General features: G+C 38.8%; 14 protein-coding genes and 1 pseudogene across 17 annotated transcripts in view; 5 read left to right on the top strand and 10 right to left on the bottom strand.

The window, feature by feature from the left end:
• The window catches only part of b3glcta (beta 3-glucosyltransferase a), a 62,310-nt gene extending 21,387 nt beyond the window's left edge, over nt 1–40,923 (bottom strand). Inside the window, exons 1-6 of one of the 2 annotated variants that reach the window (XM_056374845.1) lie at nt 40,704–40,923; nt 31,454–31,497; nt 19,718–19,757; nt 8,405–8,514; nt 874–950; nt 63–174 (exon numbers count right to left, since the gene is read on the bottom strand). In XM_056374845.1, the coding sequence (XP_056230820.1) occupies nt 63–174; nt 874–950; nt 8,405–8,514; nt 19,718–19,757; nt 31,454–31,497; nt 40,704–40,767 (447 nt within the window). In that variant the 5' untranslated portion in view covers nt 40,768–40,923. Of the gene's footprint in view, nt 1–62; nt 175–873; nt 951–8,404; nt 8,515–19,717; nt 19,758–31,453; nt 31,498–40,231; nt 40,353–40,703 lie in introns of those variants that run through there. The other variant, XM_056374846.1, reaches the window with a different exon arrangement.
• A 4,053-nt stretch (nt 40,924–44,976) lies between these two features.
• On the bottom strand, nt 44,977–62,073 carry wdr95 (WD40 repeat domain 95). 2 transcript variants are annotated; one of them, XM_056373317.1, is made up of 31 exons: nt 61,945–62,073; nt 61,170–61,428; nt 60,095–60,118; nt 59,877–59,930; nt 59,701–59,784; nt 59,465–59,530; nt 58,675–58,905; nt 57,877–57,962; nt 57,653–57,745; nt 57,526–57,571; nt 57,385–57,431; nt 56,068–56,185; nt 55,856–55,925; nt 55,131–55,371; nt 54,934–55,039; nt 54,487–54,638; nt 54,160–54,262; nt 53,906–54,012; nt 53,730–53,809; nt 53,570–53,624; nt 53,438–53,483; nt 52,991–53,050; nt 49,250–49,412; nt 49,068–49,163; nt 48,905–48,963; nt 48,030–48,162; nt 47,870–47,909; nt 47,387–47,475; nt 46,637–46,821; nt 46,411–46,512; nt 44,977–46,286 (listed from the first exon to the last, which is right to left on the bottom strand). In XM_056373317.1, the coding sequence occupies exons 1-30, from the start codon at nt 62,010–62,012 to the stop codon at nt 46,444–46,446; spliced, it is 3,030 nt and encodes a 1,009-aa protein (XP_056229292.1). In that variant the 5' UTR covers nt 62,013–62,073; the 3' UTR covers nt 44,977–46,286; nt 46,411–46,443. The 2 variants fall into 2 exon arrangements, with proteins under 2 accessions (XP_056229292.1, XP_056229293.1); XM_056373318.1 differs by lacking the exon at nt 60,095–60,118.
• A 3,691-nt stretch (nt 62,074–65,764) lies between these two features.
• On the top strand, nt 65,765–68,537 carry hmgb1b (high mobility group box 1b). Its single transcript, XM_056374366.1, has 5 exons — nt 65,765–65,923; nt 67,065–67,220; nt 67,385–67,530; nt 67,636–67,810; nt 67,963–68,537. Exons 2-5 carry the CDS (start codon nt 67,074–67,076, stop codon nt 68,092–68,094), a joined length of 600 nt encoding a protein of 199 aa, XP_056230341.1. The 5' UTR covers nt 65,765–65,923; nt 67,065–67,073; the 3' UTR covers nt 68,095–68,537.
• Nucleotides 68,538–70,734: 2,197 nt separating this feature from the next.
• LOC130167856 (protocadherin Fat 4) lies at nt 70,735–85,424 on the top strand. Of its 2 annotated transcripts, none has more exons than XM_056374365.1 (16): nt 70,735–70,959; nt 71,161–71,401; nt 71,666–72,007; nt 72,942–73,855; nt 73,961–74,135; nt 74,268–74,448; nt 74,658–74,908; nt 74,998–79,329; nt 79,418–79,519; nt 80,020–80,321; nt 80,433–80,518; nt 80,622–80,801; nt 80,954–81,081; nt 81,620–81,837; nt 81,919–82,177; nt 82,793–85,424. In XM_056374365.1, exons 1-16 carry the CDS (start codon nt 70,903–70,905, stop codon nt 84,193–84,195), a joined length of 9,171 nt encoding a protein of 3,056 aa, XP_056230340.1. In that variant the 5' UTR covers nt 70,735–70,902; the 3' UTR covers nt 84,196–85,424. The 2 variants fall into 2 exon arrangements, with proteins under 2 accessions (XP_056230340.1, XP_056230339.1); XM_056374364.1 differs by having other exon boundaries at nt 71,621–72,007.
• A 179-nt stretch (nt 85,425–85,603) lies between these two features.
• LOC130167995 (olfactory receptor 52E8-like) lies at nt 85,604–86,876 on the bottom strand. The gene has a single exon (XM_056374553.1). It carries the CDS (start codon nt 86,874–86,876, stop codon nt 85,917–85,919), a length of 960 nt encoding a protein of 319 aa, XP_056230528.1. The 3' UTR covers nt 85,604–85,916.
• Nucleotides 86,877–88,531: 1,655 nt separating this feature from the next.
• LOC130167798 (olfactory receptor 52K1-like) lies at nt 88,532–89,500 on the bottom strand. The gene has a single exon (XM_056374292.1). The coding sequence runs from the start codon at nt 89,498–89,500 to the stop codon at nt 88,532–88,534; it is 969 nt and encodes a 322-aa protein (XP_056230267.1).
• A 4,651-nt stretch (nt 89,501–94,151) lies between these two features.
• Nucleotides 94,152–98,054, top strand: LOC130167993 (zinc finger BED domain-containing protein 4-like; annotated as a pseudogene).
• A 939-nt stretch (nt 98,055–98,993) lies between these two features.
• Nucleotides 98,994–102,085, bottom strand: LOC130167797 (olfactory receptor 52E8-like). The gene is made up of 2 exons (XM_056374291.1): nt 101,704–102,085; nt 98,994–100,025 (listed from the first exon to the last, which is right to left on the bottom strand). Exons 1-2 carry the CDS (start codon nt 101,764–101,766, stop codon nt 99,009–99,011), a joined length of 1,080 nt encoding a protein of 359 aa, XP_056230266.1. The 5' UTR covers nt 101,767–102,085; the 3' UTR covers nt 98,994–99,008.
• Nucleotides 102,086–104,175: 2,090 nt separating this feature from the next.
• Nucleotides 104,176–105,141, bottom strand: LOC130167796 (olfactory receptor 52E8-like). Its single transcript, XM_056374290.1, has one exon. The coding sequence runs from the start codon at nt 105,139–105,141 to the stop codon at nt 104,176–104,178; it is 966 nt and encodes a 321-aa protein (XP_056230265.1).
• A 2,413-nt stretch (nt 105,142–107,554) lies between these two features.
• On the bottom strand, nt 107,555–108,529 carry LOC130167795 (olfactory receptor 2AT4-like). Its single transcript, XM_056374288.1, has one exon. The coding sequence runs from the start codon at nt 108,527–108,529 to the stop codon at nt 107,555–107,557; it is 975 nt and encodes a 324-aa protein (XP_056230263.1).
• Nucleotides 108,530–112,260: 3,731 nt separating this feature from the next.
• LOC130167293 (olfactory receptor 10G4-like) lies at nt 112,261–113,542 on the top strand. The gene has a single exon (XM_056373301.1). The coding sequence runs from the start codon at nt 112,261–112,263 to the stop codon at nt 113,197–113,199; it is 939 nt and encodes a 312-aa protein (XP_056229276.1). The 3' UTR covers nt 113,200–113,542.
• A 3,450-nt stretch (nt 113,543–116,992) lies between these two features.
• Nucleotides 116,993–117,931, top strand: LOC130167794 (olfactory receptor 10G4-like). The gene has a single exon (XM_056374287.1). It carries the CDS (start codon nt 116,993–116,995, stop codon nt 117,929–117,931), a length of 939 nt encoding a protein of 312 aa, XP_056230262.1.
• Nucleotides 117,932–131,561: 13,630 nt separating this feature from the next.
• LOC130167294 (olfactory receptor 10A3-like) lies at nt 131,562–132,547 on the bottom strand. The gene has a single exon (XM_056373302.1). It carries the CDS (start codon nt 132,545–132,547, stop codon nt 131,612–131,614), a length of 936 nt encoding a protein of 311 aa, XP_056229277.1. The 3' UTR covers nt 131,562–131,611.
• A 3,347-nt stretch (nt 132,548–135,894) lies between these two features.
• Nucleotides 135,895–137,030, bottom strand: LOC130168078 (olfactory receptor 24-like). The gene has a single exon (XM_056374660.1). It carries the CDS (start codon nt 137,028–137,030, stop codon nt 136,089–136,091), a length of 942 nt encoding a protein of 313 aa, XP_056230635.1. The 3' UTR covers nt 135,895–136,088.
• A 3,288-nt stretch (nt 137,031–140,318) lies between these two features.
• Nucleotides 140,319–141,254, bottom strand: LOC130167793 (olfactory receptor 52B2-like). The gene has a single exon (XM_056374286.1). It carries the CDS (start codon nt 141,252–141,254, stop codon nt 140,319–140,321), a length of 936 nt encoding a protein of 311 aa, XP_056230261.1.
• Between the last annotated feature and the right edge of the window lie 2,925 nt (nt 141,255–144,179).

Raw genomic sequence — 144,179 nt, 5'->3', positions numbered from 1 at the left:
GAGACAGAGAGAGAGAGGGAGGGAGAGAAGGGGGAGGTTTAGAAAGAATATTGCATACTTACTTTACTCTTGTCAAATTTTGCAAGGACTTGAACGAGCTTAGTCATCTTCACATTTGTTTCCTCCTCAAGAAATACAATCCAGGATGAGTTTTTCCCAAAAGAGTACGATAAGCTGAGGACACACACAAAAAAAAAAAGAAAATGGGAGTATCATCAAAACGATCGTTGAATAATAAAACAAGAATAAATGGAACTTTGCCATTCACACACAAACTCTACAAAAGTCTGTCTTTTCATTTCAGTCCAGTCTGAGGAACTATCTAACTGAGGCTCCTGACCCACTCAGATAAAGGCAGGCACAGAGTTTTCCCTAGAGGGCAGAGAGACAAGAAAACATCACAAGTACACAGGCTTCTTTTGAGGGGGGTGGGGGCTCTGTAGTGGTTTGGGGTGCTTTTGTTGATCTGGGTCCTAAATCTTTACGATGGAAGAAAACAGATTCAGATGTTATTTCTCATTTCCCCAAAACAATTATTGAAAACATATTGGATTTTTGAGAAGGCCCAAGCATGAAGACGACTATAGCGATCGTCATTATCATGCTATTCAGACGGCAGTAATAGGTTTGTTGTCACAGTCATGGGCACATTAGGAAGGCATTTATCATTATGCGAAGCAATCAATCTCAGTTATTGTGTTAGTAATAGCTTCTAAGCGAGCTGTAACTTCAAAACATGGTAAACAAAATATTCTCAAAACCTAAAAGTCCAAAATTTCAACTTGTAGGAGGGACACAATGTGTGGAACCCTTCAGTCTCATTTTTAATCACATGCTCAAGCAATCCTGAGAGTTGAGTTCAGGGATACTTACTAAGGCAGCAGAGGAAGGATGCTCCAATCTCCCTCATTATCTGACAGATTGTGAAGAAGTAAAACTGTCGGTGGATTCTGAAAGAAACGCCACACACACCAGAGATAATTTTTAGTAACTGTACAATAGCTGCACAAAGCTAAAGACAATTAAAGCAGCTTTTCTGCAGAGATGGTTAATGGTTTGATCAATGCTAATGAGCCAAGCCTGCCAGACTGTCCCAGTCTGTCTGGTAAGATCACTATCTCACCCTTACCACTGGTTTTGGATGTTTTAGTCCATTTATTACAAATTGCATATACTGTGAATTAAAGCTAACCACTTTACAATCCAGGCTGGTGGGATTCATTTCTCTATGCAGCCAAACACTTTACTATTCATGTCTCTAAACTATAAAAGTCTATTAGCAGACTGTCTAAAGTTGCTTGAGTGGTGTAATTTATCACAGAGAACTGTATCCATTTGTTTTTGTTACTGTTACATTATCATTGGATTATTTTACTTCAGTTTGAAAAATCTGCACTTGCCTGACCTCACAACAGCATTGTGTAACTTTGACAAACATAAGCACAGACTGCACAGACTGCAAAGTCAGAAAAGTCTGATAATGCTGGTGATCTTCTATATTCTTTAAAATGTCAACAAATCCCATGGAAAGGCCAGAACCAACAGTAACTCTATCCTACAAGGATTGCCTGTGTTGCTAAAGCCTGATGTGCTATACACTTCCATTGTTGTCCAAAAGCAGATCACTGCTACACTGATATGCTCCTTCAATATGGTCACTGCAGTTTATTTTAATCCCCCATACCCTGTCCTGCTGCCTTAAATATTCTCCAGAGCACCACATTTATTAATTAAAATACACTCCCCAATAAATGCACTATTAACATTTGTGGAAGAAATAAAGTGCCCTGCTGGTTAATGACATTGTTTGCCTCTAAAAATCATCTTCAGTAGGAATGAGTCAGTCAAGGTAAACAAAATGAAATGTCCTGAGAGAGGGACTAATGCCTGGTTTAGCCTGTTGGACATTTTTGTCTTTCAGATGGTCACTGTATCAGATTTTCTGATCATTCATTTCATTTCTAAATTCTTGCTATTTCTTGGCTGAGAGATAACAGACCCCAAACAATCATAGCTTTCCGTCTTGCACAAATAGATCAATGTTAAGGTGCCGGGGAACCAACTTCACTGTTCCACTTGACAGCATCCACAATGAATGTTTACACATGTAAACACACTTTTATGAATGAAAATGAACCTGGAATCATTCATTCGCCCACTGGTCAGTCAGAGAGACGGCAACTCTGCAGGTGCACAGAAGCTGTGGGACTAGGCGAGAGAAGGTCATTATCACGCTCATATTATGTAGTCTGACCCTTACTCTGTTTTTTTTTGATCTTCCTGTGACTGGTCGACAATATGATGAATGTGTAATAATGCCAGCTTTATCCTTTAGAGGGATAACATTTGTAAATACGCTGGTATGGTGCATTTAATCCAATAATGCCCTCAGAGTTGCTGCTCCTGCCTGACCCTTACACCACAACATAAAATTTTGGTAAGACAGAAACACCACCGGAAACAAGAGCAAGATACTTCAGGACATGGACAGTGCACACAATCACGTCCAAATGAGAAGAATCTGTTTCAGCAAAATTTCCCATGGTGAGCCTGGAGAGTGGAAGGTGTGTGAGGATCGTATTGGGGAGCCAATGTTTCACACTGCGAGGAAAAACAAAGCAGCAGAGCGGAAGACCCATTGCTTGATTACTGCATGGTCCACTCATCATGCAGGAAGTCAGAGGGAAACGTCTCCTCTGAGCCGTTCTGTCTAACAGCAGCCTGTTTGATTTAGGCGATGGGTCTGACACTGTTTACACTTATTAAACCCTTTTAGTCAGTTGAGGTTTGTGAGCTCTCATCTAATATGAGTTTAATCTTCAAGCTAATAGCATAATGACACCTACCATGTTTTATTAAACTACTCTCTACTTGACATTCACACCATTGCTGTTACATAAGGGAAAAGTTCAGTAGAAAAGAAGGATAGTATCCCGATAATACAATCTCAAAAATGGAGCTTTTGCTTCTAAGAGCTATTGACATTCTTGTGATAAAGGGGACGTTCAAGAAGAAGAAGAGGCTGGTTCTTTTCATGGCAATTGTGTGCAAGCTGCAGATTCCTAATCAACAGATAAGAGCTGGTCATTGTGTGGACATGCCTGCAACGAATAAGACACTGATTGCTTGGTGACTTGGGAGATGATGGGGGTCACTGAGACCTGGTTGTGATGGAAAGACAGGAAGCTATGCTTTTAAGCACAGGAGCGGCTGGAGGGGAGAGCGAGGGATTGATTGAGCTGCCACCTGTCAAAACTACTTCAGCGATGAGCTGCAGTCAAAAAGACATTTATGATGGCCAGTTGAGCTAAGCCAGTGAAGGACTAATCTATAACTGAAGAGCACATTAAAAGATTTTCATCATCACAGTGGCTCCTTACGCACGACAAAGCACTCAAAATACATGGTGTACTGGTCCACTACTGAGTCTAATGTCATTCTGTTGGACTGTGCATCTCTATGGATATGAGCATTGGCTAAATGACAGAGATACTATATAAATGTAGCGTGAATTCCTCCCAGAAGGCAGAATGTCAAGACAGCAGGAACATGGGCTGTGAGCCGCCACATAGAATACACAAGTTCCTATCTGTGTAAATCTGTGAATATCACAAAACCTTCTGCAGTCTGACGAGGGCAAAACAAAACAGAAATATCTCTTGTGGGTGAAAAAGCCTCGGCAACAGAAATACTGATCATACATGCGTTTCCTGTCTCGGAGTTGCAATGTGTCATAAAGCTACAAGTTATCAGTGATGTTGGTCTGAAATTTTACATCTTTTGTGACACTAACTCAGCTTTATACATTTACGAACCTATAGCAATGCTTTCGATCACAATTCTGGTCATTCAGGAAATCTAAAGACAACTGGATAACAAGAGTTTATCCTAAACCTGAACCGTCTTTCTTGAATAGGAATAAAAATCAAAGCTTGTCTTAGTTCTCTAATGTCTCTGCTGTCTTTCTTTATCTCAAACCTGTGTTGGGCCTCAGCACACTCAAAATAATGGGTGAGAATAACCTTTCCTTTGTTCCAAAGACAGAGGAGGGCCGTTGAACTCCCAGGATCCTTTGCCTTTTCACACCTGGGTGCTACTGGTCCAGCTACTACTGGTCACTGCGCGACCTAAAACGCATTATGTCACCAGGTCAACAAAACCTCTGTCTCCCCTGCTCTCCTCTCTCTCTCTTCTTCACCCCAGCTGCAGAAGCAGCAACAGCTCCCCTTCTCTTCACTGCTCCCACAGGGGCACCAACAACAACAACTCCTCTCTTCACAGCTCTCTTCTCCGCAGGCCAGCTCGGAGCAGACTGCTGCACTGCACTCTGTCTCAAAGGCACGACACGAGAGCCTGCATGAGATTAATCAAGGGTGAACAAGTTTAAATTAGTGCCCGTGGCTACAACACAAAGTCTTCCAGCTGATTTATACAAGCAACAGGAGCCACGAAGCAGAGGTAGCATCGAGTGGCTAACTCTGTAAGAAGAACAAATGAGCGACGAGTGATCTCAGAGAAAGCCACGTAGACAGACTGGCCTACACCCCCCCCCCCCCCCAAGGAAGCCACACAAGCCTGCAGCTTACTGACTTTAAACAAAGCAGCACGGTGGAAAGGACCCCCCCCACCCCCCCTCTCTCCATGGACTGGTAATGTTAACTGGGCCTAGGGTAGCACACAGCCCGGCTAAGCTATGGACTGTTTAACTCTCACAGTGTTTTGTATTGATTTGGCTCAATGGATTCCCCAAGCTTGGCTTTTGTGATGTCTGTTTACAGTTTGGTTAACCTTTATCCTACATGAACTGGCCTTAAACAAAGAAACACGTTCTCTCTATATCCCACATGGCTTGCGGTCCCAGCGGCCATCTTTGATTCCACCATCTCATTTATACTTTCCTTTGCTTAATCCATGTGGTCCCAGCTGGCCATCTTTGATTTTTTTTTTTTTTTTTTTTTATAATTTTGTTTGCTTCCCGTTCACAGTGCCATTTTGAGTCGTCCATTTTGTCTTTATTGTCTGTATGTTAAATCAGACAACTTCTACCTCCTGTAGCGTCGGTGGGCTCACAACAGCGGCTCAGCACGCGGCATGTACAGCTGTTCTGTGATTTTTAAATTAAAAAAATAGTGCGTGAGTGTTACGGATGTCAGACTGTTTTGTAAAACCTGTACACAACGTTTTACTCACCCAAACATATGTTGCTCTAAAACATTTTCAAGTTTACATTTTGTGTTGTGAGAACATGGATTAAGGTGTATGAGGGTAAAGTCAACCATGGAATGCTTGTTAGAGCAACACTTTTAGAGAGATAACAATTCTTATTTCTTTCTGTTTTATTGAGGATGACAGACTTGTAGGTCAAAGATATGACCAACAACAGCATGAGTTCTTTTACAATAAAAAAACTCCTGAACTAAACAGTTTTTGCAGCCTTCTCTCTCCAAAATTAAATTATAGTGTTGGTGCCCATATGTAAAAAATGAGCTGCCAGAAGGAGGAGATCAAATAAATTCCATCCCCGTTGGCAGAGAGAACCATGGGAAATAACAGATCTGAAGTTCTAAGAATAAAAAATCTGTTTTGGGCCTGCAACCTTTACACTGCAGAACTCCAAATCCTTCAACCTTTTCAAGCTATTGATGCTGTAATTTTGGTTGTAGTCATTAAGTTAATTATTAATCAGTTTCAATTTGAGATCTAATATATTTTATGACACTGAATCAGTGAATTGGCTTTTTTCTCCATTTTCAAGGACGGTACTCCCAGGTAGATTTAGTGTAAATGAAATCCTATTACTTAATGTAATTATTCATCATCTCTGATAGCTATAACTGATAAAGTGTTCTACCAAATCCCAAACACTGGATTTCCTGATATTTTCAAGATATTTCAGGCCATTATGCAAAACTTTCCAATGGCTATGTGCCAAAAACTCACTGTACATCAAACATGTTTCTACAAACTGAGCAGATCTCCTCCGTTTGATCTCTTTCCTTCAGCATCACAGGAACACCCTCTAAGAGTGTTAAATGGCAGAATTATAAGCTTTTGCATGGTGTGCCTCGGAGGCGGGACTGACGTGGTGGATGGCTGGTTGTAACTCATGTTTTGCTAAAGAAGTTGGGGGTGGTAGTAAATAAGCTAAATGGGAGTTTAAATATTATCTATATACTCTGATGTTACTAAAGCAATCAGTTTTATGCATCCAATGTATTTATTTGCTGCATTTTTACTGTGACATCCAGCATCAACAGAATCCTATGGTTAAGAAGCAGTTTTTCACAACAGTCAGTAATTGTTATCTTAGATTCTTAACTTATTTCCAGGCACATGAGTTTTTGTAACTATGTACATTATGATGCAGTTAGAAGAGGATTTTTTCCAAAATTTAAATATAAAATTAAACAAAGAAATAAAACAAAAACAAATGAAGTATTATTTTGCTGTATTAAAATGGGAATTAAAACAGAAATGGCCAATGGATATTGTGAAAATGCAAAGTGCAATTTAAAATCCTGATAATGGAAAATATTACATGCAAAAGCGTAAATTGGAAAGTGCAATGGAAAAGGTTAAAACATAAATAAGAAAATTGGAAAGGGAAGATAAACCTTCAATATATAAAGTTATCATTTGTTTTTGTTTTTCCATTTTCCTCTCTCCCTTTACTGCCCTTTTCAATTTTGGCATTAAATATTTGGCTTTTCATGATGTCTAAATCAAATCTTTTACTCTGGGTGAGATCATCCTCCATACTGATCCGGATTCAGATTCAGCTACTTTCTAGTACACATCACTCACTCTACTTTCATTTTCTGTTCTATCAACATTTATTCTGTGCAGATAACTTATCTTGATCATGAGTTTGGTCTTATATCGTCTTGAAAAGTTCTCCAGTCTTTACTGCAACCTGTTGTAGAAGTTGCGAAATAAACTTTTCCTCAGACTTAGTTTGTGTAATCGCATGCAACAGATACAAAAACACCAGACATCTCTGAGATCATAAATCCAAATACAACATGATGTGGTATTCATTAAGTCTGTCTTGTCTTATAAAATCTGATGTCCATTAGTCTAACTATTTTTTTCGTGTCAAATCTTATCTACTAGCAAATATTGATGCCACTATTCATTACAGGAAACAGGAAAAAAACCTTTCCAAATTGTGGACAACCAGAAAATCAAAACTTGTGCCCCAAAACTTTGACTTGTCAGATGTTATTATTGATAATATATATGGAATTACCTTCAAATAATAATAACAGTGCTAAGCAGAGAAATAATGACTCACTTTGATTATTTATATATTTTTTCTGTCAGTTTGGGACAGTCAGAAAATAATGTAGACAAAAGGCGTATGGCATCCAGCAGTGGAGGAGACAAAGACAACAATAACATATGAACCCAAATAGAAGATCTAAATTGGTCTCTTGGTAGAGGAAAAACAGCAAGCTTCAGCTAATTTACTGTAATATTGTCATTAGTGATGCTGCATTCCCTATTTAACCAAACGAAATATAAGTAATGTATTACAACACATTTCATCCGGCTCTGAGGAGATTTAATGAGCAGAAGCATGAGGCATTTTGACCTGCAAATGTGCTCTCTGTCTTCCTATGACATGATCCTCATGTAATTTGTAAAACTTCAGTGAGCCCATGAAATGATGAGTTTATTTCCCTGGAGAAAGTATATATTTTCTTTTCCTCAAGCCTTTTTTTTTGGGGGGGGAAAATCTGAATTATAAGCAGGAATTACAATATTCATTAAGATGAACATATGCCTTTGGATGATCATCACGTCTCATTAAAAATTGAACAGAAAGTGGCCAGAAATGGAAAGTTGACTTGTTGAGTAGAGCAATACATATCTGAACATCAAAGCCGCACAAATGTCTGGATTTCCTAAATCCATAAAATTATAAGTAAGCACACGATTTGATGTCGCAAGGAGCTGAGAATGTTGCATATTTTAAACTACACTTTCAAATTTTGGACTTGAATGTACTTTAGAAGTTTAATCTGGAGGGTACCATGAATAATTCTTCATACCATCGTTCAATATTTAAAGTTATGAGTACTGAGTAATAGTGTAATAAATGGAAAACACTTGGCAAAGCTTCATGTCTATTTAGTCAGATCATGCCATATGTACTTTTTCCCCAATTGGATTTCCAATTAAAAAATTTAAAATACTTGACTCATATTTAAAAAAAATCTGTGCTGACACCATGTGGCAACATATACAGCTTACAACAACTCATATATTCAGATGTGACTTTCGCTGCTAGTGATGATCACTACCAACAAGTACTTCTACTAAAATTTAAATACGCTCGTCATATGGCAAAACAAGAGCATATATGTATGTTGGTGTGAGTGAGAGGTGGCTTGAATCTTACCTCTGTGAGACTGTGCGCTTGCTTGAGTAAATCTGCTCTCTGTCTTTCTGCCTGTGTCACATGGAAGTAGTTGCTTTGACTCTGGATGATGAACACTATCTCCCGCAGGTCTGGGGGAATACAAAGGACAGAGATGAGAGACTGCTCGCATGCTGTGAAAAAGGATCATGCCAATCGATGACCTTCTGAGAGCAAGGCAAGATAAGAGTCACGGTCTGAATAACTGAGGTGACTTTTTGCTAATCTCCATTATTGGTCTGGTTGTAATAACCAGCACATCAAGAGCTTAATTGGCTTGGGGAGAGAGTATGTAAATGTCACAGCCCAGACTGTGTGACTTAATAAAAGATTAACAGTCAGAGGAGTCTTTCTCCGAGGTGCCGTAACGCCCAAAAGGTTGACATAGCCCAGCTGTCTACTTCTGGCTGAGCGACACAACTGCATTAATGGTAGAACTCATTATCGCCACTGCATGTGAAGGCCAAGGTTAACAAGCAGACACAAGCTCAATAATGTCTGTTAAAGAACTGCTAATTCTGGCTGCTTCAATGCTGATGACATGTTTAGATACCATCTTTGTCATTGACCCAAGCGAGCTGCAGCTCCGCTTCATGTGAAATCCATTTACAGGGCAGTAATAGTGACACAGCTCAGTGAATAACGACATTGACTGCACAAACAAGTCCACATAAACCCTGTGGCTCTCACGACCAGTACAATCAAAACTAGACCGATGGACCTGGGGCGAGGACTATAAAAAAAAAAAAATCTGTCATTTTGTCTTTGGCTCTGTACAATTACATTTGACAACTCCTAAATCCTGTAAGCTGTCCCTCACATCAAAATAAAGTCTGCAGTACCTGGCTGGAATCACTGTGACAACAAAGGATTTCAAGGATTTAGGGCTGAGAAGCAGGAGCCAATGTCCAGGTGTGAAGTAAGAAGAAAAGAAGAGAAGAGTTTTCCTGCTATGACAGGCAGCTCAAAAACTTCGCAGCAATGAGATGTGCAGGCCTTTTTTGTGTACACGTTCCTCTTAATTTGAGCTCAAACAAAGATAACAGGCCGTGTGCCAAATAATTCTCACTTGCTTTAGACATTTTAATTACCCACCAAAGTATTTGTACAGAATACTGTCATAGAGGGAATACCATGACATAAATTAGGATTACCAAAAGCTTTGCAAAATTAGCTGACTAAGAGTATGTTAGTGTTTAAAATCATAAATAAGTAACAGCCACTGCTGACAGGTCTGTAATCTTCCCTCTGGAATAGTTGTATAAAAGCAATACCGCAATCACCGCCTCGCAGTTGTTTGCCTCGGCCAGCCTGCCAAATTGCAGGAAATATGGTCACAATCTCCCCTTCCTGAGTGACAGCAATGAATAAAAGTAAACATTATGATGTCACAGTGAAGTTGTCCTATTAGACAAGACATTTGTGTTAAACTGTGTCATAATCAGAGTAAGAATTTGTGAGTTATGGCCTCAGTGACCTTGACCTTTTGCCACCAAAATCTAATCAGTTCATCGCTGAGTCCAAGTGAATGTTTTTGCCAAATTTAATGAAATTCGCTCTGTGCACTTCTGATGTATCAAATTCATAGGTGAGGTCCCAGTGACCTTGAACTTTTTAACTTTTGCCCACCAGAATCCATATTGATTAATATTTGAGTCCAAATGGACTTTTCTGCCAAGTTTAATGGGATTCCTTCAAGGCGGTCTTGAGATATCACATTCAAGAGGCTAAAAACATGTTTTGTGAGGTCACTGTGACCTTGACCTTTGACCACTAAAATCTTATTATTAGTTAATCCGTGAGTCCAAGTGAATGTTTGTGCCAAATTTAAATAAAAATGTTAATTATTATTATTATTATTATTATTATTAGTTACTGAGATATCATATATTTACGAGAATGGGTGGACGGATAGACAGACGGACAGCCGTGCAAATGGACAGACATACGTACAGACACGAGGATGCACGGACGGACGGACAAGTCAAAAGCATTATGCCTCTAGCTCTGGCTGTCTCCGGCGAGGAGGCACAACAACAAAGAGAGGGGAAGGGCGAGTGCTGACAACGGCAGGATTAGATGAATTGCCTCCTCCTCAATTACACTACTTGAACCTATTTCCTTCCTGGGTTCAGATATTAGCACCAGGGTCAGGGGTAGACACTATGTCAGAGTACAGTATCTGTGTCGGATCTTTTTAATTAAGTGTTGGTGGGTGTGTCGCTCCTTTGCTGCGCTCATAACAGTGACCCCATTGATCCTGGAGCCCTGGTGAGGGGGTGGATTTACTTGCTAAATCTCAGCATGTCCATCTCCCAACAGATCTAACCTCTGCCTAGAGCCCAGCTTAGAGAGCGAATACCACTACACCACCTCTAAATGTCCTTCTGCTGAGTTTGCTAAATGAATGACTATGTATGTGTGTGTTGTACGTGTGTGTGCATTTGGTTGGACATAAAGCAGTGCATTTTAAAGCCCCAGGTGATCCTCCTGATACTGCACAGTACAGCAATAATACCAGCTGCATGAGACTAACAGCAAAATCAGATAAGCAGTTTGCCAATCCCTCATTGTGTAGATAATGCGTACCCCATGTCAAAGCAAAGGAGAATGAGGGGTAAAAAAAGAAACTAATTAAGACTGAATTCACTGGCCTTGGCTCCACACTAATGGGTTTCGATTAATCATCAAACAACGGGGAGAAAAGGGGAAAAGGAAAAATCCTGTTACAGCGCTGTTCTTCCTTCACCTCCATCATTCCCTGTGTCCTTCTCCTCTCAGGTAGAAATCACCTTCGTGCACTCCCTTGGCACTCATGGCAGACAGAAGTGTGCAATGAATATGTCTACCTGTATTTAATTATACAACACATATTTAAAACAGTGTCTTTGACGCCACTGATGCCACAAAGCACGTTAGTATTGAGATTATCCAATGATGCCTCCAGGCTGGGAGGAATATTAATTAATATTTTCAGAAGAAGATGTACATGGATTGCAGTGACTGCTAGTGTTTGGGAGACAGGTTGCTTAGCTGTGGTGATTGGTGTGGTTGCTAGGGTGTTGGTGGATGGTTGATTGGATAGGAGACAGCTACATAGTTGCTAGGAAATTGTGATACTTGAGTGTGTCTACTCTCAATGGTCTTTAGGTTGTTGTGCCATTTGAGCAATGAGAGGTATTTCAGGTGTTCAGCTTCAGAGCTTTTGCTGCTCGTATATATATATATATAAGAGTCCTTAAGCTTGAGAGAAGGTGTACATCTTTAAAAAGCATCATTAAACCCAGTGGTTTTCTTCTTTTTTTTTTTTTTGGGACTTTTTAAACTTAGAATTAAATTTGTGGTACACATTCTCGTGCTAGCAGCATGGCTGTAGGGTCCCCATGGTCCCAGAATAATGAATCATATACCTTTTTCCACCAACATTGGCAGGTATGAGCAGGTTTTTCAACCACTGGTAAACTTGTTGATAAAAGCTCATTGACCCCTTTTCCACTGCCAGTTGAGTTTGCCTTTCTGTTAGGCATGAGGACACACAACGGCAAGGAGTGGTGTTATCACATGAACTTACAGAGCACACACACTGACGCAAGGGAGAAAGAGTGAACTGCTCACCGCCGTGAAAACTGGTAAAATGGAACTGTCATGTCTCATCTCCGGGGTTGGTGCTCTCGTAAAAGTGAGATGCTGCGACTGGCGATTGTGTGTTATTTATTTATTTATTTATTATATTTTGGGCATTTTTGCCTTTATTTGGACAGTACAGAGAGACAGGAAATCCAGGGAGAGAGAGAGATAGGGGATGACGTACAGCAAAGGGCTGCGGGTCGGACTCGAACCCATGGCCGCTGCTGTTAGGACTAAGCCTTAAATGGTACAAGCTCTACCAGGTGAGCCAAGGCGCCCCCGCAGTTCACTCTTTCATCCCTGAGCGCAAGCTAGCCGCAGTGTTTCTGGCGTAACAGCTGGGCAGGTGACAGGTGTGTCTTCAGTGTGTGTGCTCTGAAAGATGTCACAGCAGGAAAAAGGGGTGAAAATTAGCAGGTTCACCCGTGTGTTGTGTTTACATCAATGCCGATCGGAGCCAGAGCCAATAAATACCTCCATCTACTACAGACTCATTTGACCCGGGTGTAAATGCCGATTACACCCTTTTACACTGCTGACAAAAGCCTGATGTTAGCGGGTCTCAGAGGGTTTTTTTAACCAGTGGAAAAGGGGGCTATACTTGAAGTTTCCTCTACCACCGTCATGAGATTCACATTTGTTGTTTCTTAGTGAAATGACAATGTCAACAACAATTACATGGATTGCTATTAACTTTGGTACAGACCTTAATACCCCCCCAGCATGTATACTAATAACTCCTTCCTTGACAAATTCCAATGTGTCTAATGCTTTGGTTAACGACTAAATATCAAATGAAAGAGACAGAGGGTTACAGAGGAGATGAAGCCAAAGCCCCGATCACCTTGGTACAGACGATTTTATTTTTGCCAGACCGATGGAACTAGAAAGCATGAGTGTAGTGTTCGCTTATCTCGCCTCACTTCTTCTGTATTCCATAGAGGCCACTCCACAAAAAAAAAAAAAAAAAAAAAAAAAAAAGACAGTATCAGCCTTGAAATATATTGGTTGAAATGAGACACAGGAGAATTCTGCCTCCTTCTCTCTCTGATCTGATGCTTTTCTCAGAGCATGGAGCCACTCTTTAAAGGCCATCACCATCTGGTCTATGGGCAAACTCTGTGCGAAGGCTTTGAGTGCTGTGTGTACTCACTTCCTCGCCGTCTCTGCATATAAGAGGGGAGAGGATCAGACTGATTAAAGAATCAAGGCTGGTAAACTAAAATGAGTTAGTATTCCTAGGGGTGCGCGCACACACACACACACACACACACACGATGGTGTAGTAAATATCCACACTTGAGTGTAGATTGTGTGCTGTCGTAGTGGCGTGGCCCTGCAGTGTTGTCACCTCATTGACACAAATCAATAGTGACACTTCCTTAGAGCAGGATGGCAGACGTTGCCAAGTGGCAGAGAGGCTGAGAGCACACTGACCTCTAGGCACTCCTGCAGCTCTGTCATCTCCATCAGTGTCACAGAGCAGGTGTGTGAAGTCACCAGAACTGTCACAGGGACGCTTCATTCCAGCCTGGAGTATCTCCATCCACTCAGTTAAATAAACACAAGTCCACATTAACAATGAACAAATAAATGTGTGCCTAAATTTGGAGTGCAGGATTTGAAATCCGGTTCAAACTTCAGCGAGAGAAAAGAGGAGCAAAAGGATGGGAAGCAGATCAATAGTGCAATTTCAATGACAAACGTCTGCAAAAACCTAGAGGGATAAGATTCTGCGAGTGGGGCCATTAGGCTGTTGTGAGAACAATGAAACTGTCATGGTAAATCCAGAGCTCTTCATTGCCAGCACATATTCAGAGATGACAGAGGATGTCAGTAGCTCATTTCCATAGTCGGCAGGTCTGACTCCCCATCCAGTGGCTGATTGTGCTGCTGTAAAACCTGCTACACTCCAGTGACTCACATCATTGGACTCCCCAAGACAAGATGGCTCAGAATCTGCCTCTTCCTAAAAATCCCCCCTCCATCTCCCTTCCTCACGTCCAAAATGGTGCATCTGAGAGACAAAGTGCACCGAGGAGAATGAGGTTGCAGTTTCCTGACCAAACTAACCATGACCGTCACAACAGATAGCACCAGGATTTAATAGCCAATCCACAGACATATGGTGATATTCAATCTGGAAGCCCAAATTCAATATAGCTAACTTTTTAGGCTGTTGAGAGTTTGATTTAGCCACATAAAAATAATTTACTTTCCTATGGGCAATCATCTAGTGTGGCACAGGCCAATGTGTCATGCAGCAAGTGAAACGATTTTCTATCAGCCTCCTTCTCATATTAATACAGACTTATAATTGCCTTGCACAAGATCAATAGAGAGCATGGTGTATTTAACTTTCAGCTTACTACTGAAAAGGTCAGTGTCATAAATATCTCAGTAAAACGGAGAGAGGGAAACAGCGGACAGAAAGGGAGCGAAATGAGGAAGCAAACCAATAGAGAGATAGGGAGATGCACCGAGATTGCAAAAACAAAAGAGGAATTGTGTGTGTGTGTGTGTGTGTGTATGTGTGTGTATGTATGTGAGATAGAGAGGTATGCACGAGACAAAAAGCCATCAGAAGGAAAAGTCACTCTCCTGTAAAAATGAGCTCATTACAATTTCCTCCAAGTAGTAACACAAGACATACATACACAACTATGGCACGGCAGATGCAACACGTACAGGTTGGAAAGAAGGGTCTCCAACCTGTGATAATCGCACTCATTAGAGGTTCTCTGGAGTTCATGACTCCATGGACAACTCTGCTGAAGACTAATGAGTGCTGAACTCAACCCTTAAACCTCACTTAGCATCAATAATTCAGGAAGCTGAGGCAATTAATGCTGAACAGATTCCAGGTTTTGTATTAGTAATTTGTATTACGAAAACGGACGAGACACCACTTGAAAATAAGCTTGTTTTTCTCGGATTTCTGAAAAGTTGATTTTTTTAAAACATGCCTGATTTCTAACCAGTGTTGTGCCAGTTCACACTTGAAAAGAATTAGTTCAAAGTTCAGTTCATACAGATGAAAATGAACTAGTTCACGTTCAGAGTTAATTTTTTAAAATTTTGAACTAAAGTCAAAGTTCTAAAAATGAACTAGTTCACGTTCATTTGTTCCGTTTTTCAAATAAATAGGCCACTCTTCTTTTTCAATAGAACGTCCTTCAACCCATCCATCACCAGCCCCAAATCATTGCCACTCCCAAACTGAATGAATTATAGTATACCTCTGAAGAATCACAGACATTAGTTACATTTAGGATCCTTATATGAATATAATCCATCTTAGTCTTCACTTGTTTGTTCATAAAACTGCTTCAAATGCTCAACTGGAGAGTGGCTTCAGCAGTAGCAGATGTGTTTGTACCATCTGTGCACCAGCCGTGCTGGGCCGTGTCTATGGAGACGTCGTGCGGCGCGCCGTAAAACTGTTGTAAAACGTAAACTGATTGGTTCAATTCAGTGTTCACAAAAAATATGAACGTGTTCAATGAACGCCATTCATTGAACACGTTCATGCAGAATGATGAACGTATGTGTGGTGTTATTTTAATTTGCAAAATAAAGTCATCAGCCGTGTTCGGAATAATGAACAAAGAAAAGCTGAGTTAATACAGTTTTGTGACAGGCAGGCAGCCAGGCACTGTAAGGACAAGCAAGGGGAAAAGAGAAGGGAAATAAGGACAAGTAAACACACAGGGAATGTAAGACAGCATGCAAGAAGAGTTCAGTCAACATCTTGTGAACACTGTAGCTTCTTGAAGACACAATGAATATCCCCCTGGCCTGAAGAAGCCGACTCCAAGCCACTGCATGAATATAATACAATTGCGGAGGGGACAGTAGCACTGCTTTCCTTGGCTTAATTTTTGTTATAGTGATAATCTGATTTAAATTCTGGCACGACATCTCTACTCTCGAGCAGTACCATTCACTGTTTGTGCTGCAGAATTGCCCCATACCCTCAACTATCAAACACTATACATCAAAAAGAAAAATCCAGCTTTAATAAAAATGCTTTTGGCAATGTACCTTACATGTGCTATTTGCGGGAACATTTTTCTTTCTCCCACAGATAAAGAACCAAACCTATAGGTCATTTATTTTGCTACATCAACAATACACATGTGGCTTGGTGTTATTCCCTTAAAGCCAGAGAGCAAGGCTTTCATTTCTACATTTGCATTTTTGCAACACACTTCAACAATCACACTAAAAAACACAGATACTGGCCATGAACAAAGTAAACTGGAAAAACAGAGAAGAGGCAGAAATACTAATTTCTCCACCACTGAACTATGACACAATGCAGCCATGAGTTTCCTTCAAAGACCCCTCTGAGGAAAACCAATGTTTTGATCTGGTTAACACGTCAATATGGTGTTTTTATATAATACAAGACATATCATTAGTGATAATAATAAGCAGTCAACACCATGGCTGTATATTTCCACCTTGGAACTGCAGTGAACCAATGACAGTCTCATAAAAACGGATTCAGAAGGTCAGGGTTTCATACGTCACAAACCTAAGGAACCAATCCTGTCAACCTCCGGTGACGGAGTGGGAGCAAAATAAACCCGAAACCTTGCCAGTACAGAGAGCTAGAGTTTATATTAGCACAACCACTAACACTGTGTCAGGCTCTGCCAGTTACAAGCTAATAAACAACATGATAAAATAAAACATGCTATCTGTGCTAACCGTTCTGATACGTCTGCTAGTCGCCTCATCCGAGTCTGGGTCTGACTGAGGCTCAAACATGTGACTGACTCTCACTGATGTTTCCCACACTAAATGTCTTGATATGTTCTGCTCTTTCACCGGTCACCGAAACCTTGTCAATACAGAGAGCTTGAGCTGAATACATTACTGTGATCTGGGTTAAAAGCCAACTGAATTTTAGTCAAAACCACCTCATTTAGACATTACATAAGAGATAAGAACATTAATGCCCTGGATCTACTTACTTAAAAAGCTGTGCTTGGCACACAAGACATCAAAATGTCTGACTCAATTTCGAACTCAAGACTTTTTTCCATTCATTAACAGTTACTCTCGTCTAAATGCATTATCTTTATACCATACATGTATGTACCCTAAACCAGGAGCAACACTGGACATGACCTCAAACTACTTTCTATTAAAAAGTTGCTTTAACTGAAAATATTCTTTACATGCATCATTATTGGTTACTCTGACTCATCTACTGTGACACTGTGCACATAAAATATAATCTTATCCATGTTATCTCTTTCTTCTTCAGACCATGGGTCTGAAATTCACAGAAATTCACAGAATTTATTGGGCTAGACAGCCAAACGTTTTAAACATTTATATTACTATGATGTTTGTTATTGATTTTTTATGATGTTATGTTGTCCTATAATATAAACTGATTTAGAGAAGAAAAATGCCATTCCAGTGTAATATTCCTACATTTATAAACTAGTTTTATTGGCCAACTAAAGAAGAAGTGTGCTCCTGTCAGCTAACATTTATACTGGCACTATGAAGCTACAATGAAAGCCCAAACAAACTACTGGATAAATAAAAGGTGTATTTCTGGTTCCATTTTTTGATTGTGTTGCAGGAAGTTATGCTACATTCAACAGGGACTTAGGGTTTTGGGCACTGACGGAGAATGTACAAATTAATGCACATTTTAAATGTAAATCTCCCACATGTAATAGTGCAGCAACAATGTTCAGCAATGCTGAACGTTTTGTCTTCCTCAGGCATTTAACGTAGGTGATGTTCTCCAGGGTTTCAGCTATCTGAGCTGTTGAGATGAAGCATGTTGATGCAGTAAAATATTGCCAGAGGAATAACACTGCCATTTGTTTATTCTAAAGATATGTAATAATGTAGACACACTGCAGTGTGTACATAATGTGTATAAATAATTTTCTTATTTTGTTCAGACTTACGAGACATCACTCTAATCAGATTTGGCCCCCCCTGTATTCCCTCTAAAGAAACACCATTTTATTACTTCACATTATTTCTAATACCTTCTAAAAGGTCACCAGCTCCTTTAAAATAAACAAGCCAGTTATACCTTTTGAAGTTTGCTGTATTGTTAAAACAATTGGAATTCCAACTTTCCTTTATTCCTCTTTTGAATTCCTGCCCATAAACAATATTCTCTGCAGGCGAGCGTAGCTTTTCTGGTGTGACAAAGGGAATTACTATGGCAGTGCCAGATAGTGCAGCTCCATTTTTCAGATAGCTGTCTGTTTGTATTTCCTCTCTGTGCTGACGTGCCAAATGAGAGCATTATGAAGTTGCTTTTGTGTGCTTTTGCGTCTGTAGTGACCCAGTTGAATGAACAACAGGCAGAGGTCCAGAAAACTGGCTCCAAACTCTTCTGCAGGCTCCCGAAAATCACACTCAAATGGTGATTGTATGAGCCCCCTGAAGCATGAAAGGCATGCATGAGATCTTTTATTTGCTCTACTTATGAAATTCCTGGTTGCCGTCAAATCGATAAAGAGATGGGACTATATTTGTGAAAAAGTCTGAGGAACTCTGAAGATTAATTTTTCAAGGTAGGCATCAGACAAAAGCCCCTCACACCGTTTTCATTTTATAGCATTTGCTATTGAAATTTCACACTGCCCAACATTTCATTTCAAGACTTACTATTCATGATGATATCAAGTGATAGTGTATTTCAATCCTTTGAGCATACAGTTCATTTAAAACTGAAAAATACTCAGTAGTAGTTCATCCCTCTGAATGCCTCCAACAGTACAAATTAGTTCCACTGATGGAGACAGATCCACATATCAAACACAAGAACAAAGCCCCAAATATGACCGGCGCTATGAACAGCAGCTTTGAACACAGGTTCGATCAAAGACAGCAAAAATATAACTGATAAAAATGAAATATGAATACATATATAGTTTAATATACTGTATAATAGTCTTTAGCAAGACCTTAAATTACAGCCTGAAAATGACAATGTTATTATTTAGTATGTACAGGGTATCAATAAAGTACTTCCTGGGTACTATACATTATTGAATAAGGAGGTAACAACTTTGTTAATGAGACTTATATATATATATATATATATGTATATATATATACATATATATACTGTATATATATTTATTCATTCATTTATAGTAATGCAAGTGTTTTGCTACTTTTATGACATAGATATTGTAAGAGGACATAAAGAGTAAGTAATTAATTAATATGTACTGGGTAATTAGGAAAGTTTGATAAATGCTAAATGCTAATCTGTTACTCCCCAATTCCCTCTTGTTACTAATATCACAAAAATAATTTAAAAAGACAATTATAATTTCATAAGGCCTAATGTAATGTCAGCAAATGTCTTGTTTTGTCCGACCAACAACCAATACTAGTTAGTTAATTATCACATTAGAGACAATTAAAGCACCAAATGCTCACAACAGAGAAACTGGAAATAGTTTGCATTTTTACTTTAAAAATGACTAAATCAATTATTAAAATATTAAGACAATTTTCTTTCAATAGGCCGATTGATTAATCGATTACGCCCCATATGTAGAAAACATTTACACTGCAATATGCAGGCTGTATTCTAAATCGTTACGCAATATTTGACACACATTTTTTTTTTGGTCTTTCTTACTTATACAAAAAACGAAGACTTACCCAGTTGATTGTTGTGGATGACATGCACATCATCTTGGCTCTGAAAAGACAGAGAGATTTTTTAATAATTACAGCATCAAAAAAAAAAAAAAAGTTATTCAAACACGTCTTCAAAGAATGACCTACATACATCCACTTTTTTGTTTTAACAAAAGATGTAGAAAATGGCTTGTGTGAAGATGCTCAGTTTCAGCTAAATACTCTATTTCCTCTTCCTAATCACTAATTAAGACTTAATGATACTAAATATGGAAACCCCTGAGGGTTATTTGGAGAAATAATGGGCGATACTCCACGTCATTAGTCCTTCTTAATTGTGTGGATTTTGTGCCTGCAGCATTTAAGCTGTGAGCATTCAGCTCAATTAAGGCTTTGAACACTGTTCCACCTCCAGAGCTGTCAAGCACACGCGGCAGACCATGGAGGGATGAGTAAATCAATCACAAGCCGAGCAAACTTTGAAGAGCTGTCTTTTACCTCCATCTTTCAGAGGAAATCTTTCAGTCTTGGGAGAAGGCAAGAGCGTGCGAGTTCTGGCTGTTTCCAGAGCTCTAGAACGAGAGCGGCAGAGTATTAATAGATAATGACAAACCGAGGCCTGTTTTGATTTATGACTTCCTCTAGACTAACAATCATTTCACTGGCAAGCTGTTGCAGCCTTCAGAGAGCTTAACTAAGTCATAAATTCACTCTCAGCGGGTGTGGTGCAGTAGTTACAGGGAATCACAGTAGTTTGGAGGCAGTTGTGTGAACCAGCCTCTACGTAACCCACAATATCAGCACATTCAGAGGACTACCAAGTTTCATAATAGAGAGCAACCTATTAATTTAGCCAATTTCCTGCCCATGAACAGCTTCCTGCCTCTGTCGTGACTACACATCACTTCAATTTTTTGTAGGGAATATGTTTCCTGCACTTCCTATCCATCCTATTATATTCATCAAATCAAGGATTGAGTGTTTTGACAAGCATCAAACAAGCACATTTTCCAAATATAGAAATAATAGCAGAAAGGTCACCAACTATAAACATGTACACGGAGATGGTTCGTGCGTATGTCACGCTCTGTCTTCTCTTATTTTTCCAGGTGATCAGAGTTAGAGGCAAATGTATGCATAGGCAGACAAGATCATATCAGGGTGATTTAATTCAGTGGGTACAAGACATCAGCTTAATTGGACTCAGTAGCATTAGTCATGCCCACAAGGTTTCTGTCTCATCTTATCACACACTACTCCTCTGAAATCATTTCCTTAGCTGAAGAGAGAAGGCACCTCAAGTAAAAAAAAAAAAAAATGCATCTCGTAAGTCAGGAGAATCCGACTCATTATCAGATAATTACTCATAAAATCTTTCAAACTTGAAAATATATATTACGTAACAACAGGTTAATGTAGACGGAATGCTTCTCAAAAGGAGGTGGCAAGTAAGTGGAAAAACAAATTAAGCAGCGTAGGAGTTTGTCTGGATGAATCTGGTAGATGGTATAAAGAGTGGCAGGTGCAAAGTTTTTCACTCTGTCTCCTGCAGCACAACACAACTCTCCAGCAGAGAGGAAACAGTAAATCACTGCACTGTCGCTGCCAAAGACAATAAATCAAGACCTCCATCGTGACGAATTAACTGATTGGTGAGACGTTACCAATGATATTGATTATGCATGTGCAACTTTGCGTGTGTGTGTGTGTGTGTGTGTGTACACATCATATGTGTATTTGTGATTTTATATGGCACTGAAAAAACACAGTAAAGTCTTATGACAGATTTTAATGAGGCCTAATGAGAAATCTCTAAATCTATGATCTACAATGACTATATAACTATCTATAATGAAATGTAGAAACTATGACACTGTTGTAATGTGGGGAAAAAAACACCCTCCTCATTCATTTCAGTTAGACCATTATTTTGACACAAGAGAGGTCCCAACACAACTGACTCTGGCAGGAACCACAGGGTCATCTGGCAAAGAAAAAAAGCTGCACCTGGCTCAAGCTTTTGCACAACATCACACAGCAAGACATTGATTTGGCCAATCAATTACATGCAAATTCACATTCTTTGTACTCTAGATGACTCTTTACTGGTAGATTACTGTGCATCTGGTGAGCTGTAAAATCCTGTTTTGCAGTATTACAAGCCACTGTGCAGTGTTTTGTCATCTGTTTACCATTCAAACCCGCGGATGCATTACTCAACCTGGACTTCTTGGATCTTATTTAAAAAAAAAAAAAAAACAATAAAGCCCTGGACTTGTTTCTATCATTGTTCTTGGTGTTTATAGACCAATCTATATAACAGAAAATGATATGACCAATGGTCACTTTATTACATGTTTTACATTTTCATTTTATTAGATGGATTTTTCTTTTGAAATTTATGGTCCAAATGTGAAAATATGGTAATAACAAGGTGAATTCATATGACCAAAAACTTACTCAGTGGGGTTTTAACAAAGTACCTCATTGCAATTCCTGCTCCTCGGTTGCACTTCATAAAATCCCAGCAGCTGAGTGACAGGAATGCCACAAATCTTTCTCTGGTAAATGATCTAATATTCTGCGGCAGACTGAGCTCAGATCAGGTCTAACATCATTTTCACCATTACTGAGAGACAAATTATTCTCAGCTCACAGAGCTCGGCTCTTTTTTGGCCTTCTATGGTTCTGTGCACAGGTAACGCTTTCCTTTATCCCACCTGACAGCAGGCTGTCAGCCATTTGCAGCAGGAATCAGACACCCATAGGTGTTAAAAAGGAATTGCTATGAGTCTACACTGTCCATCTGAAAGGGTTAGCTTCACCATCCCTTGAGCACTTTTGATCTGCAGCAGCACAGTGATACAGACAGACAGAAAAATTGTGCCTCATGTAGCTTAACCTCAGAACAGCAGCAGCACCACGGTGAAGGCTTTCTTGGCTGATATGTACATGTGTAAACTCCTCGGGAATGATCCTCAACCTACTTAATGTGACTGTTGTGTAGTCAAGGACACCTGCAAAGACAACTCTTTGATCCCTGCCTTTGATTTGGAAGCTCTCCACATACAGACACAGCCCCCTGCTACATCTCTCAGTCCCCGAGGGTAGAGACGCTCCACTGATGTGAGTGACCCGTCAGGTCACATTAGCTTTCTGTTCACTGATGGCAAGAATGATTCAAGGTTACAGAATTTTCTGAATTTTGACATGTTAGAGGGAAATGTGTGATGTTTACTGAAGCTGGCTGTCAAGAAAGACTTGAGGTTTGAACACTTAATGACATAATGACTTAATGACTTGAAATGTCTGCCTCCTGTGAACATCTGCTTTTCTTATCAGGTTTATTTTGTCGACTTAAACTGAAAATTAAGAGGAAAAAATGCTGATTACAGTTTGTATCAAAGACACAGAGACTCACAACTGACAGGTTCAACTGATAACTCGCTCTTATTGATGCCAACAACATGCACAATGATGTTCCCAATAGTATCTTTTGGTTTTAGATTTAGTTGGTGTTATTCAATATTATTTGTTATCGTCAACAAGTCCCATGAAAAGACTAATCTGCCAATTATTATTTTCATTATTTGACTAATGGTTTGTAAAATGTCAAATAATGAAAATGCATATCATAACTCAGCGACCAAGGTGAAAATTCAAATGTCTTATATTGTTCAAACACACGTCCAAAACCCCAAAGAAAAACAGCTTTTCCTCACATTTGAGAAGCTGGAACCAAACGTCTGACATTTTTATTCACTATTTTTAAAATTGGGTTTGAAGCGTTTAATCAAGTCAACAAATCAAATAATCGTTTCAGCTCAAGAAAAGACCAAAACCAACACTGAATTGATCCAATCAACAAACAACATTTTTGTCTTCAGTGGTAGCCAATGGTCTTAGGGCTGAGCGCCGCAGACAGAAAGTATTGATAGATGGACTAACACATTATTGGTTTTGGTCTTTTCACAGGATTTGTGCAGAGGAAGAAAATATAGAATATTGACTTACTTACTCATTAAATTTGAGTTGATAATAGACCTTCGTAATTACACTTCTTGTTTCAATAAATGGTTTGACCAAAGAACTCATTTTTTAATACAGAAGAAGTAATCAGTCCCTATACTTCCTGACAGACCAGTATGAAGCAGAGGAATATATCATGAATCTGACTAATGTTAGCTAACGCTAGTCGACATGATGTCTTTGTACTAATCAGCTAACCAAGACAAATGACAAAGGGTATGCATCCAGTCAAGGTGACTTTAACATACAATTAACTAGCATAAAATGCCGTGGCTATAGCATTGGTTGGTATCCATAGTAACAAGCATCCTCCCTTACCAGTAAAACACTGAGGAAAAGAACAATAACCTGTCTTATTTTAAATGACAAACTTTTCTCTTTAGCCGCCCCTTCTTTCTCTCTCTCTGTGTGACACACACACACACACGCACACACACACGCACACACAATGGATTTGATTAAGAACAAGAGGTTCAGCTTCATTAATAATCCAGAATAAAGGTGAGAATGAAAGACTAATGTCACTGCATTTAAATTTCACATTTGCAATCTAATGTAATTAGCCGGATAAATTCATTTTTATCTGGGGACACATGGCAAGTCTGAAAAAGGTTCTTTGTTGTCCATAGTGTAGCAAGCAATTTCAAACATTTGCCAGGAGCCTGATTTTCTGAGCTTATATAAGTGCAGGTTTGGTTAGGTGCACCGGTTGTATTGCTTTCTTCCTACTCCAATATATCTTAGCTGCCCGTTCTTGTTTATGAGCCATGCGACTCTAGCTGTTTAGCTAGATGAGAACTTGTTTTTCTCCTATGGAAGTATATGTTGCAGAGTTTGTCGTCTGTTTGTTTTTCATTTCTTTTAACATCACAATAATTTATTGCCTGTTAAGCTTTGATGAAGATTCTACTGCCTTTCTTCTTCAGGTCCAATACCACTCTTGTGTGTGTTATTCTGTAAAGCTGATCATTTTACACTTTCTCACACAGTAAAACAGTTCAACGGGGGCATTCCAACTTAGTTAGACTGTTCACAGGGGGATTCAGCTTTGTTTTTCTAGGCACAGGAAAAACTGTTGCCAACAGAGGCGACCAGACCGCAAAAAATTGTTGACAGTGGTCCAAATCTGGTTGCCTGGGGCAACGGGGCAAACGTTGCTATCAAGCCCTGCTGTGGAAGTTATTTAGGGTCACAGTATCCTCCCTGTCCTCTGCAAGAGATCGCTGATAGATGTTTTCGGCCAGATTTTAGCCAAAAAGACTGGAAAAAAAAAAAAAGGAGGAGATTGGTCACACAAGATAACATGACTCAAGCCTATGCCCTGACTTTCTGGATAATATCTCAGGATAGTGGACTCCTTGTCTGACTTTTTTATGAGCGATATACTGTCCGATGGTGTAAACATGGCTTGCAAGAGCCAAGTGAAAGGGTAACAAAAGGACAAATTCTATATTTTGTTGAATTTTGAATAGAAGTGAATACAGCCACTCCAGCAAACAGACATTAAAAATGAACTTCCAACCTTCATTTTGGCTGATATCACAGCTTGCATGTGCTTTTTGTAGCCAGCTAACATTCTTTCTGTTCTTCATTTAGGAATCTGAATCACATTTTTCCTGCAGATCACTTCAAGTTCTGAAGTATTTTAGGCTGCACACACAGCATGCTAAAGATATACCAACAGAATTTCAATTATGTTCCAGTCAGGACTGTGCGGACCACTCCAACAGCTTCATCTTGTGTTTCTTGAAGTAGTTCATGGTGGATTTGCATCAAGAACTCAGTGATATTCAGTGAAATCTATTCTTCCCTCTAGCTGTGCAATGTTCCCTGTGCCACCGGCAGCCATACAATCCCAAAGAATATTTCCATCGGCCAAAAGGATTTGGCAGGAACAAGCAGTGTTGTCAACTTAGTACCTTTGTTGGTAGTTTAACCAACTTTTCAGACCACATTACTTTTGTTGTTTTATTTTTCTAAAAAGTACCTAGCACCGAATCTAGCGACTTTTTGGACAAACATAAGCTACTTTCCGTATAAGAGTCACCAGACGGACTTTCCTTCCACAAACACACTGTGCTGATGTGAAAGAGCTTCTAACTTTCTGAGAGATCATTTTAAATCTAAATACAGTCAAAATCACAGCACAGCTGTTGTCTTTAACTTACATGTTTCGTGGTTATAAAAATCAGGATTTTAGCAGCAGGAGAGCAACAGCTTGGAAGTGATTGCTGGTTAACGAGTAGTCTGAGTGGCCACGTTTCAGACACTATTTCATAGTTGTTTTGTTGTCTGACAACAGAGGCAGAAAAAACATAAATGAGAACAGCTTTATTGGCAATTTGGTTGCATTAATAAGACATATTCTAGGATTTTACCTCGTCTCATTGGTCCTTCTGGGTTTTTAAAAAATAGTTGGTTAATTATCTTTTAGAGAAACTGATGTTTACTTCTGTGACCTGACTGTATGCTAATAAATGAGATGCACAAATAGATTCACTGGGGAAAAGCACATCGCTAACATCAGTTTGTTTGGTTACCTGGTGAACTGCAGCACATTAAACAGCAAATGAAATTAACTGCCGAGGTCACTAGTCCGTCTAGATGCTTGTGTGTCTTTACTCTTCAGCTGCTGACAACACACTGTCAAGCACAATTTTTAAAACTCTTTCTTCTGGCAGAGCTTAAGCTGCCAGCTGATGTCAATCAAAACAAACACTGACGCTCCCCCTCATCCTGTCCGAGATAAAATGTTGATGTTTCCCAAATAACTTTTCTTCCTTTAAATAATAACAATTTTAATAATGATAATAAAAACTATTCACTACAAATTAAAAGAAACTGACATTATTTTTAACTGAAAAAGGGAAACTAAATGCGATTTCAGATGGACTTGAAGACAAACTGTGTTACTTTAAGAGCTGAAATGCTTTCACCTAGGGCCGTGTGATATGATGATCATATTACGCTTTATAATTCATTTTGTTGTCTCGCAAATCACACTCTTTATGGCAATACTTTTCACCACTGGGATGGCGCTTTATGTTCTCCCACACGCCACGGATGCAGGCAGGAAATATGCATGAAGGTAACACAAACTTTGGGGAGAGTGAACGAGACACAGAGTGGCCAAGACAAAACGAGGAGCATGAACGTGGTCTGACATGCACCAGAAAAAACATATTTTGCTAATTATGCAGCAGACCTGTCCCGAAAACAGACTCAAGTACCGATTACCTCTTTTACCACCTACGCAAGAATCATGTCAAACAGTACGGAGAGAGTCTGCGGATGAGAGCCGCAAAAGTGCGGTCAAGTGCTAAAAAACAAACCCCACTCACAGGTTACAAGAGGCTTTACCTGTGGCTCACTATGTGGCAAAGAATCATGAGGATGGAAGGAGATCACGGCTGGTGTTGCAACTTCTGCATAAGACATGGCCAAAAAAATTACACGGTTGAGAAATGGGGGTTTCCTGGGGTTGATGCTGACACTCGACACAAGGTAAACAATGCAAAGGCGAAAGCACTTCACTCATGTCAAGTTCCTTCATTGATATCAAGAGTGTCGGGCCAAAGTAGAGGCGGAAATCCCCATTTACTTATTTTACATTTATTCAAATGTGCTATATAATGATACGTAGTGTTACCTGCATTTGAAATGGCCAAAACTGAGATATGAGATTTTGGTGTTATGGCACAGCTCTACCCTTCAGCTAATTGATCCAGATGATGACTAACTGTTGGTATTCACAGTTTTTGTCCAGTTGCACAGAGCTCATTGCATGGACATTGGCAGCATTCATGAAGGTTTGTAATCTCCTAAAAGAATCTGCCTCTTCTGCTGCAATAAGGTCATTGCAGAGGAGCTGAAGCAATGATTCAGACATCACACTCACACATCACCTATTTAGCTTGATTTTCTAACAACGATTGCCCAAGGTGAGGAGGAGGATGCTGGAGAATAAGAAAGGCTCTTTTTGCATGTAGTGACAACCATTTAGGCAGCAGAGACGCATCTAAACACAAATCTCTGCAAAATGATGTTTGCCATAGAGCATGACAACCTACAAGGAAACGGAGAAGACGCTGTTGTCCAATCAGACATGATGAGTTGAATTGACTGGGTTGTTAAGGAAGGCAACAGCTCTTTTCTTTGAAGACTGGTCATTATGTCAACAACTAAACTGCACTTAAAACTGAGTGCAGGCTACACAGAGATGAAGATATATACCCCACAATGGACAACACTTAAGTAGGTGGTGATGGCAACAAATAAGAAGTGTTTATGGCTCCTACTTAATGTAATTCTGGGATACTTGGGAATTGGAGTAACGCTGCTGCTCCTGTTTGAAACACGCCACTGCTTTTCCTGCACAGCCAGAACATGAACCCAAGAAACTGTTTGGAAGTCTCAAAAGCACATGAAATAACTTAATGACAATTACATCAGCTGTACTGGTCATGCTCTTGTCTACATCGTACGACTGGTTGTTGCTTTTTCCCCCACATCCAGGAAAATGGCCTGAAGGTGAAGCTGACCCTTGCTGAGGAAAGCTTCCCGTTTTGTCCCCGAGAGTTCTTTTAAAAGCGTCCTCATGTATCATTAAAAAGTTCAAGGTATTCGTTGACTTTGCAGGACTCTCAGCGGGAAGTTTGTGAATAATTTCTAACTCAGTGCAGTCCTTATGCATCCATCCCCTCACTGTTCAGAGTCCTCTGGGTGCAGGAGATCAAGGTAACTTCTGCTTACATTACCAAACTTGTACTACACTTGTTGTTTAGGCTGTTTATAAAGCCTGGTAGCGGCAGATACTCACAGTACCTGTGCTTGCCTTCGGCAACTTCTCCAAGTCAGTCTAAGTTCAAACTGATGCCAGTCATCAGAGGCTTCAGGCCGTCTTCAAAGGGGGAGGTAAAGCTGTGATCCATATGCAAGCCACATACTGTGTTCAAAGACAACTACTGAGAATTAGACTGATGTTTACAGCTGCTACCATGTTCCGCTTTACATATCATAGGCCTCTTGTAGCAATGTTATATGCAACAATATTGATCAAAGCGGAATATGTAACATTTTTAGATATTTTCCTCCACTGGAGGGGAGCAAACAATATGCAGGATCATGGTGAAATGTGTTGTTGTAAATTTAATACTACTTGACTGTTGCTGCTTTGCATTCTGATGTCAGTGTTAGCCATAACAGACACTACGGGGACCCCTGCAGATTAAGCCAGATTTTAATCGAGATGGGATGAGCCCAGCTGTTTGAAGTCAGATGGAGAATCCGCTGTCATGCAGTGCCAGATCTTCTCTTTTCTGATCAAACAGTGGTTTAAAGGCCTACATTGGTGGTATGACTCCATTAAATGCAAAGTGTGCCTATACAGTACAGTTTACATCACTGGCAACTCCAAAGCAATTTATGACGTCTTCTCCATCCAATAATATGATTTTAATAGAAAACCAAATACATTTTTTATGATTGTCATTGGATTCTGTAAAAATTAAATATTCCTAAAAAGTGTAGCTTCAGTTTCCCTTTTTCTCCTTTTTTTGTTAACTCTAGTCAAGACTCTCTAGTCTTGTCTCTCCCCAGTGAGTGTATCGCACTCGCTGACTAGAGTGGCAATGATTGGCCGAGAAGCATCACATGACAAGTGCCGTAAAGGCTAGAAAAGCTGTGCCACTTCAAAACTGAATAATTCTCAATCATTTATTAGATTATAGGTCCACATATGACAGCATCTGGGTCTGGATCCAGACGGTGGGCCGCCTATTGGTGACCTCTGAGCTACTCCATCAAACATTCAAACATGGTCTTTGTGATGCCTTCAAACTATATAAACTTTTACTCTCACGTTGTGTAGTTGTGAAAAATATCAGTCATACTTGGTGTGTCTTACAGCAGCGTTATGGCTGTTGTGCACTGAGGCATGAATCAAAATCATTTTGGATTTAGATTGTCCAAATCCATTGCATTGTATATGAATGTATAATTCTTGATTCATTGCAACCCTGCAATCTATTTTTCGCTTGAACAGTTTAAAGCTTCGCTGACAAAAAAAAAAAATTCCCACATACACAACACTGCAACTTTGTTGGAAAGTCAATAATCCTCTGTAGAGCAGTAATTCATTGTTATATTCAGCGACTGGTTTATTTTTAAGTGTGGCTACTTTTAATTAGAGTCCAGTAATTTATAAGCATGTGTTGCAAAATGATGTGTATGTAAATGAGTGCCAGGCCTCCCGCCATGGCCCTGATGTAAATTCCATGACTTTCCAGAACAAAACTGGAGCACTTCCATGACCTAGAAATTTGTATTCCTTTCTAATTTGTTAATGTTGTTCTTCAGCTCAGGAGATCTTAAAAAAAAAAAGGGGGGGGTAACAACCTGGCTTCCATTTTGCTGTCGGGCTTGGTTGTTGAGAAAAATCACACAACAAACACAACTGAATACAACAGATGTCTGATACCAAGTGTAAAACAGCCCACGCTCAGTCTGGGAAACACCTGTCAAAATGTGGCGATACTGGAGAAAAATCAAATGCAGAGGGGAGCCTTGATTTTGAATGCATTAGCCCCCCCACCCCACCCCACCCCACCCCACCCCCCCACTCCCCCCAATCCTCTCACCCCTCCATCAAGCTCTCACAGGCCCCAGCAGCCACATGTCAGGGTCAAGAACAGAGACGCAGAGAGAAAGAAACTTTAGAATATTTCTCTGATGCCTTTTCAAGACTTTTACATCTAAGAACTGATGTATTGTAACAGTTTAGACAAAGGGAAACTTCATAAATCAGTTTCTCATGTCTTTTTTCTCCAGCACATTAGACTTGACTTTTATTCATGATTATGTTTCCATTGTTAAGAAAACACTGCTCCTTTCATCCCCTTAATGGTTTTCTTCTGCTGAACGGATGCCATTTAAATCTTTGCGCTATCATTCTGACAGGCAGCTGTCCCTAATCGTTCTTTTATTGAAGGAAACAAAACTTGAGAGTGTGATTGGGCTTTGAAAGAGTATCCCTGATAATGTGGCACAATAATTTGAAGAAAACAGCTTTATTCAAACTTTAAACCTGCTTTTTTTGTTCAAATCAGAGGCCATTATGTTTGTGTACTTCTCATAAATGCAATTAGGAAGATTTTTCTCCCCACTCATATCACACAGGAGGGTTATTGGGTGACATTGTCCTGACATTGTTCACAGCAATGTAAGTTAAATTAAAAAGTAACAAAGCAAAAGGGCAAAACTTCCTTGGTAGGAAAAGAAGCAGCTGACACCAGTAAAAAGCAAGACAGTAATTTCCCATTTCTGTGATGCTAAGCACCTCTGCCAGGAGGCTTACTGTCAACATCTTCTCACACCAATAAGAAGTAGAGCAACTGAACATGTTAATTATTTATCGAGCGGCAACTGCAGACTTAGAAAATGTAACAGCAAGAAAATTATCTTGCACTTTAGAAAAAGAGCAAATGGATTTGTTTGGCTGAGCAAATTAAACTTCTGATCTGGATGCTGATAATCTCTCTATTTAAAAAAAAAACAAAAAACAAAACACATGGTTGTTTACTTCAGTTGGTCAGGTAATTAAGGGTATAATAGGGGGAACAGGAAATGAATAATTAACACTAATTGTCAAGAGGCGAGCAACAGCACAAGGCTTTAACCTAATTTGTAAACAGGAAATAAAAAATCACACGTGTCAACTGTTTTACTCACCTGTGAGCCTTTTCCTGAGCTGCCTGCAGCAAAGGTGACGTGAACTGTAGGAATGGAAAGAGAAAAATATATATTTTAGTGAATGATACAAACAGAAAGGAATCTTTTCAAGCCAAACGACTCTTTTTTCTTCAAGCTGCGTCAACTAACTGAAGAGCTGCCGTACAAAGGCACAGCTAAAAGAAAGCAACATGATTCAAGTTATTATTTGTGAAAAATTATGAAAAATATTTAAAAAAGGTAATGATTCCATGATTCCTTTGTGCTGAGTCTAGGTCGGATCCGTGAGAGCGCGGTGTACCATTCATCTATCCGGGTTTGTAATTAGAGCACAGAGAGCTTCTATCCAATTACATTGCCATTGATTGTGGGACAAGAAAATCTTTGCAGAAAGATTCCCAGGATTTCAAATCAATACACCCAAAAAAGCAGTGTCACTGAGAATGAATTTATACACCGGTTTATATTAAATCAGGCTCCCTGCCCTCCAACACCAGTCAGCCTTAAATCTGACTTTAATTAGGTGATAGAGGCGAGAGAGAGTTAAATTTCCTCCCCTGACTCGCTGCAGCAGCCATTAGAGGGCAACTGAGAGTGTTGATTAAAACCTAAAAGCAGCAGATATGTTTTCTAGGAACAAGCCAGCTGAAATTCCTGCAATGAATAAATATCCAATATACAAAAGAAGCGCACAAAAACCCCAATACAAATGTACATACTTCATAAGATAGATACAATCTCTGTCACTTTGCTCTTATGACACAATCTGCAGTCATATGGTCAGATATTAATTCCATCCATTGCAAGGGAACCCTCTTCTTAAATTATTCAAAGAGCTAAGTTAACTTCAAAACGTGCGCGCGCGTGTGTGTGTGTAAAGCCTGGAGTAAAGCCACCGGTGCAGTACCAATGAACAATGTAATGAACCTAATTATTTTAGTCATGAAAGCAGCAGAAAACAACAATGGATGCGAGGCAGTTTTCAAACAGTCCAAATTTGCCAGGCAAGGCGATGAAATATCACTTTGCCCTGTTCCTCACAAAAAAGAGGGCGTCTTAAAGAAGAGCTGAAAATACCCACATTAAATATAAAGATTACACCTCAGGTCTTTACCTATTTCCACTGAATGACACAGGAAATTTCAAAGGGAGAAGGTCTGATTTTCATACACAATTTTTTATGTTGCCCTGCTTCAAAAACTTCTTTTGTTTGTTGCTGCAAGAGGACACGGTTCACTGCAGTTTACAGTTAATAGAGTGTTTTTGTGATGAGGACAGCTCTGAATATGCCTCCAATAAGAGAAAGTAATGATAGAAATGGGGAGGAAACACAAAAAGGCTGCTGCTGATCCTTCAGACTCAAAGCCAGTACTCTGAAATAATAAAAAATAAACAGAGAAACAACACAGCGGTTCTGCAACAAGCAGAGGCTTATTCATCAGTTTTTTCAGCTGAGATTTATGCATTTTTTTCTATCAATTTTCAGCACTTTGAAATAACAAACACAATATTAGTAGTATTAAGAGTGATTTTGTTCTAAAAAAGCTCAGAATAACGCGACAACTGAACAAATTCTATCTCCAGATCAAGGTCATGTGATATGGTTGAAAGCTCCAGAATACACAAGTAAGTGGACCTTAAGTGGTAAGTGCTAAATACAGTTTTTTTTTTCCATTACTGTATCTCCAAGGTTAAGAATGAACTGCTTTCCTCTCACAGAGCATATGGCTCTGAAAGAAACAGAAAAGGCACTACAGACACTAAATTGTACAATGAGGGGAAAATAAAGGCAATTTATAATAATAGCTAGACATTGCACTGCCTCCTTTGTTTTAAATCTGTGACAAAAAGCCTACCAATACAAATTATTAACTGATCATCAATCTAATGTCCATGGATCCTGATGGCCGTGTAAAGATTCACATTCACACATTCATAAAATGTGATCCAGTAAATAATGTCATCTGGCATCCCAGTTTTTCTGTCAGTATTAAAAATGCAACATTTGGCATGAAACGAGCTTCCTACAGGAATACATTCAAGTTCACAATACATTCTGCTACATCTGCTCAAACCTCCCATCTTTTCATGGCTCACCCTGGAGAGGGAGAGGCAGAGACATGTGGAGGGGTGGGGGGGGTGGTTGTTTGGGGGGGTGGGGGTGGGGGGGTGTAACTCTACAGAATGTCAGGAGTGCTGATGGGAGCACCTCCATTGCATCGCCTCCTCAACCTGCATAATCAAGTCTGTTGTTTCCAACCATGTTTTCAATTGAGCCGCACCAAGGGGAACTTGCTCGCTTTGATTTTAGGAAGTCTGGAAATCACTCTACATGATGAAAGCTCTGAATGGTTTAGCTGAATGCTTTTCAACAAGCTTCTCAATTTACATTGTCACTGTAATAAAACCAGATGTCCGACGCAATTAGCCGAGAAACACTGCGCTCCTAACAGTGGGAGGGAATCTAGTTGGTATGGGTGTATGCTATCAGAATTTAAAGAACCTTACAACAAAGAAACATGTATATGTATAGTGCTTTCTACAAATTACAATTGTTCTTCCCTCTACTTGTCTAGAGCATAAAAATGGATGATTGATGGATTCAAAGTAATTTAGCAATGATTTGCTTGTTGGCGACTGACTTAGCTTTCCAGTTCACACAGGATTTAATGGGTACAGAGGGCATAGAAAATAAAATGGAGACACCACATCAAAGTACTTTGAAGTAACTTAATCACATTAACAACAGCAGCTATGCAGGTGTGTTATATTAACTTGAATGCAAATTCTCAGTCAGTGTGAGCTTCAGAAGAGCTCTGATAATCACCACGTTCACACACAATCCAAATGATCCAAATGGTGAAGAGGACAAACTACACCTGCACTGGTCTGGAAAAACAAAGTTATTTAATGCGGCAAAGTCAATAAAATCTGAAATGATGTGAGCTTCACAGTGCTGATAGTTATGGCAGGGCTGCCATCCAGAAACCACTTCTGAGACAGTGCACAAACATCCCCAAGCTGAGGGCCATTAAACCTGGATCCAGCTCTTACCAACCCGCTTCTAAAACCACCGACAGCAGCTCCCAGCTCTCCAGTTCACACGAGAACACTAACCCGCATGGCGCCAAACGGCGTGGAGTGGCTCGAGAGACATTCATCAAGCCAAAGAGACGCATTGGCAAATCAAACCAGATTTAAAATGTGAGTGAATACTAAGCTGAATTTCCACAGGTGTGATTCTCATGTTGCTCTGTTTCTGCCATGAAGGTGTGTACAAAGTTCATTTTTCATCTTGCTTTACTCATGCAAATTTGATGAATGCAGGGTGTGTTGCTGTCCACATTCACCACAGCATGCACCAAGTACCGGCTGTACAGAGGTTAGCTAACTGGCGGCGCATGGATTTTTCTGCACTTCATGATTTATGTTCAATAGCGATGTTCAGGTGCCAGTGAAGGAAGGAGTTTGCAGTAATTACAGTGTGGGAAAAAAAAAACAAGGAAAAATAAAAACCAAGGTACTCCATCCTCAGATGAAATAATATTATAAATTCATTCCTCGAGCATATAGGCAAACAAACTGTCGGATCAGCCGGAGTCATGCAGCGCTTCCTTCTTCCTTTGTAAACAGCGTGGTGCGGAGGTCAGGATGGTGAATGGGTGAGGTGTGGTAAGTATGACTTCTATGCAGGAGATGGGTATTTGCTACCAGGCACAAATGTTCAATTAACTTTTGGCTTTTTAATTTAACCATGTCGATGGTCTTCCTCTGACCTTAACAATACCTACTTACCAAGAATTTTCAAAATGTCTGCAATAGATGAAACAACACATTGTCACTGAACCTGTTCTCAGGCTTTGCAGGATTGTACTATGGATGATCTTGTCCTGCGAGAGGATTCGTGCCTGTGAAAATGTGACGGCTCAGACTGGGACTCATCACAAAAACTTATCGAGGACCCCAATTCCTTGTGTTATGACCCTGCTCAGATTTATTCTTGTCTCTGTGTATTCAAAAAAACTGAGTCATACAGCTCAGTGAGAAACCATCTGATCTTATGCAGGTATTGAGGTCAGGACATTTGACCTCGATACCCATTACCTAGAATAAGAACAAGGTTTTGCCTCTTTTCAGTGTGTGTAATTATTCTCCTTTTGAATTTTGCTTTGTGTTCACTCTGATCACATTTAAAGAAGTGGATAACTTGATCAAGGTTCGCTGAGCTTTGGATTCCACTCTGTGGTCCCTAGTAATCAAAAATGAGTTAATACAGCATTAAGACATTCGTTATTGTTGGTGGAAAATCTGTACAGTTAATTACAAGATGCCAGTGTTTCTCTCATGGAAAAAAAATCTCACACTTTGTGAGAACACAGGCAGCAAATGCTATTATAATAAAAGTGGCTCCTCAAAGGACTGGCACAGATGGCACACAGTTTGTGCTGCACATGCAGTTGTAATAATGCACCTGATTTGTGTTTTTGAAAACTGCTCTGCAAACTGTTAGGCATGCAGGGAGCACAGGCTTCATCTGGCATTGTGTCATATTAAATTTAAACTTTTTATTCCCACTCAAGCACTGCCAGCAACCGTCTAGAACCCACACTGGCAACTCCTAAGAGCTTATGGCTGGAGCTCTCTCTTGTTCCCAACTTTTTATTTAAATACAGTTAGTACCCACTTTATTAGGATGCTTTAGTGTGCAGCTTCCTCAAATGAATTGAAAGATGCATTTTAAATAAAATATGAATTTACACCATTAGTGATAGTTTAATATGGCCATAATTTAGGAAAAAATTACTGTGCTAAACAAACATGTTGTACGATGTCTGCAATACCATAAGTTATTAATTAACTGATCTACAATATATCTCAAGTACACATACAGATTGGCTTCCTCTCTAATTCGACACATTCACAACAGTGGCCACACTGCAAACAACAACTTCCGAACAACTACCATCTGTGACTGCATAGGTTTGTAATTTCTGTAGTTTTATAGGTTCAGGCTCTGCTGACAAAATACTGTGTTTAGAGGGAAAGGCAAAACATTATTTTGTTTTTATTGTTCCCTTTGGTTAGTACCATGCACAGTTACACCAAAAGGATAAGATCCTATATATTTCATTTTATAATCACACTATCAATTTTATAATATCAACACATATTGTGTTACATTTTTAATGGGAAATCAGTTGGGAATTGTTATTGGATAAAATAACCAGGCATCCGTGTCTGTTTTTTGCTGATCCATGAAATTAAACACCTGACCAATCGAAGTACTCAATCACACTGATGCACAAATTGTATGAACAGTCACCTAGCAACAATTTAGATAATCGATTAACAATTTGAATCATTTTTTTTAGGCTCACGTGGCAACCGGCAGCAAGTTCCTGGCATCTGATAACTGTTTGGTGTGTCTGTGAGTTTTTGTATATCCTGGCTTCAAATCAATTTCCCTGTAAGAGACAATAAAGACACGTCTGACTTTTAACTTTGGGTCCAGTTGCTCTGATGAGAGTTGCTGCTTTTCTTTGCTTTATGAGATAGTGAAGTAAATGTCTTGGATAATGTTGGTTCTATAAAACAGTCTAAAGATTTACCTTGGGTTCTATTGGCATTATCAACTCATTTCTGACTCTTTACCAAAAGACTAATAAAGAAAACAATTGGCTGATTAATTACCTCTGCCAAGGAGGTTGTGTTTTAACTGTCTGTTTGTTTGTTTGTTTGTTTGTATGTAAGCTGGATTACGCGAAAAGTACCAAACCAATTTGCACCAAACTTGGTGGACGGGTGGGACCAGAGAGGAGCCCTTTACATTTTGGTGCAGAATCAGTTAAAGGGGCGTGTCAAAGACTTTCTCATCACTTTCCTAAACATTGCGAGAGAGGGTAATTTTTCAACATTTTTGTCGATTTCTCAGGAAATAATGTTTGGATCTTTATGTTAAAATAACGAAATAAATAAAATATCTGAAATATTCATAGTGTTGAGATCAGTTTGTACAATTTGGTGCAGATCCAGACAATAATCTTGATCTGGTCGAAGAAAATATCAGGCCTTGGCAGAGGTATGCTGTATTGAGTGCCACTCTAGTTGATAATGAAAATAATTGTGAAGCTGCAGCCGTAGTTCATTGATTTGCAACACTACCCAAACTGGTACTTGTGAATATTTAAGGGAGAGATATGACAAAATCTCTGGCAGTAGACAAAATTATATCATCTCAAGAGATAGTACGGATAAATTTTTTAGTTACTGAAGCTTAATTAATGTTTTCAATCAATAATTTAAACAACCAAGAGCCCGATCCACCCATTCAACCCCGAGCCAAAAGCTGCTTATTCAGGACAATGTTACAAAAGCAAGTGCACAGAGGAGCCGCTCCCCCAGCAGCATCGCTCAGCTCTTCATGTGCATTCCTCAAGCACTCGCAGACCACTTACAGATACACAGTAATCTCTCCTGCATATCCTGGATCTGAAAGCCTCTTTTTGCAGGGCGTCTTTACCAGGTGCATGAACCACTTTCAGCCGGCTCCTCTCATTGCGGAAGAACCACAGCAGCAGCTGCACCCCGAAGTCCTCTTAAATCCCAGACCTCCTCACCCTGTCAGCCACACTGAAGCCGTCCAGCCTGCAGGGAAAACTCAACCTGTCTGCTCATGTTCGCAAACTCATTCCTTCAGTCACTACCCAAAAACTTGTGACCTTGGCTGACGGTCAGAACAAAGACAGTTGTTTGAGAGCTTCTCTCAGTGGCTCATCTCTCACTTCAACACCCGCATCAAAAACCCACAATCCTTTTTATTGTCACTTCTGAATAAAACCCTACGACACCTGAACTGAGAAACCTGGATGGCGAAAAGCTACGTTTTTTTTTTTCTTGGAGATAAAATAGCAATCCATACCTTTTGAAATGTTATAAATAAAAATGAGAAAAGCATCTTTAACCATTCAGAAGTAGCTCCCTGGCATGCAATGAAAATGTGCATTGACCAAGCAAGTAACATTTATCTCCCTTTTTTTTTTTTAACGTAAATAACATATTTAGACAGCATTGGTTTTGCCAAACCAACAGGTACAATCTCCAACCACATTAAAAGATAGCGTTTCAATGCATTTGCATATAATAAAAGTAAACCAACGAACATTTACTTTTACTGACTTCAACTTTACAAAACTAACAGCGTTTGTGATCATCACGCTTTCCACCCAGAGCAGTGCAGCAGCCACATATCCACCTTCAAATGTAGACTTTGTGGAGCTGCCACATGTGGCACAATTGAAATGCAGCCCATGTGGACTGGAGCACTGTCGTCTCAAACTTGGGAGGTGGCGCTCCCCATCCCGACTGCGTCTCACTCAGCTCCAAACCGCTCCAGTGCACATTAGAAATGACAGTCTGTTGAAGCCTCATGAACGACATCATTGAAAAACAGCAGAGGTGGCACCCTAATGTCACCAAACTGGACACTCTCCAAATCTCTGCGGCACCTTGATGTTAGGTGCATGAATATTACATACAGGGGGAGCAGACAAGAAGCCTTGTCAGACTCTGATGCCCAACTAAACGTGCTTGACTCGGTGCCAAACACACCAGCACAGCTTCAGCTCGTGCAGAGGGAACTGCAGCAGTTACCCAGACTCCCCATAAGGCCCAGAGTGTATTCACAAGGTTGAATTGTTATACGTTTTTTTCTTCATTGTGTAACAACTTCAGGTACGCCGTCACCCGTATCTAGTTATTAAACGCAGATTAAACTGAGACAAGCTGTGATTTTTTTTTTTTGATCTGGAATCAGGAAATGAAAAGTGATCCTACGTGATATGTGACAACTTTTCTTGTATTTCCCAAGAAGTGAAAGATGCTGAAAGTTTGTAAAATAAAGAAGCCAAGCTGATTATTTACATGACATGACGTGTAGAAAGTAGGCAGATAAGGGATGCAAAAGACTAATTGTCGTTAAAAACAGATTATCCTGTAGGTCGAATCCAATTAAAAATAAATCATTGTAAACAGTGGCAATTTCTTGCATAATTAAGATTCACTTATTAATTTCTGTTAGCAGATGTTAGAATTTCTTGCAGTACAGGCTACATTTTGATCCTTGTGTATCCTGGCCTTTTCTTATATTCTCCATTGTGACAATTTTCAGTCCTAGCCAGGCAGGCAGACTCTCCTGTGCTCAGCATTTATCTCATTCTGTTCAGGTGGACATCCACATGGTACACTAGGCCAGTGCAATATTAGTCTCTCACTGCAATTCCCTCCACAGCTGCAGTCACACATAGTGTGCTGCACCCCACCCAATGGACATGACACATCACTGAATATATTCTGTGTTTGCACAACATTTGCATGTATATATAGCATGTGGAGAGCTTTCTGCTCAATGGTGACAGACACAGCACTGTATCCAAGGTCCATTAGTGGTTACAACATGCTTTTTGCTCATGTGAAATTAAATTCACCTGAAACGATTGACATTTAAGCCACTAATTATTTATCTAATTTAGCAACTCCACGGCATAAAGTAGGTAAAATGTCATTTATCCAGATTATAACATATTTCGGCAACAAATCTAACTACAATGTCCACAAAAAGTACAATATTACTGGTTGGATTGGCTGGTAAGACTGTGTATGGTTTTCTTTTCAACCTTATGGCAACAAAAAGAGGAATACATCAATTATCACATAACTGCGACTTTTGCTGCTAAATTCCCGGTACACATCCAGGCTGAGCGAGGAAACCGTAAAGCTTACAGTGTCTGTAGCCTGAGGAGCTTTCATCCCCGGGCTTGACTCCCATACCCACTCGTGCGACGTCGATGTGTCAGGAAGCCGCTTATCGCGAGTGGGAGACGATTTCAAGAGAAATGTCGTGATTCCGAAGACTTGCGCTTTCAAACCATTTCCTGTGATTAACTCGAATGTAAACTTACAGTCATTGGTCTACATAAACCCACATGGCAACCGGTATGTGCAAATCGCCTTTCAACTCCTCAGGAAGTTGAGGCGAATCATGGCTCCGCACTTCTCAAACACTTCTGGAAATACACTCGCAGCTCGGCTTTGCTCGCTGCTACAAACAACAGTGTTCGCTTCTCTCCTAACACAAGTTTCACCTCTGTGGTCAGCACAAACTGTTTTCCTGCTGAGGGTGCCTTCACGTCCCTCTCCGCTGCCTGGCCTGAGCCTCCTGACGTGAGCATTAGAAAGTAAAGTGAGGACTTACAGAAGGAGAGGAAAATCACACAGCCTGCCACTTTGTACCCGGTGTGAGGGTTGTTCGACAGCATCCTGGGAGAGTCCTGTGAGCTGTGCAGCTGCTGGAGAACGCGCTCGGTGCATGGGCTTTCTGACAGTGTTAAAAAAAACAACAGGGCTTTTCCTTTTCACAGTTTCACGGAAAACGGGGAGTGGGTTTGTGCTCTGGTAGGAGGCATCCCCACTTTCTGTTCAAGGCGCAGGGACGCGCTCTGCTGGCGGGATCAGTTCACTGAGCTCGACTGAGAGGCGGCCCGATCAGATGGTGAATAAATAAATAAATAAATAAATAATAAATAAAATCACACAAACAGGCTTCAAGTGATCTTGTGAAACTTCTGCTTCTGGTCACAAAAAAAAATACGATCTCATTGAGCTTCCATTTTTGGGTGTGGGGGGGAAATAATGACAAATAGGACAGTAATCGAGGATATAGCAAAAGCATAGTTTGTTGGCATTTTTATTTAAACTAGATCACCTGTTTGGCTCCACCAATCCTTAGTTGTAGTTAATTAGCCTATACATTTTTGAGTTATGTAAAAAGATGTGTTTTGTGCAGTCACTATAACCTTGACCTTCGACCTTTGACCACAGAAATGTCCAACTGAACTTTTGTGCCAAATTTGAAGAAATTCCCTCAAGGCATTCCTTAGATATGCCATTCGAAAGGCCGAAACGTGTTTGTGAGGTCACACTGACTTGACCTTTGACCACGGAATTCTAATGAAGTTGTCCAAGTGAACAATTGTGCCAGATGTGATGAAATTCCCTCTGAGCTTCTGTGATATATCACACTTCAATCAAAAGAATGGGACAGACAGACAACTTGAAAATAACAAAAAATAAATGTTTTTTTTTTTTTTTTGCATAACTACACCACATACAAATGGAGCATATAAAGTTAACAGGACCGTAACCAAGATTCTAGAAGTAGTAAGGTCAAGAGTGGGGCTGCAAATTATTTTTACATTTAGACTAATTGATTAATTGTTTGGTGAATAAATTATTAAAATAAATAAATAAATAAAAAACCTTAAATGCCAATCATTGTTTTGTTATGATATCTTCAAATGTCAATTTATAATCATATAAACCACAGCAAAGCGGCAAATCCTCACTACTGAGGAACTGGAATCAGCGAATGTTGGCCTTTGTGTTTGAAAAATGATTTAATTGAATAATTGTTTATCTGATTGGTTGCCAATCAATAATTGATAGTCAAAGGTGTACAATCCCCTGCTGCCTCAGAGAGCAGACTGCTAGGTGAACTTTAGCCAGAGTCAGACTCAAACTCCATGTGCAGCCTACCTTTTCGGCAGTTGTCGGATGTAAAGTCGTCCTCTGGCTCTGTAAAATCCACCAAAATCTCAGGGACAACAGCAGCAACATGATTTTGACGTTCATGAAGCCTTGCCCTTAAATAAACGTGTTTCACAGCAGACATTTTGTTTTGTCCGAGCAGAAAAAGCACAGGTGTTAATAATCACGGCTCCACTCCTTTTAGGTCTCCCAGTGGCCTCTTGATTTGGAACAAGTGAATGGGATGCAGTCATCATTAATGTTTTACATACAACCTGTGCTTTTTGTGCCGTGTGAAGTTAAACTGTCTGTGGTGGAGAAGGTCAGTCATGATAATGTGTAGACCCACTGTGAAGTAGAGTTTTAAATGACTTAAACTCAGTCTCTTCCAGTTCGACATATGCTCAATAGGTTGCTATACTTCCGTTTGGAGAAGCAACAGGGAACAATTTATCAAAATGTTTTTCTTCTTCTCTTTCTTTTTTTTTTTTTGCTGATTTTGTTATTTATTAAAACTCCTTACAAACCCGTGCTACACCTACACAGGTTTCTTCACTTACATGCTCTGATCAGAAATCTTCTCGGGGCTGTGTAGGAGTTTACAGACTGTGGTTCAGTGACATCTGTCTCACTTTCCTGTCAATTAAGTTGAACTTGTTAGTAGGAGGTGTTGCACCTGTATCATTCTTATAAGCACATACAGATTGGTTACATCGTTTATTTACGGAACAACTTGAAGCTTAGCGAGAGCCGAATTAGCCACAGTAAATCAAAACAATACCAATTACTAATTGTATTAGTCTGTTCTCTGGAGAATATGGTAATAATTACATACTTGTTATATTTTGATCCCAAAACAACAGCTTCTGTTGCTATGTGCCCATGTATCATGAAATGTGATGTCATGTGAGTTCATTTTGACATGCCAGTCACACCAGTAATCAAGATAATGATAATTACCTAATTGTATTTAAGTGCTGCTTTTTGCATGCAGGCTTATTGGAACATCTAAGTTTAATTGAAGTATCAAGACTCAGGATAAAAGTTAAATTGTGTTTCTGTCACAGATTTGTTTAGTTATGAAATACATCATTTGAAAGGAAGGTTTTTTCTGAAGTTGAGTGCTTTATCATCCAACAGAAAAGTGAAAGACGTGTAGACCCTCTCCAACACTGACATGATTTTGCTTTTAAATGATAGAGAAGGGGGCGTACTGGCAGCTCACCTGGTTAGGCACACACCATGTATTGAGGCTGAGTCATTACTGCAGCAGGTTTAAATCAAGCCCAGGTCTTTGGCTGCATGTAATCCCCTGTCTCTCTGTCCCCTGCCTTTCCTGTCTCTCTCCACTGGTATGATCATAATAAAGGCAAAAATGTTTTCAGTTTACATATACTCAACAGAATATCATCAACTTTGAACTTCAGTTGTTGATATTACCTCTGTGTTCTGAGAAACATCATTTTGGCATAATGGGTTTTCGTCTTTCATAGCTCTGTAATCATTTTTCTTTCACATGCAGTTTCAGAAACAGTATTTTTCTGACGCCCTGTGAAGGCAGCATCAATTCAGATGAACTCTGGATGATCAGTGTAGATTTGTGACTATGGGTAAGTCTCTCCCAGAGCTAGAAACAAGAAAGCCAAGACAGCGTCGCCATAAATTTTTTTCTCCAGTGACAGTAAATGAAAGAGCAAATTTGTGGACAGTGAAGGTTACTTGATTTTACAGAGAAACAGTCAGATTTTCTGTTTCATGACTGCTGACAAAAGAAGCAAAGTGTCTGCAGTTCACTGTCACTGAGGCAGCTGCGTGTTTTCTCTGATGAAAGCCTCGCCTCTGTAGTCTTTGGAGGGTTAAACTCGTCTTTAAATATTGATCATCTCTATAGAAACTGTATAAATATGATTGGAATTAACAACATACTTCAGCGTCCGAAAGTGAGATGGTTTTCACTTCAACATCACACTGTTTTTCTCCAGGCTGGGTGGAACTAAAACACGTAGATCTGCGGATAGCTCTGACCTATAATTAAGAATATTTTTGACTTCCACTTTCAAAATTGCACTTCTCTCCTTCCCTCTGTAGGCGCTTATGGTTGTTCAGGTTGGAGGACTTGTTATACTCACAGAGCATTCCTGAATATCTCAGAGCTCCCAATCTATGTGTGTATTTAGGTTATGGGGGTAGGGCCAGGTGCTGATATTTGCTGTAATCAAAAAATACATGTGGCCTATATAACCTCCACTGGGTTACTCCCGTAATTATCGTTTGTTAACATTAAATTGCTCGCCCTCAAACTTTCCCTGTATGAGAAGGAGGCAGTGGTGCTACAGTGTGTGTGTGTGTGTATCTCTGTGTGTGTGTGTGTGTGTGTGTGTGTGTGTGTGTGTACAAACGATGATAAATTGCAGGTTTTTAAGACCTCCGTGGGTATGATTTCTATGAACCGTAGCCCCACACAATATAAATACCATTGTGACAATTTACTTGATGGACTGTGCAAAATGCAATTGTATGCGCTCACTGTACAACACCTCATTCCCTCATTTTGTTTTTTTATGTCACACTTTATTTTGCCTCTACAAACATGACTGTGTCTGCACTCATACTGTGTGTCTCACTTTCCCCCTGCACATACCTAAAATGCTCTATTACCTCTATTTTTCACTGTCTGAAATATTACTTCTCTTACAATTTAGTATACACTCTTATTAACTATCATGAGTCTGTCCTCTCTGTTGTGGCCTAATCAGGTTGTTTTAACTGTGGTAAACTCCAGCATCAGATACATCTCTCACTTCCTTGAAAAGTATAGAGCAGGTAGAGAACAGCGAAACCAAGGATATTAAATTAAACTGTAATGTGTAACATGATTAATTTACAACACATGACAAATTTGAAAGTACCCAGGCTTTTATTATAGCACAATGTATGCCAGAGCACCTTCACAAGATCATGGATGAAATATTTATTACACAGATAATACATCATATCTTGAAGATAAAGAAATGTTTTATGCAAACTAGAGCCATTATCACTCAAACTGTGTGATGAATTTTATTTTTCCTCTAATGTAATCATATTTTCAGAATCAGGTCTGGACGGCTGGCTCAGAAACATTCAATTCTCCGTATACCAGCCAGTAATTCTTCAAACTGATATACAGCAACAACCTTGCTGGCTCCTGCTGATAAGTCCAATATTCGCATGAGGGAAATATCTGCCTCTTTAGCTACTATGTTCACCGACCAGTCGCTAACTTTGACTGTCTTCTGTTTGGTGCTGAGCTACCGGTGGATTTTAGAGCTTTTTAGCTACAAACATCTGCCGACTGTGGCCAAAAAAACACTATGTGAACTGCAGCTGAAGGTTGTGTGCCTCAAAACCCAATCAATATGCTAAAAGATGCTATAAAGCTTTGTAGAGCTGAGAGGAACTGCAGAGTTTGGTCATAATTCTCACTACTATCATCACTACGGGGGACAGTCTTTCACATAGGTGCTTTAAGGATGAAGTATCTGTAAAATAATTACAGGCTTACGTTAAATATTTTGCAAGGTTTTTTATAAAGAATTTATAAAGAATATCGATGATCGATTTCTTCCTATTGCTTTACACATTAGCGTGTTTTTGTAGAAAATCACTAAACTGATTCACTTAAGTGGCAGGAATACTGAGGAAAATGTGCTTCACAGCCTGAAGTCATAAATGTCAAAGTCATCACTGCTGCTCTAGTCTTATTGTAACAATTTGCCAACCCATTTTCACTTCATGCTAACACTAAAAAGTGGACAGTTGTGTGCTTCAAAATGTGAACGAGAAAAGCCTGTAATTTGTGTAAAAGCACTTAATTTCTTCATTCAAAGCATCTTAACGTTGCAGTCCACGTTTTCACACTTTCATTCATTCATTCATCTTTTCATGGTCTATTCTTGAGAAAGCCAGTTCAATGTGATTACATACAGCCATAATTCTCACTATTATTTCATTATATTTTATTTGGCTTTGCTCTGGCTTTGTACAAATGGATGCTGCAATGACCCAGTTTCCCAAGTGTGATCAATGCAGTTTCATCTTATTCAGTTGACTCCAGTTCCTCAGTGCTGCTTATGAGCGGATCAATATGAAAGAGCAAGGGAGAGGTCAGGTCTTACTCTGGTGTTTGGTGACTCCGCGGTGCCAAAGCCTTCCAGAGCGCGGTGGTTTGATAGTTTGTTAGCATGTATGACAATGATGACCAAGACAGGGTCTGAAATGCAGAAGAAGACACACTCGCTCTAGATATAAATCTGTCGCATTTTCAGTTGAGTCTGGTGTAAGACTTGCATTGTATATGTACAGTAGTCTTTGCTGTTGCAATGGTTACAACTCACCCAGTGTTGTGTTCCTCTGGGTAAAACATGCTTTTAATCTTCCTCAATGTCTACATCACGGATGGATGTTGGAGCAAGGCTCAAATTACTGTGAGTCTCTGACTGCAATTATGCCGAAAAGGGAGCAGGCAAAGTTCAGCTCAGTTCAACATTAAGAGTGAAGACACAGAGAGAGGAGCATACCTCACAAAGCTCAGATAATCATTTGTGAAACAATCCGGCTCACCTTTAGCTCCCCGCTGTCAGCCTCAGTCTTGTCAGGATTGACTGCATCAGAGAGGTGTGTGTTTACGTTCCAAATTTCATGATCTGGCATGCTGAGAGGATGAATCAGAACCTCATAGGGGACAGCAGGATGCATCCAGGAAGATGAGATGTGGATGCTCCAGCTCTCGGACTGCCCAAAGGTCCCTGTGGACAAAGACCAAAGTTAAAACTGCGGCTTCTTAAAATGTCACAATGTCTGAATCCATTTGATTTCTAGCCTGTATATATATATGCATGTATATGAAGCTATATTTTTAAGTTAATATTGTACTTATGGTGAGTGCTCCAAAATTAATTTGCGTTTTTTTTTTTTAAGTTTTTTTTTTTTAATTGAAACACTGTAAACCTGGTGCCAGGTAATACTCTAGCGGATGAGTGCTGGTTGTTTACCAGCTCTCAGACAAAGTATAATTAAACCATGTAGTTTTCAGCATGCACTGTACTTGATGGGTACTTAAAGGTTGCAGGGCACATACACACTGTACAGAGAGTGGGAGGAAGGATGGGGACCACAGGGGCCCAACAGTTCATTTTTACCCCAGGGCTCTCTTGTGGGTTAATCCAGCCATGTGTACCGTCACACTGAAATGAACATGCCCATAAATAACAGTTCTACCTTAAGCACTGCACTGCTCAAGATTAATGTCGTTTGCATGAACATTTATAATGTCTGGAACGAGGGGATTGACGGATGAAAAATGACACCCACCTATGAATTCTCCACGTGTACTCCAGAGGCGCACAGTGTAGTCTGTGGATGAGGTAAGCACCACTTGATCATTGTCAACAATCTGCAGGCTGGACCAGAATAAAGAAGCATGAGACGAAATGGGAGAAGGCATTTCCGGAAGAACACTCTATATCATCCACTGTGTTGGTGCATCTGATGGCAGAGGCACCCCAGGCTGCATCTCACCTATACTGATCATCTGTTTAAGACCTTCCCACACACAATCTCTTCTACACTTTGCTTGTCTGCTGCAGCAGGAAAAAGTTATGCTGTTTCTGCTTGTTACCGACACCCCAGACTGAGGATGACTGGTTCCGTTAAGGATACCTATCCCAGGATACAACAAGCTAAAAGTTAATGATACAACCCAAAGTCGAAATGCTGCAGCCCGACACTAATTGTAAGCTAATGACAAGAAGGATTTATGATCATAAAAGACGTGACTGTCTTTATTTCACATACCCAGAAACTCTGCTGGTGTGGGCGCGCCAGAAGGTTTCAGCTGAATAAATGGGAAAAACAGAAACACTCTCAAAATGTGAATTAGCATGTTCTGACAGACAGTGCTTCTTCATGTTTTCACTTTATGTCTAACCAAAGGCAAGAAAAGAATGAAGCTAACCTCTTGGCAATTTCTGCTCTGGGGCAAACTTGTTCATGTTGTAAACATAGATGTAACCAATTTGGTCGGCAGCGTACAGCAGTGTGTCCTTGTCTGTTTTAGCCAGTTTTGTAATCTTTTGTTGGAACCTAGACTGCAAAGTGGAAAAAAAAGCACATGAGTACCTCATGTCATTTCACGGCCAAACAGTATCACGAACGACTCATTTTCATGGCTTAGCGATGGTTCTCTTCCACCCAAAGTAACAGAATAAAAAGGACAAAATCAAACACTAATACAAAAGAGTCCCCCCCCCTGTGGTGACTAAATGTTTCCTTTCCTGCAGACAGATTTAATACATTCCTCTTGATAATAGCCCTTTACCAATAATCAGATATATAATATAACAGAAAATGTGGCAGTCAGGCAAAAATTTATTCAAGACTAATCATGAATAAAGTACATGAAAGTAAGAGCACCTCTAAAATTAAGAGCCATTGTTGCTAGGTAACAAAACACAAATGGGGTATGATAGCGAAGCAGAAATGTTGGTTTTAGGGGGTTTTGTGCGTCTTTTGTGGAAAATGTTAACAGTTTTATGTTACATAGCCTAAAAAGAAAATTTCTGCTTTCTTTAGGAGTATTTCATAGGCACATATCCAGATGCCCCATATTCATCCACCACCCAAAACTAAGGGTGTCTGCTTTGCATAGCTGCAAGGAAGGTACCTTCTAGTTGAGCTAAGCAAAGAAACTGTGCTGAAACTGTACACTACAAATTAGCTTATTCTTTAATCAGCGCTTTTGGAGACTATAGAAAGGAAAGTAAAACCAAAGCTCTATTCCTTGATATCTAAAAGTCAAACTGAGGAACGTTGTCTAGTAAAATATCTTACAGCTTTGAAGCTGCTCACAAACTTTCCTCCACTGAGCATGTTCCAGATATTTATACAACCTTTAAAAAGAGAAAACACATAATTAACACTGTATTCAAAGAAGTTGTGGGAGGCTGTAAAGTGCAATCATGCGCTGTATTTAGCGCTGTTTATTAACACTGACCCGTGGTCCCAGAGGACAGGAGAGCTGTAGCTGAGGAAAACTGCTGCAACTGGAGGTTCTTTAGGAAAATGATGCTCTGAACACTTGTGTCCGGCCCTACATAAAGGAGATAAATGCAACATTCTGGTCACAGGGGAGTTTATCAAAAACAGTCATCACTCACTTTGAAGCTCCAAAATCACCTTCAACATTTGGGTGTTCAGCTGAACGAGGACTGACAAAGCGACACTGTATACGTCCAGAAACCACGTTCCACACTATAATCTCGCCATCATAACTGCCGGTAGCCAGGAGAGTCGGAGGACACTGCGCCACACAAAGGATGTCCTCATTATGGCCGTTTTTCTGAAGAAAAACAAAATGTGAGTCTCCCTAACAACTGGAGCATAAAATGTTTATTACTGCCAAGGCAAAAATAATATGCAGTTCAACACACCAGATGATATTAACTTCCTTTTTAGTCATGACTGAGTTATTATAAAGGATTCCTAACTTTGCTTGCACATAAAACTATATAGTGTATTACTTTTTCCATCTCTTCCATCTTTTTAGCTGTCTGCTTGAAATGTGTTAAAGCTGCGAGTTCATGTCTTAGCTGGCAAGGAAAGAAATTTGTGCTGTCTCCTTCTCTAAAACCAAATTATATGTTTGTAACAGATGAAGCCTGATGTGGCACTAATGTAGAGAATACTTTGGAAAAACACGCTCATTTCCTCTCCTCAAGAGTTAGATGAGATCATTGATACATATATCTTGTCTGTATGGTGAATATGAAGCTACAACATCAGCCCACTACTTTATCTTAGCACAAAGATTGGAAGCAAACAGCCTAAAACAACAGCATGTTCGAACAGAGCCAACCAGCTTGCAGCAGCTAGCAGTTTCTCTGCGTTTTCAGCTGATGGTACCAGACATTTCACAGAAACTTTTACAAAATTTGAACTTATATCCCAAAATACTACTATTTCTTTAACCCCGATCGAAGAGTTTGCACACCTCACAGAATAAGTGGACGTCTCAAAGGTCGCAAATCTGTTAACCAAAAACTTCCAAGAAATGTTTTTCTGAACAGCTACAGAGTCTCATTAAACAGCGGAGAGGGAAAATGTTTAAAGATGACTTATTTCAAGGAACATATGAATATCAAAGAGCTTTAACTGACGCTTTGGTTTCAGCTTACAGTACTGTGGCCAAGTGTGCCACACATTTTGGATCAGCGACTGACTTGATGTCAAAACCCCTGAGCGAGCTGACAAGCCAAACATTACTCCTGCCGCTGCACCTCACACTGATACAAAGTGATTCATCTTGTTCTTTATGTGCTTATTTCTCAGTGAACCCAACAGGAATATTTGCTTGGAGCGATGCTGCCAACAAGAAACTACACACCATGAACCAAATCAGGAAAAGCAGATGGCATTTTTGAACCTATATTATACTCGATGCCAAAGCGAAATATTTATCTGAACTGGGCCATGTTTTAAAATTTTAATGAGAAGCAACACAAGACTGACCATCTGGAGGAACAGAAAAATTCAGAGAGAACCCGAGGCGGGTGGATAAGGGAAGGAGACCTATATATATGGAACAACCCATTGATCTTCCTGCTGTAGGCCATTAATGAAAAACAATTTCAAAAGAGGGCTCTATAGATAATCAAAGGGGTCTCTTTTCTTAGCAGCCACTGTAATGCAATCTTTCTGCTCTGTTAACAGGCCTTTTATGGAGTGAAAGTAACCACCAGCCATAATGAAAGAGATGGCATGGGACTAAGCATCACATCTTTCAATGGATCATTCAGCATTAGTCTGAATCAATTTCCCTCTTTTTTAACTATTAGAGGTAACCTGACCACGTCATAATGGTAACATCAGTGGAAGGAACTGTAATCTATTGTGTAATATTATTGGGGACTAATAATAGTACAGCTTTGAGAGTATGATTGACCTTCAGAGAAGAAGGTTGTATTCATCGTTGCAAGGATTTTATGTGCTAATGGAGTCAGATTTTGCTTGGTTTTAAGTTCTTATGTGAGGAGAATTTTGTTTTTAGTGATATATTCTTACATCTAATGGCAATGGTATCAGATGGTAAATCGATAATGGTGATTTTTCCTCCAGCGCTGACATCAGATCAAAATGTGTCCCACAAAATCTGCTAAAGCTAATGACATTCACATCAGCCTCACATGTACCGTGTAGTGCTAATTAGCATATGTTAGCATGCTCACACAAAACTAAGAGGGTAGATATAGTAAAAAAGTACATCTATGAACAGCAGCATGTTCTCTTTGACATTGCGAGCATGTTAGCATGCTGACATTAGGCTTTAGCTCAAAGTACTGCTGACAAAGTGATTCATGATGAGAAATAAAATTCAGTGGGGCCATCAGCTATGAGACATGCCTTGGATTACAAACTATGACTATTCAGAGGGTTGAATGATCAGCATTTGTAATGGTGACATTATTTCTTGAAATACTTTAGATGTTTCCCTTTACTATAATACTCTCCAATTTTATGACTGATATAATTTCATGTACAGACAAAAACACACCACACATTGTTGTGGGAGCACAGAGGGCATTAATGCACACCTTGTGTTCTGAACTGCGTCAGTGATAAAAAACCATCCTTACGTTTCAGTGAGAGCTCAGATTCTCTGGAGCAGAGCCTGTCACAAACTACAGGTGTACTGGCAGGTCAAAGCTTGGCTGCACTGGGAAAAAGCTGTGTGATGTGAAGACATCAACAATGATGTGTACAGAAAAACACACACACACACACACATATATATATACATATACAATATAGATAAAGGAACATGATACAGTATGTATTACTGTAATACAGTATGAATAGAAACTGAGAGAAATGGAACAAGGAAGGAGGAGGGATAAAAGGGAGATGGAGGGATGTGGTAACTCACTGCTTGAGTTAAAACATTTTTCTGCAGGCGGTGCTGCACAGTAGGGCAGAGATCAGGGAGGCTTTGTTACCCATCTCTCCCTGAGCTTTCCATCCAGTTAGCAAAAACGCTTCTTAGGACCAAAGACTACAGTGTCCTCCGTCTGTCTGTTTCAAATTAACGTAAAACCAGCAGGGAAGCTTCATCTTCACTGCTCTTTAGGTGTGAAAGTGACTGAGGTGAAGCACAGAACTGGTCAAGCACTCCTGCTATAAAATGTCCGTAGATGGGTTTGACAGGAGCAAATGGACTTTTACATTTTATTTTAACTAAAACAGCAGATGGAGTCTTATAATATTATATTATAATATTATAAATTATATCTTTATTATTATATGTATAATATTATTTGATTACTGTTACAGATGCATTAACTCACAAGCAGCATTTTGATTGTGTATGTCTCAATGAAGGGGCAACTACAACTACTTTCTATAACAATAGATCATATTTTATAAGCTGATTATATGCAGAATGGTAGAAGAATAGAATGGTAATATTCAAAGTACCTCAAAATTGTACAGTACACCTAGTAACTAGTAAGATAGTTAAGATAGAAGTGGATTGTCATTTCATTTTATAAAGATGAAATGAAAACCACATCTGTTTATGCTATGAGCATTATAAATAGATAAATAAGGTGGTAACTGTATAACTACAGAGCTAGCTGACACTGAGCGTTTGCCTGATGTGTTTTTGATCATGCATTCAGCTCAAAAACAAAAAGACACAGTTTGTCCTCTCGTCGCTTTCAGCACAGAGAGCTGTGCTTTTTAGAAATGGAAGAATAACGACTGAATCTTGCCACCACTGTCATGCCGTCTGCCTGAAATAAATGTCACAGGGGGGAATACAAACTCTCATTTAGAACCCGTTGAACTGCTTATTATTTTGTCCTGCCTGAACATCTTTTTCTCAAAGTTATTGTCAAGACAGTTTTTTTGTTCATTAATCACCAGATCATCCTGCCACGAAGGCTTCGGCCTCTGGACATGATGGAGGTCCTCAGGTATGTCCTGACAAAATAATAGGAGACATTTTACACGTCAATATAACATTTTGGTTTGGTCTCTTCACAAAAAGCAACGGCTTGTAGAAAATCAAAATTCTTGTTATCTTGAAGATGACGAGAAGAGTCTTTCTCCATGCAACAAAAATGTGCACATTTTTCTCTCAATTGTCTGGTTTTGTAATGAAATTCAAAACAGAATATATGTGGCATGAACTATCAACCTTTTTTTTTTTTGCTGTATCAGAATGTCAGCTGTTAATGACAATGTAAACAAATGCAAATGGGATGCAATATGATGGAGGGATGGAGGAACTGGAGAAATAATGGGAAAGGGATTTCTGAAATACAACTGACAAATAATAGCTCAAATTCTCTTTTCTTTTATACTCACTGTGTAAATGTCAATCTTCCTGTCACGGCCGACAGACATCACATAGCTTCAAAAATAAATTGCACAAGCTCAACATGGATTCAAATTTACACTGAGACAAGAACATTTGCCAACTACCACATCATTACTTACCAGTTCCTGTGCACTTTCAGAAAGATGCAGTCGCACACCTCATGACATTCACCGTCTACAGGAAAGATTGAGCGTGGTTTTTCACTATTACTGGATAATATAGTGTTTAAAACTTTTTTTGTTTTGTTTTCAGAGAATCATGGAAATTTACAATACATACCCCTCTTTAGTGTCTTTAGGCACTGACCATTGTTGAAGTTCCAGATCTTCAAACATCCATCTCTTCCGCCCGTGATGAGTCTGCAAACACAAGAGCACACTGTAGCATGATAAAGCAGTGGTTGAACATGTTTTCTGAACAGTGAAACATTTCTCAGAGTGCTTCATATACTGTACCTCCTCCCTCTGAGGTCAAACGCCATGCACGTGACGGCAGACAGATCAGGTGTGCCGCCAAACTCGAAAACCTGACACCCAGAGTCAAAATCCCAGACTTTCACCACCTGGAACCGGTAACATTTTCATTCAGTTGTGTGTCACATTAAATGATAAGGATCAGGTTTCCTGTTTTAACACAAACCAGATTCATTCTTGGAAATGTGAAGCTGGTCATCTGTGTCAGTGATGTTGTCAAGTGCTAATTTACTCACGGATCCTTCAGTGCAGCTGACAACTTGACGAAACTCCTCACTGTATCCGCAGCACATTACAGGCTCATTATGTGAAACAGTGAGGCGACTGCAAAACTGTGGCCTTCAGAGGAAAAAGACACTAAACTGAATGACAGCAAGATGAATATTAAGGAGATGTAGTCGTCTCTGTAGAAAAAAAACAACAACTTTAAATCTGAATCTTTTGGGTAAAAATAGGATGTTCAATCCTCCAATCTTCAAAAATCATTAGCTGTCGTACAATTTCACACACCATTATCCATAAATGAGCACCTTCGAATAAATCACATAGGCATGACAACCAACCTGATCTTTAGGGAGAGCACGGCCATGCAGTCTGCTGCAATGAAAAGGGATTTCATAGCAGACGAATACGAGCATGCAGATATGTCACCATGAATCCCGCTCGCTTTGGGGTCTGCTGTAAACAGGCAGCACTGGTCTTGAAGATCCCAGATCTGAGATGGGAACAGGTGAACAGCGATGGAAGAAGCATTTGTATCATTTACTGAAATAAAAGTAGCAATATCACACTATAAAAAACATAGCATTACAAGTAGAAATCCTGCATATAAGATTTTACTTAGCAACTTGAAGTATCAAAAGTAGAATACTTATGTTACTAGTAACTTTCCACCACTGCTGGTGAACTGGCCACTGTAGTTTGTGCATTTACAGTAACAAAAGCTTTATTCATTTCCATCATTTGGAATAAAATCACAAGTGAAACGATAAATGAGTCAAATGAATCACTTTCACAGTGCTGTCGATGGAGACAGAGAAGATCTGACTGTCCTCTGAGGAGATGCAGAGGTAGATGATGGGAGCAGAGTGGCCTTTCAAAACACCAGTTGGTTTTCTTAAAATAAAAAAAGAGCAAACAGGAGGTGTTTTTTTTTAAGTCAGTGTTAATTGTTTTAAAGAAAACCCACAGAACCGTGGTTCCTCACCCAGAAAAATGCGGGTTCCACATTCGTATGAGTCTGTCCATGCCTCCAGTGACCAACAAGCTGCGCTTCTCACAAAGATCAAAGGCCTTGACACCTTTGTAAATGCTGAAAACCGTCTGGTCACATGATGCCCGGACCTGCGGAGTCCAGCTCAGTTGGACCTTCTTGGTCTTACCTTCATAACAGGCCTCTCTGATCTCACTCAACTGCTGCTCCGCGTCCGTTAAAGGCAGCACACAGCCTCAAGGAGGAAAAAAAAACAACGATACAAAGCATCAATCTAAACACGCTAAGGGTAAGTCATTATCAGAATAAATGAGCAAGCTGAAGCTGGCAAGTGGACATGCCCCACGTGGACGAACACACACACACACTCTCTCACACACACACACATGCTGGCATTGATTGGTGAATTAGTGATAGATGAGTCATTATGAGTCATCCCTCACAGCTCTCACACCAGGCTGCCACATATTCAACACAAGTATAATTACTCATATTGTACTGTAACTCATCATTTTCATCATGCATCATATTATTTATATATTTATTTATTTATCCGACTCTTTCATTAGTGAGACCATGTGTGCAAGTACATGTCAGTATATGTTTTACATCCAGGAGACATCAATAAAAATCTTGGATTGGTTTCTCTTTTTCTGCTTGCGCTGAACATAATGCCAAAAAAGAAAAAAAGCCAAAGAAAAAAGTAAAAGATAAATTACCTATGACAAGAGAAGAAGATTCGTCATTTGATGAGGAGACAACAGCTTGGAAACTTTGAAAATATTTAGCCTAAATTCAGAGAGAAGAGGATTATCTGTTCATAAGATTAATAAATAAAATGCCAAACCATTGAACAATATAGATCGTCAAGGAATTTCTACAGATATTAAAATGTATGTGTACATATATGCATGGCGATTTAAAATGTCACCTGTGTCACCCAATCATTATGAACCTTCCATCTGACAAATGTCACATTCGGAGAGACCACTGCGTTGTCGATCGCTATGCTGGGTATGTTTTCAGCCTTTGTTAATTTATTCCATAATCTATAAAAAGAGAAGTTGAGATGTACAGTCAGGCCTGAAACCGTTCACATTTTCTGAGCCTCACATATGTACACTACATATAATTCCGTGATTGGCAGGGAGCCTATAGGAAGCAAAGCTATAATTTTCCACCACAGCTTTGAAGTGTCCGTGCTAGAACAGACTCAACCCTGCTATTTTTTGTCAGCAGTTCTTATAGTCCATGCTCTCTGCTCCAGTGTAACCTGAGCAAAATAACTGCATGATCACAGTGTGAAAGACATGCCATGAATCACACATTACGCCTTCTCCAGCTGAATAGTTTGAAAGGTGCCACATTTAACTGAGAACCTTTTACATGGTGTTGGACACAATTTCAATGAGTCACCAAGTGTTGACTCATTAGAACAACTAATACATGATACAGGACAAAAACACGAAGAAGTCAAAGTAACTCTTAAATTGTTAAAAACCTGAGAGGTGAATACCTTCTCTCAGTGTCGGCTGCTTAAATAAAACAAATTTACAATGGAGAGAATTAGAGACTCGACATTTTAATCCTAATTGTGATAAATAAATAAAACATATTTCATTATACTATTGTAAATATCTGTCTGTCAAAGCTCAATATGTCCTATTTTTGTGATTTCATTTTTTTTACACTATAAAGAGGGAAACTGCATTGGAGTACTGGTGTATTTAGTAATTCAAAAATAAGCCTTAACCATGTAAAAAAAAGATAATCTCCACTATTGGAAAACTACACATCTGATTAAGTCATTCACATTCTGAGTCTGACGTGGTATTCACTGTGAAATGTGCAATGACTGCTGTGACTCCTACGACTGTTATTTTGCTCAGGAATCACCGAACATACAGTGAATGCATCTCACTGATAAAAAATATATATATATTTTTTTTTTTTTTTCAAAACAACAAATTCCTTCTGATTGGCCAGGAACATGGTCTGGTAGGGAAACAAGAAAGTCAACAAATCTGATTGGCTGTTATTGGTTGATGTCTCCTGCAGATTCAGCTGTGGAACCTAGTTGTGTAAAAAATTAAAGAATCTAATCACTGACTTTGAAAAGCCAGCAGACTGTTGCTGGAAAAGATGCTCCAAATGTTCTGGTTGGATGATACTGTAAAAATACTGTATACTGTATATACTAATAATACTGTTATAATGGAGATATGTGTATATAGAAAAGCACAATTACCTGAGGGTATCTCCAGCTGAGGATATCAAAATGATAGTCACACATCCCTGAGACACAAAGACGAAAATTAACCTCAATCAAGCAGGATATAATAAATGATTTTAGTCTCATAACTAGCTGGGGTTTTAAAAAATGACCTACCTCTGTGTCTCCATACAAGATACAGCATTTATCAGGACCAGTGTAGCTATAGGGAAGAACACCAACCATGATGTGGGACTTATTTAGACATTTTGAAAGTATGTTCACATGCAGCTTCGTTGCTCACCCGTAGTTTAATGTCAGAGGAACTGTGTCTAGTGCACTGATCTGGCAATAGGGCTCCAGAGTGGAAAGCTCATAAAGCTGGATCTCTCTGTCACTGCAAGATAATGAACACATGCACAATAAACAAACATCTCATAATCTGGGACCTGCAGATGACAAGAATAATAAATCTGCTCAATAAATGATCCGGTCTTTATGTCATTTTGTTACCAACTTTCTTATTACCCTGTTCCGATCATCAGCTTGTTGTACTCTGCCATCAGAGTGAAGTCACTTGCCCACTTTGACTTCCTATTAGCAGGTCCTTCATTCTGTTAGAAATAACAAAGCCATGTGCTGACAACGCAGACTTTCATAAAACTGTAGTCTACATAAAACTACATTTACACCTGTATTCAAAAGAATAGATTTGCAATAATCAATTTGTGTCAATTTGTCAGAGATGCTTAGATTCAGCCATATTGGATATAATAGTGTAAAGTGGTCAGACATAATACCACCTGTACACATGGACAATATTAAAGTCTATTGATATTCTGTTTTTTTTTTCTAACTCATACTAAATCCCATGAAAAGCAAAAATGAATTTATTCTATTAACAAGTATTGCCTGGTATATCTTATTTTGCTCACCCAAAGCACTGTAGTTTATTTTGAGTCAATGTGACACACAGTGTCCTGCTGCTGTAAATACGCACCCGTGCAGCAAATGTCAACTGCTAAAAATAGTCCCCAGCAAATTCACTGTTTACTCCTGTTTGAATAACATTTGCTAAAAAACTGCAGTGCTTTTCTGTTTAAGGAAAAGTGATCAATTGTTAAAAATTTAAGTAGTCTATATATTTGTGAGCCATTCTATAAAGATTTGTGTCTTCAGCAGGAGCCAGTCCCACAGAGAAGGTGAGGAAATCAGAAAGCATTAAGAGACTGACTAACACCTTGTTGGTTTTGGTTTTCTCACAGGATGTGCTGACAGCGAGAAAAATATAAAATGACACCAGAGTATTCAGGTAAATTTACATACAAATATGTGTTTGGTCTTCTGGGGTTTAAGCTCAGGACTCCAGAAACAAACAGCAGCATCTTCTCGCACTGTTACAATAGTGGCATCATGGGTGGAGTGGATGTTGATGATGGGGATGCCATGTCCCAACGCCTTCATAGCGGCAGGCAGAGTAAAAGCCACCTGCTTTCTGCGTCTTGCATTTTCCTCCTTCTCTTTGTGCTCCTGCAGCATGTGTGTGCAGAACTGACCCTGCATCACATGACTGTGTGTTAGAGCTGTTAATGTTCAGGTTGTGAATCCTGCATGTCCATTCTCATGAAAGTGAGTAAAATTGTGGGATTAAAAACAAACTATACTATACTATACTACTACTATAGATATCTACACAAGAAATTTCTTCTATAAAGCAGGACATAATTTTTCAGCTTTGCAATTCACAATCTACAATAAAAAGACAAACAATCCACCAAAAGAAAACATTTTTTTTTAAATTGAGTCAAGTATTACTTTGAGTTCATACCAGTGTAACCATTCCCACTGCCTTTGATTCAACTCAAGTTAGGTTACAGTCAACTTGGCCCTAGAAAAGCTGATTTAGAACAAATCACTGTGTTCAGGTTAGTTCCAGTCACACTTGCTCCACAAATCCTTAATAAAATAATCATGTTATTTTTTCATATAGTGGCCTAGCTTTTTTTTTCCTGGTGTTATAGAATTCATGAAAAAGTGTTAGAATTCAGGCAGTTCCCCATACACTGAATAAAATGGTTGCATGCTCCACAAGAAACAAATATGAGTGCCATCTCACCCATGAAATTCTTCCTTGGCCTGAATAATCAATCTTCTTAAATAACCCTTGAATCTGTGCATTGCTCTGTGGGATTCAAAGAACAAAAGAATAAAGTACAGTGACACTTATTCTAAATGAATCGACTAATTGCAAATGCTTGTCTTTAATTGCAAAGGAGCGAGACACAAGAGAGCACAGTGATGAGAGAGTCTGAGCGAGAGTATGATAGAAAGAGAAATGTCACACTGTCTTACTGTGTTAGGCAAACCCAAACACTTCTTCACTATCCGTCCAAAATTCTTTGCATCGATGCATCTCAAGCCACCCGTTTCAAAGTCCTTTATGAAGAAAAATACAGTCAAATCTTCCAGGAATGAATGACCAGACTATAAAGTGTTTAAAATTTTTTTTTAAAAAGTTCATAAAGTACCTCAAATGCTTCTTTCAGTTTCCGGAGGTTGTCAAGCGATATCGTCTCATCAATCTTATTGGAGAGAGGAAAAGTGATGACGTTATATTATGACATTAGCCTTAGTTACTATCATACAAGATAATTATGAATTTTACAAGAGAAGAGCACAATGCACAATGAAACAAGTAATTAAGTTTAACTGCCAATTTTTTTTTTATCCACTTAAATCCACTCACCAGGAAGTTCATAAAGTCTGAGTGCTAAAGATACAAATTAAGGTTAGAGAGGAGACATTAACAGTGTATTCTTGCACTGAAAACTGTGTAATTGTCAGCACACACAATTAGGGCTGCACCTCTGAGAATTAGTGACTATCTGTTGTGGCCACAACAAGCCACCAACGGCTACGACACGTCCCTGAGATGCTCGCACAAGGCCAGATGACAGACTCTCTGCTCTCTGTGTTAATGGCCTTTCTTCAATTTGCCACAGTTTCCTGGCAACGGTCCCTTGATCCATGACACTCTTTGATCTATCATTAATAAATAACAGGGATAAACAGCCTAATTCCTCAAGGATGTAACTAGAGTCGAGGTTTCCCTGCGGTATCTCCTGAATAGCTGAGATAATTATTTAATCAGTCAGAGTGATGGGAGCACTGAAAGTGTTCACACAACCTCGACTGCTCTCCAAATCCCTTTATTAGAGCTACATAACTTTGAACTCCTGAGCCTGTTCCACTTAATCTGTTATGGCACATTATTCATTACATTAAGCAGGAGAGTGTGACTGACATCTGCAGCTGGAGCCCACAAACTTCAGCTGGAACATTTGCACCAGCCTCCTACATCACTCTATCATTCCTGTCAGCTTGAAAGCTTGAATTTGAATCTGGTGGGCTCCTTTTAAGTAGTTGGCTCAGCAACTATGTTTGTTTTACTTTGGCCTGAAACATGGCCATCCCCGGGCTCTGGGATAGATTGTCCTGGCCGTTGCACTGTCAGGCTGCAAGTAAATTGATCATCAACTTGATTTAAAATGGCATTTTTGGCATTACCTCACATTCATTCAGCTACTGGTGAGATATGAGATGAAGTTGAGTTTAAGCACTTTGGAAAGAGTCTGTAAACTGGCAAGTGTAGCAATGTAACACTCTAGTGACACCTTGAGGCAAAAAGCAGCAACTTTAAGAAAGCCATGAAAACACAACAATTTAGACTTCAGATGACTTGTGAGATGCAGAGATAGGTTTAAACAGGTCACATTTAACTCTCTAATTTCACTTTCTGATAGCTGTTTTGAGAACTGTACCTTGAGGCTGCAGAGTCTGCGAATCGAATCAATACTGTGGTGTTGCCGTCTCATGATCGGAGCCTTATCTCCGAGTGTGACAGAGTGTCTTCGCCTGTTCTGTTTCAGCAGCTCTCGCATCAGCCATTCAGGCTGCTCTTTACTGTCCTCGCTCACTTGTCTCTGTGATGAGAAGTCATCTGCTACTATCTCACCCCAACATCCAGGCCCAGAGGTGTTTCTCATCCTCCTCCCAGTATCCTTCAGTTCAGAGAGGATGCTGGAGGAGTTGAGATTATATTTTTATTAAATGCATGCACTGGTCTTATAGTACACTGTTGCTATAGGTGAGTGTTTTGACTGTCGTGAAAAGCATATGAGAAAGCGCTTATTATGTCTTTACTCGACTTAGGCCATCCTTCGTGTTTAGAAACTCTAAAAAAGAAGTGCCAGTGGAAGCTACACACACATCAATGTAATCTTAAGACTGTGATTATGAGTCCCATATGAACAGACTTCCTGTATTACACTGTTACTACTCGGTCCTGCCACAGATGGCAACTCAAGCACCATGACAACAACAAACATTTTCTGAAGAGGATAGAGATCAATGCACGACAACAAGACAAACAAGGGGAGGCCTCAACCTACATTATCCCCTGTCAGTGTCACAACTGTTAGTGTAAATAAAACATGCAATTAAGATAAATTTGGTTTTAAATTCAAAGTGTACTGAACATGCACTTAACATGTTAAAATGTGACTTACTCAGGAAAACAACAAAATAGCAAATTACCTGGTCACATGTTGGGTTTCTAATCTCCCAGAAGCTGAGGAAGAGCGAACCTTTTGCCCCAGTGGCATCCTTGTTAGATGGTGTCTCAAAATGTTGACTTCAGAGCAGCACAGTTCCTTAGTCAGACATCCAAACAGACGTTAATCAGACAGATCTAGCATTAGTCTACCTGACACTCACTCTAGCATTACACCTGAGCAGAGCAGGTGGCCCCATGGTAACTAAGAAACCAAGAGTGACAACTGAGAGTACAAAACCACAAACAAGACCCTGTGCTTACAGAGGGGGAAGCAGCTTTGTCACCACGTTAAATCTTGTTTAAAACCAACAATATATATCACTGTTTTACTTCAATCATTTAACTATTTTAGCAATTTTCAGGTAACTATAATTAAATCATTTGTGCTCTGTTTTTTTCTTTTACATTTTATTGCAGCTGCCATGAGAATAAATACATCTAACAAAAAAATAAAACAAAATGAATGTCCCTTTTAGAGAGACATGGAAAACAGAATTTCACAGAGTAAAACAGAAGCATGATGAATCAAAAAGTGTTACTGCTGGTGACACTCCGTGCAGACAGAATCCATTAAATCGATGCAACAAGTTTTATTCAGCCTTGTTATCGAGCTGCAAACAGACTGCATAATGTCAGATAGCAGAATATGGGGGCGATGAGACATGAAGGCAGACAAATATCTTTTAATCTCAGGGAGATGTTTAATTATCACACCACACACAAGTTACACGCAAAAATGAGCAAATTAATTCTGTGAGATGCTTTTAATATATTATCATTATCCATTTCATTTTTACCCCTACCATAAATTACAGAAAAACAAGAAATACAAACCACTAACTTTAGCAATAAGGTTCAGAGAGGTCCTGGCCAGCTTGATATCCACTCTGGTGAGCAGGAATTAAGCACAACAGCTGGAAGTTTATTTACATTCTCTCCTTTGTCTGGATGAGCATCTTTACTCAAAACTGTTCTCACAGCTTCCTTTTCTGCAAAGTCAAAAGATGCAGCTCATGAGTTGTCTGTCAGAATCAACACTCAAACATTCGAAGGCAGAAGATGATGCCAACCTTCCTCAGGTAAAATACTGTGTAACTGCTGCAGCTCCTGCGGCAGCAGAGACTTTATTGCAGATGTGACATTAGTGACTCTCTTTCCACAAAACCTCTGATAGGTTGTCAAATCTGATCCTTTCTGCTGGGTGTGGACATGCCTTTGCAAAACAGTTAGAACTGCAACATAAAGAGGATCAGTCAATAGAAATCATTAGAACTGTGTTTATGTGCATCATCGATGGTTTTTGAGTGGACTGTACCTATACCACAGCAGGCCGCCACGTTGCGATTGGTGCAGCTGTAGTGAGACTGGTTGCCCACAACGTCACGGCTTTGCTTTAGCTGGCGATAATTGTCCCTCATCTCTGTCTCAGTAGAGAGCGGCACAAGATGCCTGCTGTGCAGAGGCATAAGTCTTCTTCCTGCATTATTAATGTGGTCATGTCCTGTCAAACAAATTCCACAACAAATGGAAAATAAACTGTAGAGAGAAATATTATGATTGCAGTGATGGTTTGATTTGGACATGCCTGAGTGCTTGGATGTCTTGGATGTTTTCACGTTACCTAGACTGAACCAACAGACTTGTCCTACCTTGAGGCATTCCCATGAAGTCACATCTGTAGGTGGAGCGGTACTGTGCTGTCAAGGCCTTACTGATCTCTCCCTCAGACGGGGGACATTTGCAAAGGAACCTGACATACTCAGGGCTTTGTGTGGCATCCCTAGGCACCCTCCACATCATGAAAGACTTGGGGAAAACAGCTTGATTTAAAGGTTACAATACACTGTGAGAGGTCAAGCATGGCATTCAACCAGTAATGTAAAATTGAGGCTAACACAGCCTAAATGCCAACCTGACTGGGATGTGGGTTGTTTCTCCTCTGTCCTAAGGCTGTTCCTGTTCGAATGCATTCAGGTTTACAAGCTGGCTTCCAGCAAAATTCCTTATTGTACACAGTTGAACCAAAAGGTCCAGACCTTGAATAAGAGTCTATAAATGATGTTGACGTTCGGCACCTACACACACATCAAGATAGACATACAATTATACAGACAAACAAACAAATAACCTGAAGCCCATAAAACTTACAGCAGAATCTCTGCAGTGGAGTTTGGCTGATAGACGAATTGTCTCCTGTGACATGTTTCATATGGATCCCACCACTGTTTGCCCTCTACCAAAAAAAAAGTATGATTAGATCACAACCCTGAATTCTTTATATGAAGCACAGTAAAGAAAGAAAATCATTTAAATCAACCAAGAAAATAACAAATTACTGCTAAAACTGGTTGTTGTGTTTTCCATAATAATGGTTGTGCACCAAAAGCTAAAAATGCTTTGTAAACCATAGTTTCCTCTAAAGATGCCTGACACTTTCTGATAGATAACTGCTGTGTTTGCACCTCTACCACAAAAAACTGTGCCATATAATATTATTTTTGACAGATGTTCATTTTTAGCATCATTCTTTAGGACAATATTAACTGTAAATTATAAAAAACTTAAAATCTAGATTAAGCTCCTTTTAAGTTAGTTAAGGAGCCTCTTTCCATCCTAACATGTCCTTGGTTTAGCTTTACCTTTGGTTGCCATTGGTGACCACCTTTTTTGCCTTACAGTTGTTTTCAATTCCCGTTGCCAGATGAAAGTTCACTTCATGGGTGGCTTGCTGCAAAGTGCCATGTTAGAAAGTAGCACTTTATGGTATTGGCTTTATCTACAAGCAGAGCTGATCGCAGCAGGATGTTTCTAGGTGCTGTGGTTATGGAGACCTACAACAATTGAATGGCCACTGTGAGCTGCTCGGCAGGGGTGATGATGCATTAAAATTTAAACATTGCCAGAGATGCTTTATTTATGTCTGTTGCTTATGTCTGTATGTTTCATGCTATAACCTTGAACTCCACAACATCTCAGAGAGAAATATTGTACTTTTTGCTATTCTGCATTTATTTGAAAGCTATAGTTACTATGCAGATTAAGCTTTTAAATAAAAAAATATGATCATCTTATATAGGCCTAATTATGGACTGTTGTAAATTTAACTTTACATAAGGTAAATGCACCTAGTCCGCTTGTAGGAAGCTCAAATTTTTACATTTATGACATATTACAAGCAGATGTCAGTTTTCAAGGGGTTTTCATCTAATTTGGTCAAATTATATCTCCTTCAAGTAGAGTATTAAAAGATTTAAAAAAAAAAAAAAAAAAAAAAAAAAGATGTTAATGTCTTAATTAAGAAGATGTTTTGCTTTATTTTCAGTGTAATCAATTTGCCATTGGTTGGATTTTAACCTGTGATAATGAATAAAAAATTAAATTAAATAAAAAAAACGAATAAATAACAAAAATTAGCTCCACCCAGACCAGCTACAGCGTCAACTATTGCCTACAGGTTAATATACAATAGCAATAATCAAGGAATATCATTTCATGTAGCATAAGATAACAACATAACACTCTAAACAAGTGTTATGTATTTGATATGTTGATAGGTACCTGGTGGAGTAATTTTACTTTACTACATTTACTTTAATAAAGGATATGGGTAGTTATTCCACTACACAATTCTGCCCTAGTTTCAAGTCCCATATTCACTCTATTTACATGCATCTTCACCTTGACTAAAATGAAACCACTGACTGTTTGTCATTCAAGTTTAGCGCCATCGCCCTGTCGTGTTTTGGACAACCAACCGTACAACAAGCAGGGCTGAGACACAGAGTGTCCAATAAGATACTCAAAGGAGTTGGCGGCAGCCAATGTCCGACAGCCAGAGCCCAACACACAGGATAAACACAGAGATATCCGCTCAGCCTGAAGACCGCGCACTGACGGTGCTTTTCGTTCCATTGTTTGAGACGTACCGACGCACAGCTGGCCTCATATAGCGCTGTAGGGGTAAGCATCAGAAGTATCAACTTATTAACAAAGCGACTAATGTGTACCTATTTATGAATGAAACAGTGGACTGCGATGTGCTTCGCACAGTATACGTCGGTGTTTTACATGTTTAGTCGCATGACTGAGCTGGATAGGATGCTAACACAGTAACAAGCTCCTGCTGATGTTAATCACAGTCTTGCTAACTTTGCTACGTAGTTACCTAACACTGACATTAGCTGCGGCCATACATAATAACTAAACACGGGGTAGCTCCCCGAATGACCAAGCTGTTTACAACGCTCGGGTTAGCGTAACGTCCGCTGGTGTTACCAGCTAACCGCTAACTCGTATAGCCTGCCATGTTAGCCTGACAATGGTGGCTGGTCTGGCCGTGTTGCTATTCTTAAAAGCTAACGCTAGCTATAAGGAGAATAACTAGGTTAACACCGCTGACTGGTGCTGTGGCAGCCCGGATCCAGTGATGCAGGCGGAGCATCTCTCACTGAGATCATCGTCACTTTGTCAAACTTTAAATCCAATAATCTGCCTTACAGGCCATAAAGAGGCCGGTTAAATTTGCTATAGGAGCGGAGGGTTTTTGAAAACAGTCGGGTGGCCATTGTTAGCAGTGTAATCAGCCATTTTAATAATCGTCTCCTGAAATGAGCTCTGTGGCACACCAGCTCGCTACTGCTAACTAGCCTAGCTGAAAGCAAGAGGGACACAAAGCGAGAAGGAGCCATAGTGGCTAGCAGCTACCGAACAATCAAAGGCGGTGGAAGCTAATGCTAATGTATTCATCTGCAACCCCAAGCCGGTTATCTGCATGTTATATCAATGAGATGCTGCTAGATGAGAAAACGCATTGAGTTGTTTTTTCACTGGGTCTGTACTATATCTGTGTGTGTGGATGGATGCTGGAAGGAAAGCAGGAGCAAACTAATGTGTAGTAGAATGTAGTCTTAAAAGAAGCATCATGTTGGCCTTTTCATACAATGGATCATCTGTCACCCCCACCCCCCAGATTTAAACAATAGATGGGACTGACAAAGCAGGAGGCAGACAGTTGATTAGGGGGATATGTAGATACTCCCACTGTCATGCATAAGTGGACATGGACACATTCAGTTAAAACATTTTTTTCCTCTGTATTTAGAAAGCCAAGATGGTGAAGGATCCAAAGAAGCCGAGGGGCAAAATGTCCTCATATGCCTACTTTGTGCAAACATGCCGAGAGGAGCACAAGAAGAAACATCCTGATGCCAGTGTCAACTTTGCAGAGTTCTCCAAGAAATGCTCTGAGCGATGGAAGGTAAAATAAATCGCTTTCAATGCTGAATCCTTTGGTGGTGTCTTTTTTTTTTTTTTTTTTTTTTTTTTTCCTTTTTTTCTTTTTTTACATCTCTGAATCCAATATTTTGCTTCTAGCAGTGTGTGTCATCTAGATTGTCTAAAGCTGCTTGTGTTTTCCCAAAGACAATGTCACCGAAAGAGAAAGGCAAGTTTGAAGATATGGCCAAACAAGACAAGGTGCGTTATGAGAGGGAAATGAAGAATTACATTCCCCCCAAGGGCCAAAAGAAGAAGCGATTCAAGGACCCCAATGCCCCCAAGAGACCACCGTACGTACCATAATCAACTTGCTCCACACTGATAAGTTTTTTTTTCTTACTAAGTGCTAAGTGGATTATGATAGCTTAAACACCGGGACACTTTTTTCCCCACAGGTCTGCATTCTTCCTATTCTGTGCAGACTTTCGCCCCAAGGTAAAAGGTGAGACTCCTGGACTCTCCATCGGAGACACAGCAAAGAAGTTGGGAGAGATGTGGAATAGCTCATCTGCAGAGGACAAGCAGCCGTATGAGAAGAAGGCTGCCAAGTTGAAGGAGAAATACGACAAGGTGAATAGAGATCGTACAATTGAAGCGAGACTTATTTTTCCTAATTTGACAAACATGTTTTATTGTTAAATGAATTGGGCTTCTTAGCTTTGAAGCATGTAAAGGAACAAGTTTCTCTGTAGCTAAAAGCGCATTTGATATGCTTTCCACAGGATATTGTTGCTTACCGCACAAAGGGCAAAGTGGATTCTGCTGCTGCTGCGGCAGATGACGATGATGAGGAAGACGAAGAAGATGAGGGAGAGGAGGATGACGATGACGATGAGGACGACGATGACGAGTAGATTGCATCGGGATGGGACCTGAAGTTTTGTTTATGCCATATAACCCTAATATACTCAATTCACCATCTTGAAACAGAAGTCAGATTGAACAAGAACATGTGTATATTTAATGTTTTTAACATGTACAGTGTTATGCTCCTTTTTTTGTAAAGTTAACACTACATATCTTAAGTTGAGATTTTCTAGTGGTAGTTCTTTATCCCTGCCATATTCTGTAACAATTTAGGAAGACTACAAATCAGTATGAAAGTAACTAGTCGATAGGTGTTACAACTCAAAAATGAGATTTCTGAGTTGGTAGTGTATTTTTCTTTATTTTGAAAAATATTTTTTTATGTGCTGTCCCAATGTCTTTTTATTGTTCTTTGAATACCACTCTAATATCAAATGCAGCTGTCGACATTCAAGAATGTCTTCAATAAAGGTCGTTTTTTTTTAAGAAGTTTGATTTGTTTTGGGGTTTTCTTTCTTTAATTTTATTTGTCTCAACATCTCCAAGGCTCCCAATCAGTTATCAAAGATCCAACATGGACAACATGTAGTTTGTCAAGTACATGTATGAATAATTCAGACACTCTGGGGATTGAGGCTTTTCCTTTTAAAACCTTTATGTCTGCACAACAACGGTAACATGACATATCTTTGTTCTCATTTCTGCTGATGATAAATTAACCAGTGAGTTGCTATTTTAAACAACTAGAAATAACTAGGTGATGTCAACTCATTTTTACTTACACTTTCTGATACATTTTAAATATCTGTGACATGATAATGCCTCCCAATAAGCCGTATATTTGGATTTAGGGAAATATTTGACCAGCAGACCAAGAAATTGGAAACAGGAAATGATATGAATGCAGTTAAATATGACTTAGAATTTATTAGTTCCAAAAACATATCTCAATGGCTGTGATATGGAAAGAGTTAATGAATAACTGCCCTGCAGGATTATTGCATTTATTTGGAAATTAGTGTGTGTTTGTGTGTAGGCTGTGATTAGTATCCCATCTTGTGCAAAACTTCCACAGTTCTGCTTTTGGATTTTCTCCAAATTGCTTTGAACATCAAGAGTGCTGTGTTTGATCATTGTACTGTGGTTTGAGTAAGCTAAATCCAGAAGGTGGCGCCATGATGAAGTCAGTTTTAAAAGTGTATGTAGTTAAAAGTTTTAACTGTGGTTAAGTTTTTTATTGCATCCATCCATATGGATTTACAAGAACAAAAAAAATAAAATAATACTGTTGCAGTGGGGAGACTTTTACATAACTTTGCCTACATTTCATTGTACACAAAGAACTTTGTCTTCTGTCCTGAGCTCTAATAAAATCAGCCACACAAAGGCTTCCCCTGTATAACACAGCTCCAGTTTCTTATCATTCATCTAGAAGAAGTCATCATAGAGTAAGCACATTTGACTAAAAAGAGTAGCCCTTAAATCACCATATAATGAGAAATAAAACATGGAGTGGGCTTCAGTTCACTAGTCTCACCTAAATCTCATAAATCAAAGTCTTTCCCCTGCCCGTTTCTATAGCTGATAGAAATGGAAACATTTTGGTGACTAAAAGAGGATCAATCCCAACCGTTGGCTGAGTTATACTGACCACATCCAAAGAATTTGTTGTGCATTTATTTCAGTTTCGCCAAAGTGCCCAGATAAAAGTCTTTTATGTGTTTTGTGTGAGCACTTCCCCAGTGAGTCCAGGTTGAAACCCTTTGTGATCCTTTGCTGAGATAGATTTCCCTTTGCCTGTAATTGGAGTCCTAGCAGTCACGGTGGCCTCACAATCACTTAAAGGGGGGTTCACATGTCTATTTATCAGACTGTTCTCACCAGTGTTGCCCTTTGCCACACAAAGGACCTCCTCTCAAAAAGCATTTGCAAATATGAATGAAGTCACAGTGGTCTCCTTTCAGTGGGTCTCACACAGAAACAGGCAAGTAACAGTAAATTTGCTTAACCGTGGATCTAACCACATAAGAGGCAGTAATTTAATTTTTAATAACAGAGAGAAACTTTTATTTGAAATATTTTGGCAATGCTAGTTATATACTATAATTAATTGTACACTAACAATCTCTTCATGTAAATTGAATTTTAGCACGCTGTGCTACAGTGACATGTCAACTCTCTTTTGAGACCTGTGATTCAGGGCCACAGTTTTTGTTTATTTTTTCTTTTCTCTCCTTTCACTCATTGAATGACTGCCTCGCAGTCTCTGAATGAATCCTCCATCTGACATGCAGCAAGAAAGCCTCCCGATAGGCTACCTTACTGCAGGCAACTGTTCAAAGAGTCCATTTCATCTCTACATTGAGGAACCTCAATAGCAAAATCCACGGAGAGAATATAAAACAGACTGATTCAGCAAAGAATAATAGGGTGTATTATTATTGCTCTTTTTTTTACTTCCTAGAAATTGGGCACATTCTATAAAGAGATTAAGGACATGTGGCATAATTTATTTAAAGATTATGGGGGCATGTTTTCTTTTTAAATATGTATAAAAAACAACAAACTTTCAGTGTGCAGCATTTTGGAGTGTGAGAAGAACTTTTTTTCTGCTGCAGGATTTGCATAGAGTGATGTCAAAGAGGCGTGCCAGTCAGGATTACAAGCTGAGGAGGTCGACTAATCACTATGGATACAGCTTTTATAGTTTTCCATTTGTTGGTCTTGTGTGGAGGTAATGCTGTGCAGTTTCCAGGACTTCACTTTTTAATGCCATCTCTGTTTTGTTTTGCTGAGGATCTTATTCTCATACATGATTGTGCAATTATGACCAAAGCACTTTGGAAGTAAACTTTATGATGGACTCCACTGGACAAAGGAGGAAGTATACAATTTTTATGTTTCATTTTTTGGTAAGTTGGCCTGTTGGTTCATGTGTCTCAGCAGTGAGTGAATTACAATTTATGTTCAGATATGTCCATTTCTGTCTAATTTAATGACATTGTTAAGGTTACAGTGCATTTAGATGCTTCAACAGTGGCATATTTATACATATTTCACTCTAACAGGAAACTGAGAGCCATTTCTTTCTGTTTTCTGTGTTCCCTTTGCAGGTGTTTAACACTGCATCCTCTCATGAACCCTCATCTGGAAATACAGTGAATGTGAGCAGTGTGAGGCAGTTTGCAGATACCGTCTTAGGGCAGCATATGCTTCCCTCCTGGTATTATACATCTGTTGATGCTGTGCCCGAGCATGGCGCAGTCAGTTTACAGTCTCACAACAGATGGCGAACACAGATGGCTTCCTCCAAAACTGTTTATTCATTTGAAGTGAAAGAAGACACAGCACCAGGTTAGTCAACTGTGCAGTGAGGCCTTCCTCATGTAAATTAGGCACAAATGCATAATGTTTGATGACAAGAGTTAATTTGAGTATTACATGATAGTTTTTGAAATATTATTTATTTGACTCGTAACTCAAGATCAGTACTATCCTCGTTTCTATTTGTAGGATGCTGAAGGTCCTTCTGTGTTGATTAATGTTGCCAAATGTTTTCTTGTCACTCCACAGTCAGTGCATCACCCAGTAATTATTCATCATCCAATGTGTTGACAGGAACAGTTGTGGGAAAAGTGGAAACAGCATTTGAGAGTCACACGCCTATCGCATATTCAGTGCAGGAGGATGACGGAGAGAACCTGTTCCTCCTCAGCCCCCTCTCAGGGGAGTTCCTATTATCCCGCAGCCTGGATTTCGAAGCACAAAGATTCTACATTCTCACAGTGGCGGTGCAGCAGGGGGATTTGCCGGTGTCCAGTGTCAGGGTGTACTTCAGTGTGTTGAATGTGAACGACAACCCCCCTGTTTTCAGTCAGGATACCTTTTCTGCATCGTTGCTGGAAGACACACGGGTTGGCACTTGCTTCCTGTCCTTGAATGCGTCAGATAAAGACGAGGGTAAGTGCGCTGCTTGGGAACCACTCCCTCCGACGGCCATGACTGAAAAACAGGCCTTGTATCTGGTACAGGCTGATTGTGAAAGGCTGTGTGTTGTTTTAGAAGCACTGTTAAACAAAATGTAAAATATTGAGAGAATTCCCCAATTGAGGCTGTAAAAAAGAAATAAACTTATTATTTTTACTGTACACAAATTGCTTGAAGAAGTCTATTCATACCTTATACTTACTGCTCATGTACTACAAATATATGATTTGTCCTATATCCCTTTTTTCATATAAGACCTGTTCCTCCAGAGAGGGATTTATGGGTCTATGCAATTAATGGGGGTCAAATCCACATTTCACAGTTCAGCCAAAGTTAATACGATGCTATAGCCACATGTCACAGCATTTCTTTTTTTTTTTTACATTATACACACTATGAGCCTCATCCACATCTTTCATTTTAACATTGCAGTAAAAAATTATTGCAATGAAAAATTGTGTCCCAATAATTGGATTGACCTTTACATGACAATTCGTACTGCACGTCCAATTTGTCCCTCCGAGTGTAAAAAGGCAGAAATAATATTCACATATTTCTTGGCTGCTCATGTAACATTTGGCAAGTGAAACTGAGACATGAATCTTATTTATCTCTATGTTTATTTATTTATTTATTTGATTGAGTCTTGCTGAAAATATTGCCTGAAAAGCTCATTAAACTTAAGTGACATCCTTCTTTTCTTGGCCTCTTTTGTTAACTGCTAATGAATGCTCTGATTTAAGTATACTATTAGTATACTTGACAGTAAACATGTCTTAGTATCAGTATGTCAAATGTAAAGTGCAATATTCTGTTCCTTGATTTATATATAAAAATACAGTAAGCCATTATGAGAAGGGCACTCTGTCATTTGTAACCATGTCATTCATCTCTCCCTCTGTGCCAGGTGACAATGGAGGGTTGAAACTGACCGTTGTCGATGGAGATGAAGAGACAGAGTTCTTCATAAACTCAGTTGGTAGTTTGTGCCTGAACAAAGAGTTAGACAGAGAGAGACAGTCCTCCTACAATCTGACGGTCACAGCCAATGACTGTGTCCATCCTGTGTCTTTACAGCTGACCAGCACAGCACATGTTATCGTGGTGCTTATTGATGTCAATGACAATGCTCCATTGTTTGTGTCAGCCAAAAGTGTCAGTGTACCAGAGGACACTGCACTTCATTCTGCTGTAATGACTGTACATGCTGAGGATGAAGACACTGGATCCAACGGGGAAGTTTTGTATTATTTAAACAGCATTTCTGGAGGCACGTTCAGCATCGATAACGGAAGTGGAATAATATACCTGGAGGGGACATTAGATAGGGAGCAAGTAGATACTCTGACTATTACTATAACAGCCACTGATAGAGGCTCACCCAGGATGGCAACAACTATGAATCTCACGGTGCACGTTGAAGATGCGAATGATCATGACCCTGAGTTCTCACGAAGCACCTACAATCTGACAGTAAGAGAGGACATCCCCAGAGGAACCAGCTTGTTCCTGGTCCGGGCTCATGATCGAGACATCGGGCCAAATGGACAAGTGCGGTACTTGCTGACCCAGGCGAGTCCGTTTGTGGTGGACACGGTTCGAGGTGTCCTCACAGTCATGGATAAACTGGACAGAGAGAGGGAGTCAAACTACACCTTATTCATAACAGGTGTAGATCAAGGGGACAAACCCAGATCCACTACTGCTGCATTCAGTGTCACAGTGTTGGATATCAACGACTCTGCACCCCAGTTTTCTCCAGAAACACTGATCTTACACGTCATGGAGAATGAGGAGGATCCCGCTCAGCTAACACATCAGGTGCTGCTAGGTCTCTCTCACGGAAGAGTTCAGTGAATATTGATTACAGAATGTTTGATATTAATTACCAGATTGTTTTGGTCTTCTTTTTTTTTTTTTTACCAGCTCTCAGCTTTGGACAAAGATTTGGGGGTCAACAGCCAACTTACTTATTTCATACAGAATGGAAATAGTGATGGTTTGTTCTCCATCACTCCCAATGGCACTTTTCAGATCTTACACAGCCTGGACAGAGAGAAGGAATCACTATATATCGTCACCATTATTGCTGTTGATTCAGGTAAATTAAGTCCAAGTTAAATTGCAGGACATTTTTATCAAATGCTGTATGTTCACATCCTACAGAGATTATTACCCGTTTGAACGATCACTTAAAACTGTTTGACAATGAATTTCACTTTGTTGTTTGAAGGATTGCCACCTTTAACAGGTACTCTTACTGTACAAGTCATAGTGGATGACATCAACGATAATCGCCCAGAGTTTACTGAGGAAGACTACAACACCATAGTGTCAGAGGACAGTCCCACAGGCACAGTGTTTGCCATGATAATGGCATCTGACATTGACGAGGGTGTCAGTGGGGAAATAAGGTAAAAAGTACTTAAAATTTGAGATTGATATTTGACAGGTGCTCTGGTGAATTATAATGTTGCTGTTGAAGTGACACTTTTTGGCTGTGGTCTTTGATTTCACTTCTTGTTATGCCATGTGTGACAGAAGCCTCCAGGATGTTGTATACGATAAGTTTACTTACATTTTATTGCTATACGCTGAGAGAGTATGGCATTTTTTCCCTCAGGTATTTCATGGAGAAGCTTGATATACCTATTGCTATTGAGGAAACATCTGGAGAGCTGTTTACAACTGATGTCCTGGACAGGGAGACAGTAGCCATCTACAGGCTGACAGTGATTGGCAGTGATAAGCATCCTACTCAGCCCCTGTCAAGCTCAGTGCTTGTCACTGTGGTCATTGGCGATATTAACGACCACTGGCCTCGGTTTACGAACAGCCCCTATGTGGCCTATGTGCCCACCGAAATGGCTCCAGGTGAGAGATGTTACATCCACCGTTTTATATTTCACTCTGGGTAACATTGTCTTGATGAGTGAGATGTCCTGTGTTTTTTTTCCCTGCAGGCTCGGTTGTTTGTGCAGTAAGAGCAACTGACGAAGACAGTGAGATGAACGCAGAACTACAGTATTCATTATATGGACAAAGCTCCGATCTGTTTTCCATCAATCCATTCAGTGGCACCGTGTTCACTTCAAGTGCTCTCAGGAGAACAGAAGATATCATTGTCAACATACATGTGGAAGATGCTGGAGAAAATCCTAAATTTGACAGCACCACCATGAGTATCAGGTTTCAGAACGTCTCTGACTTTCCAGAGATGAATGTGGATGTTCTAAGTTATTCCCTCTCCGAGGACGAGCCAGTGGGAACATTAGTGGCTGTGGTCTCTGCTGTGAGTGTCAGAGCTGAACCCATCTCTTTTTATCTCGCCTCCGGAAACTTTGAAGTCATGTTTCATGTGGAGCAATTAAGTGGAGCACTGAGAGTGGAGAACCCTCTGGATTATGAGAACAAAAAGGATTTTACTTTATTGGTAGAAGCCAGAGACTCTGGCTCGCCTCCTTTCTCATCATTTGCAGAAATTCATATAAACATCAGCGATGTTAACGATAACTTCCCTCAGTTCACTCAAGCCGAGTACAGGTGTGAGGTTTTTGAGAATTCCCCGCCATCCTGGGTTTGTGATGTTCTTGCCATTGATGCCGACTCTGGCAGTTACGGCACAGTGCGGTACAACATAACAGAAGGAAACACTGATCATCTCTTCGCAATTGACTCTGAAAATGGTTTATTGAGCACCACTGCAAGTTTAGACAGAGAAAATATCCCTAAATTCAGCTTGATAGTTGAAGCTGCAGAGGGAGGCAATCCTCTTCATAGAGACCGAGCAACTGTTATCATCATTGTTTTAGACAGAAATGACAACATACCTCGTTTTTCACAGATTTTTCTCACAGAGGTTCCCGAGGACGCTGGTGTTGGACACACAGTTATACAAGTCACCTCAACTGATGATGATACTGGTCCAAATGCAGTTATTAATTACTCCATAATTGACCAAAATGATGATATTCCATTTAATATTGACTTTACCACTGGCTACATCACAGTTGAAAGACTTCTGGACAGGGAGATGCAGGATCATTATGTCCTGAAAGTAAGTGCAAATGATTCAGTATGGATCATAAGCACGGACGTCACTATAGTCATTACAGACGTTAACGATAATAAACCAGTATTTTCTGATCATTTTCACAACGCTGTCCTCCCTGAGACAAAAGATAAAGAGGTGTTTGTTATGCAGGTTCTTGCTACAGATGCAGATGTTGGGCAAAACAGTGAGATTTTATATGTTATTGAGCCTCCAAATGAGGAGTTTTGGGTGAACGCTACCTTTGGTCAAATCTATACGAAGCAGCCATTGATGTTGCATCATTCTGCTTTTGAAATCTACCAATTTACAGTCATGGCTTTTGATTGTGGCGCTGTTCCCCTGTATAGCAACGCCACTGTCACTGTGAGATTAGAGCCTTATAATCACTACCCGCCGATGTTTCTGCCTCTACAGCCTCTCATTGCGATCCCATATGACATGGCTACAGGAACTGAGGTGATCCAGTTTGCAGCAATAGATCTGGATGTCAATAGTAGCAGTGCTAATATTGAGTATGTTTTAAATGAAGATAATGCTTCGGATTTCTTTTGGATCCAACCTGACAATGGCAAAGTAAAGTTAAAGCAAAGTTTGACAGAGAACCTAAATTCCTTTCTCACTTTAATAGTTGTGGCAAAAGATCAGGGCACCCCACCTTTATCATCGCAGACTGAAATCACTTTTGAAATTACTGGGAGGAATCAATTTTCACCAAGCTTTAGAGAGCCAGCTGTCACTTTCTCTGTCCCTGAGGACTTGCCGGTAGGATCGGTAATTGGGAGAATTCAAGCAGAAGATAGGGATTACGGTCCCAATGGTGCCATCATGTACTGCATTACCCCAGAAAATCAATATTTACCATTCTCTGTAGGAGAAGCCTCTGGGCTTCTAACACTAATCAGAGAGCTTGACTTTGAAGAAGAAGTTATTCATCAGCTTCAAATCAAAGCCGCGGATGGTGGCTGGGTCTCTAGAAAAAGCATGTTAAATGTTACAGTGGTTGTTATGGATGTGAATGACAATCCTCCAGTCTTTTCATACTCCGAATATCTCACATCAGTCCCTGAAAACTCTGAAATTGGAACAAATGTCTTAGATGTCAAGGCTGCTGATGCTGATGCAGGTATAAATGCACAAATATCCTACTCTATCATTGCTGGTCATGTGGATAAATTTGCTATTGACTCAAGAAATGGCACAATCACTACTTTGGATGTGTTTGATTATGAGCGAGAGCAGATCTTTGATGTAACCATCAAAGCTTCAAACGCTGGCGGTTATAATTTATTTACTCTGGCTCATGTCGTCATCCAAATTGCAGACATCAACGAGTTCACACCTACATTCAGGAAAAGAGAGTTTAACTTTTCAGTATATAAAAATGTGACTGTTGGAACTATCATTGGAGCAGTAACAGCCACAGATTATGACCAAGGCTCTGAAGGTCAGGTGTTTTACCTGATGTTTGGCCAAAATAAATATATTGGCTTTGAAATCAACAAACTTTCTGGAGAAATATACACAACTGGCAGTCTGAGGAAACAAGGCAACAGTCGCATAGTTTTAAAAGTTCTGGCAAAGAACTCTGGGGTCATTACTGGCATGGATGTAGATGAAACTTTGGTCCTCATCAGTGTGATCGACACAAACGATGCACCCATGTTCACCTCTGCACTTTATTTGGCGAATGTGACAGAGGACAGCCCGATTGGGACATCTGTGATAACTGTGAGCGCTCTGGATCAGGACTCCATTTTGGACTGGAATCGTTTCTTTTTCAGCATTGAAAGTGGAAACACAAACTTCTCTTTTGCCATTGATCCACCCAGTGGTGTTATTTCAGTAAATTCTCCACTTGACAGAGAACTGTGGGCAGTTTATAACCTGACTGTCACAGCCACTGATAACGGCTCTCCACCAGCCACTGGGACCACTAAAGTCACTGTGACAATTGCTGATGTTAACGACAACACCCCCGAACTCACATTAACTGAGGCTCAGCTGAAAGAAAATCAGCCTCAAGGCACCGTAGTAGCCAGATTAAATGCATCTGACTCTGATTTGCCACCAAACCAGGGACCTTTTACCTACTGGCTGGTAAGTCCTTCAACAGGCAGCGCTTTTTCACTGACTCCTGATGGAGTTTTATTCACCACAAGACCCATTGATCGGGAACAAATCTCTGCATATCGGGTTCTGTTGGCAGTTAGTGATGCAGGGACTCCTGCGCTGTCATCAACAGCAATATTCCACATCAGGATTGTGGACGAAAACGATAACCCTTCACTGCCCAGAAATATCTTCATCGAGGTCAAATATTTTGGCAGTTCTTTCCAAGGTGGCATGATTGGTAACGTCCACCCTGAGGATCAGGATGAGTCTGATACATTTATCTGTGGGATCAAAAGCGGGCCACTGAACATGTTCACGATACCTAATGGCACATGTGAGCTGTGGTCGTCTCCTTTCCAAGGCGAGGCTACATTCAATATCACCATCGAAGCTACGGACCAGCTTCACTTCCCAGTCAACAACAGCATCTATGTAAACTACAAAGGTTTTACAAATGCTTCTATAGACAGTTGTATATTATTCTATATGTCATCATCCTCAATGGAAGAGTTCTTGTCTAATAAGTATTTGAGGTTTGTGAAAGCTCTGGACAGTCTGTTTAACCTACAAGCCTCTAAGACTCATGTATTTGGAATCAAACTTATTGGTAGTGAAATCCTTCTGTTGGCTGCAGTCAAAAATTACAATGGTGAATATCTCAGCAGAGAAGTGGCGAGTGGCATCTCTGCAGGACATAAGAAATTACTGGAGTCTCAGACCAATGTGATGATATCTCACATCACCAGCGATCCCTGTCTCACCAGCCCTTGTCAGAACGGGGCAGTGTGCAACAAAAACATTTACATCGGCCAGGACGTTGCTGTGCTGGAGAGCCTGCTTGTCATCTTTGTGTCACCGCAGAAAGAGGTTTTTAATTGTACCTGTCCAGCCGGCTTCACCGGGACACTGTGTGAAGATGACATTGATGAATGTGAGGTGAATCCCTGTAAGAATAAAGGCACATGTGTGAATACTGCAGGAAGTTTCTACTGTCATTGTCAGAGCAGCTTTTCTGGCTCTATCTGCTCTATTGATGTAGATGAATGTCTGAAGGTGAAGTGCCAAAATGGAGGGACATGTCTTCCCGCACAGGATGGATATTACTGTCACTGTGTGCCTGGATATGAAGGTAGACTTTGGTATATTAAAAAAAATCTAATTATACTACATGAATAGAAGCCAGAATCTCTTTAAAGTCAGAGCTTTGCTTTTTCCAGGAGAAATGTGTGAGCAGTTCATAGACCACTGTAGCTCCACACCCTGTATCCACGGCAGCTGCATTAGTTCACAGACTGGATTCTCTTGTCTTTGTCCCTTTGGTAAGAATAATGCATAAAATTATGTTTTACTTTTCTTCTTTTTTGGGGGGGAGGGGGGTCATTTATTTGCTCTGTTACAGAACTTTAGATGAGAAGATTAATACCACTCTAATATCTGTCCATTTAACATAAGGCTACAGCAAGCAGCCACTTAGCTTAGATTAGTATAAAGACTGGAAACAGGGAAACAATTAGCCTAGTACTGCTCAGAGCTAATAACAATGCCCCTGCCAGGCTCATTGATTAATCAATTAAATGTGATTTGTTTAATCCATACAAAAATCAAAGTGACAATTTGCCATTATAGAGGCAGCTAAGCTAACCGGCTACTGGCTGTAGCCTTGTATTTAATTGACAGAATGTCAAAATGGTTTTGATCTTCTTGTTTAACTTTCAAGAAAGTGAATAAATGTATTCATTCCATAAAATAGACTCTTCCAAGCTACAACTGAAAACATTTCATTTATTAAACTGTACTAAGAGTTTTGTCTCTGTTTTAGGAGTCAGTGGCGTCCACTGTGAGGAGCACAGTTTCGGCTTTGAGGAGCTGTCCTTCATGGAGTTTCCCCCATTAGACCGCAGGGCTAATTTAATCTCTCTAGAGTTTGCGACAGTGCAGAGAAATTCCTTGCTCCTCTACAGCCCTGGAGGATCGTCCAGCAGGGAGTTCCTTGCACTGGAGATACTGGACGGGGCCATACATCTCTCTTATGACCTGGGCTCAGGACCTGTGAGGCTGCAGACAAACAAACAAGTGGCAGATGGATATTTTCACATTGTCACTGCCAGGAGGATTGGTAATGTGAGTTTTAAATATGTCGGCACATACACAAGGTTAATGAGACGGTATTTTTAAGTTAGAATTTGGAGAAGTGAGTCTGAAGACTGATGTAGTGCTATTTGCATTTAACAGATGGGTTCTTTACGTGTGGACAACTGCACAGATGTTGAGAACAATGGATTTTGCTTTTCAGAGAGTCATGGCAGTGGCTCAGAGAGGTAGCAGTGAAATATCATTGCTGCTTTTCCATAATTCACAGTTTCTGCTTTTAGTATGTGTAATATTTATTGATGGCCTCTCTATGTCTTTATGCACACTCAGGAGCCTAGATGTTGGCAACAGTTATATCACATTTGGAGGATTGAGGACTATTGAATTTATTCTACTGCATCCTGCTCAGATAAAAACCCATGACTTTGTCGGATGTATCCGAAACATTCATGTTAATGGCATCCAGCTGACACAGTCTATGGCCCTTGTGACATATAACATTCTTGATAGGTAAGCTTATAACACTTAAAACATGTAGATGCTCTAAATATACAAACAGCTCAGTCCTTAGTATTCATTTAACACAGAAAATATACCTCTTTTGTTTTCGTTTATGTGTAGATTTCAGTAACATGTCTTGTATCTATATTTCTTTTATAAAGGTGTCCTCGAACAGCAGTTTCCCCATGTCACAGCGACCCATGTAAGAATGGTGGTGTATGCCACGACCTGTGGTCTGACCATCTCTGTGAGTGCAAGAGTCCTTTTTTTGGAAGCGACTGTGCCGAAGGTACGAAAGAAGAAGAAAAGAAGTATATGTAGTTGTATATATGTAAAACTGAAGTTTTGTCAATTAACTTCATACAAAGTGCAGTATTTGGTGTGACCATGTTATGCCTTTAAAACAGCACCAATTCTCCTCAGTGTGCTTGCGCGGTTTTTAAGAGTACTTGTCAGGTAGGTCGTTCTACTCATCTTGGAGAACTTTCCACAGTGCTTCTGTGGGGTTCGGCTGTCTCAGTGTCTTCTGTCTCTTCGTGTAATGCCAGACTGATGCTGAGATCACAAAATCTGTAGGACTCATTGTTCCTCTTGTGGCTAAAGACAGCTCTTTATGAATCTGGCTGTGTGTTTGGGGTCGTTTTCATGTGTAGAATAAATCTGAAACTAATCAGATGCCTCCCTGATTGTACTACATAATGGATGAGAATCTAAACACATACAGTATTAGTAGTATATATTTTTTTTTCATAGAATTGAGTTTTATTTTGAGTATTTATTTTTGAATCATGAGTGAAAGATAAAGATTTACTCCTTTCATTTAACAGAATCATCAGAAGAATTTGTATTGAGACTTGATGGGAACGACTATATTGAGTATGTCATAAAGGAGAGATTCAAGAGAGACTACCTGCTAAAAGACTCGCTGGATGATGAGAAAGAGGGGAACAACAGACACCAAACAGTGATTAACATCAAGTTCAAGACCAAACACAATGGAGCATTAATGTTTGTTACTGGACAGACAGGATATATCATGCTGAAGGTAGGTATGAATCTCATTTAGATATCTACTCATCTTGTATTTTTATTCGTAGCATAAAACAGTTTTTTCTGTGTCATTCAGATAAAAGACAGAAAACCTGTGTTCCTGTCCAAAGACACGCTGTCCGGACACCTGTCAGAGTTCACTGTGGACTCTACAGTGGCTGACCGGGTCTGGCATGTCCTATCCTTGTTCAGCAATGGACAGATCACTTTTCTGACTCTGGATGGAAAACCAGTCTTGAACATCACCGACCGAATAATGGATCTCACTCCTGTTAGTGTGGAAAAGATTATTCTTGGTGCGGCTCTGACAGGCGACTCAAAGCTCCAACAGTCAGGTGAGATTTAAAAGAATTCTTGCTACCTGATCATATCTGCTTAAGAGTTTTTCTTTTAGATAGTTGCCAAGTCATAATGATCATAACAATACACTCTTTTTCTACTGACAATGAATAAATCTTGGACCCATAATTTCTGTACAAGCACTGTTAATCGTCATATTACAGAACATGTGAAAAGATAAATAAAATCTAAAAGAAAAGATCATCTTTGTTGTGTTGTTCTTTAGATGTAGATGTAAATATTCTTAGCAAGAGGCATTAAAGAGGCAAAATACTGAAAGGTTTCTTGTTGCGTCTTGCCTGCTGCTGTCATATTTCGCCTGTGCATCTTACATGGCAACACATTGTTTTATTACTTCACTTCATACAGGAGGTTTTTATCAGGTTAGGTTGTCTCTTTGTTTGGTGTAGGAATAGATTATTGAGTTTGTGTTCTATTCAACCCTTTCCCTTTACATGTATAATAAAGTGTAAGCAGAATTACTTAAATGAGGAGCAAGGTTTTTAAGTAAATGACTCTAGATGCAACCATTGTTTTTACATGAAGTGGTCACCTTGCATTTTTAGCACTTTGAGTACCACTGATGACTCTCTTCATGCTTTTTTTGACAGGGTTCAGTGGATGTGTTCAGTATTTCAATGTGACCGGTTACACTCTGCCTGTCAGCGGACACAGTGTGACGGTGGACATCTGGCCGAGCCCCACTCTTCTCCAGTCCAGCTGCATCTCTCCAGGTGTCTGTCTGCCCTCCCCCTGCTCTGATGAGGACACTGTCAGGAGGAGTTGTCTCTCTGGACAGTGTCAAACCCGGTGGAGGTGTGGACCCGCTGTGCAGAACAGGTCCTGCATCTGTTTGCATAATGTCTCCGACCACGCCTGCGATATCTGCATCTCTACAACAGAAAGCCGTGATCAGTGCTCTGAGGCAGAGGGCAGTGTGCCTCTGTGGCTCATAGCTGTGATTCTTCCTCTAATCTCTATCCTGGTTATTATAGGAATGTTTCTCGCCCTTTACAGAGTGAGGCGGCAGAACGCAAAGTGTCAGCCTGATAGTTTGCCACAGAAGACAGAGCGAGGGACAGACAATGTAACTTTTTGTTTTGATGACAACATGACGCTCACGGATGCTGCACCTGCAGAAAAAGAGAAACAACATGACCCAGTGACTGCTGATCTGCAGAGGTCAAGTGTGGAGTTTTACTGTGATGCCAGTCTGTCAAGTGTGCAGCCGGAGCCCAACAGTGAGCTGGAGTATTATGAAATCGGCAGCATCTCTAGTGCGTTTCATTCAGACACCTCCCTCGAGCTCAGCTGGCACAAGCATTGGTACAGCACAAAGTGTGCGAAAGCTGATCCTAAACGGTGGGGAGATTTGAAGATGCTACTCACAAGATTTAAGAAGGAATGCTCCAGCGAAGTGAAGGCAAAGAGTCCAACAAAACCTCAACATGTGGCCTCCCTAAACAAGCAACTGTCAGAGCAGCCACAGAATACACCACCTTGTTACACAAAGAAGATCCCACAACCAGAGCTCCTGGAACCTGTGCAATGCCTCACCTTTGAAGAAATTAGTAAAATAAATGCTCCTCTGGAGCAAACAATGTCACATCAAGCATCCCTGAGGTGTGGACCCACCAAGTCCACCACGATGGAGGATGTCTCATTTGACAGTGAAACAGACAGCACATTCACCTGCTCCGAGTCGGAGTGTAGACAGGTTTCTGTCATCAGCACCAGGAAAGATGGACATTACCAGTCAAGCCTCTTTGCACGCAGCTTCAGACAACAAGACATTTTGCCTGTGAGCACATTATTCAAACACAACTGTCACTCTGCTGCAGGTCAGCATAAAGATGACAGTACTCCCTCAAGGATGTTTGAGCGATGGGAAAATATTTTAAATATGCATCTACCTTATAGCAGCTATGTTCCCGTATTTGAGGATATTGTATGTCTACCCATGGAACCCAGTCAGAGCTATGACATGCAAAGTGACACAGAGGAAATTATTTGAGTGTCATTATAAAGGTGTTGCTGTAATATATCAAAATTCACTAATACTGCAAATTAATGGAAGTCTGAAGTTTTAGTTCTAAACAAGCAATGAAATATGTTTTCACTTAAAGCAGAACTCTGGATCTGGATCTTACTCACTGGGTGTCTGATATCCTGTACTGTGTTAAAATTAATGAAACATAATAGTTTCAAGTACTGTCAAAACCCATCACCACCACAGCCTATGTCTTTTGATTTAAAATTGAAAGTATAAGTGGACATTCATCTCAGGCTCCACTTTATTTTAATTCTGATGGTTTGGCTCTATCTAGTGGACAAATTCAAGGTTACATTCAGAGGTGGTCTAATCAACTGTATAGATTATATAAAGATTGTATATTTTGTGTATTTATCACATATTGAGTAGTTAAGAGGTTTCATAATTGCCCTCAAAAATAAATAAAAAAATTTAAAAAAATGTTTAATTAGGGGAAGTACAGTATATTTAAGCATGTATTTCATTGTGTATTTCAAGAACTATAGGCAGATTCAAGATGAAAGAAAAAGGCTGATTTCATCTTTGACTGAATCAGTATACAACCATCAGAGGATTCTACTCAACACTTTGATGGATGTTATCCTGTCTCAGTTTTACTCTGTATATTCATATAAATGTAAATAGCTTAATTGAATATGCAAATGACACATATCTATGGGAATATATCAGTTTTCAAAATGCTATGTAATCATTTTTTTTTTAATTTAGTTAATTATTTCCACACAGAATACACATAACAGGACAACAGCAGAGTTAGAGACGGCTCTTGCTTCACTCAGTCACTTTGTAATTGTTTCTATTTCACTTTATTTAAAAGTAAAAGTTTTCATACTTCTCATATGATTTTGCATGTGTTTTTAATTCATCTTACGACAACAATAATTGATTTATTTGGAGGATAAATACACATAGTGTAACAGTTCATTTATTGAACAGAATTTCTCTGACACTGAACACTTCCACTAGAACAGCTAACATTTATGCTTGTGGAGTCTGAACTTGTCTGCACTAAACAGGCCAGGTCACGATGTATATTTGCCTTTTCTATTTTGTAGTATGCAGGAGTTTTTGCCTCTCAAGTGTGTGTCTGTGAGAGAGAGAGACCTGTTTCTAATACAGACATATGTTTTATTAAAAATTACAAACGTAATTGTACATGTATTTCTAATAATAAATTATAATAAGTTAGATTTATGCACTTTTTTTTACACGATGTTACACAATATTTTACAATAAGACATTAGAGTAACTCAATAAGAAACAATAAAGTTGTGCTAAAAAAATATGATATAACATGACAAGAAAATACAATAGAAGAAAACAGAATAAAATAATGAAATATAACATTAAGAGCAGAGTACAAATTTGTTACAACAGGCTGTCAAAATGAAGTGCTGAAGTGTTTTTTAATCCAGAGCGAGAGACCCAAAACTAAATGCTTAGTCATCCCTCGGAACAATGAGGAAAGCCCTGCTTGTGGGTCTCAGCATGCTAGGGTTTTATAAATTGTAATTAGGAGCTTGATGTGCAGCTTTAAAAGTTAGAAGCAATGTCTTAAAATTTATTCTAAAACTCAGGGGAAGTGGTACACTTAGAACAGTAAAATAAAACAACAGATCACTTCCTTAATTGCCCAATGTCAATCTATGTTATTTAACTGTACACTGCTGGATTGTATTTGATCAATTTTTTGTGCTAATCTTAATTTTCCTAGTGAAGAATTTCTTCTTCAAGCATTCTTTGATGTCCTTGGTTTTGAAACAATATATTATCGGGTTGACAGCAGCAGGTAAAAGACTGTACAGCATCACAACAACAATGCGAACTGGAGCACTGAAAGTGAAACCTACATTATTTGCCAGGTACACAAAGCACCGCGGCATATAATACAGAAACGTGATAAGGAGCTGTGGCATGCAGGTAGACATAGTCCTGAGGCGGCCTTCAGAGCTGGACATACGAATTACAGCAACAATGACGACAAAATAAGAGAATATAATAAAACCCAGAGGCACCAACAAACTGAACATGGCAAGACCAAGTCCAACTAGCTGAACTCTTCGTACATTCTCACATCCAAGTCCAGTTATTGATAAATGGTCACAATAGCAATGTAAAATTATATTTGAATTACAAAAAGGCAATGCAAGAGCATCTAAAACTATACCCACCATCCATGTTATTGGCATAAACCATGATATTCCACAAAGCACAGACACTGTGGTGTTTGTGAACAGAGCTGTGTAACGCAGTGGAACACAAACTGCAATAAAACGGTCAAGGGCCATCACCATCAGGATGAAAGAATGAGTTGCCCCTAAAAAATGAACAAAATACATTTGTGCAAAGCAACCATAAAATGAAATAATGCTTTCATCAAGCCAATATTTTAGTATAATCTTTGGAAGAGTAACACACCCAAACACAAAGTCACATAATGAAAGGTGGCAAAAGATCAGATAGGTGGGTTTGTGAAGAGACTGTTCATATTTAACAAACGCTAAAATGAAAATATTTCCCACAGCTATGGCCAAGAAGAGTACAAAAAGCAGGGCCGACACAGGACCATAATGCTCTGGTAAAAGTCCAGGAAATCCAACGATGAAGAAATCTTTTATCCTTGTTACATTTGTGTAGAACATATTCACTTGAATTCACGATAGAAACAGTAGTTATTAGGCTGAGTTGAGAAAAATAGAGGATAAGACAGAAGTGTTGACAATATACTTACAGTGGTTCCATAAGTGTCCTGCAACATCTCAGGACACATAATGCTCAGGATCTTGTCTGATACTACATTTTATGTAAACAAGTACGTCCCAAATGGATTGCATTTCCCAAAAGCACTCCACTACTTCAACATGACAGATGACGCCTTCAATAAAATAGTATTTAGTATCCTGTCAGTGCCTTACAGCCATGGCAAATATACACTACAGTATACTATGGAGCATACAGAATGTCACTACATTATTTTATCAGTTGCAACACAAAATAAAATTGATTACATTAAGGCATTATCAGCAGTCTACACAAAACCTCTGATGATCTTATTCCTCATTTAAATGGCAAATCAATAATTTTACAATTGATTCACAAAATTTCCTTTAAAAACCTTTACAGAATTTGACCTTTTTTGTTATTTCCTTAATTGGTGTCTCTCTGACATATTAATTTGACTCCTTTCAGATTAGTTCAAGTTTCATTGTTACTTTAATGTAAACATGTCTACTTATATACAAGTAATTTACAAAAGAAAACATTTCCTGGGAGAGATGTATCGCCACCCCAGTTACGGCTTTTAACAGTCTTTTCATCAATGAAAGCATCTGCAGTCTGCATCTGGTAAATCGGCTGAAAAAGTTTATCCAGACAAACAGCAGCCCCTCACTTGTATTTGATTGCATTCTGTCTTATCCGATCCAATATGGCGGCGACGTTTACGTACGACCCCGCAGCCGGTGCGGCGTCTGCATCTAAGACAGATGAAGGTAAGACAGTTGTGGAGTCACAGGTTGAAAGTTTAATGTTCCTAACAAAAGTCATCTAGAACATGCTACAAGGAGTAGCAGGTAGAGCTTCTACTGATGATTTCATGTCTGTTTTTTATTTTCTGTGGTTAATATTGTCAACGCTAACGCTAGCTAAATATTAGCAATGTCATGCTAGTTTAATGTAGCGTTTGGATGATTCAGAATGTACTGAGACAATCCCCTGGAAAGAGTACTTAACCCTTTTCATTTATATAGCGCTTTTCACAGTGTTTTATTCTGGCAAGAAAAACAATTGGAGCAATGAAATGGAGGGTTTTACAGGTGCAGCAGCTAATTTATCCAAATGTAATGCAATACTTTTTAACTACTCAGATTTTATTTGTATTTTTGAGAGATAGTTAATGTTGCTCTGTGTTGTGTGGGTGTTTCATTTCATAACTGAAGAAAAGAAAAGAAAAGTGGACTGAAGCAGAGGAGCATCTGACCAGCAACTGGATCAACTCCACAGCTCACCACTTCATCACAGATAAGCCCTGAAATTTAATCACTTTATTTAGAGAAAAATAACAACTAAAACCACAAGATTGAGGGGAGCTATTATTTAATTTAGTCTGGGATATATTTTTAAAAAACAAATTTGCAATTAAGTAAATTGTCACAACTAATTGCCACACTGTGTAGCTGGAGTACATACAAAAACAGAATGTGCATCTTGTGCAAACTTTAAAAATCTGTTTCTGTTGTACAATCACATTTCTTGCAAATCAAACCAAGCTTTCTGAGTAGTTGGCTGAGGTATGTTATTAGACTGAAAATTTAATCTCTATTCCAATCTTTTTTGTTTTCACCTTCTTCATCAAAGTCTGCTTGATATCCTGAGTCTTAAAACAATATATGATTGGATTAACAGCAGCAGGAAAAAGACTGTACAACAATATCAATAAAATGCGAACATCTAAACTGAAAGAAAATCCAACAGTGTTAGCAACATAAACAAAACATCTGGGCAGGTAAAAAAGACAAGTGATAAAAATTTGTGGGGTACAAGTTGATAAGGTCTTTTTTCGGCCGGCAGCATTAGACATTTTCAAAATAACCACTATGATGGAAAAGTAGGAAAATAAGATGAATGCAAGAGGAAGCAAAAGACAAAACATGGCCATACAGAGAGTAGTGACCTGTACAATTTTAACATCCTCACCGCATGCCTGACTTGTTATAGAAATGTGGTCACAGTAGCATTGAGAAATGACATTTGATTTACAGAAAGGTAAAGTGAGGGCATGCAGTACAATAGTCACCATCAAAGACACAGGTATGAACCAAGCAAACCCACAGAGCACAGATATGATGTTGTTCGTGATTAGGACAGGATAACGCAGTGGAATACAGATGGCAATAAATCGATCAAGAGCCATTACCAACAAGATAAAAGAAGTTACTGATCCTAAATAGTGGACAAAGAACATCTGTGTAAAACAGCCATAAAATGAAATAGTGGTATCACCAAACCAGTATTTTGATATGATCTTTGGGAGAGTCACAGTGCCAAATGTTAAGTCGTTCACTGCCAAGTGACAAAAGACCAGATATGTTGGTTTTTGCAGTGATTTCTCACAGAAAACAAATGATAAAATGAAAATGTTCCCTATTGCAATAGCTAGGTAGATGACAAAAAGCAAAGCCGACACAGGCCCATAATACTGTGGTGAAAGTCCAGGGAAACCGAGGATGAAGAAGCTTCTCATCCTTGTCACATTGGTGTGGATCATTATCACCTAATTCACAATCAGCACCAAGACAAAGAAATCAATGTAAGGTATAAGTCGAAATTCATTACATGTCACATAGCAAATGTAATATTTAACATGACCAAACAGTAAGAACATCCATGGAAATTATTAGTCTCACAAAACACAAAATATTTGCAAATTCAAGCTTCTCTGATGTGAAGATTTGCTCCCTTTTCCGTTTCACAGGATTATAATTTTGTATACACTTCAGTTTTTCAGACATACTTAGAACTTTTGACACATTGCTTTGGCCTCTGGTAATTTGTGTCTGGCATTTTCCATTATGTTTGACATTTATTAGAGTAAATTATTAAGCGATTACTTGAGAAATAATAATTAGTACTCATTAAAACAGTTGAGACAATAATTGCAGCCAAAAAGGTAATTGTATATTACATTCTTCACTCATCTCTTTCTACCTGACTAGAATTTATTAGAACCAAAACTGCCTTGGTAACAATCATTTGTCATTGTCAATTGTACTACTTTCCTCACAGGTTTTTTACAAAAGCTTGAAGATGTTATTATTTCAACCTGTGGATTATCTTACAAAGATACAACATATAAAAGGAAACAAATACATATAATATAGTTATACAATATGGTTTTTGTATTTTCCATTTAGAATCTAAGTAAGAGTCTTACCTTTCAGATTGCCGGCTAGTAACTAAAAGATGAGTACCGTGCCTGGGTGACGGCTAATATCTGCTCTTCTCAATATTTGACCATGCATATTCTCAAAGGATTTTACTCTCAAATGAATTTCTGCAGTGCCCAAATAGCGTCACCGTATCGTCTTCCTTACAATTCACTGACATGTATAAAGATTAAAACAATTTATATCAACATAAAAAGGAACAAAATAGATTTAAAAAGGCTTACTTAACCCCTTGAGCTACATTCGGTGTGGTTATAGAATCTTCAAAAGACAATTCCATAAAGAAGCAATACTGTGGCACTGTTGTGGCAAAACCTTAACAAATGTGTGTAATCCTTCCTTTAGGTTTACCTCTCACCTCCCAGTAAATCAGTTATTTCAGAAAGCTGGGGGCACTGACTCTGCTCCCACTGAACTCAGATATTGCTGAGATTCTCAATATTAGCCATGAACATATATCAGTCACGTTTAGTTGTTAGCTGACTAAACTTCAAATGTTATGCCTAAAATCCATAGGTGTTATGTTTGACCCTGAACATAGCATATTAAAATGACTGCAATGACTGTGGGGTTTTTTTTTGCCTCTGCGCTGGTGACAGCCAGGGCCAGAGGCATTATGTTTTCTGGTTGTCCATACGTCTCATTCTCGTGAACATGATATCTCTAACACCGTGAGGGAATTTCTTCAAATTTGGCACAAACATTGAACTGGTTAATATGCAAAAACACTAATTATTCAATGCTGCAACTCGGGAAGGGGAGATTGTGGCCATATTTCCTTGGTTGGCGGAGGCATTTAACCACGAGGCGGTAATTCTAGTTTTCTCTGTTAAATTATTGCATTTGTTTAAATGCTTCAAAAAAAATGCACAAAGCCCCCATGTCAGATATGCCAAAGTCAGAGGTTTTCAAATGTATACCCCTACTGGTAGTATCAAAACAAGATTTTGTGTCAGTGGAGGAAGCAAAAAATGTCCTTTGATATGAGAAATGCCTTTTGTGGGTGAGTGCCACGTGCACCACTGTAGTGTGAATACCACAATTTAGAATTAGAAAGGGGACACCAGTCCTCAGGGAGGACAACAATGAATTAATTAATTGATTAATGTGATCAATCTCATATCAGAAGCCATGACTTCGGTGACAATGGATATCCAGTCTCTACTTCAGAAGAACACAACAGGACAACGACTGAGTGTAAATAAAGAGGTTTATTAACTAGACTATCTACAGAGTAAATGCAATGTATAATAATCATCAAGATGAATATAATAACGAAATGAACTGTGTGATGAGTTGGCAATGGTGGGAGGGAATATGTTATGGCTATTTACAGTATGGCTATACAGCTAATGATACTAGGTCTACGAATGAGATTTGATGACACTTTGACCTGGTTGTGGATCTCTGACATGCTAAAAGCATGGTCTGTTTGTGAGAGAATGGTCCTTTGTGTCTGTTTTACTATCAGTTTGATAGTTTGATGGTTGCAAGAGTAACAAATCGTCAATTTTGGGTCCATAACTCTGCGTGTCCTTACAATGAAGTTATTTAATGTCTTGTGACTGATGCCAGACCGCGCATGTCTGGGTCATTTGGTTTCAGGAAATTATCAAACAAGTACAAGCATCAAATAATTGACCACATACTGAAAATTGCATTGGAACTGCAATTGTGCTACTACTGGCTTTGTCATGTTCTGGTTTCTACATTTATACATTGCATTAATTTATGCCCATAGAAGAAAACCAGACTCACTGTACAAACCGAAAAATTATTCAATGGATGTGCTCATCTGCAAGCAAATGTGAAAAAATGCTTTTCCGGAGACTAGAAGTGGAAATTACTAATCACTTTGCTGATTTATTTATTTATTTTTTAAATCAGTGACTGTGTAGTTTGTTGTTTTTTGCTGGACCGGCCAAAGGCCAGTGCTATATTCGCGTATATCAATTACTTACTGACTGACTGACTGATAGGAGTGAATGATGAAGTTACACCATTGGTTGGCAGCGTATTTTCCCATTGGCTGTTGCTCTTTCAAAATGATTTGGCACGAACAATTTGTTATGTCATCAGGGGCCATTTACAGCAGATTCACATCACCATATTTCCTCAAATAGTGACTCGGGCCTTTATTTATTTCATTAAAGAAGCTGTACCAATATACGACCTAGCCTCATATACTAGGTATTTACCTACTAAATTGAATGCATCATTCGAATAAACTTGATTATGTTCGTCAGTAGGCAAACACTACCATTCATAATGCTGTTACATTTGGTAACTGCTTTTGCTTGTCTTTAGTTCAGTAGTACGTACAGTCATGTGCTGGTTCTAACAGTTCAGTTCAGTAGAAAAACTACTGTCACAGTTTAAGCTGGACCTAAATGCAGACCAAACACAAGGGAGTAGGTGGAAAGAAATGGTTTTACTTACAAAAACACACAAGGAACAGGAACCACAAGCATGAGGCAACACAAGGAACATGAACAGCAAGCTGAAGCATGAAGTAACTCTGGGATTTAAACAGGTAACACAAGGAACAATAACAGACAAACTGACAGAAACAAAGGGGACCATAGAGACTAAATGGACACAAGGGAGGCAGGGGTGATTGAACACAGGTGAAACACATTAGGGCAGGGCAGACAATCAACAAGGAGGGAAACAGGACAAAGACAGGGAGTAAAAAAATCAAGTGACACACAAGGAAACTAACTACAAAATGTAACAGGAAATGACCAAACTCAATCATAAATTGTCTGTTATGGCAACCGTAACAGATACAAACAGTCTTAATCACATCAGGCGGGCCGGGCCGATTATCGGCGAGGATATTCAGCATTTTGATGCATATCGGCATCAGCCTTTTTTTTTAAAATTCGACAGCCGATAAGAGATCAATTTAAAACTGGGCTCTGATGCAGCCGCGCCTCTCTGTCTGCTGTCACTACTCTGTCTCCAGCATTGTCCCACCCAAAGCACCATCTGATTGGTTACAAGCAAAGCCACGGTAACAGCCAATCAGCAGTGAAAGCTGTGCATGTGTAGCGGCTTTGTACTCTCTCTCTTTGCGTTGTGTAATTTAAGAGACGAAGATGACCATCACAGTCGGCACTTGCCGTTTATTTCGAACCTTGGCGAGCCTGGCAGAGGGATTAATACAGTCAGAACCCGGTTTTCCTCTCACACAGACACATACACATCAGGGGGACAGCGAGGTCCGACTGTTGAATTAGTTTCAAAATGTACATAACAAAACCACACAAAGCATACCTGGCAGAGGGATTAATACAGTCAGAACCTGGTTTTCCTCTCACACACACACATACACATCTGAAAAATGTAAAATGAAAAGAAAGTGCAGGTTAGCGAGCAACGTGTAGCACTAGCCATTTTGTAAACCCAATTAAAAGAAAAACACCGTCAACTTTTATGAAAAAGGATGTGCTCGACCATTCGGGAGCTATATGTTTAAAATAATACAACTTAAACCACCCCTTAGTATTGGAAATTACAGTAATTAATATGACACAATACGGAGCTCATAGCTCATGCACCTACCAGGGGGACAACGAGGTCCGACTGTTGCTGCCCCCAGGGTTGCATGACCCTAAACCACAGGGGTGCTGCATATAATGACCATGGGACCAACAAGTTTGCGTGTTGTGAGATGAGTTTTTATGGCAAGTGGAATCACCTACTTCTTAACTCTGTTACATATGCACAGTCCTTACACACACGGTGGAGAAGGTCCGGAGAGCAGATACTTGTTTTGAAGGTAAGTTAAGGCAGCAGAGTTTGCCGAAATTGTAATAAACATCCCAGTCCTCTACAACTCACAACTACTAGTAACATTACTGTGAGCCCATTAATGTTATATAAACATAAGCGGCAGCTCTGCTCGCTCGCAGTCCCTCCAGACGTGCCTGTTAATCACTTGAAACAAGGTTGCTGATAATATCGATATGGAAATAGTCTGCGATAGTAGAAGTCTGTGTGTGTGAGTGAGAGAGTAAAAACCTAATGAACTCAATTCAGTCCAGTTTTATTGCAGGGAAGCCCGTCGAGGTGAAGGCTGGTTAGCTTTTAGCGTAACATTAGCCCACTGGTCCGCTTTCTCCTATTCTGGCTCTAGATGCTCAGCAGACTGTAGCAATGGGGAGAATGTCTGTTATGGTAGAGAATAGTGTGTGTTTGTGTGGAAGTCACATGAGAAACTCTACAACTCACGACTACTAACGTTACTGTGAGGCCCAATACGTTAGCGGCAGCTGTCTGTTCCTACGATAAACACTGATTATTAAAGTGAAGATGCTGTAGGCTATTTAGTGTTTTTAACGGTTTAATCACTTGAAACAAGGTTACTGATAATATTGATACTGAAATAGTTATAAAAGTAAGAAGTGTGTGTGTGTGAGAGAGAGAGACAGAGAGAGAGAGAGAAAAAAATCAGTTTTATTGCAGGGAAGCACGTTGAGGGGATGGCTAGTGAATAGTGTGTGTGTGTGTGTGTGTGTGTGTGTGTGTGTGTTTGTGTAAGCCACATGAGAAGCTGCAGAAACTGACAGCAAGTACCGTCTGTCTGAGAGAAAACTGTAGGGCAATAATGGCTGTTTAACTACCAAGTACTTTACCTTTTTCTGTGTTGATTGAGAGATCCCAAGCAGCAGAAAATGACATTGTTAGATGAAGTGTGTCCTGAAGCTGTCTTTGATAGTTTCTTGTAGAGAGGAGAATGATATTGCTGTTCAAGACTTAAGACATAATGTAACTGCATCATAAAGCCTACATGAACTGCATGGTGTTCAGGGATGAATAGTCTCTCCTATTGCTATTGTACTATTTTTTCAGCTATAGTTACATTAATCGTTAGTAATGTAGCAGCTTAGTTTTGAATGGCAGGGTCCCTGGTATCACATGTTGTTAAAATATAACATTTACATAATAGAAATCAACTACAGGCTTCCCAAATGCTGTTATAAATTAAACATGATGAATTGAGCATATGTCAGCATGTGGCCCCACTTTTAACTCTCTCTCTTTTTTCAAACCCTTATTGCAGATGGATAGACTTAAGTTTAAAAGTGCAGTATGGAAGTGTTACACTCAACCAACACCAGGGAAGGCAGTCTGTAATACATGCAATGAAGGTGTCAACATGGGAGCAACAACGGGGAAAAACAAAAATACTTCAAATCTGTGGTCCCATCTTAGGATTCATCACCCTGAGTTGTATGAAACAGCACAGAAGAAACGGGAATCTGAATCTCATCAGGATGAGGCAACTTCAGCCAACAATAGAGGACATGTTTCAGAAACAAAGAAAGTGGACAAATTCAGATGACAGGTCGAAACTAATGGACGAACTAGTAATAGAGATGATAGTCACTGACAACCAGCCATTCACAGTGGTGTCAGATGTTGGCTTTAAGCGCCTCATGGCTGCAGCAGAGCCACGATATGCACTGAAAAGTGAAAAGTATTACCGAACTGAGAAGCTGCAAGAAGTTCACCACAAGATTGTGGAAAAGATCAAAGCCCTGATTCAACCAGAGAATGCTGGCTACTCTCTCTCCTTCACCACAGACTGCTGGTCTGGTGCGACAGAGTCTCTCATGAGCCTGACATGCCATTTCATCGACGCTGAATGGACAAGAAAGCAGGTCATCTTAAATACAAGAGCGATGCATGGGTCCCACACTGGGGAATACCTGAAAGAGACATTCCTCAATATGCTTGAGGACTGGAAGATAATTAAAGACTGTGTAGCACTAGTGCTTCGAGACAGCGGAGCAAATATTGTGAAGGGAATGAGGCTCGCTGAACTCCCAGACCTCAGCTGCACAGCGCACACCTTGCAACTTGTGGTGAATGACGGTCTGGCAAGTCAAAGAGCCGTCACAGATGTCATTGCAATACTTAAGAAGTGTGCCACACATTTCCACCACTCCATTCTGGCCAAACAGCGCTTGTGAGACATTCAGAGGGAACTTGGCCTGCCAGAGCACAACATAATCCAGGCTGTTCCAACGAGGTGGAACTCAACGCTCCACATGCTGCAAAGAATGCTGGAACAAAAGCGTGCACTTACCATCTACTGTGGTGAACATGGAGGATTTGTAGGCCCCACTGCTCACCAGTGGGTCCTTAAGTCCAATTTAATTGAAACTCTTCTCTCAATAGAGGAAGTGACACTTCAGGTGAGCCACAGAAACTCATCAGCATCCTGCATCATTCCATGCCTGACTGTGCTGAAGATGCTTCTTGAAGATGATGAGGGGCCCTCCACAAAAGGCATCAGAACGCTCAGGCAAGCCATGAGGGAGAGCCTCGACAAGCGTTTCTCAAAAGTAGAAGACACAAAAACTGTGGTGCAGGTCTCTTAGATCCTCGTTATAAGAGTCATGCATTCTCCTCTCCCATGACATTGAGCAAGGCCAAAGGATGGTTGAAAGAGGAAGAGGACGCTGCCACACAACAGACCACTCGAGAGGAGCAGGCTGCCACAGAAGGAGCCAGTATGGAGGAGCAGGCAGCTGCATATGGGACACACGAGAATGACGGAAACACCCACAAAACGCAACGGAGAGAACACACATCCTTCCGCAGCCGTGTTGATGAGATGTTCAGTTCTCTGCTGGCACCTCACACTGGTGACCTGCTGGCCAGTAGCTGCGTTGAGGATGAGCTACATCTGTATCTCAAGGAGCCAGTGATCGACAGGCGTAAAGGGGACCCACTCCAGTGATGGAGACAGAATGAAGGGTGCTTCAAGCTACTTGCGAAACAAGCAAGAAAGTTTCTTTGTGCACCACCCTCATCAGTCCCAAGTGAGCACGTCTTCAGTGAAGTCTCTGCAATTTATGAGAGCAAAAGAAGCCGTCTCACTGGAGAGCACGCTGAACAACTCTGCTTTTTGCACCACAATCTGGTGCTGCTCAATTGGGACTACTAACTGATTTTAGACTCACATTTCTGTGCAAATTTTATTTAACTCTGTTTTATTTACTTTATAAAACTTCAGGGAACTATTTATTTATTTATTTAAATTTTCAGTTAACTTTATAAGAGATGCTGCTGACCCTGGGAACTGCTTGCACTTTTTGTTTTTGTTTGAACTTAAAACAAAGATAAGTGAAAGATTAACATTTCAGTTATATTGAAATTTTGGAAAACTTTATTTACTGTAGAAAACTTTAGGGAGCTATTTATTTGTTTAAGTTTTCATTTAACTTTATAAGACATGCTGCTGAGCCTGGGAGCTCCCTGCACTTTTTGTTAGAATTTTAAAACAAAGATATCTATTGTCTAAGAAAAAAAAAACTTTAACATGTTGCAAATCTGAAAAGCTGTTAAATAAACATATGCTTAAAGGCATTTAAACAAAGTTAAGTGGAGTTTGTATTATTCAAAATTTTCACGACAATATTTTCCCTTTTACTGCAAATAAATATCGGCTCCAAATATCGGTTATCGGCCTCCTTGACTACTAATAATCGGTATCGGTATCGGCCCTGAAAAAACCATATCGGTCGATCTCTAGTGACAATGTTGATTCAATATAGTCAGTCATAGTTCAGTCTGAAGATTAAGTGTTAAAGATTGTACATGTGCTGAATACCTGTAGATACTGGTGCTTGGAAATAGGCCAGTACCTTTGACATATTTACACACATCATGTTGCCCTTAAGCCTGTAGACTGAATTGTGAGGATAACAGATCCTTAGCCCTAATAGTGGGACAGTCTATTGAGAATATTCAACTTAATTAAAGTATTTGTTTTATTGTTTTTGCTTTTATTGCTTTTCCTTTGTGACAGCAATTTGCAATCCGCTCTGTGTGGTTGATAGTTTTATCTGATATTGTGTAATCTGAATTTGGAGATTTGGAGGTTAAGGGTAAATGCAAGTCACATGAAAATAATAAGTGGAAATGATTAGCCTTGTACTTGATTAATGTAGAATGTCTAAATGTAGAACAGAGAGTATGGAATATCACTGATTTCCAACACATAAACACAATAAAGTTTCTTCTTTGTCTATTTCCCCATTTTCTCATATTACTACACACAAATAAACAATCATATGGAAGCACAATGTTAATCTGATCAGTTCAACAATATTACTAGTGTACAATGAGCTCACCTGTCAATCCGATCTTATAAAACAACATAATTATAATAAAGCAGTATATAACCATATCTTAATGAGCACATAATCTAAATTACAGTAGTTTATATGCTTTTATTAGGGCAGAACCACAGGTTAAGATATATATTTTAAACATTAGAAAACTGGGATGAAAGTCAAAATTGTACTTTAATGACCTTATAGAAGATAAAGATAGAAAAAGTCAAGTGAGTTTTAAAAACAAGTTTACACGTAATTGTAGCAATTGACTCTGTTTTAGAATTAACTGGATATTAATTACTACCATGTTCAAATTTTAAAATGTGTACACACATGAAGAACTGATAATTTCACATATCAACATAAAGGTAGTGTACCAAAACAACAAAATGAGTAGAGATTATATTTTTACATTGCATATTTTGTTTGTCATGCCTTCCTGAATGCCTCTCAGTGAGTATACTGCGTTGAATTTGACATTTTATAGCGGTTGCTGTTTGCAGAGAAGGTGGAGAAAAGAAAAGAAAAAAAGTAAAAAATGTAGTAAAACAAATGACCGGAGGTAAACTACATATTAAGTGTAGGACCGAATTGTGCAGGTGGAATATTTCTTAACTGTCACACATCTGTCTGGGTCACACAAATCCTGCTGTTGGATTTTCATGTGCATTTTGCCTCACCTGTCAGCTTTACATTAATATGACAATTTTATCTCTATTCCAATTTTAGTTTTCCTTAGCCTCTTCATTAACATCTGCTTGATTTCTTGAGTCTTAAAACAATATATGATTGGATTAACAGCAGCAGGAAAAAGACTGTACAACAATATCAATAAAATACGAACATCTAAACTGAAAGAAAATCCAACAGTGTTAGCAACATAAACAAAACATCTGGGCAGGTAAAAAAGACAAGTGATGAATATTTGTGGGGTACAAGTTGATAAGGTCTTTTTTCGGCCGGCAGCATTAGACATTTTCAAAATAACCACTATGATGGAAATGTAGGAAAATAGGATGAATGCTAGAGGAAGCAAAAGACAAAACATAGCTACACACAGAGAAGTGACAGCGACTATTTTAACATCCTCACCACATGCCTGACTTGTTATAGAAATGTGGTCACAGTAACACTGAGCAATAACATTTGATTTACAGAATGGTAAAGTAAGGACATGTAGTACAACAGCTACCATTAAGGGCAGAGGTATGAACCAAGCAAACCCACAGAGCACAGATATCTTGTTGTTCGTGATTAGGACAGGATAACGCAGTGGAATACAGATGGCAATAAATCGATCAAGAGCCATTACCAACAAGATAAAAGAAGTTACTGATCCTAAATAGTGGACAAAGAACATCTGTGTAAAGCAGCCATAAAATGAGGTAATAGCATCACCAAACCAGTATTTTGATATGATCTTTGGGAGAGTCACAGTGCCAAATGTTAAGTCGTTCAGTGCTAGGTGACAAAAAACCAGATATGTTGGTTTTTGCAGTGACTTCTCATAGACAACAAATGCTAAAATGAAAATGTTCCCTATTGCAATAGTTAGGTAGATGACAAAAAGCAGAGCCGACACAGATCCATAATGCTGTGGTGAAAGTCCAGGGAAACCAAGGATGAAGAAGCTTCTCATCCTTGTAAAATTGGCAATCATAATTTCAGTTTTCAGTAAGAATTTATCACAACCAAGACATGAAATAAAAACCTGCAAGGTAAAAGTGCTGCTTAGACTTTTAGAATATTACTTGAGAATATAATAATAATTTCAGTGAGATAACCAAAACCCAACTATTCAATATTAGGCTCTATATCTGAAAGGCACTGCAAAACTGACTCGAATGCTTTTCCATACTCTGAATAAGGCTATTACTTTCCAGAGTGGAGCTCAGTATCCAAAAACTTAAGACAATGTCTGGATGCCAGGTGATACCAGCCTTTTATCAAGTTTGACCTGACATATCCTCAAAGGATCATAAAATGTATGGAGGAGTCATTTGTTTTTGTTTTTTTGGTGAGTTTAACTTGAGGAACATATTCATACAATGCAGACACTAACTTCTCACTTTTTACTATTTGAAAGTATAGATATAACATAAAATCAGATGTAATATAAAATCAATACTTATGATAAAAAACATGATATCAAATTAGACTAATTAATGAAAATATCATTAAAATAAATGAATGACACATCAACCCTCTTCATCAGTTTCTTCTTTTAGGTCAAAGCTATGCATCAAGCCAAAATATACATTTCCCCAAAAAATATATTTTGCTGCAAATGCAATACTACCAAGATTGCATTGTTTTTTTCAATATAATGATGAAACATTAATATTTATTGTATATGAAAAACTGTCAATGTATTTAATTTTTCCCCATGCAATATTTATGCCTACTAACTAAAGTGTGATTGAGGTTTTTCATGGTTATGACAATGCAAGTCAAAGCCTCTGGTTAAGTTTAGAGAAAGATAGTGACCTTGGTTAAATGTTGAGAAAGGATGCATCATTCATCATTATTTAAGCATTAACCTGCAGGTTAAAGTTAGGGAAAGAAAGCACAAACTTAGGTCTGGTGTCCAAGTTTTGGACTTTCACGCCCACCAGTCAACCCTTACCTCCTCCCTAGGACTAATGTGCATTATAAGGATGGCACTTTTCATTGATTGGGAAAACATGCCAGTGAATGTAATCCTGACATTACTTGTGCTCTAAAACTTGTTTTCTAAACAAATTATTAGTATATAAGAGTATTTCAGAGAAATTGGGTTGATTTCAGGCCTATAATTTAACATTCTAAAAGGCTATAGAATTATGATGGGGTTTTCTGTCCATATTCTCAATTGCAGCAAATGGGTACAGTACTCGACAGAAGCATTTTAGCATCTTGTCATTCCTACAAAGATAAAACGATAATTATTAGGATTATGGCCACTTTGAGGTTTTGAGAATTTGCCACTTGGTGAAGAGTAGGGATGCCGTAATCAAGTTTAGTTTTTTTGCCGCCCATACCGATCATCTGTGAGTGAGATTGTCCAATACTGATCATTTTTGGCATGCATTGCAGATGATGTACATTATCAGTTCCACACACTTCATAAAAGTTCCACACAGTCGACACAGCCGCTGGCGCATTGAACAAGGAGGGAGGCGGGACTACACTACACAGCACACAGTGCTTCTCTCAGCTGCAGACACCAGGGCCCGTATCCACAAAGCATTTTATCCTACCACTAAGAGTACTCCTAAGTCACACTAAACGATTTCCTCCTAAGTCCTATTCACAGAGCTGCTTAGACCAACTTTAAGCAAGGAAAAGCGAAAACTCCTAAGCTTATCGTGCTATGGCTGATGTCAGTTTTCATGGACAAGCTCCCTTACATGAACCACAGCAATTGGTTGATGAAAGACAAGTGTTTGCCTGTGAAAATGCATGCGCAACATCCTGCAGTAATAATAATAAAAAAAAAAAAACACTGAGAAATAAATGAATACGAATTAAATAATAACAGATTAGGTGCTGTTTACAAAAGTAGTGCATTCTCCAAAATGCGTCCATATGATAAGGTTTGTGTCGACCCGGGAGAATTTAATTTTACTATAAAAACTTCGATCAAATCTCTCAATGGAAAATTTAAAAAAAAACTAACCTGTCCTAGACGACCTAAATAAACCTAACTGGCAGCCTAATAGCCACAGTCTATTGTAGCTGTACCTGTTGTAATGTAGCTGTGGTCCCAGCTGTGGGTTGAGGTGTGAGAAGATTTCCCCTGTCCCCCACCAGGTGACATCCAGCTGGAACATGATCCTTTCAAACAGCTGCCTCAGGTCACTCTCCATTCAGATCCATATGACTCGTGTATAGTACCTGGACACTGTACAACAATGTCCACAACTGTATAGGTAGCATCAAATACAACCTGTGTGTTGATGGTGTGATTTTGTTTTCCTGTTTATAAATACCTCCTCGTCTTGCAATGGTGCAATAATTTTTACATGTGTTCCATCTCTGGCACCGACCAGTCCGGGTAGAATGGCAATTGCCATGAAGCTGCTTTATTTCTCTGTAGTTGTTGAACATCTAAAAGAAATTGTATGAATTGTCCTATGATGTCAACGCATTTATTGTTTGGTGGATATATCGGCTTTTCTCTTTTGCCAACTAGTGCATCGTTGCCCGACACTTAATTTCCGTACTGATTGGGTTGTTTCATTTGTTAGGAGATGTTATTGCATCCCTCACAAACTCCACAATGATCATTATTCCCTCATGATTGAGTTGGTATCTTTTAAGTAATTCAGCATTGTGTAAGGTTTCCAAAACACTGACGTGAAATGACAGCACGCCTTTTACGATTCTTTGTGATTTGGTTTTAGTGAGTTAGGAGTCCTCTCGACTGCTTCTAACTTCTCCCAGACTGAGGAGCTTCTCTAGGAGTTTCTCCCCTAAATCTGCAAGTTAGGAGCTACTTTTAGCCATAGATGCTTTGTGAATACTGGCCCACAGTATTAACCATAGGTGATTGGTTTTAAGGTGATCGGTGAGTAGACACATTAATTCCGATCTACTGATCACATATTTTAATGAAAATTGACCAATAATTGGGACATCTCTAGTGAAGAGTTGTGTACTTTTCATAAAATGTGGTGAAACTAAAGGTTTGAAGGTCATGGTCATAGACGTGTGTGCAGTGCCTTAGTTGTCGTTGACTCTGTAGACCAGGATTTGTGTCGTCTCTTGCACTAACAATTATTGGCATTTCAAAAAATATTGATGACAAGTAAACTACAACAATGTCTTGTCCTTCTTCACCATACATTGATAATGTAGGAAAAAATTACAAAATGTTGCCACTAGATGATCAAAATGTATTATTTCATGTAATGTAGGGCAGGGTTTTGCAAAATCATCCAGTTGTCCACATAGGAATTAACAAGAAACATCACACAAAAACACCCCTTTTCTTTGAACTGGAATATACCTGTACTTAATTTGCTGTAATGCATATCGTCAGCATCTGATTGTCAGTATTCACCCTGTTCATCCTCACACAAATCTTGGCCTAAATCCAAACACTCTTGTTTCTAAGAGTCTTCACTGCCATTATCTTGGATTTTTCAAAATTTCACAAGACAGAAAGAACAATTTGATGTAAAATGACAATTTTCTTATAAATTGAACATTGTTTTGGAGACTTCAGATTAGTGGAGTGAAAAGACCACTTTTTGAAGATGATACTAAAATTATCTCTTACAGCAAACCTTGATAGATTATGAAAAGAAAGGAAGTTCATTATACTTTATGTTCATGGTTTGATGTTTGAAATAACAATAGGTTGATAATCTACCTGAAGTTGATATATTGCCTTTGTCACAGTTTCCATACTTGTTAGACCTGAATCCGGCTTACAAACTAAAATAAAGGTTTGTCTTATAATCATTATATACTATAACATATGAGATTATAGTGTTGGAAATAAGGCAAAAGTACAAACGTTTGTTTCTTGGAAAATCAGGCTCATTAAAATACATCAAAATATGAGAGAATCACACAGTAAATGTCAACAGAAAGCAAGAGGCTATGGTCTTTTGTACATTACATTTTTGTTTAATTTGAATGTCACATGGATCATATAAATTTGTGAGAGTGCAGAACAGCATTTTAAATTATTTAGTAGAACAGCAAAATGTGTTCATTCATAAAACAGTTACCCCGTAACAGCATATATAGTCTTTAGTACATGTAGCTTGCAATCTCAGGTACTCTAGAATGGAAGTGGCTTGGATGGACAAAAATTTTTCATTTTAATATACAGAGATAAGAATTTAATGTAGATTCTCACACTGGGTGCATTACTTTGAAGTTTGTTTCATTCCAACTTTAGCATTTTTCAATCTCTTCATCAAAACTTCTTTGATATCCTTGGTTTTGAGGCAATATATGATTGGATTAACAGCAGGAGGAAGAAGACTGTACAGCAATATCAATAAAATGCGGAAGTCCAAACCGAAGGAAAACCCTGTAGCATGAGCAAGATAAACAAAACATCTTGGCAGGTAATACAGGCATGAAATGAATAACTGTGGCGTACAAGTTGATAAGGTTTTGTATCGACTTTCTACGTTTGGTATTCTCAAAACAACTATAAAGATAGAAATGTAGGAAAAAAATATAAATGAAAGTGGAAGCAAGAGACTAAACATTGCAAGACCGACAGCAACAGTCTGAACATATTTTACATTTCCACCACATGCCAGGTTTGTAATTGAAATGTGGTCACAATAACATTGCACAATGATGTTAGAACTACAATAAGGCAAAGAAAGGGCATGTAATACAACTGCCATCATCCTAACAAATGTCCCAATCCATGACATCCCACAAGCAATAGATATAGAGTTGTTTGTAATTAGAACAGGATATTTTAAAGGTAGACAAATTGCAATGAAACGATCCAGAGCCATAATCAGCAGAAAGAGAGAATGAATAGCTCCCAAGGAATGCACAAAATACATCTGAGTGAAGCAGGCACCAAAAGACGCAATCTTGTCATCCCACCAATATCTGGATATGATTTTTGGCAAAGTCACTGTCCCGAATAAGAAATCATTCATTGCCAGATGACAGAAGATCAGATATGTTGGCTTTTGTAGACGCCTTTCAAACCCAACAAAAACTAAAATGAAAATATTTCCAGCAAGAATAACCAAGTAGGTGAAGAAAAGAAGAGCAGACGCAGGTCCATAATATGTTGGGTGAAGTCCTGGGAATCCAAGTATTACAAAGTCTTTGATTGTTGTTATGTTCTTGTAAATCATTCTAATTCATTTGTTAAAATGTGAGATAAATGCCCTCTTAAAGGAAATGTGCAAGATTATAGTTTGTCATTGTTCATCATTCAAACAATATCCATGACTGGCTTTTATGATCTAGCTGTTCTAGCTGTTTTTTCTATTGCCTTTGAAATGAAACATTTTTCAGATCCCAATCCTGAAAATCAAGCTAACAGTGCATCCCAATCCAAACTGAATACTACATTGCACTTTATATATGCTCCTTATAATGCCCCTCCTCTGTGGATGGTGCACTACCTCAGGGGTAGAACTTCAGTGGCGCAGTGAAAATGTATGAAATTGTGCTTTTCCCTCATAAAGGAGGAGCAGAGTTGCTAGTAATATCGGAAATGCCTCTGATAGTGCCTAAAATACTGGATCGATTATCGCTGAGTACACGAATCAATGCACCATGTAATCTATCGATAAACTTCATAGTTTCACACCGAGATATAATGTACACTAAAACAGTAGTGTACACAGGAAGTTGTGCTGTGAGCCATTGGCAACTACTGTTATAGAGTGGTAAAGAAGAATTGATGTCTGGTAAATATCGCAATGTTGGCCGAGGTCACAAATAGACCCAGATGCTGTCCTACCTGGACCTATGACCTATAGATTATTGAGAATTATCTCAATAATATTACAATCTGTACAATATGCAAGGTTTTAATTTTGAGGGATGACACTAGTGTTAGGACAACTAATGTAGGGATTGGCATTTATTCTCATTTTTATTTATTTTTTGACTGACAGTCAATTTAGATAATGAAAAAACATTCTCTTGCATTCATGTATCTGCTCAGGTTTTACAAAGGGTTTAACCTGAGCCATGCCATACAACAATGACAGCAATCGTATCACATCCATACAGGGTTAGTAGAATGCAACAGTTTAAAGGTTTTTAATTATTTCTTCTTCAAACTGTATTTATTTTAGAGATGTTCTGATAGTAGTATCGGAAATGCCTCTGATACTACTTAAAATACTGGGTTGGTTAACGCTGAATACTTGATGCACTGGTCCGATACCACATAATCTATTGATAAACTTTGTTGGGTCTGAGTTCTGCCTCATGAGCTGGACACCATAAATGTTGGATCTTCGGTTGTCTATTCTATTTGCTATCATAAATTAAGAAAATATTAATATTAAAATATTAATATCAAATAATAACTTTAAAATGAATTAAAGTCCTCGGGGCACCGGCCTAAACTAATAGGCAAAATAGCCAATATTGTTTAAGTCCCAAATTATTACTATTAATCTGGAACTCTGATTAATAATAACCTTAAAAACTATAACCAAATTACCATATCAACAGTAAGTTAAACTGAAGGATTGGAATTCTACTAAGTAGAGGTTGGCAATATTCACACTTGTGCAACATTAAACACACCAGTAGTTATACTTAGAGACATTTATTTATATATTCATATATAGTAAAAACACAATGTCTAATCTATAATTCATCTTATGATTAGTGTCCAGTACAGTTAATTCTTTTCTGAAATGAAAACATTACATATGAACATGTCCAAAACTCTTAAAAAATCATAACAGAGAATTACCTCATTGAATAAGCACTTGATAAACACTGTTTATTTGATCAGTAGGACCATATATATTTCTTGTACTAGTGGGTTTTGTCCCGGAGGAAAACTAAATATTTGTGCTTGAGGTCAAAAGTCATTGTAAGTTATTCCAAGCATGTGTTGTTTTTGTTCTGGTCACAACAACCTAAACTGGATACCTGTGTGAGACATTGCTAAATTCTGACCTACATTTTTCTTAGATCTGGCAATGTTCAGGGATGCTTGATAAACAAGACTGATACAACATATTAATAATAAATGTACATTTTATTCAGTTCATTTTGTAATAGAAAATACAGGCTTGAGATATGCCTGAATTCTATATAATCAATTTTTAACTTCTCTTGTACTGTGACCATAACATGTATGACACACTCTAATCAACATGACAACATGAGAGGTCTCTGCAGTGAATGTTGAAGTTAGTCAGTTAAAACAATTAACCTAACAAGGTCAGAGGCCGGAAAACATTTAAAAACCCATTTTCCTCTGTTTTCCTCCGTAACCTGCAACAGAACTCGCTGAACATTGCTTTAATTACATACATATTTGTTTTACATAAACATACATGAGGGCTGTTTCATTCAGTTATACTAGATTGTAGAAATCCTTTCCCTTCCTCTAGGTGTGGCCTCCTATGTGTTAAAATGATGTGGTTATCATTGTGACAGGTTTGACTTTCAATTTTTCCCCAATCAATATTTTTTTTTTTAAGTTTTCAGTTCTCACAGAATGAGACGGCTAATTCGAAGAAAGGAGCAGTAATAAAAGATAAAAATAAAAAAAAAAAATTAATCGGTTTGTCAGTCACTAACAGCTGCAACTCGTGTTTTTTGTGAAGCAGCCCTTTTGTTGAATTGCTTTCGCAAGCTTTCTCTCATTTCTTTACTTCTTAAGCAATATATAAGTGGATTTATCATAGGGGGGCAAAGGCTATACAGCATGATAATTACTATTCGCATATCGGCACTAAATTTAATGCCAACATTGCTGGCTAAATATACAAAACACCTGGGTAAATAATAGAGTGAAATTACCATTAGTTGAGTACTACAAGTGGATAAAGATTTAAGGCGACCTTGTAAATTTGCTATCTTAAGTACTGCTCTAACTATGCAACAGTAGGAAAAAATGATAAATGCCAGAGGCCCCAGTAGCACAACCATTGCAAACACAAAAGCAGGAAAGCCATAAGGGGCTCTGTCAGTGCAAGCGAGTATTGTTATACCAATATGATCACAGTAACAGTGATTGATTATGTTTGAGGCACAGTAAGGCAGAGGGTATGCCCTAATAACTATCATTAAAGGGCCTGCATTGGCAACAACCCATGCAATAATACTGAGAATGCATATAGTGGAGTTTTTAAGAACAAGTGTATATCTGAGAGGATGGCAGATGGCGAAATACCTATCTAAAGCCATTAGGAAGAGAATATAGGAATTCACTGAACCAAGAAAGTGAACAAAGTACATTTGAACAAAACAAGCATTGAATGAGATGGTCCCTGATTGAAACCAGTACTTACTTATGATCTTAGGTAAGGTGGTTGTGCTAAAGAGAATGTCACAAGCACTGAGATTCAAAATTATATAATACATTGGCTTATGAAGGCTACGATCAGTTGCAAATAAAAAGAAAACTGTAGCATTGCCCATCAAAGTAAAGGAATAAACCAAGAACAGCACAACTGAGGCAAGACCTTGGTATTCTGGATGAAGTCCAGGGAATCCTGTAAGGATAAATTCAGTCACAATGCTGTGATTTCCCTCTGGCATGATGGAGCTGAATTTTCCTAAACACACTGAAAAGGAAATATGGGAGCACATTTACAACACATTAGATGAAATACTTTAACATCAAACATTTATATTTTCACATCTGACTGATAATTAACAACTGTCAACCATTTTACAGTAATTGATGAATCTTTTATAACCTTTACTATTACATCCTTCATATTTCCTTTTTTCTGATTCAAATTTTTTATACAAGTTTTTTTTTGCATAGCCTTAAAGTACATACTACATTGCATTTCATTACATATATGTTTTGTGTATAATAAAATAAACTTTTGTATTCTTGAATCCTTAATGACATAACAGTAGATCAGTTTACATGTACCTCTCTCAAACAGTATGGCAGCATAGTCTAGGTACTGATTCACCTCTTAAAAAGACTTTACAGCATGCCTTGTGATCAGGACATGGAATCCATCCCTTTTTTTAATTCTCTGCGGATCACTAACAATCAGTCAACTAACCTCTTTAAGCACACAAATGGCAGTTTTACTTTTCTTTTTTTTTCCATCAAGCAGAAAGATGTCCACTAATTACTCTTAGAATAAACAAAAACCACGGTTAACCCACTGGAATAAGTGGTTGTGTATCACTCTAATGGGAACATTAATAGCAATTTTTGTTTCTTAATTTTCGGGTTTCTAAAGAGGTCTTGAGCCGATGCTATCCCCTATCCTTTTTTGACTATGATTAATATAGTAATTAACATTAAATTAGATAGTGGCCTGGGTAAATACTGTATATACTATGCAAGGAACACTCACCTCATGTTGGCTAATTGGAACAAACACTAATTTAATAATGCTAATAAATTATAAGTCTCACATGGGTAATTGACTTAATTTTAACAAAACTCCCATGTGTACCTAAATTATCTAAATTGATACTGAGGGAGGAGTGTTAATATCCCCAGTGTTTAATAGTGGTCTCTCAGCACATAGCATATGTTTAGTATGAGTGGATGTCTTTGAAGCATAATCCTCCAGGTTTAAATGTGAAAGTCACCTTGAACTGACTGAACCTTTTTTTTCTTTTAAAGAAGAAAAGCAGAAAAATGAAGGATGGATTTTGGCCTGCATTTTGTCCATAACCGTTATCACTTAAAACTGTCAAAGATTTGCTGGTTACATCTTCTTAAGTGTGAGGTTTTGTTGCTCTCCTACTTTTCATTACATTTTAAACTCAACATTCGGATTTTAGCTTTGCCTAAACAAAATGAGGTATATGTAGACAAATTTGGGCTTGGGAGTTTCTTATGGCTTCTCATGACTTTTTCGTATATAAATTCAATTGATGAAAACAAATTATGTGATAGATGGCTGTAGACCTATGTCCTATTTTCAATGTGGAAGATACTATCTAAGGCAGTTCAGAACCATGCAAGTGATTACCTCTATTAACAAATATGCATTGTGGCTACAGTACATGTCTTCCCAGCACTTCACAGCATTCATACTCTAACTTTTCCAATTCTATGGAAGTTAACTATGATGTCAGTTGGTGTGCAAACAACAGAGTTAATATTCACAGAAATAGTTAGAGAAAGATTCTGTTGACATGAGTATTCACTAAGGTACAAAGACACAGAGGCGTAGACTCACATACAGCCTTTAATCACACACTTGAGACCATTGTTGACATGAGACACTAACTAGCGTCCTCTTGGAACTCATTTGTGCTGTTGCTTGCTAACTGTCATCAGTCTAAAACAAACATCTCACTCTATCATCAAGTAAAAACTTTTTGATGTTTAATTGTGCAGAACACAACATCAACAGTACTTGCGTCCATGTAGTGTGGGGGGCACATGTTTTATTCTGAGGAATGAGAAATGCCACTACAAGTTTAAGTTTTGTTAAGCTGTTGGCTGTTTTTGATCATTAATTAGCCAAGAGCGGAGGAGGAGGTTTTCCTTACAGCACTCTCAGCGCTGAAGGATTCAATGTGTGTTTTCATTTTGTTAAACTAGAGAGTCTGACTACTGTATGCTATTTATTTTATTTATATAATATTTTCCTACACAGGAGATGTAGGCTGTTATGCTGGTTCTGCACATGTAAAAATAAGCCCCTTCTTATGAAAAAAAAAACATTTTTTGTACTGCTATTTTTTAATGGGTCAAAGACACTTTCATATCTAAATTCCCAAAATTTCCATTCTAAATAGTATATTTTAATCTTGTCTGTAAACGAGCTGCTATCAGTCAGAAAAAAATTCAAAATTAGCATCCCTACTGACAATAAATTTGGGTCTACAATATGTTAGTTTTGAATGTGTGTGTGTGCGCATGTCTGTGTGTATGTGTGTGTGTGTTGTAGAAATAGAAATGCATTAGTTGCATAATTTCTGCATGTGATCATAGGAACCTCTATTTTCACTAGTGGTTTTGTGAAAAATTATAAAAGTAGTAGAGTAACTCCTTGTGACTAAGGACTAAATATAGTATGATACAGAAACTACAAGGAGCTATATCAAATGCTTGGTACCACTGAACTTAAATTTCAACAATATGTGCTTTGATCCATTGTAAATTTAGCCTGTCATATAAATGTAAACACTTATTTTTGTGATTTGTACATTCTTTTAAAAAGTAAATCAAACTAAATATAGTCGTTAGTCATCATTAGGTTTAAAATGTAGACTATCTCAGATTCAACATAATCCTCAACTAGTTCTAAAGAAAAAGATGGATATGAGGAACTGATTTTGTTTCTAATGTAATCCATTATAGTGCAGAAAAAATAAACTCTTCACAAATAACAAGCCAAAGCTATGGCGCTTATACACTACATTGCAATGTTTCCAATGAGTTAATTATTTTTCAGCTTGAAATATTCCCAAACCAATCAAACCTAATTCGTAGATGTAGTATCATTAGCTGTATAGCCATAGTGTATAGCCATAACATATTCTCTCCCACCATTGCCAACTCATCACACTGCTCATTTCATTATTATTTTCATCTTTATGATTATTACACCTTGCATTTACTCTGTAGATAGTAGTTTAGTTAATAAACTCCTTTATTTACACCCAGTTGTTGTCCTGTTGTATTCTTTTGACGTAGGGACTGGAGATCTATTGAATTGAGAAGTCATGGCTTCCGATATGAGATTGATAAATTTGGCAATGAAGTAATTCATTGTTGTTCTCCAAGAGGACTGGTGCCCCATTTCAACGAGAGTAAATTCTAAATTATGGTGTTAACGCTACATGCGTGTGTTATGTATGAAACTTGAGTCAGTCTGTTTTGCAGATGAATGACTATTTCTCTTTGCATCAATTAATAGCATTACATTACAAATTACAATTAATTAGATACTTATATTAAAAGTTTAATTTTCTACCTGAACAAAAAAAGCACTCGTTCACTCTGCACTCACACACCAATAGTGGCGGCTGTGCGTCCGTATTCACCGGAGAACTCATCATTCAAACTCCAATCAACATCCAATATGACTGGATGAAGGTCCTGGCCAATAAGAACTTACTGTTATAGTGAGCCTTAAAAGCTTAAATCCTACAAGCTATCTGGAAATCTTCATTGTTGGGAAAGCTGTTTGAGGGAGCTCAGTGAGATATTATATGACTGACTGACTGACTGGCTGACTAGTTATGATTTGCAACATGTGGAAGGATCTTTTGCTGTGAGAACACTTTTTTCATGATTTTCTTCTTTTTGAATTTTTAAGTAACTTAGTTAGTTTAATATGCCTTTATATAATGCTTCAATCACAGTAACAGAATTTGTTATAGGTGGTTTTGACGAAACCAAAAGGCCTTTGTTAGTTGGTGTGGTTATATTGATTACCTATGTTCTAGCTGTTCTAGCCAACATGGTAAACATCCTTTTCATTATTTATGACAGGAGATTACACAAACCAATGTATGTTCTGATTTGTAACCTTGCTGTTGTTGATATACTGTACATGACCAGTGCCAGTCCAACAATGATTGGGATTCTAGTTGGTGGTGTTAATACCATATCGTATGTGCCATGCTTCATTCAAATGTTTGCTTTCCACTTGGGAGGGGTGATGGAGATGTTTTCTTTATCGGTTATGGCATTTGATCGACTGGTTGCTATCAGTTATCCTTTTCAGTACCACAGTTTTTTAACAAATGCTCGTACTCTTGTCCTTGCGTATTTCCTGTGGATTTTTGCCTGTTGTTTTGTGGCTGTGTTGCCTGCAAGTTTGGTTCCTCTCCCTCACTGCTCCTCAACACTGAAGTACACTTTCTGTGACTTTCCTGCCATAATGCGAACCACTTGTGTCGACCCCACTTACTATTTCGGTATGGTTACTATCATATTATTTTTTATTTTATTTTCCACTTTCTGTTTTATTTGCCTGTCGTATTTGGGGATCATATATTTTGTGAAATTATCCTCGAGCAATGATAAAAAGAAATTAGGCACCACTTGTTTGAGTCACTTGATTGTGGTAGCATGTTATTATTGTCCAATATTTGTCACCTCTGTCTTGACCAGGTTAGGTGTGGCATTAACTCTTGAGGCACGCCATGGCTTAATGATCGGGACCATCCTTGGACCATCTCTTGTAAATCCTTTTGTGTATTGTCTTAGGACCAAAGAAATTAGATATAAGATCTTTAAGATATTCACAAAAGTAGAGACATCTCAGTAGATTCTTGTGAACTGTGAATTTACTGTCTTATAAAATTTGCATTCCTTTCTTGTCTAAGTATAATGCTAAAATGATGGACATTCATCTGTGCATTTTCTAACCGGTTTATCCTGTTCAGGATTGTAAGGGACAGGAGCGTATTCTATCTAAAGTTGGGTGGAAAGTAATCTATGTAAAAACAAATTTACATTCACAATCACATGTACCAGCAATTTAGAATTAACATCTAACCTAACGTCTTCTCCTCGTCTCATCTCCTTGTCTGTGGGAAGAAACCGGAGCACCAGGAGGAAATATTCAATCTCCACGCTCAACTCTGCAACCTGACAAAATATATTATGACACAAGCATACTGTATATAATAACATTTGTTTGGTTTTGTAAATACTGGTTAGTTTACAAAATTGCATACTTACCAGCATTACTAATTGCCTGTTAACAATTTTTTATGTCAATAAACTATGCAATTGAAGCTGTGTAGGTGTGTAAAAAAGTTTTCTTTTTCTTGGCTAATCAGGAAGAGCAGAAACAAAAATTGTGATCCTGATCTTGATATCATAACCAGGTCAGTGAAGATTCTCAGTCATAACATGTATGAGGACTTATTTGGGCTTGGGACTTTGTTACGGCCATTTTTCATGATTTTGTCATGTACACATTCAAAAAAATGTTTTAATGTTGACAGTAGTATCCCAGGCAGTTGAGGACCATGCAATTGTTTGCTTCTTTGAACAATTATACACTGTGGTAGTTGAGGCTTTAGGCACCATGTGTTGCTTCCTCACAGGCTACTGTGCATGTTTTCCTGGCACTTCATAGCATTCAGACGTTAACTTTTCTAACTCTGTGGACCTTTACGATGATGTCAGTTGATGCATAAACAACATATTTAAGAGCTGATGTCCACAGAAATAGAGTCTGTTGAGATGAGAATTCACTAAGGTACAAAGACTCAGACATAGAAGCCGACATTCACATATGCACACTTTAATCACACACTAGTACAGGATAGATGTGATGTCTGATAATCACAAAGATGAAGAGTGGAGCAAAGGAACAGTGTTAATCAGCTGATAAAATGAACTGAGTAATGAATTGGGCAATGATGAGAGAGAATATGTTTTGGCTATTTACTATGTGGCTATACTGCCTCTGAATGAAATTTGATATTTAAAATATTTTATCACATCGACCCAGTCATGAGTGGAATAATAAGACCTTGCCTACTGTGAGTTGTAGTAGCGACTAATGACTATTTTTCTATCGATTCATCTAGCAACTATTTTCTTGAATAGTTGATTAATCTACATGATTAATGTTACTCCAAAAAAACAAAAAACGGTAACACAGAGGACTGGAACAGATGAACTGACCCAGACAAAGGGGAGCACAGACACTAAATAGACATAGGGGAGGCAAGGATGACTGAACATAGGTGAAACACATTAGGGTGGGGAAGACAATCAAACTAGAGGGAAACAGGACAAAAACAGGAAGTAATAAGATCAAGAGACACAAGGAAAGTAACTACAAAATAAAACAGGAAATGACCAAACTCAAAGTGCAAACATAATACAAAAACTCAAACATAAATTGTCGGTCATGGCAAACCATGACAAATCCTTAACAATATATAAAAAAAAAAAGATATGCATATTAGATAAAGAGCAACGTGTTTAGCAGTACCACACTCAAATGGCTTGAGACCTTGTTCAAACTCCCCCAGCAGACTCCACTGTTCAGGTTTGATGTCAGTGTAATCCTTAGCTCTTTGTGTAACTTCTGGGTCTGATAACAGACCACTTCTGCAGTCAGCTGATCAAGTGGTAAGAGCTATTCCACCTTACACTAACATCTTGAATGAGTTTTTGTTGAGGAACTGCAATTACTTTGGTGATTTGTGGATTCTTCGGCACGTGGTTTACCGCTAGTTGTAATGTGTGGCCAGCACAGTGGATGGAAGATTCCATGCTTCTCTTCCAACAACTTGAGGTTCTGCTCAACATTACCTGCATTGTCATGCACCACAGCTTTGGTTTTACTTGCAGGAATTCCAAACTTCTCAATTGCTGTTTCAATCCAGGGTACAATATTCACTGCATTGTGTTGCTCTTGGAGTGGCATAGTAGTCAAACTATAGCTTATTAGTTCCTAGTCGTCATTGATGAAATGACAGATTATGCCCAACTTTCCTCTGTGGCAACACTTGTCCATGCATCAGTTGTTAAACATACCATGGAACAGGATGAGGACAGGGAAAGTTTGTCTCTCTGGAGTTCATCCTCATATTTCCTCTTCATCATGTTGGTGAAGCAAGTTGTTTTATGGAGAATGTAGCCTAGTTGGAATGTTTTAACTATAGCATGGAAACCCTCATCTTCTACCATTGCCTGGGGTCTCATGTCTTTGATGATCATGTAGAGGACATCATCAGTAAGAGCTGCTGGAAATTGTGGTGAGGAATCCTTTTGCAGGAATTTGTTTATGTGGCTTTGCCATTCACCAAGAGAAAGAGAGGGTAAAAACCAATACATCATAATTATTTAACATGTAATACTGAAGAAAGTAATATTTCCTATGTTCCTTTATCTTCCTTTAATTATATCAAGGTAAAGGTAAACTAAATTATCCCCAAGGGGCAATTTGTTGCACAGCCAGCAATGAATAAATACTGTAATCACACACTCGAAAATTTACACAAGAAACAAGGGGTTACATGAGGCTATTTAAAGAATCGATGGTAGCAGGGACAAATTAATTTTTTAATCTGTTGGTCCTGCATCTAGACATGATGTAGGCGACCAGATTGGAGCAGCTTTCACTCACTCCCCGGGAGGCGGGCTGGTCTCCTAATTTACAGCAAATGGACATTCACTCAACCATCCTGTTATGCTGACTGCTCTGGTGAAAGTGTTTGTGGTTGTCATTTACAGTCCACCATGACAACTAGGTGACTTTGTGGATGAGACACACTGCTTTCTTCTATTCCTGATTATGGCTGTCCTAAGCAGTATGAGCATCCACTTAGACAATCCAAGCTCTGCAGACATCCTGTCCCTGATACATTCATTTGAGTTGAAACATATCTGCAGCCCTCTGACACACAAAGCTGGTAAAGTATTCAACCTTATTCTAACCCGAAAGTTGTGCCGTAGATTGTCTGACTCTATCCACCAAACCTGACTGATACCATTTGAAAGTTGCGTACCAATCCCAGAGCCACTGAGAGAAAATGGCGCTAAACCAGTGACCCTGCCGACCTCCAAGACTGTCAGTCACTTCTAGTCTCCCTCTTATCCAACATTGGTGCTGCCAAAACCACTTTTTACAATGATACGATAATATAAATTACATTCTTTTCTTTTTTTCAGTATGAAATACCTAAATACAAAAATGTGCATGTTGTCCATTTTCATAATAAATTTCTACCTGAACACACAAAACACTCGTTCACCCTGCACTCACACACACAATAGCAGCCGCTGTGCATCCGTATTCACCTGAGAACTCATCATTCAAACTCCAATCAATATCCAGTATGACTGGATGAAGGTCCTGGCCAATAAGAACTTACTGTTATAGTGAGCCTTAAAAGCTTAAATCCTACAAGCTATCTGGAAATCTTCATTGTTGGGAAAGCTGTTTGAGGGAGATCAGTGAGATATTATATGACTGACTGACTGACTGGCTGACTAGTTATGATTTGCAGCATGTTGAAGGATCTTTTGCTGTGAGAACACTTTTTTCATGATTTTCTTCTTTTTGAATTTTTAAGTAACTTAGTTAGTTTAATATGCCTTTATATAATGCTTCAATCACAGTAACAGAATTTGTTATAGGTGGTTTTGACGAAACCAAAAGGCCTTTGTTAGTTGGTGTGGTTATATTGATTACCTATGTTCTAGCTGTTCTAGCCAACATGGTAAACATCCTTTTCATTATTTATGACAGGAGATTACACAAACCAATGTATGTTCTGATTTGTAACCTTGCTGTTGTTGATATACTGTACATGACCAGTGCCAGTCCAACAATGATTGGGATTCTAGTTGGTGGTGTTAATACCATATCGTATGTGCCATGCTTCATTCAAATGTTTGCTTTCCACTTGGGAGGGGTGATGGAGATGTTTGCTTTATCGGTTATGGCCTTTGATCGACTGGTTGCTATCAGTTATCCTTTTCAGTACCACAGTTTTTTAACAAATGCTCGTACTCTTGTCCTTGCGTATTTCCTGTGGATTTTTGCCTGTTGTTTTGTGGCTGTGTTGCCTGCAAGTTTGGTTCCTCTCCCTCACTGCTCCTCAACACTGAAGTACACTTTCTGTGACTACGCTGCCATAATGCGAACCACTTGTGTCGACCCCACTTACTATTTTGGTATGGTTACCATCATATTATTTTTTATTTTATTTTTCACTTTCTGTTTTATTTGCCTGTCATATTTGGGGATCATATATTTTGTGAAATTATCCTCGAGCAGTGATAAAAAGAAAATAGGCACCACTTGTTTGAGTCACTTGATTGTGGTAGCATGTTATTACTGTCCATTATTTATCCGCATTGTCCTGACCAGGTTAGGTGTGGAATTAACTCTTGAGGCACGCCATGGCTTAATGATCGGGGCCATCCTCGGCCCGTCTCTTGTAAATCCTTTTGTGTATTGTCTTAGGACCAAAGAAATTAGATATAAGATCTTTAAGATATTCTCAAAAGTAGAGACATCTCAGTAGATTCTTGTGAACTGTGAATTTACTGTCTTATAAAATTTGCATCCCTTTCTTGTCTAAGTATAATGCTAAAATGATGGACATTCATCTGTGCATTTTCTAACCGGTTTATCCTGTTCAGGATTGTAAGGGACAGGAGCGTATTCTATCTAAAGTTGGGTGGAAAGTAATCTATGTAAAAACAAATTTACATTCACAATCACATGTACCAGCAATTTAGAATTAACATCTAACCTAACATCTTCTCCTCGTCTCATCTCCTTGTCTGTGGGAAGAAACCGGAGCACCAGGAGGAAATATTCAATCTCCACGCTCAACTCTGCAACCTGACAAAATATATTATGACACAAGCATACTGTATATAATAACATTTGTTTGGTTTTGTAAATACTGGTTAGTTTACAAAATTGCATACTTACCAGCATTACTAATTGCCTGTTAACAATTTTTTATGTCAATAAACTATGCAATTGAAGCTGTGTAGGTGTGTAAAAAAGTTTTCTTTTTCTTGGCTAATCAGGAAGAGCAGAAACAAAAATTGTGATCCTGATCTTGATATCATAACCAGGTCAGTGAAGATTCTCAGTTTTAACATGTATGAGGACTTATTTGGGCTTGGGACTTTGTTGTGGCCATTTTTCATGATTTTTTCATGTACACATTCAAAAAAATGTTTTAATGTTGACAGTAGTATCTCAGGCAGTTCAGGACCATGCAACTGTTTACCTCTTTGAACAATTATACACTGTGGTAGTTGAGGCTTTAGGCGCCATGTGTTGCTTCCTCACAGGCTACTGTGCATGTTTTCCTGGCACTTCATAGCATTCAGACGTTATCTTTTCTAACTCTGTGGACCTTTACGATGATGTCAGTTGATTCATAAACAACATATTTAAGAGCTGATGTCCAAAGAAATAGAGTCTGTTGAGATGAGAATTCACTAAGGTACAAAGACTCAGACATAGAAGCCGACATTCACATATGCACACTTTAATCACACACTTGAGACTATTGACATGATACACTTAGAACTCATTTGTGTTGTCGCTTGCTGACAATAATCGTTCTTGTAACGTACAAAGGCCACAATTTAGAAAGTTAAATATACTCATTGGGGCACCACCTTTTCTTTTTTGGGAGCAACATTACTCATAGTAATATTAATATTAATTTATATAATATAATAAATATAAGGCATCCAGTCAGTCTAACCTCAGACGCTGTGACTTCGCAATTCAATGGATCTCTGAACTCTACTTCAAAGGAACACAACAGGACAATGACTGAGTTCAAATAAAGAAATTTATTAACTAGGCTACTAGTACAGGATAGATGTGATGTCTGATAATCACAAAGATGAAGAGTGGAGCAAAGGAACAGTGTTAATCAGCTGATAAAAGTAATGAATTGGGCAATGATCAGAGAGAATATGTTTTGGCTATTTACTATGTGGCTATACTGCCTCTGAATGAAATTTGATATTTAAAATATTTTATTATTTATATAGTTAGTAAGGTGGTTCCAAACCCAATCAAGGGGAGAAAGTGGAATCCAAGAATCGCAGTGCAGGAGGCAGAAGCAACGCTTAGGCATACAGAGATTGTGGGTAATGTCCAAATAGGCCGGGGAGGCTTGGGGCTTGGCCCAAGCAAACCGGTGTGGAGTAGAGCAGGTCCCAAGGAGAAGAGAAAGCTAGTCGTGGAGCAGGTTCGTAGACAGGAGGAATTATTAAGGGGTGCTAAGGCAGTGGCCCAGGCTAAGCAGGGACAGTGGGTGAATTGGGAAGGTGTAGACAAGAAAAAGCTTAGCTGGAAAGAACTCTGGAGTATGGAGGAAAGTGGTATTAGATTCTTGATAGGGGCAACTTATGATGTACTGCCAACTCCCCAGAACCTAAAACTTTGGGTAAATGGAGACCCACTATGTTCATTGTGTTCAGGTACTGCAACTTTAAAGCACATTCTGTCAGGGTGTAAGGTTAGTCTGTCGCAAGGCAGGTATACGTGGCGACATAACCAGGTTCTAAAAAGCTTAGCTGCAGGAATTGAAGAGTTACGGAGGCAGGCAAATTTAGGAGGACCTAAAACAAAGAAAGGTGCAATCAAGTTTGTTCAAGAGGGAGAGAAAGTTGGTAAGACAACAAGAAGGCAAGGCAGCTTAGAAGGTGCTTGTGATTGGGAAATGCAGGTAGATTTAGGAGGAAAGCTTCTTGTTCCCCAGGAAATAGCCATTACAAAGCTAAGGCCTGATATAGTCTTGTGGTCTAGGAGTAGAATGAAAGTATATTTCATAGAGCTGACTGTTCCGTGGGAGGCCTTAGTTGAAGAAGCATATGAAAGGAAAAAGCTCAGGTATGCAGAGTTAGGGGCAGAAGCAGAGCAGCGAGGATGGAAAGTTAGGATTTGTCCAGTGGAAGTAGGATGTAGAGGATTTGTAGCAAGGTCTGTTGTCTCTTTAGTAAGGGAGTTAGGAGCAAGTGGACAGAGTGTGAGGAAAATTGTAAAGGACATGTCAGATGAGGCAGCAAGATCCAGTCAGTGGATTTGGATGAGAAGGAGTAATGGTAGCTGGGGGCCCAGCAGGGGGAGCACTTAGGATAGACAGACTCTTAGGAGAAGCAAGGAAGAAATCCAGGAAGAGGAAGTGTTTTTAAGTGGGGGTGTGGCCTGTGTGAGCCTCTTTGAGACCATGCGGTTAGTCCAGGTGAGGTGGCCTGTATTGTTTGCTTGTATTGAATTGGTTTGTAGTGTGTCTTTGGCTGTTTAGGTGAGTTTGATTGTTTGTTTGTTTGTTAGTTTGATGTCTTGGAGAGTGGGGGAGTAGGGGGGGGTAGAGCACAGCCTAATCTGGCGGGGGAGAGTTTAGCTCAAAAAGGCATCTTTCCTTGACTCTACCTCCCTCATTCAAAATGGCCACCACTTTCTCCAACTGTTTAGGGGAGTTTGTTTGCTGAATCTGCTTAATCTGTTAGTGTGTTTTGTCAGAGTTGATGATGGTGTTGTTTGTGGTAGCATAGGCAAGATAAAGAAAATAGTCTTGGTGTGAGGAGCAGTGATGGCTGGCATTAGGGGAATGACTCTGGGACGCCAGTGATCACTGTCTAGCCTCCTGGAGGTGTCGTGGGACCAACTAGACGAAACACTGGTGAAAGGAGGTTCCCACCTGATGACCCCAAAGACATGTTAGTTATCACTGCTCATTAGTCTGTATAGCTAAATTAATAGTTATCATAGGACATGTTAAGCTTAGGGAGCTATTCACTGAGTCTGGTCCATTTTCTGTAGGACAAGCTTTGTGTTTATCTTAAATAAAATCACATCAACCCAGTCATGAGTGGAATAATAAGACCTTGCCTACTGTGAGTTGTAGTAGCGACTAATGACTATTTTTCTATCGATTCATCTAGCAACTATTTTCTTGAATAGTTGATTAATCTACATGATTAATGTTACTCCAAAAAAACAAAAAACGGTAACACAGAGGACTGGAACAGATGAACTGACCCAGACAAAGGGGAGCACAGAGACTAAATAGACATAAGGGAGGCAAGGGTGACTGAACATAGGTGAAACACATTAGGGTGGGGAAGACAATCAAACTAGAGGGAAACAGGACAAATACAGGAAGTAATAAGATCAAGAGACACAAGGAAAGTAAGTACAAAATAAAACAGGAAATGACCAAACTCAAAGTGCAAACATAATACAAAAACTCAAACATAAATTGTCGTGCATGGCAAAACATGACAAATCCTTAACAATATAAAAAAAATGATATGCATATTAGATAAAGAGCAACGTGTTTAGAGTATAAGAAACAATCGTGTCCAGCTTCAAGTCTCCAACTCAAATATTTTAATCAAATGTCTGTTAGACATGTGTGTTGCGGTAAGAATGTCACCAGGTCCACGTTCTGGACTTAGGCTAGCTATTTTCTTGGAAACTATATTTCCAGGTGCAGAGAGGAGATGCCAGGAAGGTGTTAATGTGGCAGGTACACACAAATAAGACTTTGCCAGAAGAGCCAGAGAGGGGAAACCTTGCCTCATTTTCTGTCCTCCACTACAGAGGAGCTGCACTTTTAGGCGGAGGCTGGTCCCCAAATTACCTGAGAATCTATTCTCTCCCTGAGTCATTGATTGTATCTCCTTTGTCCCCACTGTAATTCTGACTGGATGTTTCTTCTGAGTCTGACCCTTGCAATGTGGTCATCAAAGACACAGAGCTCATCTCTGTAACACCTGCTGATGTTTGGGACACCGTGGTATGTTGCTGTTGCTGGTTCTTTGTTACTCTCTTCTTTGCTTCTAGAGCAAGGGCTTGCATTTTTACCTGTAGTTTTAGGCTTTCTTCTGGGGATAGGAATTTCAGTCTACAAAACCTGGGATCCAGGGCAGCTACATTTACAGAATCTTTGTAGGTCATCTCAACCCCCCACCTTGTCCAGACTTCCTGTGCTGCAGCAGCCTGATATACCTGCACATGGGTGCTGTCAAAGGCTGCATTCTGTGTGGACAGTCCTAATGAGTGCAGGTTGAGAGCAGAGGGTCATGTATGACTCACCACTAAGATTAACAGTACCACACTCAAATGGCTTGAGACCTTGTTCAAACTCCCCCAGCAGACTCCACTGTTCAGGTTTCAGGTCAGTGTAATCCTTTGCTCTTTGTGTCACTTCTGGGTCTGATAACAGACCATCTCTGCAGTCAGCTGATCAAGTGGTAAGAGCTATTCCACCTTACACTAACATCTTGAAAGAGTTTTTGTTGAAGAACTGCAATTACTTTGGTGATTTGTGGATTCTTCAGCATGTGGTTTACCGCTAGTCACATGTACCAGCAATTTAGAATTAACACCTAACATTCATCTCCTTGGTCAGTGGGAGGAAACCGGAGCACCAGGAGGAAACATTCAATCTCCATGTACGACTGTTCAACCTGACAAAATATATTATGACACAAGCATACTGTATGGTTTTAGATTCTTGTGAACTGTGAATTTACTTTCTAATAAAATTTGTATCTCTTTCTTTTCTAAGTATGATGCAAAAATGATGGAATATTCATCTGTGCATTTTCTAAATGGTTTATCCTGTTCACGATTGAAAGGGACAGGAGCGTATTGTAGCTAAAGTTGGGTGGACAGAAAAACAAATTTACATTCATAATCACATGTACCAGCAATTTAGAATTAACATCTACCCTAACATTCATCTCTTTGGACCATGGGAGGAAACCAGAGCACCAAGTTAAGTGGTGTCATAGACCACCTCCTCTTTTGACTATCTGATGGAATTTGACACTATCTGTCTTTTCTGGCCAAAATGTGTACATTTAAGTCCTCAAATGAGCATCCCTTGTCCTGCAGGTGTTGGTGGACATCACTGCTGAGGTGGCTTGACCTGAGGACTATGCTCTCCCGTGTTGTGCCATGCACTTGTGAAGCAGTTGTTTTGTTTCCCCAATATGCAGGTCTGTGCGTGCATTCTTCACTCCAATCAACTGCTTATAACTGGATGTTGTGTCCGTAGGGTGGGCAAGCTTCTGCCTCAAAGTGTTACTGGGCTTGAAGTACAAGGGATTCTGTGTTTGTTAAATATCGTGCAGTTTCACAGATACCCCAGCAATGTAAGGAGGGACAATGTTGTTCTGTTGCTGTTCAATGTTGTTTTCTTCTCTCTCTGTCCTGTAGTTTTTTGTGGTTTCATGAAGAACCAGTTTGGTTAACCACGTGTTTAAATACTTCCCTGATGTGTTTTTGTTTCTTCTCCATCCCCTCTGTCCTTTTAAGACATTCTGAGCCTGAAGGTGTATGGTTCTGATAACCCCCAGTTTGCGCTCCAGTGGGTGGTGAGAATCAAACAGTAAATATTGAGCAGTGTGTGTGGGCTTCTCTCAGATTCATTGTGTACAGCACAGTCTAAGAAGGCCGGACTATTTCTGCTGATCTCATCCAGAGTGAATTAGATGTTACTGTCCACTGCATTGATGTGTTCTGTCAAGGCTTACATTTCCCGTGTTTTGATTTCGACCCAGGTGTCATTCACGTACATAAACCAGTGGCACCCAGCCGTTCCTGTGAAGGAGACCAGGGCTGGGCTTTTTACTTGTTCCATATAGAGATTAGACACTATTGGAGACAACGAACAGCCGTCATTTTGTCTGTAGAAACCCTCATTATATTGGAAATAGGTGGTAGTCAGGCAGAGGTCAAGCGGGGCACATATTTGGCCTGGGCGTGGTTGGTTCTGTTGGACAGGGTGCTGTCATGTACAGTCATTTCCTTATAGTCTTTACTCCTTCTTGGATGGGAATGCATGTGAAGAGTTAACAGTGGTAGAATACAATTGTTTTATCTGAATCCAGTTTTATTTTTCTAACCTTGTTGGCAAAATCCTGAGAGTTTTGTAGAGTATTATTGACCATAGGAGCTAGGGTGATGGCTAGGTGTTTTGCTTTGTTGTAGTTTACAAAGTTAATGCTACCGATGATTGGTCAGAGCGGGGCTCCCTCCTTTGTCTGTCTTGGAGAGTCCAGATATGCAAGGGGTAATTTTTTAAACAAAATGGCAGTCAGTCGCTGGCACCAGCTTCTCAAATGTGAGGGTAGAAACCTGTGACAGCTGTGTGATGAGAACTAATCCAGATGACAGTGTTCTCTCATACCATCAATGTAAACTGTTACAAGAATACAAATACAGGGGGCGTCGCGTAGCGCAGTGGGTTAAGCAGGCGCCCCATATATAGAGGCTACAGTCCTCGCTGCAGCTGGCCCCCGGTTCAACTCCAGCTTCGGACGGCCCTTTCCTGCATGTCATTCCCCCTCTCTCTGCCTCCCCATTTCCTGTTTCTCTACTGTCCTGTCCATTAAAGGCACAAAAGCCCCCAAAAATTCTTTAAAAAAAAAAAAGAATACAAATATTGAATGCTGTAAAAGAACACAAAGAACTAATCCGTGTTAATTGTCAAAATCAGCATTGTCATTGTCAAAATCAGCATTGTCATTGTGCTGTAAATGAAAAGAAAGAAAGAAAGAAAGAAAAACATGCATCTCCCATTGTCAGCTTTGTGATTGTAATTCATGTGTCAGAAATTGCATTGGTTTTTTAAAAATGTTAATTTAGTTTGAGAAACAAAGGGAATTTTCTCAACCCATGAAGAAAGCTTTCAACTTTCAGTTTATATGAAATATTCATAATCATCAAATTTGGAGATACAAGGTTTTAATTGGACATTAATTAAACAAACACTAACTTTGAATGTGCTCAGCAGTAACTAAATTTATTTAGCATTAGAAAGGCATGTCACAGTAATTGAGGAGATACTAGCAATTCACAGATGTCACTGCTGCCAGCTGCTGGTGAAAGAGAAAATCTCAGTTGATCATTTCTGTGTACATTTTCATCACAACCTACACGTAGGTGCAGAAAGTTATTATCAATTATAATAATGGTAATAATAATAATTGGAAAGCATGTTTTATTTCAAAATAATAAAAACATTAACTGTTCCTCACTTCTTTAATACACACTGTAATATGCAGATTTTAGCATGAACAGTTACAAAATATCTACATATTAAAACAGCCATATATAAAATTAGAAAATTATTCAAATTTTAATGGTATTCACTTTTGCAGTTAAAAAATGTACTGTTGCCGGCTTGCACTGAGGCATGTGCTGATGATGTTACTTAAAATGCATCTATGGAAAAACGTTTAACCAAACAGAAAGCAAAATGTTTACAAATACTGTGGGACACAGCTGCTGTGAAAACATTATCAGTGTGATTGTAATTTGTCCTGTTTTTACAGTGTTTGCATGAAAGCGCTTATTGAGCAAACACCGATGCTCAAATGTTGTTAGACTGGTTATAATAATTTTCGAATGATGAGAATAAATGACTGAATCCCAAATTAATTTCACTCTTGCAGTTGTGACACATTAAATTGAACTAGTTTAATCTAATTTGTTAACATAAATGTCCTTTTTTATGCCTTATTCATTCCCCAAAACTGATATAGTTTAATACACATTTAATCACAAAGATGCCTGCCACAGTAAATAGCACACTCAGACACTAACAGTTGATAAAGAGCAGCTAGGAAGACAGGCAGTAGATCAGGGCTGATGAAACAGTTTCAGATGTGGAAGACAGGAGAGCTCACTGAGAACGCCTGGTGGACAAGTGAGGAACAGCAGAGTCAGAAACGGATGGAAAACTAGAAACGACATGAGAGGAGCACAAGTGAGGGCAAGACAAGACAAGGCAAAATGGAAAGTGGAGTATAGTCAAACACAAAAACATAGATGTTTAGAAGAGCTGAAGATCTCCTTACTCTGTTCTCTAGAAATGATCTAATTGAGAGCCCATCCAACACAGGAATTTTAAGGCCCATGCTGATTTCAGTATTTGAGGGTTTAAAAAATCTGAGATTTTTTAAAATCAGAAACACAGATTTTTGATGAGGATCCCTTATATTTAGTTGCTGAAGGTTCTGAGTGAGTGTCTGAATCGACTTTCACTGTCTCACTTGTCTCAGTGTGCATGTATTTACTCCTAATGTTTTTCCGCTGGTCTAATAATCCCTCTAATATTACCAGTTCTAACCAGCTGTTTTAAATGTGATGGTCGGACAATATCTCAGGGGGTTAGCACAGAGATTGCATTAGACTTAGCCATCATTACCCATCACTTCAATTTTAATTTTTAATGATAATGAGACATAGCCTATTTCATAGTATTTAATTTTCAAGAACATGGAGAGAAAGGATGAATGAGACACTAACCATGTGGTCACTTTTCATTTCAACACCACACGAAGCAGATGAATGATTTTTTTTTTCCCCCAGAGTGAAAGTGGAGAGGGAACTAAAACAATGTGGCCATTGTGCCTAAAAAGTCAAATATGAATGACAAACTGGGTGCTAATGGAACCAGACCGACCAGGCTACTTCTAATTTTGTTCTGAAGGCTGAACCTACACTCTGCTGCCACACTGAAGACTGGAATTATCAGCTAAACTCCTAGTAGTGAAAAGTAATCCTTGTTTGCTACTACGTCTTTCAAGCTTTGCAAGGTCAACACAGTAGGGCTGTCGAACAAATTCAAGATGCTTCGGTGTTGTGATTAACAAGTTAGCATATAGGCCTACTGTATCATCATACTGTGCAACTGTAATTACAACTGGGACGTTAATAAAAATCCACAGGTGGAAAATAAGTAAAAGTACTGTTATACTAATTTAGTTTATTTGTTTATGTACTTGAAATTAATTTTAAAATCACATGCTGTACTTTTACTTAAGTGGTTTTGTGATTGTGTATTTCATTAATCTATTTCTGGAAAGACCTACAGTATTATGCTATGGCACAATTAGTTCATTCTAATTAAGTGTGCTTTGAATCTCTTATCACTTGTATGTCGGACTTTGAGAAAGCTTTCTTTGAAAGAAAATATCTCAGTACTTTAACATTACTGAATTGGAGAACTATTGGTTAATTTGTGGCCTATGAACAAATGTTACTGTGAGAACTCTACATCTACTTCAGTAAGATATTATAGTACCATTTCCATGGCCAATCAAGTGTGTGTACACTTTTTAAAGTATTTCTTTATAAAAGACAATGAAGAGGCAAACCACACTTCTAACTTCGACAAGCTTACTTGTCACAGTTGGAGATGTTGCAAAACAAAACAGCAGCTGTTTACTACAGTGTGTCACCAAACCCTCTGAGGTTCATTACCAGAGCTAAGTACTGAAAATACATCACTCCGGAGGGCTGAGTGTGACACATCTTTCCGATCAACAGTTCATAAACAAAGAAGTCATTAAGCTAATGACCAAACTTAAAGAAAGAAACAGTAGCCAAGTGTTGGTAACCATGACACAACAGATAGTTGTGCCTCACTTAGCAACAGAGTTCAGTGGCAGAAGAGATCAACTGATGGGTGATGACACACTCACAGCCAACCAATCAAATTCTGGTAAACATTACTAACAAACTGCAAAAAATATTATTCTGAGGACCTTTTTTAGATCAGACCCATATCCTTCTATATAACATACAATAAAGAGTGCATGATGTATAAGGAGCCATAAAATGGCAAGGAAAAAGGAAACAAACGGAACAAACTTTTAATGTAAATTAACATAATGGTAAAACAGCATCTTCAAATACACTTCTTGAGTGATTCTTGAGTCTCATAATTCCTTTAATTTGAATGCTTCTGTGCACTAACAAGCTATAGTATACATGGATGTATTAACTTTTACACCATGGCAACTGACATTTTGATCTGCAGTGAAAAATACATCGATTCTTTAATTTTGTCATATTTTATCGTAATATAAAATTATATATACCATCACACAAGTTAAAATACTGATAAGTGTGTGTTGTGTAGTGGGCCTTTTGGTGTAGCTTTTAGTAAGGTAAATGTCACAGCTGATACTAGGAAAACAGGTGAAAGGACCCAAATGCAGACGCACAGAGGCTTATTGTGTATAGTCTCTAAAGATTTATTAACACAAAAAGGAACAAAGGCTCTCGGGATGTTGAGACAGGTAAAGATCAAAACCAGAGAATGCATTCCAAACAGGCAAACAAATCCAGAAATTCGTGGGCAGGAATCCAAGAAGTCCAATAAAAAGGCTAAATGTCCAAAATCCAGGAAAAACAGACAGGAAGAGTGAACATGGAGCTGATGAATGGAGCTGGGGGTCACAGACAAACAGCCCAAGGGCTGGGCAGGGGCGGAGTAGAAGACCCTAGACCGACCAAAATCTGCAGAACTGATGAGCAGGAGAACTGAGAATCTCAGACAGACAGGCAGAGCTGCTCAGGAGGGTGGACTGGAGGCTGGGCAGAGGCAGGGCCGAAGGCAGGACCACTCTGGTGTGCGGTGACGAAGGCAGGATCCCGTTAGAGGCCAGCCAGGCAGCTGATGGCAGAGGCGGAGGAAGAGGAAGAGCAGGATACTGGTCCAGAGTAGTTGGCTAATGACTGGTGGGCCAGACAAGCCAATAGGCAAAGCTGAGAACCAGGCACATTGAAGACCGGCAACTGGAGCACCAGGAAGACAGCCAGATGACCTGGCTGGTCATCTTCAGTAGTCTGCCCATTAGTTTGTTAGCAGGAAGTGTCAACTGGTGATTAGGAGCAGGTGTGGTCAACTCAGTGTCCAGATGGGTGACAGCCTCAGCTGCTCTGTGTCTCTGAGCAGCGGCTGAAGCTGGATGATAACAGGCAGGAAGTTAGCCTTCTGGGAGTTAGGCTGGAGGCTAGCAGATCCAGAATTTCACAGGTAGCAGTCCAAAGTCCAATAAACAGGCAAAAAGTAGTAATGGTACGTATGAAGCCAAGGCTCTGTGTACCTGGAATGAAGGTGTGTGCCTGATGAAGCCCTGCTTCGAGGCTTATATTGTTCTGCAGAAAACTATGTGACTTATGACAAACGAGGCCTTGCATTGCATGGTGCTTGCTGTGTCAGAGGGAGCTTCCTTGTCAGTGTTTAGGCATTATCGAGCCATACATCTGTCGTTATTGAAATCATACTATATGTGGATCTGAGCACAACCTCAAATGCCACAGAACATTACCTGGTAATATAAAAAGTGAGGATCCACTCAAATTGCTCTATTCCTAATTCTCTAATTATAAATCATATCTTATCATATACATCTCTCTTTTCTCATAACTGGCACTTTACCCGACACTGGAGAAATTATCACATTTTCCACTTTAATTTCATTTTTCATCATTCACTTGTCTTCTAACTGCCTAAATAATAAATTTAAAAAAAATGGGTCTGAATGCTTTATGAAACCACTGCAGGTTTTTAAACTTTGCCACTATTTGCAAAATAAGTCCAGGACGCTTGCAATGTGGTTGTAGTTTGCTTTGTTAGTGGTTGTCACAGAGCATCGAAGTTATCAGAAATTCAAAATGACAGTCAGCAGACATTTAAATGAATTATAGTGTAAAATCTATGACTGAGGGGTTAATGTGCAAAGATATATCTTCAGTCTGTTTAACTAGATTTTTTTTTAGTTTTAAACACTGTAGTTAGGCTGTTTCTAAGTCTAACACCATGAACAATAATATTGCGCAACAGTCAAGCTGTAATATAACATATATATACATGTAATTATACAGACTTATTTGATAATCTTAACTTTACAGTATATGGCAGCCTACAAGCACCAATTTAATGGAAAATTTTAGTAATCTTAATCAGAATCTGGATCATCTTTATTGTGCTGTTGTTTATCTAAGTGTGTTTTTAAAATACAAAGAATTTGATTCCCAGTAGTTCTCACTTTATTTACACACAATATACAGAACAAATGTACTATACAGAAAGATACACAGTGACACAGCCAAAACAACGACATGAAGGCTAAACTAAGGCAAGCAAACATTAACATTTAGTTATATGCAATTATTTTGTACCTGCTAATTATTAAGTAATCAGGGTTCTGTAGATGTGTACATCCTATTAGATGATGTAATTTGTTAATCTGGACCTATTTATGACAAAATATAAATAAGGGCTTGGGCTATAGTAATGGTCAATGTACTGAAATGTAAAACTGGTTTCAGTTCTATCTGGAGCCACATATTATCAGTAGCATTTTTTGGCTTTCTTTCTTTTCTTTCAGAAGACACAAGAGGGCAGCAAATCACACAAACTGCAACAGATCCATACAGCATTGTACCATTATTGGTATAAATGAGTCTAATGTGCACTAATAGCGCCCTCTGCTGTATTTATGTTGTGACTACACAAAGTAATCTGAAGGGATGATTGTACTGTAGTATGGAAGGTTTTGTAATAGCTAACCATTACCTATTGTGTATAGTTGGACAGAAGATACACATGATATGGATGATTGACAACACTCACAGCCTGTTTACTGTTTGCTTCATTTAAGGTGCAAATAACACAATTTAGACACTGAGTCATATCTTTGTCAGATTCCACGTAGTGCTACTTTAATAATCTGTAGATCAAAATTTTACTACAATTTCATCCTCATTTTTGTATGTTTGCCAAGAGTAAGCACATATCACACATCAATTAACTTAACAGGTTTCAGGAGGTATTATTTCATGCCATGGCAATTAGACAACCTTTTAAGAGCATCACATTAAAACAAACAATAGTAATAATTAATGTATATTAACATAGAAACAGCAGACTAACAAGGCTAACAAAGCTCTATATACAAGTCCTGAAGTTCATTACTGACAAACACTGGTGATCTATTGGTAAACATTTTTGTATTGGGTGCAAGTGCTGGAGGAGGGAAAATGATCGGTATTTGCAATTGATTTTCAAGCATAGTAGTACAATAATAAAGCAATAATGAGTTACTTGCTCAAAATGTGGCAGTAATTATTTAGCTTTACTTTGTACAATATTTAGTCAAAAGGCTAAATTACTGTCAAACCCATTCCGTGCTGTAGTTTTCATATGCATTATTTGAACATTAACTTTTGTCAGAAACATTCTTGAACAACGCAAAGGAACTGTGCTTTATTAGCTTTTTAGCTAAAAGAAAGGGATTTTGTAGCAAAGAATTTATTTATAAGGTAGCAAGACAAATAAAACATTGATGGAAGAAGAAAATCTCTCTTGCAAAAAGTTTCAGCTCACTGCATAAAAAGCAGTGACAGGGCATCAACTTGGAAGGATTTTGTTTCTAAAAAAGTGCACTACTTTTTCTTTAATTTCTTTTGTTTTCAGTCCATAGATGATTGGATTCACTGTTGGGGGGAAAATTAATGTTGACACCCCCATGAATCTCCTTAAATGTGGAGAAATGTTTTTTATTCTGTATGATATGATAGTGAAAAGCCCCAGACACTCCAACAGGAGAAAAACTGTTAGGTGTGTAGCACAGGTTTGCAGAGCTTTGGTCTTAGTGTCTGATCGTTTGGATCTGAAGCATGCAACAAGGATCTGGAGGTATGTATACAAAATCATTCCATTAGCAATCACTTGTGTAAAAGCAACTATAAAAAGCCCGTAAATGTTATTGATGGTAGTGTTGGCACAGACCAGAGACAGCAAAGATGGATTATCACAGTAGAGGTGAGTCATTTCCGATCGACAGCGGGGTAAACGCAAAAGCAGAATAAAAAGCACAGTTATTAAAATTAAACAACTTATCCATACAGTTGTGATTATTTTCATAATGCGAGCATTAGTCATAACAGTGTTGTATTTCAAAGGGCAACATATAGCAATGTATCTATCGTATGCCATAGCAGTCAGAATAAACACAGTACCTCCTGCATAGATATGGATAAAAAACGCTTGGACAACACAAGCTGAGTATTGCATAGTCCTGCTGTTGGTCAGTACTTCTTTAATGATCTGTGGAAAGAGTGCTGTGGAGCCTATAAGGTCATTGATAGGAAGGTTGAGCAAAATTAGATACATGGGCTGATGCAAAGATTTGTTCAGTACAATGGTGAGGATTAGAATAAGGTTGCAGAAAAGTATGATCATGTAGCTCAGAGTTGCAATAAGAAATGCAGGAATGACACTTTCAGGAGGGAGATTAAAGCCACTCAGCACCAAAGTAGATGATGTGTTGTACAAGTTGTCCATTTTTATGCGCCTCCTCCCTAGACCGTTGAAAAATGATTAGTCATTTCATTATTAAATTGCATTTTTCTATTTCATGCATCATGCAACATCGCCTCAGCAAGAACATGGGAGGACATATTGAGACAAGAAATGGATAAAGAGACGATATAAATATTGCAGTTAAATTTAAGTTATAAGCAAATTTGTTGCAAGTTGTTACTGGTAAGGACAGAACTAACCAAATGAAAACCTTAATGCATCCGCACCGCTTCACCTCGTGTCCACATACATTTCACACATCATATATAGCCTAAATAGATAACATGTTAGTGTATTAGATAAATAATAAGACAAATTACGACACATCCATCTACTTCCAAGTTAAATAAATCATCACTACCCAGTACTGGCAATGCTGGCAATGACCAACTGGCAAGACCTTCAGAGGGATTACCAGTTATATAGACATGATTTTTGTTGAACAGCTAGCAGTTCCCTGGAGTCTTCTGGGTTATCATAAAGTTTATCTTAAGATTGTCATGACAGTCACTGACTCTCAAGGGGCTTTTGAAGAATATGACTTATAGTTGCCTCACCACCACCCACACAGTGAAATAATCGAAGTCAAAATGTTTGAGCCTCTAAACCGCTGTTTATTACATCATAAGAAGTGGCTGTACATAAGAATAAAATTACTTTTTTACAACCGTGTCTCCTAGAAATTACATTTATATACAACTAATTTGCAATAGCAAATGTGTTTTGAAGGAAACTAATATTCCTATTAACATAATGAGGAAATTATTAATTATAATTATTAATAATTATTAAGTGTTTAACACATCTGGCAAGTCGCAAAAACATTGATACTGAACTTATACCAGTAAAATGTTAACATCCATCCATCCATTATCTATACTTATAGGGTCGCAAGCGGACTGGAGCCAATCCCAGCTGACATTGGGCGAGGGCGGGGAACACCCTGGACAGGTCGCCTGTCTATCACAGGGCTGACACATACAGGCAAACAACCAGTCACGCTCACGTTCACACCTATGGGCACTTTTGAGTTGCCAGTTAATTTATTGTGCATGTCTTTGGACTGTGGGAGGAAGCCGGAACACCCAGGGGGAACCCACGCAAGCACAGGGAGAACATGCAAACTCCACACAGAACGGCCCCAGGCCCTGGGTTCATACCCAGAACCTTCCTGCTTTGAAACAACAGCGCTAACCACTGTATCGCCATGCCGCCCTGCAAAACATTAACAATATATTTCATTTATTTTTCACAAAAATATCCAATCTTGTAATACTGTACCCACTGACTACAGCATTATTAAACTTTTTTTATGATTATGTTCAGGAACTCACTGGTTAAGGTTAGGGAAAGATCATGGTCTGGTTTAATACAGAAAGAATTCATAGTGGCATCACAAATCATAGCATGATTATTAACATGTAACTAAAACCACAATCTTTCATTAACCTTAACAATAGTGCTTTTGTTGCCTAAACCTATAAAGCACTACAACGTGTCATGCTTTGGAAATTAGCTTGTAGCTAAATTTAGTAAATTGCATTTTTTATAACATAGATTTTTTTGTTTTTTTTAACATGGTCCTGACAAATATATGTATTAACCTAAACAGTTGGGACCCAGGATGCAAACCCCGGTTTCTGGAGTCAATGTCAGCACTTTGTATGTTTGCCATCCACCTCCACCCTGTGACTCTGGTATGGTAGATAAATGTCATGCCTCAATCACTTAAAAAGACCTCGTCTGTGAACATAATCCAGGCAGGAACTGCATTTGACAACTTTGTTGGGAATACAAACAATTGAGTAATATATAAATGTAATTTCTAGGAGACAGGGTTGCTCTCAGTCAGAATCCAGATATAGATTTTAAAAAAAGTTTGCTCCTTTTCAATTACTAAAATGACACAATTAGAAGTGTCTATCAATCAATGTTTCCATCATCAACCTGGGTATATGGTGCTGATCACAGTCTCACTGCTGGGTTTCACACAATAATGTATAGCAATTTTTGGCGCCCTTTTGTGGTAACATCAGAAGAGACAGAGTGGCAGGGAGCAGTGCATGCTGATGACCCATTCAACCCCAAATGATGTCATCTGGGTTCTTTTGCCTTGGGCATATGGCTTTTCAAGTGTGGGGTTCAAAGTGGGTATTTAGAGACAAAAACAAGACTCTTAAGCATTGGATGTGAAATACTTTTCTGCAGTTAAACACAAATAAAACAGAAATCCTGATTATCGCGTAGGACAACCTTCTCTCATTGATCTTATCTTGGTGCCTCTCTCCTCCATCCATTCAATCCAGTTGGAAAAGTTGTTTGGAAAAGGGCAGTCGCTGTCAAAATTCTGAGCAGCTTTGAAAGCTAGTGAGAATGTTGGGGGATGATTCTTCATCTTTGAGAGGAAAATTTGCACATAAAAGGCACTCTGATGAATACCAGAGCTGTCACTTTTCTGTAGGTTCTAGTAGTTCCATCGGTCTGAACCACTGCGGTTCAGCCACAAGCGAATTGCTTTGAGCGTAGAACGATGGATTCTCGACTGTATACCATTTATAGTCAGTGACATTTTAACACAGTGAAATTTGGCAACAAATGTATTTACTTTCATTTACTTTTATTGCAATGTCAAGGAAGTCACAAGGGTTGCACATATTTGAGATAATCATTGTTTTATTTTAGTCCATCCATCCACATATTAGAAATGATAAAATTAGTGTTGAGACGTTCACATTGGTGCTAAATTAATAGAGAAACAAATAATATAGAATATTTCAACAAAATATTTCACTGTATGTCTTTCCTTCCATATCTTTCGGCAGTTTTGCAAGGATCTTGTCCACTTCATAGTTACATTTATTAAAATTACTTACAGTGGCTATCATAGGGAGAGAAATTACCTAAGTTGTTGATGTGTGTTCTGTAGAGGTTATAGCACAGCTGACAAACACAAGTGAACATACATATGAACATTAGAAAAAGACATGTACAGCTTATTCACAAGACATACAGTGTAATCATCCAACAGAGAGATGCGTTAACTTCTCCACAGTGCAGTAACATATGGCATATTGCTGGTGATGGATACTCTCTAAACCTTCAATGATACAGGAATCTGAAATCAGGTTTATCACAATGTACAGTGGTAAGAAACAGTAAATGAAAAACTAAACTGGTCGAACCTCCTTTCACAACAATAACCTCAAATAAGCATTTCCTTTAGCTGGGGCTTCACATACTTTTTCCAACTTACTCTGTGAATGATTGAATGATGTTTTTCAATATGGACAAGAACAATACAATGATTTATTATTATTTATTATTGAGTTATTAGTTCAACTAGATTGTGTTTGGTCGTTATTGTAACCTAGATGAAGATCTGACCATATGTTAAGACAAATTCACACACAAATGCAGATAATTCCAAAGGGGTCACTTACTTTTTCTTGCCAGTGTAGGTGTACCTAAGGCATAATGTCATCATGTCATGTTTCAACAAATTCTGACAAAAATCGAAAACTGGTTAGAACTTGGTTGAACAAGGATTTCTTTTTAGGAACATTACAATGCTCTGCTTGAGTTCTGCGGTTTTCAGTCCATATATAATTGGATCTAAAAGAGGGGGAAATATTAAAATTGACACACCAAGAGCCCTTCTTATATATGGGGATGCACTCTCAATCCGATGAGCAATGAGCGTACCCACAGTATTGATTTGTAAGATTAAGAAAACAACCAAATGTGTACCACAGGTCTGCATGGCTTTTTTCCGGGCATGTGACTGATTAGTCATAACACATGTACGCAAAATCTGTGCATACGTGTAAATTATTATAAACAGTGATCCGCCTTGAAGCAAGCAGATACCAGCTATTCCATAGAGGTTGTTCACCGTGGTGTCCTCACAGACCAGTTTCAATAACGATGGATTGTTACAGTACAAATCCACTACATTCGTCCTGCACATTTTTAATCGCACAAGCAACAAAAACAACGTGACCATCAATGAGAAATTTATGAGCCATATTGCAATGATAATTTTAATTAAGGTATTTGGACTCATGGTAACGTTATACCTCAAAGGACAACATATGGCAATGTATCTGTCATATGCCATGGCACTCAAGATCATCAAGTTTGCTGTACCATAAATATGAATCAAAAAAGCCTGAGTTACGCATGCAGGATGGGAAATCAGTCGGTTCTCTGTCACAATGCTGGAAAGTAGCTGAGGGAAAAAAGCTGTAGCTCCGACCGTGTCACTGATGGGCAAGTTGAGCAGCAGGATATACATGGGCTTATGTAGCTTTTTACTCACAACAATAGCTGCTAATACCAGCAAATTGCAAAAGACAATAATTAAATAGGCAAGTGTTCCAAATACAAACACAGGATAAATATGTGAAGTATATAAGCCCAATGTTGCCAGTGTAAGTACTATCCCAGAAGATGCATTTGTATACATAATTATACAGTCTTGTAGTGTTGTCTCCACTATTGGGGAAAAAAAAGTTCCTTGAAACTGATGGAGCTTCACCTGAAAGAAATGTCCTTATTAACAAACAAGTTTAAATGAAGTGTTTTGCATTGATTCAAATGTACCCCTATTGTCTTACCTGTTGTAATATGTTATCTTACCCTCACCTGCACTGTGTTGTAAGAAGCCATGAAAATGACTGTCTTTTATAGGCATTTACTGTAAACACTGAGATAACCCATGAGAATACAAAGCACATTACATCATAGTGCAGGAAACTGTTGTAACTAGACTGACATAGTTTTTATATATATATATATATATATATATTTGTGTAGATATTTTATTTATTGTTTTACCTGATGAATACATTTAAATCCTTGAAATCCTCGACTTGTCTCTGAATGATCAGAGTATTTTAGGTGTTTAAGCAAACAGCTCAATTTCAAAGGTTTCTAAACAGATCTGGAGAGAGGTTTACTGTCAGTTTTATTGATTGTCACTACTGAGTTACAAGCAAATTTCAGATATTATGTTTTTTTATGTTATGAAAATATCCCATAAGAACTGGATAAGAAACTTTCAACAACAATTACCACACATTCAACTAAGATATTCTACCAAGGAAAAAAATTCCAATAAAAAAATTTCAGTCCTTTTAAACTTGTTTCATACCTTTTCATGGAACTTGACATAGCAAACCATTGTGGCATAAGACAAATTCAACTAAGGTGTATTTTGACCACAATTATGCTGCAGTACACAGCCAGTGACAGCACCAGTTTCACTGTAGAGAGGAGTGAACGAAAAAATAATGCATCTCTTCGTTCCAGGATGTTACTTCAAAAAATCTCATGCATGGCAAAAAAATGATCAGGGAGCATCGGTATACCAAATCAAAATGCTATATGATGTTTACATTTTGAGATAGGGTATCATCCAGATTTTGTAGGTTAAAGTGTGTGCACTGTGCATTGTGTGAAATTGGCTATACTTTGTGTGGGAGAGTCTAAGGGCAAGACTAGGTTCAGGGGTAACGGCAGAATTAATTTCTTTCTTTGCTTTGGCATCGGCTGTGACCTACAGTAGTCAGTGTACCATTCTCTTAGTAAATCATCAGGAAAACTCTGGTAGCACTACGGTATCTTCTTCATTTGAAACATCACATTTGGGGTCAGGCCACAAGGAAACTTTCTTCCACCCACATTGCGAACTCCCTGGTGTGATAGGAAAGTTAACTAGGAATTATTTCATGCCTTTTTAAATGTTTAGCTTCAGCTTGAAGTTTCTCTTCTGTAAAGAAATCTCTACAGCTAATGATGTGGGCAAGTCACAAAAATGATATATATGGATGTTTATATGATATATAATATGGATGTGAATTTTTATGTATATGTGCTCTGAGTATGATGATTAAAATGTTTTTTTCTGATCTTGCTTAACAACTACAAGGTCATACCCTGACGCACCAGATGGTTTGTTACACAGAACCATCTGGGAAGGAAATTGTTTGGAAACTGAGAGGCACTTTCAGAAAAATCATCATATGAGGTAGTAGGACAGTGGCAAAAAGGAAACACAACACAACAACAGGCTTCAGTCTGAGGAGCTTGGAAAGCAAATTGTCAGTGGACGATTCTTTCTGACTTTGTAAGGAAAATGTGTGTGTAAAAGGCAGTCTTACAAATACCAAAACAGTCACTTTTCTTTAGCTGCCACTAGTTCCTCCCTCAAAGCCATAAGCAAGTAGCTTGGAACCTGGCAGGATGGACTCTTGTGAGAAATCTAGCAAAGACTTGGTTTGTCTTTGCTGCTACTGCCTTTCCACACAGCTCCATAATGAAATTCTTAAATTTCATTTACACTGGGTACAGTGTAAATTCTCTTTGTTTCATTTATTTCAACATGTCAGCATTGCTAATGCTACGTAATATGACTTATGGATCTGAATGATGTGCTCTAAATATAATGATTAAAATGTTTTTGTGATCTCTGCTGTCTCTGGTTTGTTAGTGGAATTGATTGTGAATTAAGTAGCAACACATTTTGTCAAATGGTCTTTTATTTTACTTGATGAGGCACAAAAAGGATAAATAATGGTAAGGCAATTGCAAGGTAATGAACTTCTGAACTACTGTAATTATTGGTATAGTAATAAGTAGTCAACTAATCGGGAATGACTTGTGAAGGTGTTCTGTATGTTGATTCATGGATATTTATGAACTAATCATTACATAATGACTCAGTCATATAGTATCTTTAAGTCTGTCCTCCAACACCAAGAACATTTTAATGTCAAAATTTCTGGCAAATTTATCTCAGTCTTTTTCTTTCAGTTACTGTATATAAAAACGATACCTGGTTATACAATAAGTATCCAATTAACAAATGTTATTTGGGCTGTTTTTCATTTTTGTTTGTTTTCATTGAATTACTGAAACAACTTGAAATATGTTTCAGATTTTATTAATGGACCACACAGCAAACATCAGCAAATCTTGTATATATTGTACAAACTTTATTTTTGTTTGTTTTGGATTCAGCAATAATAGCAGTGCAACTGCAAGTTATTTGCATTACACACACCAGGTAGATGCAGTATGGTGCATGGAGTGCACGAAAAATAAATAAAAATGTGAACACTAAAAGAAAACAGGCTACAAGGTTCACTCTCCTTTCTAGTGTATATTTATGCAGTCATCTGTGAAGATGGTAATAACAAGTAAAGCAGCTAAATTTCAGACAGTTTTCAAAAGACTTCAAATGAAAATGTAATTTGAATGTTCAAAGTTCATTATGAGATTAATATCTAATATAATTCATAATTATTCACCATTGTAAAACACATATATAACACACACCAAAAGAAACACAAACAGAACCACAATAAAACATTTTTTCCAAAGTAGTAACATGCATACTTATATGTATATTTATACATGGAAATATGTTCCACACATTTTCCAAATATTTTTTAATTTTTATTTTCCAACAACTTGTACTTAGGAAAAAACTATATTCAAATCCAAAATAAAATTCTGTTCTGTTCTTTTAGTTCATGCAGTTATTACAATTCCAAACCCAGTGGATATTGTTTCCAAAATAGCATTTACACTGTCAGAGTGCTCCTGAGATAGAACAGTGCAGTTCAAAAAGACAGAGTTCATTACTGTTGATCACCTACACTTTACTATTATAAAGAGAAAGTCTAGACATCCACTACCCTCTAACTCATGTTGTGAATTGGCGCTACACAAATAAAATTGACCGAAAGATTTAGACAGATACTCTATTTTTTAAGACTCTCAGGAGTGTGTGTCTTACTTCACTTGTATACAGCCCATATACAATTGGATTCAAAAGTGGGGGTACAAGAAATATTAGCATGCCCATTATCTTTTGCAAGTCAGCTGACACATTTTTGAATCTGTGAGATAAAATTGTGAAAGTTCCAACAACTTCAAAGGTGATTAATATAACCAACTGAGCAACACATGTGTTGACAGCTTTCGTCTTTGCTTGAGACCTTCTTGTAGCCACACATGTGATGAGAATCTTCACATAGGAAAATGCCTGAACGGACACACTTACAGCTTGCATGACTGCTGTGTTAAACAGTCCTATGACATTATTGACTGTCCTGTTTCCACATGTGAGCTTCAGTAGAGATGGGTTATCACAGAACACATTCATAACAACAGATTTGCACCTTGGGAGCCTTGTCTGCAAAGAGAACAGTGATACAATCAAGACAAAGTCAAGACCCCAAACTAGAGAGATAATACAAATGACAACCCTGGGGGTCATAACAGAGCTGTAGCGTAACGGCATGCAGATGGCAACATAACGATCAAAGGACATTGCTGCAAGAATAAACAAAATTCCACCTCCATACATGTGGAGCAAGAATGCTTGTAAAACACAGAGAGGATAGTAAACCTTATTTGTCTCCGTAACAATATCTGAAAGTACTTTTGGGAGCATTGCAGTCATGCCTATCAGATCATTGAGCGGAAGACTGAACAGGATGAAATACATGGGTTTGTGAAGGTTCTTCTTCATAATGATCAAAGTCAACAAGGTCAGGTTGCAAAAGATGCCAAAAAAATAAATTGTAATACCAAGAAAAAATATGGGGTACTTTCCTCCGGGTGGAATTACGAATGGATCCAGGGTTAACTCAGAGAGGAACCCAAAAGATTTGTTTTCCATTTTCGCTTTGATTAGTGAGAAAAACAGTCATGATAATTCATTGTTGAAAATTGAGTCAAAGTCTAAAGCAGTCACAGTTTAGACAACTTGTCACTTTTAAAGTAGTACTACATGAAGTGCTAAGACCTGCCCTGCCCACCTTGCTTTATTTAATGCCACCATGACCATGACTTGTTTACGTCATCTTTTGCCTCTGGGACTGTCAGTGGCTTTATTAGGTGAATAATGTCAGGATTACTGAAAGTTAAATGTTTTGAGATCCCTGTATAAAGAAAAATGAACCTATGGAATCCTGCAGGTATTAAAGGTACATTCTATTTTATTAAAGTACTTTTCCAGAAATAATATGAATCTTCAAATTACAGCTTTTTAAATGAATGAATTTTAGGTCCAAATAAATTACTAAAGTGTGTCCTGAAATTACTTAATGTGATGTCACCAGTTAGAGGTGATGTTAGTGGCTTCACTATAAAGATACCCTCAAATTACTGAATCCATTCACAGCAAATGAATAAAATAAGATTAGATGGTGATTACAAGTAACAGCGAAAGTGACATAAGGAACAGGCTAAAGATATAACAGATAAAGCACAATTTAAAATGAAATGGATACAACAGAAATACAATAATGGACTATCATTAAATCCATTAAGAGTTTTATTGCACCTACACCAGTAGTATCTGATGTGAGACTGACTTAGTTCTTTGGAAATGTGGAGCTGTAGCTAACCTGGTGATTGATTGTATTCAAACAGAAAAAATCAGGCCATATTAAAGAAAAAATATCTTCTCTTCTTGCAAAAAAGATGAACAAGTGTTCTGTAGCAATAAGCGGGTTATGATTCAAATAATATATTTGGGACTTAATAATGACCAGTACTGTTGATCCAAACATTTCCTTAGGTAGTTCCATAACCACTGTTGATTCAAAGGAGTGACAGAAAGTTATTTTGAATCCTCACTAAATTGTAAAAACATTATGGTACCGCATCAGTGGCCTGTAGGCTCTCATAATAATTGTTTTTTATTTGACATTACAAATAGGCTGTAATCTTTTCAGTCACATGTCTTTAGGTATAAGGCTTTTCTTAATTATCAATTATATTGAATGTATTGTAGTCTCTACACTGTGGGACAATCAATCCAAAGAGGCTGGGCTTTTTATATATTCACTATTTTGCAGTCACTTTAACCTCTTACATTTACAGGTATCTCTGTTTTATAACCCCAGCAACAGAGTTAGTTGTCATTTTAATGGTGGACTATGAAGTCTAATTTCAAATCTACATTTTGGCCTACAGTGCTGCTGAGACCTGGCTGGATTTCAAAATTTGGCTTTAAAATTATTTTCTTTTCCTTCATTTCCATTACATTAAGGTTTTAATGATATTGCGCAGGAATACTGGAAATGATCTTTTCCAGGAGCTTTACGGCTTAAATGGCTACTGCGACAATATCATGTAACAGGATACAATACAAGTTGGCAGAATTACATCAGCTAGATGCCTCATTACTTTTTCGAAACTAATTTATTAATGAGTCCCATTGAGACATGATTAAATGATGTGTTATTAACTGTCTCACAACACAATTAATCTCTGGACAATTAGCCTAGTAAACCTCTGGTTGATAATGACTGTCCTTGTTATTTGCTAATGAGGATGTTGTTAAATAACACCCATGGGAGGCTGTAGCCAGTGAGTTTGCATGTGACATGATAACTTGTAAACATTTGATACTTTAACTTGAATCAAGTGTGTTTCTATGTAAAAACATTTTAACAGATTAAATTCACAGTTAGTTCAAGTGCCACAACATAGTCTTTACTGAAAATTTGTTTGTCCTCTATCCATCTTCATTGTTTTATACAAAGATATTCCTACTTTTAATGAATATGTGAAATACCTCAATAAATTCAAAATATACAAATATATAACCATATAAATATTACACTGTTGGGTCCTTTCATATTTTTTGATACATCTGACAGGAGAAAAATTCTAATTGAAATAGCATGTAACTGAAGTGGTCACATCAGGCGTTTGGGGACTAGTTCATTGTTCATGCACACAAAAGGGCAGTTAGGACATTAGAACATTAGACTAATCGTCTCACCCAAGAGAAATGGACGTAATGGACCCTTGTGTTGCTTTGTTAATTGATTTGACCCTCGAATTACTTTCTCTGGTCTTTCCCCTGTGCACTTTATAACAATTGTGCACGGTTCAAGCAGAAGACCATGTCAGGTTTCACTCCTGTCAGCCGAGAACAGAAATCTGAGGCTGCAGTGGACACAGGCTCAGCAAAACTGAACAGTTGAAGACTGGAAAAATGTAATGTAGTCTGATGAGTCTGGATTTCTGCTTAGGCGCACAGACGGTAGGGTTAGAATTTGGCATGAACAGCATGAATCCATTGACCCAACCTGCCTTATGTCAACAATCCAGGTTGGTGGTGGTGGTGGCTTAATGGTGTGTAATGGATGTTTCCTTGGCACACTTTGGGTCCCTTAATACCAGTCAATCATGGTTTGAATGCCACAGCCTGTCTGAGTATTGTTACTGACCATTTGTGTCCCATTATGGCCACAATGTACCATCATCCAATGACTTTTTTCAGCATGATAACGCACCATGTCACAAAGCAAAAGTCTCAAACTGGTTTCATGAATATGACAATGAGTTCAGTGAACTTCAGTGGCCTCCCCAGTCACCAGACCTGATTCCAATTGAACACCTTTGGGTCATCAATTAACATAATCAATATGAAGCACTGGGTTTGGGTTTGACTGGTGAAATGTATTTAAAGAAATACCAGATGAGGGGGTTGAGTTAAATTCACAAAAAAGGATGTGATGTCCTGTTGATTAAAGGGGCATCTGACCTCTGACCTCAGGGGCTTTTTAAACTTTCACTTGCCCACCAT

The sequence above is a fragment of the Seriola aureovittata genome, chromosome 4, assembly GCF_021018895.1.
Source record: "Seriola aureovittata isolate HTS-2021-v1 ecotype China chromosome 4, ASM2101889v1, whole genome shotgun sequence".
Classification (NCBI taxonomy): Eukaryota; Metazoa; Chordata; class Actinopteri; order Carangiformes; family Carangidae; genus Seriola; species Seriola aureovittata.
Note: the sequence above shows the minus strand (reverse complement) of the source record. Positions and strands in the feature narration are given on the sequence as shown.

Excerpts from the sequence above, each read along its gene's own strand:
- LOC130167795 (XM_056374288.1), bottom strand. The coding sequence starts at position 108,529 with ATGCCAGAGGGAAATCACAGCATTGTGACTGAATTTATCCTTACAGGA.
- hmgb1b (XM_056374366.1), top strand. The coding sequence starts at position 67,074 with ATGGTGAAGGATCCAAAGAAGCCGAGGGGCAAAATGTCCTCATATGCC. Across the intron at positions 67,221-67,384 it reads AATGCTCTGAGCGATGGAAG|ACAATGTCACCGAAAGAGAA; the intron begins GTAAAATAAATC and ends GTTTTCCCAAAG. Across the intron at positions 67,531-67,635 it reads AATGCCCCCAAGAGACCACC|GTCTGCATTCTTCCTATTCT; the intron begins GTACGTACCATA and ends TTTTCCCCACAG.
- LOC130167797 (XM_056374291.1), bottom strand. The coding sequence starts at position 101,766 with ATGTTGCGCATGCATTTTCACAGGCAAACACTTGTCTTTCATCAACCA. Across the intron at positions 100,026-101,703 it reads AACCAATTGCTGTGGTTCAT|GTTTTTATTTCATGTCTTGG; the intron begins GTAAGGGAGCTT and ends TTTACCTTGCAG.
- LOC130167995 (XM_056374553.1), bottom strand. The coding sequence starts at position 86,876 with ATGTTCTACACAAATGTAACAAGGATAAAAGATTTCTTCATCGTTGGA.
- LOC130167793 (XM_056374286.1), bottom strand. The coding sequence starts at position 141,254 with ATGGAAAACAAATCTTTTGGGTTCCTCTCTGAGTTAACCCTGGATCCA.
- LOC130167293 (XM_056373301.1), top strand. The coding sequence starts at position 112,261 with ATGCCTTTATATAATGCTTCAATCACAGTAACAGAATTTGTTATAGGT.
- LOC130167798 (XM_056374292.1), bottom strand. The coding sequence starts at position 89,500 with ATGATCCACACCAATGTGACAAGGATGAGAAGCTTCTTCATCCTCGGT.
- LOC130167856 (XM_056374364.1), top strand. The coding sequence starts at position 70,903 with ATGATGGACTCCACTGGACAAAGGAGGAAGTATACAATTTTTATGTTT. Across the intron at positions 74,449-74,657 it reads GGTGTCAGTGGGGAAATAAG|GTATTTCATGGAGAAGCTTG; the intron begins GTAAAAAGTACT and ends TTTTTCCCTCAG. Across the intron at positions 79,520-80,019 it reads CTCTTGTCTTTGTCCCTTTG|GAGTCAGTGGCGTCCACTGT; the intron begins GTAAGAATAATG and ends TCTCTGTTTTAG.
- wdr95 (XM_056373317.1), bottom strand. The coding sequence starts at position 62,012 with ATGCCACTGGGGCAAAAGGTTCGCTCTTCCTCAGCTTCTGGGAGATTA. Across the intron at positions 53,484-53,569 it reads CTGAAAGTGCACAGGAACTG|CTATGTGATGTCTGTCGGCC; the intron begins GTAAGTAATGAT and ends TTATTTTTGAAG. Across the intron at positions 47,476-47,869 it reads CACACCAGCAGAGTTTCTGG|CCTGCAGATTGTTGACAATG; the intron begins GTATGTGAAATA and ends ATTCTGGTCCAG.
- LOC130167796 (XM_056374290.1), bottom strand. The coding sequence starts at position 105,141 with ATGATTTACAAGAACATAACAACAATCAAAGACTTTGTAATACTTGGA.
- LOC130167794 (XM_056374287.1), top strand. The coding sequence starts at position 116,993 with ATGCCTTTATATAATGCTTCAATCACAGTAACAGAATTTGTTATAGGT.
- LOC130168078 (XM_056374660.1), bottom strand. The coding sequence starts at position 137,030 with ATGTATACAAATGCATCTTCTGGGATAGTACTTACACTGGCAACATTG.
- LOC130167294 (XM_056373302.1), bottom strand. The coding sequence starts at position 132,547 with ATGGACAACTTGTACAACACATCATCTACTTTGGTGCTGAGTGGCTTT.